This window comes from Crotalus tigris, unplaced genomic scaffold, assembly GCF_016545835.1.
Source record: "Crotalus tigris isolate CLP2741 ecotype Arizona unplaced genomic scaffold, ASM1654583v1 scf7180000017947.1575755, whole genome shotgun sequence".
NCBI lineage: Eukaryota > Metazoa > Chordata > Lepidosauria > Squamata > Viperidae > Crotalus > Crotalus tigris.
This window is the reverse complement of record NW_024096739.1, coordinates 1-111,758: the sequence shown is the minus strand read 5'-3', so window position 1 is coordinate 111,758 and position 111,758 is coordinate 1. Positions and strand designations below refer to the sequence as shown.

Here is a 111,758-nt window from a genome sequence, read left to right as displayed (position 1 = left end):
GTAGACCCATCCGCAGATGCTGGGCCATCATTATAACCCTTGATCAATGAGCCTTGATAAAATGAAACCACTTGAATATTAGGCAAGGGAGCAAACTCCTGAGGTGAGAAGTTTGGCTTGCTTTAAAGGACAAGAAGACAGGAGCATTTTGAAGCTTTCTCCAGAATCAGTAAGCAGAACAGACTATCTGCTCTGATATACCTTAATAGGAGATCATCAGCTTCTCTCTCCCCTGCAACCTCCATGCCACATGGTCTTGACCTGCTGTGGACCATTTTATTCTCTGCTCCAGGAGAGGGGAAAAGGGGAGCCATTCTCTACTATAGTGCCAACCCAGCAGACCGAAGGACACACCACGCAGGAGAAAAGCTAAAACCATTCAGACTCAGAGATGTTAAACGGTGCAATATTTAAGGCAGAACTCTTTTCTTTAAGGAGAGATGTGACAATTTAAGAATAGATCATGATGGTCTATGCAAATTGGTATAAAGGAGCAGGCTCACACCAGCCTGCAAAAGCTGGCTGTTAAATTTTCTGGAATTTTGCAAGCTGACTGACAGCAGAGCTGATTCATAATGGCTAGCAAACCAATCAGCTGTTCAGTGACTAACCCTGAAGTGAGGCTGCAGCTATTTTTTATTTATTTTTGACGATTTTAGGTTGTCATGAAGTTTTTAATTATTGTTATTTTATATGCCACCCAGAGTCGTATTTTATGACATGGGTGGTTCTATAAATATGTTAAATCAATAAATGTGATGCATATTTAGAAGTGACAGAGCTTTCATTGCACAACTGTTTGTGCCATCTTGATTTTTTAATCTGCACATTCCAGTGGGTGCATCTTAGACTGTTGTATTGGGAAGGGCAGCTATGCATGGTAGCTGAGCTTGTTTTTTTCAGTATCACCAAACTAACTGGTTTTCTATATGCTTCCCTTTTCTAGCAGAGGAACAAGGATTCCTAACAATATTATTTACTTTAAATTATTATTGAGATGACACATTATTTTGGAATAGACTTTTAATACAGGAAGTCCTTGACTTATGACCAATTGAGCCCGGAATTATGGTCATAAATTATGCTGCCTGTTCAGCAGGTCACCATGTGACCAGACCCAATTTTACAACCTTTTTTGTGTATTCGTTAAAGGAATACACAATGGGTATTTTTTGCTGGCAAAAAACCATTGTAAATCATGAGTACAACATTGCAGGACACTATAAACAGACTTAAATGCAGGCTGGTTGCCAAGCATCCAAAATGTGATCATGTGACCCTGGGGTTGGGACCGCTGTCATAACTTTGAACCAGGGTCACAGGAGGGCTGTGGTTGACAGGTATTTTTCTGAGGTTGACAGTTGGGGAGAAGGAGCTTTTCCTGCCGGGAAAATGAAGACACCTTTCTCTTTTGGGGCCAGAAAAATCTATGCCCATTTGTTTTTCTGCCAGCTCATAGTTGGCTGGAGAGCAATTTAATTGAACTATGGGAAGGGCCCTGAGCCATCCTTGAAGTAGAAAGGTGGTTGGCATTTATTCTTCAACGAATCACTGTGTAATTTCTTTATAACAAATTATTCACATTTCCTTACCACCTGGCTAAGTTTATAAGACATGTTCAGCCTGTGGTTGTATTTGTGGATGATAAATCACCAACTGCTTTTCATCAGGAGAATGACTGGTTAATCTTATCATTTTTCTTCTTTAAAGAAGAAGTATCGCTGGTATTTATGTTCCCCTTGATGTCTGGAAGAAAATCATTTTTAGTATGGTTAAGCTTAGTGTGGAATTGCCAGCTGATCAAAAACAAATGGTGAAAAAGAGATGAAGCTTTTTACACCATGAGAGTAGACACTGACTGCATGAAGCGAGGCCACTAGCCATAATTTGTGCAACCGGGGTTGCACAAATCACCGCTGGCATGGAATACACAACACAGAACCCCCTCCCCACAGCTTGTGAGCAGTCAGTTGGCAGATCATAAAGAAGGAGCAGAAGATTGTCAAAGATGCATTGCATGAAATGACAGCTGTTGGGCAGGGAATTGGGAGAGGATCTGTAAAAATCTTCTGTTTGGCATATCAGCAGCTACATTGGCAAGTACCGTGTGATGGATGATTACAGGTAGTCCTTGACTTACAACAGTTCATTTAATGACTGTTCAAAGTTACAACAGCACTGGAAAAAGTGACTTACGACCATTTTTCACAATGATGACTGTTGCAGTATCTCCATGGTCACGTGATCAAAATTCAGCCGCTTGGCAACTGACTCATATTTATGACGGTTGCAGTGTCTTGAGGGTCATATGATCACCTTTTGCGACCTTCTGACAAGCAAAGTCAACAGGGAAGCCAAATTCAACAACCATATTACTAACTTAACAGTGATTCACTTAACAACCGTCTCAAGAAAGGTCATAAATGGGGCAAAATTCACTTAGCTGCAGAAATTTTGGGCTCAGTTGTGGTCGTAAGCCAAGGACTACCTGTGTTAAATCAGAGGACTGGAAAGGTAAGGACCTGCCTGCATTAGCCAAAGGCAGCTGGGAAGATCCCAGGCTTTGTCATTTCATCATCAGCAAGGCTAGTGTTGGGGGAATATTGAAAACATCACTTCAGTGTCAGTTTTTTTTAAAAAAAAAAAAAGTTAGCTGCCATTGCTGATATGGCAATAGAATGAGGAGGACTCTGTCCCACAGAAGCAAATAAAAACCAAACACATCACAGTATGGTTTAGTACAGCATGTGAATCGTGCTATTTCCATCTAAACTGCAGGAACGCAATGGAAAGTTGGCATTGCCACTCACCAGTCTTCTCCTTTGTATCCCTGGTCTTTTTCCCTTTTTCCCTTGTAGCTTTTTTTGGTCTTCAAATATTTAAGAACATGCAGTGGTGATCGATCTTTTCATGCATTTTCAATGTTCCAGCTCAAATATCTTTTCACTTACAGAATTTTATATGTGACGTCAAAAGAGGGGAAAAAAAGCAGTATCAGTAGAATTATTAGCAGGTATGATGTTTTATGAGGTTATCCATATTGGAAATGAGTGGTGTTGGACTTTTCCTTATGTTTTAGTTATAGGGGTGAGCTAAATCCTGTGATCAATGTTGGTGCTGTAGATGTTTGAGTCTCTGCAATTTATATATCCTTCAATCTACATAATTCATTGACAGATAGTCTGATAATATTTGTTTGTCATATTGTTGTGCCATAATGTTATGAGGGCGACAAGATTTTCGAAAGCAGGGAAGGTCTCCAATCACCAATCACTGGTTTTCTGGAGCTGCACTTGTTTTGGTGGGATAGGGAAAAAATACAAAATTCAGGCTTGGTGAAAAAGAATGGTATCAAATTGATACCACACTGCTGCAGACTCAGGTTGAATATTGCAAAATTGTATTTTTTAATGAATCCTGATTTGAAACGCCTGCACCTATTTATCTTTGGGGATAGATGTTCCAGGCTATCTAGACAAAATGGTTCAAAACCAGTATAAAATGTTGATGCTGGTTTGCGGTTGGTACAATTATGCTAGTTTGAATGGTTTGGTAGCTCTTTATAAAGTCCATGTCAGTTACTCACTTTGGGAGTGGGGGAGCTGCAAATTTCAAGCTTGGTGGAATAAAATAATACACAATGTGCACACATTGGTGCACATTTGAATGATTAAACAACATACATCTGAAGCTCAAACTGAAACATGTGTAACTCTTAAGCTCTGGGTATATAAAACCATATTTGGTAGGAAAAAATATAGAAAATAGGTACAAAATTTCAGCCTAGGTTATGTGTGGACCAAGTTTTGAAATTAATGGTTAACACACCTGTTATCCAAAACCTTCCACTATCTGATGAGCAAATTTTATATAGATCTCTTGGAAAAGAAAATGTGACTAAGTCTAAAACTACCAGATCTGGATTGTAAAAATCCAGGTAACCAACAGTTAGCAAAAAGAATTAGCGTTTTCACTATCTTTTGGTTGCCATCTAATGGTTGTCCAAATTCTGCAGCCCAGATCTGGTAATTCTTCTGATTTGTGTCACAAGTTGACTGTGTGTCTGATGAAATATTTTTTAATTATTGTAGTGAATATTCAGTAGATAGGTCACTGTAACACTAAACTACAGGTAGTCCTTGTTTAGCAATCAAAATTGAGACCAGCAATTCAGTTGCTAAGTGATGCAATTGCTAAGTGGAAAATCGTGTGGCCACAATTGTCCTTCCAATTTTACTTTGGTTTCCTTTTTTCCCCAGTCCCTCACTCTTTGGAATACTTAACCTGGCACTGGGATAATTAGCAAGAAGGGAAATAATATATGTATTTACATTAATTGGAAAGGAAAGGATTATAAGAGAGCAAGCAATCACACAATAAGGAATACATATAAAAAGAATTACACTAGTGCTGACTGTTTGCCTAGCATGCTCAAGGCTGAGATGTGCCCAGACAAATAGCTGGCACTAGTGCATTCCTTTTTAATGTTTACCCCCCATTTTATATCTGCTTACTCTCTTGCAATCCATTTTTCTCCAATCTCTGTGCTCTGTGGAGGAGATGGAGAGAAAATGAGTCAGGCACAGGAGAGATTGTTAAAGAAATCACTCGTTTAGGCAATCTCTCGGCTCCGCAAGGGGTGAGGAATGTTAAGGGGTGTGTTAACATGAGAGAGAGAGAGAGAGAGAGAGAGAGAGAGAGAGAGAGAGAGAGAGAGAGAGATCTTTGAAAAGTTGCTGCATGAATCAGTTGGTAAATGATGGTCTACCTGTATAAGTTTATAGTGTAGTTCAGAGCTGTCAAACTGCTGGCCTATGGGCCAGTTGGATCATGTGGAGGCTGCACCCACCCCAGCTCCAACAATGCAAAAAAAAGTTGCGATACATAGCAACACATCACGTGGTGTGGTGAGTTGGACACCCATGGTGTAGTTCTTCTTAAGGTTGCCAACTGACCAGAAAAGATAATAACTCTTATGTCTTTAAATGGTGTAATATTTGATATACAAACAGTCTGGAAATTGGCATCATCTGCTAATTTCTACAATTCAGGGTCTGGTTCCACCCTTAGATAGAATAAAGAAGGTCGTCTGACTGCAGACGTTAGAGACAAGAGATCCATAGAGTGGGTGTGGTTCAAGGATGGCACCCATGCCCTCACTAATGAGGCTCCAATCCTTTTCATATGCATCACAACAAATGTAAAAAAAGAAGTGATCACACTGCTATCCTGATATGTTTTACCTCTTCTGTGGGCATTCCACAAGCAGAATCGTGTACTTCAGGCCATGCATGAGGATATGTCTTCCTCTAATGATATAACATATTCTAATGGTGTACTCCAGTGTTTCCCAAACTTGACAATTTTAAGGCATGAGGACTTCAACTCCCAGAATTCTGGCTGTGGAATTCTGGGAGTTGAAGTCCACATGCCTTAAAACTGTCAAGTTTGGGAAACACTGGTGTACTAAAGCATTTGTTTGAGCAGGCAGTGGGCACAAATGAACTGAAGGAGTGAGCAGTGAACTACACTTAGCTAGCTGACTGTCAGGTGTGATAGAGGAAACTGCTCAGAGGCATCCATTGATAGCTGAAAGAACAGAAAGTGCAGTGAGTCCTTTTGTCTGAACTAGTATAAACCTCTTCTAAGCATTAAAGGTATTTAAAAATTAATTTTTATTGAATAAATGTTTACAAAATAAAAGCAATATAAATTAAAAGAAAAGTGACAAGTGAATAAGAAAGAAGAGACAGAAAAAAAAGAAAGGATATAAAGGAGTGGCTTCTGATCTTCTTTATAGCAGATATAAATGCATTTATATGTTATTCTCCATCTCTAATGTTACATTTTGGCTCCTTTCTTCCATATTGTATCTTTCCTAATTATCAAACCCATAAATCACTAGCTTAATTTTCTTCCATTTTCAACAAAAAGACCATAAAAGGGTTCCAGGCACTAACACATGTAATTATTGTTTTTTCTCTCCTCAAACCAGTCACTTTTGCCATCTCTGCAAATTCTGTCAACTTTACCAACGACTCTTGCACTGCCTGAAGTCTTCTCTGATTTGCTTGTAAATCTAATACAATATCGTTATTTTTATCATAATCAGCATTACTATTTTGGAGGCCATCGACTGGGTTATTGTTTATCTCCTTAAATGAATGGTTCATTTTACTTTGAATGACAAAAATGGGAAATGTATATTCCAGAATTGGCTTTGAAGGGAGCAGCTTATAACCCTTTTAAAATAAACATATATAGCAATAGCAATAGAACTTAGACTTACATCCTGCTTCATAGTGCATTATAGCCCCCTCTAAGCAGTTGGAGGCAAGAGTCAGCATATTGCCCCCAACAATCTGGGTCCTCATTTTACCGACCTTGGAAGGATGGATGGCTCAGTCAACCTTGAGACCATTAGGATCAAACTCCAGGCTGTGGGCAGAGTCAGCCTGCAATATTGCATTCTAACCCCTGCGCTCTTCTTCTTCTTCTTCTTCTTCTTCTTCTTCTTCTTCTTCTTCTTCTTCTTCTTCTTCTTCTTCTTCTTCTTCTTCTTCTTCTTCTTCTTCTTCTTCTTCTTCTTCTTCTTCTAAATAAAAAGCCATGACATAACTAGAAAAAGGGAGCAGGATGGGAATGATGAATCTTATCACACTTTAAGGAGACTTGTAATTACTATTTTCATTATACAAACATGTTATGCCCTCCTGGTTCCATGTTAGAATATGTTCTGCAGAAGGTTTCAAACTTGAGCAAAGTTGGCATTGGAAATAATTCCAAGGTCACAGTGAGTGCTGCTAAAAAGATTGGTTTTCTTTACATGACAGCCACCTGATAGAGGAGAAACCTCCCATCCAAAGCAACATAACACTACAGCATGGATGCCAGTGGCAATTATGAAACAAGTATTGCGATGGAAACTCTGCCCTTTACCTACTTGTGGGCGACTTTGTGATACAAGGACAAATGCACATTGCTTGCAGCGCAACACACATTTCATCATTTTGGCATACTTGTAGTTAGAATGGATACCTACCCTGCAGAATGTAACATTCACTCAAGATTTTATATATTTCCGTATGGAGTCATTGCATCACTCCAGAATAATTTCTGGATCCCCGTGTTCTCACTCCATCATTTCTTTGACAGCCGGGTTGATTTATTTCTGCCTTGCTTGTGGTGTATCCATAATAAAAGAGAGAGAGAGAGAGAGAGAGAGAGAGAGAGAGAGAAAGGAGTCTTTTTGTTTGCAGTGCTGAAACTTTGCAGAGCTCGCAGGCAACCATCAGTATTTTCCTGTTGGTGGGAATATTGGCTGCCCCCCCCCCAGCTCCATAGCTTAAGCTGACATAGCACTCTGTTCACAAATCTTTAACACAAAATGTTGGCTCGTTGCTCTACAAGTCCCCACAAAGCAACCAATAGGATTATTGGCATTTGACCAATCTAATGGTTAAGAAATCAGGCTGGAAACCAGGAGACTGGTTTAGGCATGAAAATGAGCTGGATGATTTTGGGCCAGTCACTTTCTCTCAGCCCAGCTCACTCCACAGGGTTGTTGTTGTGGGGGATATAGGAGGAGAAAGGAATATTAGGTATGCATACCACCTTGAGTTATTTATAAAAATAAAAAGGTGGGATAAAAATAAATAAATTTAAATAAATAAAATGTACACCATCCTGCTTATATTACCTTAAAAGGCAGCTGAAATGGATTAGGAGTAGGATTTTGCTTCTTTGCAATTCCTTGCAGCTTTTCCCCATGTGCGAAACAGCTAGCAAGTTTCTAGGGGTGTGTTTCTTTGTATTAGTGCAATTTGCAGAAGTCTTATAAGTTTCCCACGTCTCTTCTGCACCATATCATGTGGTGCTAATGCTGTTTTGCAACTGTCTTGTAGACAGGAGTGGGGAGCATGGTGGTGATTTTTGTTGTTTCAGAGACTAAAGTTATTTGAGGTGGGGTACTAAAAACATTTCAGCATTCTCCTTTGAGTTACTTTAGGCAGAAAATAAAGAGAAAGGAGCTCAAGAAGAACCTGGGTGAAAAAGGGAAAGTGATTCTGGATCAGTGTGATTGATGGTTGTGAAGAAACCTGAGATAGAAGATGAAACAAGGAAAGCTGATGGTGATGATGATGAAGGTGGCAGTAAGATACATGATTTGTGGCATCTTCACAGAAGATGCCTACAGTGAGAATGTCACAGAAAATTGTGAACATGTAAGTCAATTTTGATGGTACAAGCTGAGGACAACAGAACATCTGGGAAGAAAAGCAATACTGTCTCTTAGTGCATCATCACATAATAGTGTCTGATGATCTTGTCAATGGATAAATCAAAAGATTCTGAGGACATCTACCAACCCTGCTATCAAGCACATGAAATCAGAACCATTCAGTGAATAAGCCCAATATTATCTTTATTGTTGATCACTTATACTACAGGAATCTTGCCAGACTGTCTGTCTTCCCTTGGGAATAGCAGATGTTTGACCCCAGAGGCTTATTCCTACAAACCAACCCAAGCTGGAATATCTCTTTACTTTCCTAGAGGGACCTTCTCTCTTTCAGCTAGTGAAGAACCACATCTACAGATTTGTTTAATGCTTGATCCAAATGTTTATTTCTTACATCTGTTTTCTGCAAGACTCTGCCTAATGGTAAGAGGGTACAAAGGAGTGACTCATTTGGGGCCACAAAGTAGCTGGTCATTCTATTTCTATGATGCTTCCTTGTAGATGTACAAGATTGCAGACCTTACCTGCAATGTCCTTCAGTCTAAGCCAATTTTTCCCATCTTGAACCACAAGTTACTGGAGTACAAGTCACATGATCAGTGGCCCTTTGCCATACAAGGTGGGGAGCAAAAATGGGGGGGGGGAAATGCTGAACTTTCCCCCTTATATATCTATGAAGATTCTCGGTCCTCCAGGTCATGGTTGTCCCAAAGGTGCTTTTTCAAAAGGCAACTGGACTTTCTTTGTTTTTCCTTGAAGATCTTTCACTTCTCATCCAAGAAGCTTCTTGGATGAGAAGCGAAACACCTTCAAGGAAAAACAAAGAAAGTCCAATTGCCTTTTGAAAAAGGACATTTGGGTTTCCCCTTATAGCTAAATTCAATTCCCAGGCTGATCCATCTTAAAGGTTTCCAGAGCTGTATTATAAGTGGAGCATGTTATGTGCATGCTTTTCCCCCATGCCCTGGGGAGAGTGGTTACTTATTATGAATCTCAGTTCTAGTATAATATGTTTTAAAATTCTCCTCATGGGAAATCATCGTTCCTTTTTGCTCTCTTCTGTTTTATTGGTGGGTAAGTGATTAGCAGCCTCTTTGTTAATTCTAATTGCTTTCTTATCAACCATTTTTATTATTTATCATCCAATCATCTTCATTTCAAGCTTATCTAAAGCTGTACAGCAAGCCTTTTCTTAATTTGTTCTTTACCATACCAAAGAGCATGCCCAGTGCTTGTTTTTAATGTGGCATTTGTCCAGGTTTTTTGAAGGCAGCTTATTCAAGGTGGAATTGTTGCAGTCTGTTCTTCCAAATTGTTTCTTTCAACAACAAAGTCAATTAATGGGAAACTACAGATGGCAGACAGACAAGGGACCACTGAGAAATAGCAGGCAGGGATGGGCATGCCCAGAGGAGACTTGACAGTTCCAGAGGAAAATAAGCATTTTAGGGAAGAAAGCTTTTTACAGATAGTCCTCAATTTATAACAGTTCATTTAGTGATTGTTTGAAGTTAAAGCCAGTTTTCACACTTACGACCGTTGCAGCATCCCCACAGTCATGTGATCAAAATTCAGACACTTGGCAATTGACTCATATTTATGATCTTTGCTTTGTCCCAGGTCATGTGATCACCTTTTGCGACCTTTTGACAAGCAAAGTCAATAGGAAAGCCAGATTCACTTTATAGACAGGTTACTAGCTGAACAACTGCAGAGACTCCCCCAAGCTGCATTGTAGACTGGACATAATCAGTGAGCAAAAGTTGCTAGTTGTCTATTGGAAGCTGGCTAGACTGAGAGAAAGAGGAAACTAGAAAGACTATTCAGGGATCAGGAACAAAATGGAATAGTTTGGAAAAAGATGATTCTGCAACAGTTTTCTGTTGGGTTTTTTGGGGGGGAGGGGGCTAATTTTCCGTGTCCATATGTATATTAACAACTCCATGGCAGAATAAATCCTGATGACGTCCACACCATCTAAGATCAAACTTATAAAAAGGAGGGCCTCTCAGTTGTTAGGTCTTCTTTCTCAAAAGTTCCTCAAGAGATGTTTATCTAATAGTCTACATTAAGTGTGTCAAACTGCCAGTCCACGGGCTGGATGCGTCATGCTGAAACTGCAGCCACCCCATTGCCGGCAATGGAAAAAAAGTCACAATACGTGACGTTGCGAGTTTGACACCCTTAGTCTACATAGTCTCTTTATACTTCTTATTGTTTTTCAAATGTTTAGATCATGGGTGTCCAGTCCTTTTGGCTTGTCTGGGCTGCATTGAAGAAGAAGGATTGTCTTATGCTGTGTATATTGTGTTTACTGTTTATATGTTGGGTTTTTATTTTTTGTAAGGCAACCAGAGTCACAGAGAATGAGTGGGCAGCCATATAAATTCTTTAAATAAACAAACAAAAATATATAACATTGTTTTTATAATAGAAAATCACAGAATAATGTTAAAAGTTTATCATTTTGTGGGGCTGCATTACTAGCTGTCCAGGGCTGCATGCCGACTATAGGTTAGACACATCTGATTTAGATAAAAACTAAAGGCTATTGTCTTATGCTGCAATTTAATTACCAGTATCTGTCTTGGGCTTTTTTCCCCATGTATTTTAATTTTGGGTGGTGATGTTGTTTTTTACAGTGCACTGAGTGCAAACTCTGATTCATGGGACACATAGATTGTCTCTGTGGCTTCCAGGCTTCATTCTTATCTTGCATTACCTATGGTTCATTGTTGCTCATTGTTCAGCCAGATGTTTAGACCATTATTATTAATATTATTATTACCTTTAATGACAGAGAAAGTAAACTTTGAAATTCAGTAACAAACTGTAATTTTTAACATTTGATAAAAAAAGTCTCATCAAATATCAAAATCATCTTGACATTGTTTTGACATTTTCAATAATTCAGTGTTATTATTCTTATTTAACATAACTAGAAACATAAGCTATGCTATTACAGTACAATCTTGAAAGTGTTTCTCTCTCTCTCTGTTTTGTGTGTGAGTGTGTGTGTGTGTGAGTGTGTGTGTGTGTGTGATAGAGAGAGAGAGAGAAAGAAAGAGAGAGAGAATTGTTGTGGTTTTTGAGAGAGGGAGGGAGAGAGGGAGGGAGGGAGGGAAGGAGGGAGAGAGAGAGAGAGAGAGAGAGAGAGAGAGAGAGAGAGAGAGAGAGAGAGAGAATCCTGATTTTCCCAAGTTGTGAATATTACTTCATTCTGGCATATGTCACAAGTGCTGAAATACCTGTTTAAAATGATTGGATCTGAAAATAGTCATTTAAGGAAGATTCATATCAGTCCTCCAAGGTAAACCAAACAGGAAAGAACTAGATGAACTAATTCTACTTTATTGTAAGGCTACATTATCAGAATCTTTCAAGTCTGAAAATATAAACTTCCCACCACCACTTTTATCTGCTTGATTCATGAGGGTGGATCCTTCCTTAGTTTGTTTCTCTGAACGTTAAGCCACTGGAGGGTTCTTGCCTTTCTTGTTTGATTGTTTTCTAGGCAGCATCATTTCCCTTCATTTTCCAAGGTCATTCACACATTCCATATATCGGCCTCCAAAATGAATCCCCCCCCCCTTTGATGAAAGTACTTCTCAACCATTTTAAAGTTGTGAGGCTCCGATTTATCAATCATTGATCAAAAAGTGATCATATTAAACTTAATATCCCTCCCTTCTGTTTGTCTTTACATCTACATTCTTAGCAAATGGATGCGGAGAGGAAGGCAACTAAGCAGAGGATAATTAAGATGTTTATTTTAATTCTTCATTTCTTTCATCTAAAACCCTACCCAAGTTCAGGAATAAAAAACGAAGGATGATAGAAAATGGTGCTTTATGTCCCCAAACTGAAATGTGATTGCATCCATCTTTTCCAAACTTAAAATCAGATATATTTTGAATGAGCATATTTACTAATTTGAGAAAAGTTTGAATAATTGTTAAAAAGTAAAATGATAGTTCTTGAACATTTGAGCAAAAATGTAATATGTAAAGATTTTGGTCAAAAATACACATATGGTTGGAAAAAATGACTAAAAATGTATAGATTTCAAGCCAGAACTGTTTCTGTTAGGCGTAATAGAAGGAAACTATGAGAAAGATTGTATATACTTAATTTTACATGTATTAACTGCAGCAAGAATTGTATTTGCCCGATATTGGAAAAATGAAAACTTATCAAAAGAAGAACTAATTAAGAAAATATTAGACTGTGCAGAAATGGACAGATTGACATTAAAGATAAAAGAGAAAGAAGACTCAGTGTACTTTAGAACATGGGACAATTTTTACCAATGGCTAGAAAAGCGAGTTAGAGAGAAAGGAACATGATATGTACTATGTAACATTGAATATATACTAGTAAGAAAAAGACTATTGAGTGATTAACTAACATATTGATTATGATAATATAGAAATTAACTCATACTTATTGTTTTTTAAATACATGAACCCAGGCAATATGTTGTTTGCTAAATATTAAGAATGTTATTTTTTTAAAAAAACTCAACCCTAATCCTAACTCTAATCCTAACCTTAACCCTAACCCTAACCCTACAAAAATTAAGAAAATATATACCACAAAAATGCAATATCTTTTTTAAAAAAATAGTGGGTCTCCCCTCATATAAGTAATGTATTTACTAGTAATCTAATGTATAAACTAATGTATACTAAGAACACTGCAGAAATTTATTCAAGCAGTGTCTGAAAATCAGACACATTTGAATGGGGAAAAAATACTGTAGAATATTACCTGTCTGTCTATCTAAAAAAAAAAAAATCTTGGCATTCCTTAGGACATATTATAAATTAGGGAACGATGTCTTGAGAAAGCTGAGGTAGATGTTGCCCATACATCATGAAAGAAGTCTTGAGGCGTATACAAGTCTAAATCTCTATTAAATCCGGTATCTTCTAGTCATACTATTTGAAGATGGTAGGTGCCACAAAGCATGCCCCCCTCCCACTCAGGTTAGGAAATTGCTTTGTTACTATTAAATCCCAGACATTCTTGTTCTTGCTCCTAAGTCTTTCTGGGAGATGACATGCAGACAGAAAGAGAAACTGATTAGTGATTGGGAATCCCTACAATTGTGGGCAGAGTTACTTCTTCATTAATCATTTCATGCCTGTTGGTATAACAGATCATTGTATAGCAAGTCTGATTGGTGAAAGTTAATTTTTTTTTAGCTAGCTCTCTCACTCCTTGGCTAGTTTAAGAGAGTTGTGTAAAAGGGCCATTTTATTACAAGGGGATACTGTATGTGTGAACGTCTTGTGAAAATCTGGACAGTCATCTCTTCCTGGCTTCCCAGAGGTTCATAAAATTCCAGGGAAAAGTGTCATAGGAGAACTTCTCCTCTGGAGGGGTTCAGAAAGGTGGGCTGACAGGAAGACATCACACTTTGGAAATATGTGTAATAGAAAACAACTACATCAGAAGTTGCAGTCTTGCTACTTCCAACAATGAAACTCCAAAGTATCACTTTGAAAGTCCCAGAAGAGACTTTGAAATAGATTCCCAAGTAATCTGGAAATAAAATAGAAAAACAAAAGCCTTTTTAAGAAGGGTGAGAAACAGCAGGACTGAAGCACATAGTACATCTTACTGCTGTGGTTCTCAACCTGTGGTCCCCAGACCCCTGGGAGGGGGGTCTTGATGTCATCACAGAGGTTCTGTGAAGGCTTGAAGAAATGTTATGATTTAAATCTTTGAGTTAAGTCTTGGGGGAGTCCGTGGCCATGGTCTGTAGCCACAAAAGGTATTTAAAGGGAGTCCGTGGTAAAGAAAAGGTTGAGAACCACTGTCTTACTGGGTATCTTTGTCCTGCTCTGTTGTGCTGGATCAAAATGAGGAAATCTATTGTGCAAAAGACCCTACCTCTGCCAGTTGAATAGGAAGATATAAAGTCATTCAGCTGTGCATAAATTGCCACGATTCGGCACCTTTTATGTTATAGGTCAGGAAGAATGAAACCACGAGCTTGGGTTGCCCTCTAGTGGTGCCCAAAAGGTAGCAAAAGATTTTCATGAACGACTATGCTTGAGTTTCAGAGGGCTTGTTCTGGAAATCATTTGAAGTGGATCACACTCGTATATAAGATATTGCAAGGGTGTTAGTGACCAGTGGAACAGGATGAGAGAAAGGAACATTTTGCTGTACGGAAAATGATGTTGGTGAGGGAGGGGAAGGACCCGTTCCTTCCCTTCCCTCCCAAATATTGCAGATTATATCCTACAATACTGGAGAAGGAAGTGAGAGTACCTTTCAGGATATAAATTTCCAGCACTCTTTGCGTTTGTTTGTTTGTAGAGCACACTGAGTTTTAAGCCTGAGTGAACTGGACAAAATGATGCCACTGCCCCCCTCTCCCCAAAATAAGAAATTAGTCATTCTCTGGGACACTCCAAGAGTGCTGTTGAAAGCTAGATCTGACCACATCTGTTAATCCCTCATTGATGGTGGACTACGATGTCTACCCAACTATTGTGGCTTTTTAAAAGAAAGCACACTTTAGTTCTAAAATTGTTCTGAAACTTCTGGGCACCATCTGAGGAATAGGAATAAGGAAAGCGAATGAAGCAACCTAAGGAAATGTGGCCTTGGTTGTATAAAGACCAAGTGAGCAATCTGTTTTGAAACCAGAACGGACCATAAAAGTTGGGGGCAGTACTAATTAAAGATCTTTGTTCAATAGAACAAGACCTACAACACCATTTCAATGTCTCACTTCTCCAAGAAGGACATGGCAAAACTCTTCTCTGAAATTTGGAAAGTTTGCCACTAATGTCACTGGGGGCATAATTGAATAAATGAACTGAGAGGCTGGTGCATTATGGGACAGGTTCTTGTGTCCTAAACTATACTAAATTAGTGATCCCTGTATTAAAAGGACAGATTTTGATTGGTTATAAATAAGCCTATTCTTCAATTTCAAACATTTTAATTTGTTTCTCTTACTCCAACAAATGCAAGCTAAGAAGAAAGTGACAATAACAATAAAGTCCAGATGTATAAGTGATAATAGAGACCCCTAGAAATTGCAGTTCTCTGCAATCAGATGGCAATTGTGGAGCAAGAATCTTGGCTCTCATTCACAGAAGTGAAAGCCTCATTTGCAAGTAAACATCCAGTGATTATAGATGCAAATGGAGCAATTTAAAACCCTGCTGGTACAAACAAATCTATATGGCATCAAACAGCCGATATCAGCTTAGCTTGCCATCCCTGCATTTTTGCTTCTATTAGCTTGAGTTTAAATTGAAATGTAGTTCCCCCCCACCCCCATATGTGTCGTTTGGATTAAGAGCTTGAATAATTTGCTGAGTCCACAACAGGCAAGGATAGAATTTTAAACTCCGCTTCCAAGTCAAAATGTTTGAATTCCGACAGGGTTAATAATTTAAACTGAAGGTTGGGAGAAAACAATCAGCAAGATGCTATCTCCTTGCTGTTGCTGTTGGATGCAATTCCAATCTTTAATGGGACAAGCCTGTAGGAAAAATAAGTCTGAGTAAGAATGGCTTGATATGAAGAAAGACAGATAGGCTCCCTTCTGAAGTTGAGGAAATTATGATCAGTACAGCTGGTCACACAAAGGTAAAACAGGTTTCCCCACCTGAACAATTGTTCGCATGATGATTAGTTGGACAGGAGTCCACTTATGCATTCCTAAAAAAAAAAAAAGGAACATAAAGTGGGAAACAGATTTGTGAATGCTTATTTTTATATCTATAGGCAGAGAAGCAGAAACAATAGAAGTGAAATAGAAATACAGTATATCTCATCATAGAGGGAAAACTAGATCACCAATAAAGACATCTGTCTGTCTGATATGTAGATGTATAATTTTTATAGATATCAAAATGACTTGATGGCATAGAATCAATGAGCAACTGATTGGCAGTTTACAGGCTTCTCCTTTATCATCTTTTCTTTTAGCAAGGTTATGGCCCTTTTTTCCCTTGAACATCTTAGTTAAGATAAAGGAGGCATATTCAGAAAAATACTCTTTTTAACCCAGAGTATGGGTTAAAAAGCATACAGTTGCCAAGTCTTATTCAAAATTATGTGTACATTTGTGTGAGTCTCTCTGAGGAGGGAAAAGAGAATTTTTGCCTCTGTTAAAGTAGGTTCTCCTGCTTGAGCAGGGGGCTGGACTAGAAGACCTCCAAGATCCCTTCCAGCTCTACTCTACTCTACTCTACTCTACTCTACTCTACTCTACTCTACTCTACTCTACTCTATTCTATTCTTAGGCAAGACCTGCCTGCACTATGAAAGGGTAGATTTCTTACAAAGGTTTAAAAAGAGGGCCATAAAATCCAGGGCATTCGGCCATTCCATGCTATTTACAGATGATGTGTGTGTGTGTGTGTGTGAGAGAGAGAGAGAGAGAGAGAGAGAGAGAGAGAGAGAGAGGGAGGGAGGGAGGGAGGGAGGGAGGGAGGGAGAGGGAGAGAGAGTCAGTCAGTCTATGGAGATTCTCAGTCATACAGGTTATGGTTGTCCTAAAGGTGCTTTTCCAAAAGGCAACTGGATTTTCTTGTTGTTGTTTTTCCTTGAAAACGCTTTGCTTCTCATCCAAGAAGCTCCTTCAATTTTTCAGTTCAGAAGGGATGAAATGCAAAACTTTTTCAAGGAAAAAAAGAAAGTCCAGTTGCCTTTTGGAAAAGCACCTTTGGGACCTGAGAGAGAGAAAGAAAGGAGAAGGGAGGAAGGGAAGGACATTAGGTGTAATTTAGTGACAAGATTTCCATGATTCTTTTCTGGAAATATCTGTGGTACTTGAGTTTTGGGCCCACAGTTCCTTACCCCGAAGTGCCATCCTCTGCATGGTATCCCCTGAATTAGGAGAGGCCACTTTTATCTTCAACTGAGCTTCTCTTTCATTCTGAAGTAAAACACAGCAGAACACTGTGAAAATCCAGTGTTTCGAAGCTAGCTCCTCAAGTGTTCTTTTTCCCTCCTGGAATACATTGATTCTGCTGTTTTTAAATATTCCAGAAGAGAAAATGGTTCTCATCCAGATGTGCTCAGAAAACCCCAGGCCCATGTTGCAGTACCAATTAATCTGAGAAACCCCCAAGTTAAGAAGACTGTATTAGCTTTTAGCTAGCGGTTTTCATCTTGGTTAAAAATAGACAATGGCAAGCAATTTCCTTCAATAATACTCCTAAACGTTGAAAGTTTTTGACCCGTTGTTACTTACTAAATTGAGCAACTGATGCTTGACGATTATCTATCAAAACATCTCAGTTCCAGAGCAATTCACAGCATCTATTTGCACAAAAATGGCACATGCAGAGCGTGTATGAATCTGCTTTACAATCCAGTTAGCATGATGTACAAGCATTTGGGCATGAAAGCAGGACAATCTCTCTCATTTAAATAGCATCCACTATTTAATAGAGTCAAACACAATCAAGTCATTATTGCTGAGAGCATGACAGGGAATGTGGAAATGGGGATCCATTTTCAGAGATCAGTTGCCAGGAACAAGCTTCTAAACACACACAAAATTAGCCCAAAAGAATGTTTCCAGATGTTGCTGGTCTCTACATCTACCCCAAACAATTAGGCCAGTCTCACACCACTAGAATTTGCCGGTGGAGGTGCCACTATTGGCTTAAGGAAGACAAATTGTGGCCACCATTATTATCCCCCCAGGATCATGATTGCTGAAAACTGATTATTCTTCTATAATTTTGAAGTAGCTAGAACATGAAATTATAGAATAAGCCTTAATATAGATTTAAATTCAGTTTAACAATAACACACTTGAAAACTTCTCCCAAAGCCAGGAAAAACAAGAACAAAACCCTCAGTCTTGCTTCTTTACAGCTTCGCTTTAGGCTCCTCTGAATCCTCAGCCTCTAAAAGGTTCCCCATCTCAGAACCTCAAGTCACACCAAAGATATTTTACAATCTTTAAATCATCCTCTCCCCAATAAATCCCCTCTGGCTGCTGTATTCCATAGCTCGAGGGCACATGAGATAGATCAGCAATCCCCAACCTTTCCAGTTTGCCAGCCCTCGCTGGCAAGGGGGACATGTGAGTGGCAGGAGCAAGCAGGCATACAGAGCTCTGTTTGTGTGAGCACCTTCCACTCACACAAATGGAGCTCGTGTGCAAGCAGCGGGTACTTGTGCTTGAGCATGAAGCTCCACTCACGTGAGCGATAGACACTTGTGCTCATGTGCAAAGCTTCACTCGCGCAAGCAGAGGGCGCTTGAGCAGAGGACGCTTGGACTCATGCGGAAACCTCCATTTGTATGAATGGAGCTTCATGTGTACACACTTGCCCATTTCTTTTGTGGCCCAGTTTCCAACAGGCCACAGCCCAGGGGTTGGGGAACCCCTGAGATAGACGATTTAAAGAGTGGTCGTATGAGGCTGACATATGATTAGCAATGAGATGTTCTGCAGATGGGTGGCATAAAAGTTTAATATATAAATAAATCTGTTTATGTGTTTAAGGCAAACATCTTTCAGGAAAAAAAAAATTGCCTGAGTGATCTGCAGTTCTCCAAATCTCCTTTCAGACAGTTGTTCAGATGGCTTGCTTCAAGTGTTCTTTGCAGATCTCTCAAAGTACATATTGCCCTTGTCCCATTTTTCTGCTGAAAGGGGAAGGAAGAGGAGGAGGACAGAACAGACTAGGACAGAGAAAGAAGAGAGAAATGTGCCCACTTTTAAGTCTCATCCTGCTTAGATCCAGCATGATCTTCCCCCAAACTTAACATCCTGAGAGATACAACCTTTTGCTTGAATAATACCGTATTCCCCGTGTCTGGATAATATTCTGCAGAAAGACCTCATGCCACTATAATGCCTGCAACACTGGGTGCTGTGGTCATATGGAACATTCAAGGTGTATTCAAAGAAGAAACAATACAGGTATTCCTCGACTTATAACAGTTCATTTAGTGGCCATTCAAAGTTACAACAGCACTGTAAAAAGTTACTTATGACCATTTTTCATACTTACAACTGTTGCAGCATCCTCACAGTCATGTGATCAAAATTCAGATGTTTGGCAACTGGTTCATATTTATGACGGCTGCAGTGTCCCAAGGTCATGTGATCACCTTTTGCAACCTTCTGACAAGCAAAGTCAAATGGGGAAGCCAGATTCACTTAACAACCAGGTTACTAACTTAACAGTTGCAATGATTCACTTAGCAACCATGGCAAGAAAAGTCGTAAAATGGGGCAAAACTCAGCAAACAAATGTCTAGCTTAGGAATAGAAATTTTGGGCTCAATTGTGATCGTAAGTTGAGGACTACCTGTACAGCTGACAATTATGGCTACATTTATAATCTGGTTATCCCTCTGCTAGTCCAGGCAAGTAAAATTAAGGCAATCCAAATTCAGATATGAATTTGCCTTTCCCATAACTTGTTTGGGCAAAAGCACGTTGATAAATAGAACTACATAAACCATTCTATGTTACCAGTTTACCAGTTTACAGCATATTGCTCCCAACAATCTGGGTCCTCATTTTACTGATCTCAGAAGGATGGAAGGCTGAGTCAACCTTGAGCCGATCAGAATCGAACTCCTGGCAGTCAGCAGAATTAGCCTGCAATACTGCATTCAAACCATTGTGCCACCGTGGCTCAGCACCCATAGATTACTGCTATTAGGAATTTCAGCAATTAAAGGTCATACTTGGAATACTGCATCCAGTTTTGGTCACCATGATGTAAAAAAGATGCTGAGGCTCTAGAAAGAGTACAGAGAAGAGCAACAAAGATGATTAGGGGACTGGAGGCTAAAGCATGGCTGCTGGAATTGGGTATGTCTAGTTTAATGAAGAAAAGAATGAGGGGGGACATGATAGCACTGTTCCAATATCTCAGGGGCTGCCACAAAGAAGAGGGAGTCAAGCTATTTTCCAAGGCACCTAAAGGCAGGACAAGAAGCAACGGATGGAAACTAACCAAAGAGAGAAGCAACCTAGAACTAAGGAGAAACTTCCTGACAGAACAATTAACCAGTGGAACAACCTGCCTCCAGAAGGGGTGAATGCTCCAACACTGGAAGTTTTTAAGAAGAGACTGGACGGTCATCTATCTGAAATGGTATAGGGTTTCCTGCCTGAGCAGGGGGTTAGACCAGATGACCTCCAAGGTCCCTTCCAACTTTATTATTACTATTATTATTATTATTATTATTATTATTATTATTATAAATAAGTATCATTTTACTTTGTGACTGCGGGGGATTTGGGGGAGGGTAGAGAGAGAATGCTTAATTTTTTTATAGATTATAAGCATGTCTTAGACCTTAGAGCACCAAAAGGCAAATTGTACTATCTTACTTCAATATTCTATTGTGCAAAAGTGGATAATGATTGTGTGCTAAAATCCAACCAAATCAAATCTGAAAGAGAGGAAGCCATTGAACGAAGAAAAGCAACCAGGGAGAAAGAAGCCAGGGGCTGGTGGGTGGGTGGGGGACACCTAGTGGCATTTAAGGTTTAGATAACAGTTCATCAAGAAAAGGAGCGATAACAACCAAGGAGAATGAGGGAGATATCCTGCCACCTTTGCTCTGAAGCTTGGAATGGTGTGATCTTTATGCATGCAGCGCTTAATGCTGTCAAAAATGGATTCTGTGCTTATTCTCCGTCAATTTTGCAGTGACCTCAAGCGGCCTCTGTTTCTACAGTAGAGCAAGGGTTTTACTCATTGGAGGACTATTTAGAATCTTAGACAGTACATACTGGCTTGTAGGTTTTTTGTGAAATGAACAGAATAAATTATTAATGACTTAATTTTATAACATGACAAAAAATATATGTCTTTGCACAAAGCCAGGGGTAGGCAACCTTGGCTCTTTTATGACTCGTGGACTTCGACTCCCAGAATTCCTGAGCCAGCCATGCTGGCTCAGGTATTCTGGGAGTCGAAGTCCACGAGTCATAAAAGAGCCAAGGTTGCCTACCCCTGCACTAAGCTATTGCTTGGAATACAAAATATAATCTGTATCTCTTTTTTTTTTATTGGTGTGTCTGTTTTCTTTTACACATGTTTAAAAAGAAAAAAAAAACTTCCCAGAAGTCACATTCTCAACCCTCCGATTTAATCTGCCGTTGCTGTTTTCTTATACAACCTGTCACATCCAGTGACTTATTACTTATATTGGGCTCATTTTTTTTTTTAATCATCATGAAATTTCCTCTTGCTGTTCCTCTTGCAGCTGTGGGTATTTTAAGACCCGCGATTGTTATGCCTGGCTCAAGTCTTGGGTTTTCTCTTAAAATAAAAATTGGGGAAGGGAAAATACAGGAGTCTTACGGTTTGTTCTTCTTTTGAAAAGCATCATTCTTCATGGGCTCCCTGCTCTACAGTGTATCATCAAGGGCATCTTCACCTCCAAAGAAGATGAATGGCTATGCACACAGCAGCAGGTTTTCAGAAGGGCCTTAAGCCTAAAATGACCAATGGGAGCTGCTCTGGTTTTGTTAACTAATCGCCTGGAACCTCTGAGCAATGGCAGTCATTAGGAACAAAAATGCCACAGCATGGCCTGAATAGCCAGGCTACTCTTTGAAAGGAAAGGTGCCATGACAACGAAAGGCTGCCCCAGTGGACTGCCCTTTCTGCCAGTCTCTGGCCAGTGGGCACACTTGTAAACCATGATCAGCAACTGGAGAGGAATTCAGAATCTTGCATAATGACTACCAAATGGAGCTCTGGTTCTAAAGACGAGCCAAGTCCCAAGTCGAGAAGGGAGAATAGAGCAGTTTTAATTGCTCTTTTCATATGACTTTTTCTCACTTTTCCTCCCATGGTTTTTACTTTCCTCCCCTTTCACTGGAAAACTTACTCTAAACTCTAATTATCAGCATTCAGCATCTGTAAACAGCTGTCAGCTCTTCAACTAACTATGAAGCCTCATTGTTATCCATATCCTTTCTTTAAATTATTCTTGTTTGACCTAGAAAGCAAAAGCAGTCCCAAAGTAATTATTGCAAAAATGCGAATCCCGGGCATATTTGTTCAATAACAGAGCCTTCGATCTCCAGGAGAGGTATAAACCAGTTGTTTATTGCTAAAAATTGTTTTAAAATATCTTTTTAGCAATAAACAACTGGTTTATACCTCTCCCGGAGATCAAAGGCTGTGTTATTGAACAATATATATACACACACACACACACACATACATACATACATACATACATACTAGGGAAGGATCTTTGCTCAAAACATCTTAAGCATCAAAGTAGCCAACTCTATCCTTCGCCTCAGCTACAGCACTCATATCCCAGGCCATCTTTACATCTCCAAAGGAGAGAACAAATAATGGAAAGACACCTAATGTTCTTCATCTTGACCACAGTGGTTAGGAAGGGCCCTAGTTAACACATTTTGAGGTCAGAGGTTTGGAAATACCACAGTGGGATAAGGGATATTGGATTCAGGAATCTTCGTAGGCTACAGAGTGAGAATGAATCAGTAGTGTATGGTTGCTCAAAAAGCAAATGCATTCACAGAATCATAATGACCAGATCATGGGATGCTGTAGTTGGAATTCAGTATCCAGTTCTGATCACCACACTTTGGGCAATAAACTGGATTCACAGAAGTTTAATGGTGAAAACAAATCAAAGATGCCCAAGGAATCTTTGTTTGCCATCTGAAGAAATCAACTTTAAACCAAGAAAAGCTACATCCATGATATGTTTGGTCGTCCTTAAGATGCGACAAAAGTACATATGGTTTTAAACTGTAATAGTATTTTTAAAAACAGAGTAACAGAATAACAGAGTTGGAAGGGACCTTGGGGGTCTTCTAGTCCAACCATCTGCTCAAGCAGGGGACCTTATGCCATTTTAAACAAATGGATGCCCAGTCTCTTCTTAAAAGCCCCCAGTGATGGGGCATCCACAACCTGAAGGCAAGCCATTCCATTGGTTAATTGTTCTCAGTCAGGAAATTTGTCCTTAGTTCTAGGTTGCATTGCATTGTCAGCATGCTTCTTGAGACATACTGCTTCAAACTAAGAACTTGATGATTTCCAAGCTAAGAACTTGGTGGCCTTTCAAAAGATTTGGTTAATTAATTATGCTTGATGCAACATCTTTTTAAAAACCTGGCTGAACTCTTTCCCAACAAAATCACCACTAGAGGGCAGGAAATGACTAGTCTCCATGTGATTCCTTGAATTAAGAGTGTGTCTGTGTTTATGTGTGTGTACTTATGCATGTATTGTTCATTAATACATGCATAAGTGAACTGAAAAGCATATAAATGAATCATGATACTTCTGCTTAAGTGTAACAGTATTTCAAATATGTGAAGGACAATTCCACAAATATGTGAATTTCCACTCATACTTCAGTTAAAAAAAGTTCAGTAAAAAATAATTCCTAAAGTTAATTTTGTTATGAATAATGCCAAAATGCATGTATGCTTTTTATGACTCAAAGAAATGAGAATGACAATTTTTGATATTAACTTATGCTTCCATGAGAATTTTTCTACTAGCCTAATCAAATGATACTTGAGGGTTAAATTTTTAAACATGACCTTTTGAAAAAAGAATGATGGGAAATGGAAATTTTTATAAAAAGTATTCTTAACAACTCAAGATGTAACCTTATTCCCGAACATTAGACTTTAAATTCAGGATAATTCAGAAATGCATGTCAAAATCTTTCAAAGAAATCTGATGTGTGTCTTACAGTTATGTCTTTCTAAAAATAGGATGTGCCTGAAATAAGTTACAATAGGGTTTTATTCTAGCTTACTGCCTTGTGTAAAGTCTACTAATCATGGTTTGTAAAGTATGGCTTAAGGTTTACTATAATGCATGAACAGATCCAATTTTTGTTTAATCAACAAGCCAGAATGTATTGGTCTGGGAAGCCTGGGAAGGAGGACACTTTTTCAAAAAACGAAGTACAACATCAGCATATGAGGAGAATCCTCCCTTATCTGTTAGATGTTGGCTACAGCTCCTGCTCATCCAGGGATAGTTACCATAAGAATGATAAAGGCTCTGCCCTAAGGATAAATGGGGTCCTAAAAGAGAATTTATTTCATTCCTGAAATTTATATGACATGATCAATGAGCAGTCCTCAATGGCACTACATCCACATGGAGAGAAGTAAGCAGTGGGGTACCACAAGGCTCCGTCTTAGGCCCAGTACTCTTCAATATCTTCATCAATGACTTAGATGAGGGAATAGAAGGAGAACTCATTGAATTCGCAGATGACACCAAACTAGCAGGAGTAGCCAACACCCCAGAAGACAAACTCAGGATCCAAAAAGATCTTGACAGACTTGAACAATGGGCCCTATCCAACAAAATTAGTTTCAATGTGGAGAAAAGCAAAGTTTTACATTTAGGGAGGAAAAATCAAAGGTACAAGTATAAACTGGGCGAGACCTGGCTCAAAAACAGTAACTGTGAGAGGGACCTTGGAGTCCTAGTGGATGATCACTTGTCTATGAGCCAGCAGTGTGCAGCAGCAACCAAAAAAGCTAACAAAATCCTGGGTTGTATAAACAGAGGTGTAGAATCAAGATCACGAGAAGTACTATTACTGCTTTTTAAAATCCTAGTAAGACCACACCTAGAACACTGCAGCCAATTTTGGTCACCAAAACATTAACAAAAGAAATGGAAAGAAATCACTGTCTTGTGTTGGGCATATACAAACCCTATTCTATAGGCCTTGAGAGACAGAATATATTCTCCGGGAGAGGGAAAAAAGGCAAACATTTTGTGCTCTGCAAGGTACATTGAAATATCCATGCCTTATTTCTGATGACAAAATACTGATTTGCATGCACAGACATCATAATCTACCAAAATGCTTCATGTAGGGACAAATCTGAAGCTGAAATCTCATTAGTTCAATTTTCTTGTCTCCTTCTGATAAACTTCAGAAATGTTCTTATACTCTTAATCAAAAATACCGCTTCCTAAGACTGTTTGATGTGAAATGATAAGGTGTAGGAATCTGATCTGATGGGGATAGTGATTTTTGCTATTGCTGGTAAGTAACTTAAAGACAATATCCATTGTAGAGATTGCAGTTAATTGTACAAGCAGTAACTTTTGTTTAAAATTCTTTCTGGCACATAGTAATAATACCAAATTCAAAGACAGTCCCAACATGTTGCTTAATCTGACTGGCGTGCCATGGACTACACTCCATAAAATAGGCAAGGCAAGGGGAAAAATACTTTTAGTTGATTTTACACTTGAATTAAAGTAAAAACGATTGACATGGATTTTGTGCCAAACAATTATTTATTCCTTTTTTCTCATCAAAAATAATAATTTGATGGCCCTTGATGATAATTCCAATCATCTTGAAGTTACTGATTCATCTGACGCTACAAAATATTGTCATCTAAAAAGCCTTGGCTATTTGACAGGCTGTCTTTCTATAAAGACATGGTTTCTATCTGTCCCATAAGGCCCAATACAGTTGACACTCATTGGGGCCCAGGTTTGAGAACCAAGCTCTGCATAATGAAGTGAGCTACTGTTATTTGCCCCAGCTCCTGCCTACCTAGCAGTTTGAAAGCATGCAAATACAAGTAGATTAATAGGTACCACTTCGATGGGAAAGCATCAGTGTTCTGTGGACCTTTGGCATATATTCATGTTGGCCAAATGACCATGGAAATGCTCTTTGGACATCACTGGCTCCCTCGGTCAAGAAACAGAGATGAGCACCATGTCCTACAGTCAGATATGGCTGACAGGGAAATCTTTATTTTTTGCTTAGGGAAAGCTTGGCTAGGATATTACATTATCTTCATCTTCACCTTCATCACGAAACTAACTCACAAACCTTTTTTATAACCATGGCTATCCTAGAACAAAGTTCCCCAACTTTGCAGACCGGTGGGGGGAGCAGGAAGAGGGGATGATTCCATGTGCACAGCGGGCAAGTGTGTGCACACTTGCTCACTGCTCATGTGAGTGCGAATGCATGTGCAAGTGCACTCGTCCACCACTTCCACAGCCCAGTTCCAAAAGACTGAAGGCCCAGTAGTGGGCCACAGCCCGGGAGTTGGGGACCCCTGTCCTGGGACACATGAACTGAGAAGAGTGGGAGTACTGATGTTGTAGTCAAGATGAATTTTCCAACCTGCTGCCTTCTAGTCCATACCTATAATATTATGCCCAGTTCCAACTCCACAGCTCAGAATGAATATTAACAAATCTGAATGTGTCCACCAAGAGGATAAGAGACTTGGAAGGAAAAAGTTATGAGAAATGATTGACATTGTTGAGTATATTGTGGAAAGACCTGACAGATGTCTTCAGGTGACTGATGATCTGTCATGCAGATTACGATCAGAACATTTCAAGAAGATGTGACAACAATGGATTTAAATTATAAGGATTTCAACTGGAAATCAGAAACTATTTTTCTAATATTAACAACTGTTCAATAAAAGGCCCATTTACCTTGGAAGACAACGGACTCTCCTTCACTGGAAATGTTTAAATAGAGACTGCTTAGTAGTGATCAGGGGGTTGGACCAAATGATGTTCAACTCCCTTCCAACCCTTATATTTCAAGACTGTATTCGCTATGCTGATTGGGGATTATGAGAGCTTTAATCCAAAACTTTTGCTAGGGGAGTAGTTAGGAGTTCTAAATAAGCTTCTTTAATAGAATGCAGGCTCCTTTGTGTTAATACTACCTTAGAAGTCTACATATGCTTAAATAGTTGGGCATGGTAAGCTGCATTTCTAGTATATTTCTATTCCAGTAATTTTTAAGAAATTCAGAAATCTACTTACCGTATTTTCCGGTGTATAAGACGACTTTCTAAACTCTGAAAATCTTCTCAAAAGTCAGGGGTTGTCTTATACGCAGGAATATACAGGTAGCTGTTCTCTGAATTTAAAACCAATCTGCCCCCTAGTGGCCAGCCCTATTTTTTTTTTACAGAAATAAGCACTAACAGGACAAAGCTTTCTAGCAGCAAAGGAGCTCCTATTGTGCTCATCTATAAACAGAAATTCAATATTGTACTGTATTTTCTGGCGTATAAGATGACTTTCTAAACCCTGAAAATCTTCTCAAAAGTTGGGGGTCGTCTTATACGCCCAGTCGCCTTATACGCCGGAATATACGGTACCTCACATTGAATATTTTGTGTATTTTGACTTTGTAATTTAAGATAGTTGTCCAAAACATAAACCTCAAAAATAGATGGGTGAACTATGCTTGAACACTGGAAACTGAGCAAGCATTCTTCCACAGTTGGATAATAAAGCACCAATTCCTATGCCCTATGCAATCTTCAGGGCTACTTTCACTTTAAATATGTGATTTTTGTCATCAAGCTTGGAGATCTGGATGCAACGTAAAGCCCATGAAGTTGTATTAATTTAATGTTGTAGGGTTGTTTTTTTTTTTTTAAAAAAAAACTCAGCTACTGATTGTAGTTATGCAGTTTTTTATACTGTTTTATGTTTTTTCTATAGTTTTTAACTGTTACATGCCCAGAGTCACAAATTTATATGGGGAATCATATAAACTGAAATAATAAATAAGTAAATAATCTAATGCCAAACTTGTCTAATGTTGTTTAATACATTTATTTAATGCCAAATTTGCCTAATGTTTCACAATGTGAAATAACAATATGTTCCTACTCTGATAAGACATCCTTATTCACCTGGCTTCAGAGCAGCCCTGACATGTATACCCAGCAGAATCTGACAGTAAGAAAAGTTGTCCTTTGGCTCCTACAGAATGACTTGGTTTTACTTCTTCTCTTCATGCCTTTTGAATTAAAGTGATTGCATCTTCTTGCCAGAACAGTGAAGGATTGCTTCAGTTTGGAATACAAATGGGAGTTTAGGTTGTTTACAAAAAATATCTCAATTTTTCTCAGGTGAAAAAGAAATGCAACATGTTCCCCTCACTTTTAATGTGATAATATTCCATCAGCCAATGTTTTACATTCATGGCAAAGTTCCAGTAATATTCCACAGACAGATTTTTTAAAAAAGGTACAGTTATTATATGATTTGATGTTCTGCAATAGCATACATGGTTTGCAAGCAACTAAAAAAAAGTAAACAGTATGTAAAGGCTAATCTGTGAATAATAAAAAGCAGATGAATTGTTTAACGTCTTAAGATTTTCCCAGAAAAAGAAACTCCTTGCTTATTTGCCTCTTCTATGCTCTGGCTTCAAGTCACCCATCCAGAGTTGTGCTATGGATCAGTTTTCAAAGGAAGAGAATGAGAAGAGTGGAAATTAAGCTTGATAGATTTCAAATAAAGCTTTATTCTGGAACCAAATGATTTGAAGTTATGGTATGGAAAACTGTGTGTCAAGTTGTTTCAAACTTAGAAGTAAAAAATTGGAACAAACATTTCTAGAAATCCCAAAGGCCAAGAGGCTTTAATTAGCTGCTTCTGCCTTCTGTCAATCTGTACCCTGAGTTCATTAAATATTTAAAGAGCAATGTAAAGAAAGGCCTTAAATATTCACTTACTTGCTCATCATCGATATACAAATTTACAGCACTGTCCTTCCAGTATGGGGCCAGTGTACTGACAAAAGTAAAGTGCGCTAAACTTTTTAAAAGCTCTTCTACAGAATTTTCTTTAACTGTACATTTACAGTAGACAATCACGGACAGTACCACCCATGGTTCTAATTATCCCAATGTATTTGGGATAATTGCTGCCTGAACAGGTGTTATAATTTCAAAAAAGTAAAAAAAAATGGCATTAGAGATGATCTTGCATTCCAGCACATGACACAACTTCATACTGGACAAAGGAGTCACTTGACAACAACCTCACCAAGTTGTACATGGTATGTATGTATAAGACTGTCTGCCTTAAAATTAAAGTTGGAAATGTCAGCAGAAGTGCAGACACACCCAACAGTCTGCTACAGCAACTCCTGTTCATCATCTTCTGATCCAGAAGGTCCTTGTCGTACCTCCTCATACCATTTGTTGGTGAGGCTTTTCATCTGTATGCGCCCATGATGTAGGTCCTACGTAAAGGGAAGGTGCATTAGAAAGTTAGAATTGCACTTCTCCACGTCCCTGTGTATAAGGCAATACAACTTCAATTCTGCAGTACATATGAAATTAAACAGATCTGATATGCTATGTTTAAAGGAAGAAAAAAATGCTACAAGACAGTACTATGATATCATTAACATGGAGAGATGATGAAGAGTTCCACTGAAAAATCTCAGGTCTTTCTCCCTCCATGTATATATTTCGAAAGCAGTAAGCCACAGAGAGAGAGAAAAATAAAATTTGGAAATTTCAAGTGATAAGATACATCATTCAGAAATATGTGGCTCTTCACATCGTTTACTTGGTTTCCTAAAATGCATGAACAATGTTTTGCCCTTTTGTTACAGCAATGTTACTTGCGTACACTCCCTGCAAGGTAGCTTAATGGGATACGAACAAAGCACATGGTTTGCTCCATACACAGACCAAATACATGTTGTGGCTCAGAAATCTGGTCAGATTGCTTCCAGGTGGGTCAAGATGCAGCTGGAGAAAAACATTTAGACTATTCCAGATTTCAACTGAAGGGAATCCACAATGGACAAGCAAGGCAAGGCTGATGCAGCTCTCTCCCCTCCCTTCATATGGTCTCACCATCAGTCTTCTCAGACCTGCTCCCCACCTTCTGAGCTACCACTACACTCAAATTCAAGTGCAGCATGAGTACCACTACAGCAATTCAAGATCAACTTGGCCAACCTATTTTTCCCCCACATCTTCCTTCTCCATTGCCCTTCCCTGCCATCATGAAATTGCCACCTGCTAACACTCATCCACCTAGTATACCTAACTCAATCACTTTACCTCTTCTGTCATTGCTTGCCTTTCTTCCCTGCTGCCATTCACATTCACCTGTGAATGTGCAACCAAATGCTTTTTTAACCTGTTGTCTCCTATTCCAAGCTGTCTCTATTGAAACCTGTGCGCTCTAGGTCTGTGCACAGATGAAACATGCAGTCTAGTCCCAATACTGACTGGCCCCTGGAATGTTTCATATATCTCAATGGCCTTAAGATACCTAACTCAGAATCAGACTGAAACACTATCATCTCCTTTAATAAGACATTATATGGCCACACAGAGTGTTTCAATCATTTCTTTACACATGCCAAAAAAACCCCCACACATTAAGGAGAATTTACAAGTAACCACAGTGGCCTTTGTAGCAGAAAACTATGGTTACGTGTTTCAACATCAATCCTAGATATTATATGGCTGTCTATTCTGGTGGAAATAATTCACCATAATTTCTTGATTTCCATGAACAAGAAACTTATATTTGCATGGATTTACATTGTGCTAAACCAGTGTGGTTGTTTTTGATTTAATGTGAATGGGGAGAGATCTAGGATTGTTTCAGGGCAGTGACCTTTAGCCTATTTTTGGTTTAGACTGCAACTGTAGTTTAAGGTGACATGTGAATAGAAATATGCATTCTGTTATTCCTGTTGATATTTTAGTTTTTTGCTCCCTTCTCAAGTCTCCCAATCAATTAAAAAGCACAAATCAAGAAGAGCTTAAGGGAAGGAAAATATGCCAGAAATTTGTCAATAGGCTATGATTACTCTGTTTATCTGCAACACTGACTCTGATTTGATTCTAATTTTGTTCAGCAAACTATGCTTAGAACTCACGGCTGAGGTTGCCTGAACTCTACTCAGTTAAATGAGGTTTCTATAAAGAGACAGTCAAAATGTTAGTACAGGAAGTTTATTCATATGTTGGGTTATTTCAATACAAATAGCAGTCACTGTATTCTTGGATATCAAATTAGATTGAAAGTCAATCTGCTATAGGATTTGTTTAGGCTGAACCTACCTCTTGGGTGAGCCGTCTGGTAAAGAAAGGATTCAAATATTTGACATCAAGCCACATAAAGCCTTTCAGATCCTGCCGCTTTATATAATGAGCTTCATACTCTTCCTCTGTGAGTTCAGACAAGTGTTCAGATTCAATGGTGTTTCCCTGAGAGGAGATGATTATAATAAAAAAACAATAGTTTTTTATCTACTGTGTTTACATGCAATTCAACAAAAGTATCAATAACTTTATAGTTACGATGGAAAAATTAAGAAAGTCACTACAGACATATTCAAAAATTAAAGATCATATAAAAGAAGAAAGAAATCTTGACTTGCATTCAACCATTTCAAGAGCCGATTTCTGACTGCCACAGACTTTAGATTTGTGTTGTTTTATAATTTTGGCAGTTTGCACTGCACCAAATGTGACAGAAAAGAAAGCAGCAAAAGAACCTACTAGGATCCAGTATTTTATTAGTCAGGTTATTATCACAAAAATGGCTTGTCTGTTTTGTGATTTTACCTTCCAGCTGCCTTTTACCTGATCTGAATTTATACCAGCCACCTCAAAACAAGGGGTAGCTGAGAAAAACGCTAGGAGGAAAAGTCCACATTGCAAAATGACCAACGCTGCACATTTTACAACTGCATTGCAGCACAAAGTAAAAAAATGGAAGTGAGCCCAGAGCCTAGCAAGTACATCTTTTCCAAAATGATTCCAACCTTCTTCTGACAAGCACATGTGAGGTCCTAAATGTTGGGGATTTAAATATTTAAAGGATCTGGCTGGAATTACATCTGAGGATTCCAGCACATATACCCATTAATATGTAGAAACACTTAAGTGCACCTTATACAGATTGACATGCTTTCATATTACAGTATCAGAGTAACCCATGATTCATTTAATTGGGATTTACTGAAAGACAATACCTCATTAAGAGTGACAAATCCTACTTTTGGTGTGGCATCACAGAGCTCCATCTGATCGACTGCTAAGAGGACTGAAGAATAGAATTCAGCTCCTTGTTTTTCCAATCTCTACCATACAACCTCATATATAAAACTAATCCCATCCAGAGTCATTAGGAAAATGGGTTTAGACTTATAGAACCTTAATTTCTGGTCTAGTGCCAGAACACCAGAGATGCAACATATTCTTTGAGCAAAGCAAGAGCTAGTTTTCCCAAAAATGCTGCTTTTCATTTGCGCTTCACTTCCTATAGAACTGGAGAGAGGTGCTCAGAGAAGAAGCAAGAAAAAGGAAAAAAAGAAATGGGGAGCAAGGAAACCCAAAGACCCCTCTCCAAACATCCCCTCTGCAGGGATTATCTGCCAAATGCCAGTATTTTATTGTAAGATATAAGAGGGATCTCGTTTAGCTGAGTTGAATCTATTAGTTTTATTTACAATTCTGTATATGTGGCTGTTGCCTTCTATTGTTTTCCATATACACCTCTTTCCCAATGAATTCCATATTGGCACTACATCTGTTATATTTTATGTTTCTGAGCTTTGGGAAAGAAGATCCAAAGCATCTTCTTTTCTATTTGCCTAGAGCTGGGCTGGAAGAAGAAATCCTGGGTAGAAGATAAGCCCTCACCGTTGGACAAACTAGGCAGTGTTGGAGAGTACTAACTGGCCAATGGCTGCCCATTGTTATTATTTTTTACTGGAAACTCTTAAAAAGCAAGGTCTGCCGGGGAGCTTTTTAAATCACTCCTCCGAGTTTGTAACATTAAACCATAAACTTGGTCTACAAAATACAATATATGGTTCACACAACATCCGAAGCAGACAAGCTATGTAATAACTATACACTGTCTGCAACTGAATGCATGCAAGCATAAGACTAAATAGTACTACTGATCTACAGGAATAAGTATGGGTGAGCCTTAGGTTTGCATGCAGATTCTACTTACTTCATATAGTATAACTGCAGGATTAGAAGCTCTTGTCCCTCTTTGGCAAAAATACCAAATTACAATCCAAATGGCAAAATCCACTCGGCATGAAATCTTGTTGAGGCTGTTGTCATCTCAAAATCTATGTAAAGTCATTTTTCTCTGTAAGGGAATGTGGTGCCCAGAAGCTCACTCAGATTACAGTGTGCCTCTGAAAGCCATAATTAAGGAATACAGATAAATGAACCTCATTTACTCTGTGGGGTGATCATGAAGTAAACTCAACTGATGTTCGTTGATGTAACCCTCAAGAGAGAAGGCTTTTGAAAGAGATCTGTTTGCTCAGAACTTGTTGGTCCAGTTAAATCATGAATAAAAGAAATGATCAGTTGCCCAATCATACCTCTTGAAATGGTATAAGAGAAGGCATCGAGGTGTACCCGTCACCTATTGTTAAAAGAACTACAGAGCAATATAGACCTCGCAGACCAAGAACAAAGCAAATTAAGCTTTAAGACAATTTTCTTTGGCCAGATAGTGGGGAAAAAAATCCCATCTCTGATCTCAGGACCTTTCCACCATGGAAATGATATTGGGCCAAACCCTGTGAATACTGGCATTTTACTTTTACATTTCAGTCACATTGTTATTCCTCGGGTGGATCCTTTACTATAACATCATCGGCATATATTTCCCGCCAGGAATCAGCCAGGGGACAAAACTACGCCTTCTCTATTTGTTTATGAGAATTGTTCTCGGACTGGTAAGTCTCTGCCTTTGGATTCTAACTTTGCTTTCAGTTGGTTTGCCTGAATGGCAGTCCTACACTTGGTGTGCCTGAGGATCCACAAGCAAGCTCAGAGAGCACCAACCCTGAACTCCAAATATTCTCTTTTATTAGAACTCACTCTGGGTAGCATCTAAACAAATCTTTTGTGCATTATCATTTGGTTTCTTTCTTGTCTTTCACCTGTGCAGGCCAAGATTCTGGATAAACTTGGCATCTGCCATGAATTTGTGATATGGAGGCTCCTTGTGAGTGGAATACCCACAGGGTAACCGTCTGACTTGATCGTCAAGGAAATGCTTTTTGACAGAGTGCCGGTGATGGTCTGTTGTTCTAAAACAGCAGGTCCAGAGAACAGATGAGGACTTGTCTGGATCCGCGGAGGAACAGGCCTGTTTGGAAGCCCCCGTAGGTTTTCCAAATAATTGGCTGATTGTTGTGCAAGAAGGACGGACAAACGTTTGGCCTAAGACCATGCTGGCGAACCTATGGCAGGACTACCTCTCTGTGGGCATGCGCACCGTCGCCCCAGTTGAAGGCCTTAAGTCCCGTCCATGAGCAATCTGCATCAAAATCTCCCTGGGCAAGTGGCTTTTTAAGCTTGGTTTTATAAAACCTTTTCGCTTTAGGCCTCTGCTGCTGTGTGCCCCCCCCAAAAAAAGTTCAATCAATCAATCAATTTCAACTTCAGCCACCAAAGCTGTAGCTGAATGGGCAGGTGAGAGGGGAATCTGCCCCACTTGTTCCACGGTCGCTTTCGGCCGAGCCGCATTGCAGCGGCATTGGGCGCAATATACAAGGCAGCGAAGAGCTGTGCCATGCCGAAACTGGCCGTTTGCCGCCTCCTGTGCAATGCTGATGCCGTGAGGCTGCGGAACAAGCCAGGCGGAGGTAAGAAACTTGTATACCGGTTTCTTACCTCCGCCCGGTTTGTTCCATGGCCTCATGGCAATGGCATTGGATGTGACGTGTGAGGTGGCAAATGGCTGTGTCGCGTCAAAATCGGCCATTTGCCGCAAAGCGCATCGCACCTAATGCCGCTGCCATAAGGCCGTAGAAATAGCCAGGTGGAGGTAAGGAACCGGTATACCAGATCTCCCTTCCTTACTCTGCCTGCTGCTGGAGGGCTGGCCCAGTATTTGCAGTGAGCTGCGGAGACTCAGAGTGCACCGGTTGAGGGGCTGGCAGGCTGTGGCTGCTGCTGGACATAGTTGTCCCCCATGCACTCACTGTATGGGGGGGAGATGGTGTCAGGCAGCAGCCATCCCGGTCCCTACCTTGCCTTGCCCTGCGGCAATGGCACCCCTGCCCTGCCCCCTGCCTCACCTCACCCCGTACGATGAGCCTCCTGCCCACTGTCCCACCTGCCAGAGACCCCCTGGATGTCCCCCAACCCTGCCTGGCCTCCACAGGCATCCCTCCCAAGCAACATTGAGGTGGCCACACCCACCCTGGCCACACCCACCCAGTCTGCCATGACCATTGCAACCATGCCTACCCAGTGGTCACGCCCACCCATTGGGCCAAGCCCACTCAGCACCCGACAATAAATAAGTGGGGTTAGGTTGCAGTTTGGGTACTCGGTCTCTAAAAGGTTCGCCATCTCTGCCCTATACCATTTCAGACAAATGGTTATCCGATATCTTCTTAAAAACCTCCAGTGTGGAGCATTCACAACTTCTGGATACAGGTTGTTCCACTGATTAACTGTTGTAACTGTTACAAAATTTCTCCTTAGTTCCAAGTTACTTCTCTCCTTGATTAGTTTCCATCCATTACTTGACCTGCCTTCAGGTGCTCTGGAAAATAGCTTGATTCCCTTTTCTTTGTGGCAGCTCTTTAAATAATGGAATACTGCTATCATGTCACCCCTAGTCCTTCTCTTCATTAAACTAAACATACCCAATTCCAACAACCGTTCTTTATATGCTTTAGCCTCTAGTCCCCTAATCATCTTTGCTGCTCTTCTCTGCACTCTTTCTAGAATCTCAACATCTTTTTTACACCATGGCAACCAAAACTGGATGCAGTATTCCAAGTGTTGTCTTACCAAGACATTATAAAGTATATTAACACTTCACGAGATCTTCATTCTATCCTTCTGTTAATGCAGCCCAGCACTGTGTTGGCTTTTCTGTCAGCTGCAGCACACTGCTGGCTCATATTTAAGTGATTGTCCAGTAGAACTCCAAGATCCCTCTCACAGTTACTACTATTGAGCAAGGTACCCCCTATACTATACCTGTACATTTGGTTTTTCTTGCCTAAATGTAGAACCTTACTTTTTTCACCATTGAATTTCATTTTGTTAGATAACGCCCAATGTTCAAATCTGTCAAGATCCTTCTGTATCTTAAGCTTATCTTCTGGAGTGTTGGCTATTCCTGCCAGCTTGGTATTGTCTGCAAATTTGATGAGTTCCCCATCTATCCCTTCATCCAAATCATTGATGAAGATATTGAAGCCTAAAACAGAGCCTTGGAATACTCACTGCATACTTCCCTCCATGTAGATGCAGTTCCACTGAGGACTGCACATTGAGTGTGGTTGATCAGCCAGTTAGGAATCCATCTGGCAGTGATGTTGTCTAATCCACATTTTTCTGTCTTATCAAGTAGTAGGTTGTGGTCTACTTTATCAAATGCCTTATTGAAGTCAATGGTTGCAGAATTATAACTTGCAACATTCCCAGCAGGCTTCCAATAAGCAAAGTCAATTGAGGAAGTCAGATTCACTTAACGGCTGCTTGATTCACTTAAATATCATATGATTTGCTTAACAATTGCAGTAAAATGGTCGCAAAATCAACCATTGGGTCATGCAAAGACTTGCTTAACACCCACATTGCTTAGCAATCAAAATCCCAGTTTTAATTGCAGTCAAAGGTCAAGAACTACTTGTAGTATTAGTTATGGATTAGGAGTTCAACTATGCTAATATACCAAAGCTCAAAGATCTTTAACCTTGATTTATCTAGATTCAAACATCATGAATAATGCTGATACATATAATATTTCTATTATAATGTTGTGTGTCTTTGGAGTACAGGTATAGAATCAATGTATGAACAGCAAGCATTTAGGCTATATAAAACATGGATTTGTATTTAAAATTAAAAGTCATTTCCCCAGAATGCTAGCCTCCTCTGAAAATCTTGGGTGCTTGGTAAAAAGCAAGACAGTGTCTCAGGTAAGGTTGATTGTTTCACAAGCTTCTGCTAACCCAAGATAGGGCCTTTAAATAAGCATAAGCACTCTTCCCAACTTCTGAATATAGATATGCATTTTTTCTTATTTTTGACCTACTTGGCAGTAATTTACATCTGTAGCTTATCAGTGAAGTACACACTATCATCCTTTTGAAAGATGTGTGACTCATCATCTGTATGTTATCGTCATACACTTAGATGTGGCTCAATCCAACTGGTAGCATTGTGTCTGAATTTCAATAGGAAGATTATTTTACTTAAAGGTAGCTGTCTGATAATTACACTGCGCTACATTCACTACCTACCTGCTGAAACAGTGCTATATGTTAGTAGAAAGAGAAGCTTCCTGGGCAATAATATTCCGAAGACTCTTGAAATTCTGTCTCTTTTGCCTCTCTTCTGCCTCAATCCACAGAAAGCATCTACCCAAATTGGAGTGCTTCACATGTACTATGGTCACAATCAGAATTCTTAGCCAAGAAGAATTCTGGTAGCTACAGGTAGTTCTCGACCATAATGGAACCTGCCCACTATAGTTGTAAGTTGTGACGGTTATAAAATGTATCAGTCACAGAACTGATTTTCCAACCTTTTTTGTAATGGTCTTTAAGTAATACAGCAGTCATAAAGCAGCTAACATGGTTAAGCAAACTCATGGTTCACTATTGGCACAGTTTTGCCGAAAACTAGATGTGCCAGCTTTTGGCAAAATTGTTGTAAAACATTCTCACGTGACCATGGAATGCTACAAACAGCCATAAATTGGCCATGTTGATATGCAGGTTCTGAGGTTTTGCTGGTTAAAGAAATACAGGAAACCAGAAAGTGCCTTTTAAGTTTTATGTGTTTATTCAGATGAATAGAGACGGACTCCTCTAAATGAGGGGAGCAACAAATGACAAGAAATCCTTGTATTTTTCTGTATAATTACATAAGCAACCCACCCAGCAAAGCTGACACACATAAAATAAAGATTGCACCCAGTAAGTCTGACATACTGTAAATAAGAAGGGAGAAAGCTAAACATGTTCTCATTTGAGTGTTACTTAAAGATATCGTATGTTCTTGGGTGGGTTAGGACATTGGGTGTTGTCCTTGCTATCCTTTCCTGACCCTGAATCCAGGATTACAAGTGACCAAAGAGAGAGAAGCCATCTATATGTATTCATAATTAATACTGTCCCCTAATTCATCAATGTTGCTGAATACCCAAGTTTTGTCATGTGACAGCAGAACAGGGTCAAAAGTAGCCCCAAGGTAAATCCATCTTAACTTCAAATAGTCACTAAGTGATAAACTGTAAGTCAAGGGTTACATATATAGACCCTAACAAATAAAGCGAATGCCAAATCAGGGAAAGCAAATATATAGGCACGAAGAAAGGCAAAGAGGTTTATGGAAGACTCACATATAAAAACATCTATCTTATTTAAACATGGAACACGGAAAACTCACCATTTTCTCTGTTTTGCTAAGATTGATGTCCTTCTTGTTCTTCCTCCGGGCTTTAGAGTCTTCAATGTCAATCAGCCTGATTAAAGGCATTGTTCCTCCACCCAGCAATAAGATTGTGAACAGCACAATGATGATTGTGGTAGTGCCAATCAACTGTCGCTTCTCAATTGGTTCCAGGCCCAAGTGGAGGCTCAAGGCATATGGAATTGCCCCACGTAAGCCTAATTAATGGGGAGGAACACAGGGAAGCATATAAGAATTCCTCAGCCCCTCTAGAAATAATATTCTTTAAGCTATCAAAATGACAGTTTTTTTGTTTGGTGTTTGAAGATTAAGGGACAAGCATACTGGTTTAGGATAGCCTACAAGGAAAAGCTTGTAATGAAGCATTGGCACAAAGCTATGTCACTGCTATCTTCATAACCATTCATTCCTCCACCCCGTCTCATCCCCACTGGAATCTGAGGTTGTCTTATGCCACATTAGTTTTTTGTTCTTTCTATACCCAAGATCTATCTTGTCCAGAAATGGGCAGTCTTTTTGCCTTAATGGCTCTATGTGGCATTCAACAATGGACTGGAAGTACATTTATATGCAAGCATACTGACACATAAATATAGAGATGATCTGCCTCCCAGGCAGCACTGTCTCCATATAAATTGAGTTTCTAACTGCCTGCCAAGATGTATCTAAGGTGTCTTTGTGCTGGGGAAAACCTGGGAGGAAATGTATCCTTATACATGCTATCAATGCTTATAGAGATACAGGAGAAGAGCAATGGAGGGCTTGAGAAAAAGACAACATGTGGCTTTAAAGACAACATGTGGCTCATGGGTGGTCCTACATCCATATATGACTTGGGACAAAAGTTCCATCTGAGACTAGCAGAAGTCACTCTCATTAGACTTTTCCCTCCCTTATCCATATAAAATGGAAATAATTCATAATCTTGGGCTTGAAACTCTGAATTCCCAGCCATTTTTGCAAATTTGCTAGGTCAACATATAAATTGTTTTCAAAATACATCTAGATAAGACTACGTGGGAGAAAGCTGAACTACTTCCCATTTTATGCAAAATGTCCTATACAGAATTAGAAATGAGCAGTGAGAGATTTATCTCTACCCCAAACATTTTTTTTGCTGAGCAGTTGGAGACAATTCCTTTGTACAGTGGGAGATAGCAATCAATCAATCAGTCAAAAATAGAGAAAATGAAAGTTTCTTATGCAGAAACTCAGCATATAGTTTTAACATGATCTTATGAAGACTCAATTACAATTACAATGCTATATAGAACAATATCTAAGAATGAAAATTGCAAGAACTTACCACTAAACCACATGATGAACATCATTTTGGGAGTGATCTTGTGATCACGGAAGAAATTGAGCAAATAAGAGAGGGGGAAAATATTGACTGCTCTACCAAAAAGGACAAGCACCTGTCAAAAAGAAGCAAAATTGAGCTTTTAATAAGAGAAGTAACAATTGGAAAATGGGGATTGGGATTTGTAACTTCTTTATGGGTCACCTCTATATCAGCATCTGGGGCTAATATAGAAACAGAATGCTAGCTTAGATAGCCCTTAGGTCAGATTCAACAGGACTTTATGGGTGGAGCTTAGTAACATACCCATTTTTTTTCTCAGATGCGTTACATGCCATATATACCTCTGCTTATCTTTATTTCATTCTCATTTGGAAGGGGAAGAGCAAGCCCTCAATTTGCTACTTTACAACTGCTCTTGACTATGACGGAATGCTTAAAGGATGTTAAGGAATTATTAAGCTAAAGCTCTAGTCCGCTACAAATTCACTTGACAGCAAATGAAAAGAGAAGGTCTTAACCCTCAAACAAACATGCATGAGAGCATACTATATAAGAGAGGGAAGAAAAGGAGCAAATTCATAGCATTCGGGTTGTATTCAGCTCAAAGAGGAAAAGGAATATTTCTTTAATTCTGGATACTTTATACAGGTAGTCCTCAACTTATGATGACAATCGAGCTCAAAATTTATGTTGCTAAGCGAGATGATTATTAAGTGAGTTTTGCTCCATTTTACAACCTTTTTGCCACAGTTGTTAAGTGCATCACTGCAGTTGTTAAATTTGTAACACAGCTGTTAAGTGAATCTGGCTTCCCAATTGACTTGGCTTGTCAGAAAGTCACATGACCACATGGCCTTGGGACTCTGCAACCCTCATAAATATAAGTCAGTCTCTAAGTGTCTGAATTTTGATCACATGACCATGGGTATGCTGCAATGATCGTGTCATAAGTCATTTTTTTCAGTGCCATTGTAACTTTGAAAGGTCACTAAACAAACTGTGGTAGGTCAAGAATCTGTATTGTGTTTTAAATGCTGTGAACTGCTCAGCATCATGCCTTTGAGATGGGTGACCATATAAATTGAAATAAATGCAAGAGATAACTAGAATGTGTAGGATAAATAAATGCAACATCACTTTTACACATTACTTATGAATTTACAGAAATTCCTAACTAGGAAGTCCTGGAAGTAAAATGCTAGACCAAATTAATGTTAGCCTGATCCTATAAGGTAGTGCTTGCACTCCCCTAGCAATTGGTCTCCTCTTACCGAGGCCTTTCTTTCTAGCCTTGGCTGCCTCAAAATGAATAATAAATAAAGTAGAAACACAAAGCTGCCTTGTAACTGAGTCAGACCTGAGTTCACTAAAAACTAGCATGTCAGGAGAAGAGGTATGCTAGTCCACATTAACCAAAAGTTAAAAGGAATTTGGTGGTATCTTTTAAGATTATCAACTGTTGTTATAAGAATGTATGCAGTTCAATGTCACAGAGTATAAGGATAACCCTCCTCTTAAGTTTTAGGACCGTTATGCAAATCAATGAACATCCTGAAATCTGGATAACAGTAATAATTATATGGTGTGTAAACCCTTTAATCTCAAAAATGACCACTGTTCACCATCAGGACAGTGTCCAATTGCAAAAGAATGTCCTATACACCCATTGGCTTTCCAGAAGACCCTGACCTTTAGGAGTCATTTTCATAGATCCTTTAGAAAGCAATTCTCTGCAGTGTAGCCTAGTTTGTGTTATTATACGTACACATTGCATTGTTTTTAATATTATAATCCAGCTAGATTCCAATGAGTAGGTAGCATGCAAATTGTTGTGACAAATAATAAATAAATTGGAGTTCTCTATGACACATTATATAGCCTTTCTTGCCAATCTGGGGTCAGGTGAAACAAATAAAACTCTACTGTAATTTGATACCTACTATGCACCAGATGACAAAGGACACTTCAAACTTGTGAGGAAAGCTAAAAATTGACAGACCCAGAAATGCAAAAACACATGTTTCTGAAAGAGAAAAATCAGAAATGAGTAATCACAAAGTACCACTATGTTTAATTTTTTAAAATGTCAGAGTTTCAAAAGAAATGTTTGATGCAGATGCAGTCTCTTACATTACTAGATGACATAACTAAGAAAAAGAAAAATGTTCAAAATGTCCAGATACATAATCTGTTATGTCCAGATATATAACTTGTTTCTTCCAAAAGGAAAAGGAAAGACTAGATCTTCTCTCACTGAGTTATTACTTTCAAAGGTTCTGGGTCTAATCCAACAGGCATTTAGTTTCTTCAACAGGGTTCTATTAAAACCTAGCATTTGCTGCATAAGATTTAGCAATGGAGCCCAGATTTTACAGAAATAAAAGATTGAAAAAGAAACACACAACATGTTCGTCTAACAGTATGGCTAACAGTGATGATTTGGGCCTGCAACAAAACACTGCAGTAGGATTTGTCTTGCCAGCAAGATATTTTTTTTCAGGATCTTCTGTTTCCCCCGGCTATTTCCTCTTTTTCTCTCTTAACAGATGTTCAACCTTCTGTGCCCCTGCACTTTAAACTTCAGAAAGCACCATTCAGATCTGATATTAATTTAGCTTTAATAGCTCAGTGAATGCCCATGTTCAAAGACAAGCAGCACACTTAATGATGGGGCAAATCACAAGTTTGTTTCCCACATGTTCTGGTCATGTGTCTCCTGGTAGTATCTAGCTAGCTATTGTGAAAGAAAACAGGTAAAGGATCAGTGAATATGTGATCTAGTCTAACAATGCAGGTTTTGTGCTTGTGTTCTTTTTTTGTGTCTGATTCCTGCATCCATGAAATTATAAGATTTTTTTTTCACATCTGGCCCTACCATTAATACTGTGTTTAGCTTAATATCGTCTAAATAATAAATATATTGAAAAACAAATGCCATCTTAGAAAGGACAGAGAACAGAAAACCACATGAATTTATTGCCTGTATTTTCCCCCCTTTTTAAGTAGCTTCCTGGTACTGTATCCATAATCCTTTAATGGAAATGAAGGCATGTTGCCTCTCTATCATCTAAAAGTACCCTGGAGGCGAGAAAAAAGTAAAAGAAATCCATTTTGTTATTAATCTTGTGGCAAGACTTAGCCAGAGCTTGGGGGAGAAGAGAGGAAAAGATTTACAGCACATTTTATCCCCCTTGTCAGTAAAGGTGACTTTTCTGCTTGGCAGACTCTATATTAGCAGGTGTGTTCTAAGAATTGTGGTGAAGAAATGCTCCCACAGTTAAAGAAACACCTCTGCTTTTTCTTATCCATAATTCACATTCTGAATTATTTTGAAATCACAAAAAATAGATCAATCAATGACGACAAATTGTAATGTCTAAGGCTGCGATGGCATGCATGCTTAGTTGGGAATCCTATTGGATCAAATGGGGCCTACCAAATGTCTGAGTATACACCAAGTTGCAATGTAAAATCTCCTTCTCAGCCATAGCAAGGACTGCAAAGTGCTGCCATCTGCTGAGATATAGGGAAGCCATACACTGCAACCTTCAAAACTATTTTTAAAATACATTTATCTGGTCAGGAGCATTTGAGACATTAGACTAGATCAGGGATGAGGAATTTGAGAAAGAGTCAGTGCTCACAGGAAAAAGACACGAGGAGCTGATAAGCATCTTCCAGATTGCTACTCTCCAGTCTTGCAGGTGTTGTTGACACATTTCCCAATTCTCATTGCTAAGCAAGGCAGTTGTTAAGTGAGTTGTGCTTGATTTCACAACCTTTTTGCCACAGCTATTAAGCAAATCACTGCAGTTATTAAATGAATCATGGATTGTTAAGCAAACCCAGTTTCTCCCATTGATGCTACTTGTCAGAAACCAGCTGGCAATCAATGACCCCAGCACTCTAGAACACTCTAGTCATCATAAATGAATGCCATTTGCCAAGTGCCCGAATTTTGATCACATGACTGTGGGGATGTTGCAGTGGTGCAAAGACCAGTTATAAGTCAGTTTTTTTCAGTGCTGTTATAACTCTGAATGGTCACTAAATGAAGGGTGGTTAAGTTAAGGAGCACCTCTAGAGATAACTCTCAACACCATTGCCCATAGCTCCTGATCAACTGGCAGGACAAAAATGGATAATCATAACTGAAAAATATTTAATGCTTAAATTAAAGTATTTCACTTATGTAATAACCCCTAGATTACTAGTAGGATAATCAGGAAGTATTTGGAAAAACTAGTAAAAACTAGTAGGATAATCAGGAAGCATTTGGAAAATTCTGCTTTGATAATAAGAGTCCAAGCAACAGACAGTACATACCACACATGAATGCAACAGTTCTCAGAGTCTGCTGCATTAGGATCTGTGTAACTGGAGAAAGATTATGGTGGGTATAGTGAGACATTACAATGCCAGAAAACAAGATAGCCATGATACCTGGAAGAAAAATTTCACAATTAGATATACCTATATATAAAGTCATGATTTTCCTTAAACTGCTACTAATTGCAAGCCAATAAAGAATCATAATTGTTTTGCAGCACAAGAATGGGAAAAGTAGTGATTCAGATTGGAAACTTAGGTCTAGCAGTTGCACAATTAAACAACAGGGGTTGGGCCAGCCGCCTGGAGTAGCTCAGTCCTTTGGCTCAACTGACAAAGGGACAAAAGCACCTAAATATTTTCACAATGTACTTCAAAACTGAGGACAGCTTAGTACCTTTGAAGGACTTGGACTGCTTACACAGGAGTTTTGTATTTGCACTGGAGTGTGTTTTCACTTAAGTCTGATGAATATCACTACTGTATATGAAACACCAAATCTTTATTTTTCTATTGTAAATAAAGATCCAACCCTAGAAATTACAAAATAATTGCCCTCCCAATTACATAATTCCAGTTATTAGAAAATTAACATAGTATATATAAAGGACCCAAAATATCACCACACTTTGAAAGTTGTTTCCACTAGGCCAACAATAGAAAAACAAATACTAATTAATAGACTCAAGGAGAATAGCCAAACTAAGACTTAACCATAGATTGCAGATATTTGTTTCATTATAAGTAATATTCTCACTCTTTCAATATGGAGAATGTGGTAATGTTTGCAGGAAAATAATGCTGTGATTGAAAAGGCATCTTTGCAACCAACCTTCCTCTCAAATCTACTGAATTTCAGCTCCTGAAGAAGAGGATATTCTCCTGTTCCAAATTATATTCCACACTCCCATATGACTAAGGCTACAACTATATACCATTACTCGAACATACTGAATAATTGGATCTTTCTGCTACAGTAGAGCTTAATAGTTCATGAAGCCTTTTGAATTTTCAATATTTCTGCATAAATATGCAGATCTGGTGGTGCAGTGGTTAGAATGTAGTATTGCAGGCTAATTCTGCCTACAGTCTGGAATTTGATCCTGATGGGCTCAGGTTGACTCAGACTTCCATCTTTCTGAAGTCGGTAAAATGAGGACCCAGATTGCTGGGGGCAATAAGCTGACATTGTAAACCACACAGAGAGTGCCGTAAAGCACTATCGGGTGGCATATCTAAGTGCTATTGCGATTGCTTATAAATATGACCTGAAAGATGATCTATTCTCCACACAAGTCCAAAACTAGATAGCAAACTCAATTAAACAAATAATTCAGAACTTTATATTTATTGATTTATTGATGAAAATGATCCAAAGCTACATATGGCTTAGCATGACACACATAAACAGTTGCTATTACTTCAGTTCACATGCATTTCCTATATATTCTGTTTAGGGCTGGAAGAAAGTCTCCAATGCTGCAGAGACTGAATGGGGCTTCCATGGAACCAGTATCATATGGATCGATGTCATTTGACACTACTGTTTATTTCTAGAGTACAAAAACAAGTTTCACACATAGAAAATGGAGAAGTCGTACTTGATATTATACCAAAAGAGAGAGAGATGGCAAAGCCTCTGTAAAATGAGAATACAACAGTGATCTGATAGCAGCTGACAGATTCAGTGAACCTCAAATTCATCATAATCCTTTTAGTTGCTGCATTACATAATTCATTTTATCCAATTAAGTCTAATATTCCACTGAATGATTATGAACCTATTAGTGAAGGTGCTCCAGAATTTTAATTATTAGTTGCATTACAATTTCCAAGATTTTATTTGGAATAAAACAGCATTAAAAAAAGCAAGCATTGGCTCTCCAGGGGGTTACTTCAGGACTAGAGAACAGCTGTAAAATCCTGAGTTGCATATGCAAAGTTGCAAATGCTGTGGCTATCAAAACAGATGTTTTCTGGTAAAATCAGCATGGATACAAATATGCTTAGACTTTACAGTTGTTATCAGGTGCCCATGGTGCTTCTTAACAAATGATACAACAACAACTAGAAAAGCAGGGGACAAGCAGTTACTTGCAACAACCACATACATTTCACTCTGTGAGATGTTCTAGACTAATGAGAGGCGGAGTGTATTTAGGGAGAGGCATATTTGGGACCAAGTTCTCCCAGCACTTGAAGATATATAAGAATACTTCAAATCATAAACATGAATAGTTAATTGTAAACTTTGCTCTCTACAACAGGGCCCCTCAATCTTTTGGGCACCAGGGACCAGTTCCGTGGAGAGAGGTTTTTCCGCAGACCAGAGGGATCCTGGTTTCGCGTGCTGCCTGCATCCCGTGGATGAGGCTTCACTTGTTTGTGTGGCCCAGTTGCTGGCATGCCACAGACCGATGCCAGTCCATGGATCGGAGGTTGGGGACCCCTGTTCTACAAGATATCATAATAAATCTCTTTTGACTGAGGTCAAATCACAACATCCCTAAACCTTTGTAGAAATGTTCTATTATCCCAGACTCTAAAACAATGTACAATGTATGTTACTAAAATAATACCACTAGATACTTAATTTAGCAAAAGAGGTTGTTTCTGATTGTGAAAAAACTTTGGTCCTTTAAAATTGTCATAGTCTTCTTCCTTCTCTCCTCTTCCAGTTCAAGTAATTTGATATACTTTCTAGATCATTTTTCTTCTTTTCTAGTTGAAGCAATTTGATATACTACTAGTGTATACAATTAAAATAACTACATATTTTTCTATCTGCATACATTACTGAAGTAAACATTCCAACTACAAAAATACAAAATACAAAAATCCTAACCACATACAGTGCGGTGCAAAAGGTATATGTACCTGGATTATAGGCTGCTTCTTCCTTTAAATTATGACTGAACAGTATCTTTAAATCCAATCTTAGTACAATTTTATTTTAGCTTAGTTTCCAGGCTTTTATGTCACTTCAATTGCAAACTGACTCTGAGCAGCTTACATGCCTGAGTTCAATAGTAAGATTAAAAAGAACTTTTCTCTGCAGGAAGGACAAATTCAGCACATCAGATCCCAAGGCTAGCTGAAAAAGCCAAGTCTTAACTGTTTTATGCAAAACGCCAAGGTCAGTGTCAATTTAATCTCTAGGACAGGGATAGGCAAACTTGGCTCTTTTATGACTCGTGGACTTCAACTCCCAGAATTCCTGAGCACAGTCAGCCAGATGTTCAGACTGTATTTGGCATTTTTGTCTAATATTATTATTATTATTATTATTATCGATCATCGCACAGTCAGCCAGATGTTCAGACTGGATTTGGCATTTTGTCTACCTATCGAGTCCTTACCCAGGACCTCGGATAGGCAGATGTGGATGTTTGATGGTATTACAGATATCGTCGCAGGATGGAAGCAGTTCCTAATAAGGCCGCCTTTTGTAATTGACTAATAGCGAATTTGTCAATGCCAATTGTTTTCAAGTGGTGCTCCAGTTGTTTTGGGATTGCACCCAAGGAGCCTATGACTATTGGTACTACCCTTGCTTGCTTTGGCCACAGTCTTTCTATTTCTAGTTGTAGGTCTTTGTATTTTGTTATCTTCTCCAGTTCTTTCTCTTCTATTCTGCTATCTCCAGGCACTGCCACGTCCACTACCCAGACTTTTTTGTCTTTCTTATCGACAATTGTTAAGTCTGGGGTGTTATGTTGCAGGTGCTTGTCTGTTTGAATTCTGAAGTCCCAGAGCAGTTTAATTTTATCATTTTCTAGGACTTTCTCTATTTTATGATCCCACCAGTTTTTGCTTACAGGCAAATGATATTTTTTGCAGATCTTCAAATGCACCATTGTTGCTACTTTGTCATGTCGCTGCTTGTAATCAGTCTGTGCAATCTTCTTGCAACAGCTTACCAAGTGGTCCACTGTTTCTTCAGCTTCTTTGCATAGGCGGCACTTACTGTCTGTTGCTGTCTTCTCAATTTTGACTTTGTATGCATTTGTCATTAAGGCTTGGTCTTGTGCAGCCAGAATTAGTCCCTCGGTCTCTTTCTTCAATTTTCCTGCTCTTAGCCATTGCCAGGTTTTATTATTATCTGCTTTCCCAGCTATTTTTTTCATGTATTGGCCATGTAGTGCTTGTCTTCCCATGCCTCTATTCTGTTCTTCATTTGGTCTTTCTTGTAGGCCAGTTTGGTCTCTCCAGTAGTTAGTAAGCCTTCCTGATATACTAATTTCAGTGCATCTTCATCATTGTTCGTCAGATATTCTTCCACAGCCATTTTTTCTTCTTCAACCATCTGATGTACTTGTAGCATTCCACGCCCACCTATTTGCCTTGGTAGATAAAGTCTATCAATGTCACTGAGTGGATGAAGGGCATGATTCATTGTCATTATTTTTCTGGTCTGCCTATCCATTGCTTTTAGTTCTGCTTGAGTCCAGTCCACTATTCCAGCTGTGTACCTAATGACTGGGATTGCCCAGGTGTTGATTGCCTTTATGGTATTTCCTCCATTGAGTTTGGATTTTAAGATCTTCTTCACTCTCTTGATGTATTCACCTCTAATCTTTTTCTTGACTTCAGTGTGCTTGATGTTGTCAGCTTGAAGGATACCCAAGTATTTGTAGTACTCTTCCTCATCCAGACTCTTAATGTTATTTTCGTGGGGCATCTTGATTCCTTCAGTTTTCATTATTTTTCCTTGTTTGATAGTAAGTGTGGCACATTTGTACAAGCCAAACTCCATTACAATATCTTGTCTATATATACGGACAGTGTTGAGCAGCGATTCTATTTCAGATGATGTTTTTCCATACAGCTTCAGATCATCCATATAAAGGAGGTGGGATAGTCTGGCAGATGTTTTGATGTTTGATAGCCATGTCCTGAGTTATTCAGTATTGTTGACAGAGGAAACAGTGCAATAACAAATAGTAATGGTGATAATGAATCTCCTTGAAATATTCCTCTCTTGATATTAACCTCTCCCAGACTCTCACCATTGATCTGCAACTGTGTCTTCCATTGTGCCATCGATCTTTGCACAAATTTTCTGATGTTTCTACTGACTCCTGTTATTTCTAGGCACTTTATTATGCAATCATGTGGCAGAGAGTCAAATGCCTTTTTGTAGTCAATCCATGCCACATTCAGGTTGGTCTTCCTTCTCTTGCAGTTTTCCAAGATCATTTTGTCTATTAGGAGTTGATCTTTTGTTCCTCTGCTATTGGGGCGGTTTCCTTTCTGCTAGGTGGAAAGAGATTGTTTTCAATTAGATGCTGTTGCACTGCATCAGCTACTACACCAGTTAGTAATTTGAAAGTTGTTCGTAAGCAGGTAATTGGCCTGTAGTTACCTGGTGTTGCCCCTTTTGCTGGATTTTTCATTATTAGGTAGGTTTTCCCAGTTGTTAGCCACTTTTCAATTTCTCCTCCTTGTAGTATATTGTTGAACTGTTTGGCAATGAGTGGGTGTATAACAGTTAGATGTTTCAACCAAAACCCATGCAGTTCATCTTCACTGGTGCTGACCAATTTTTGATTTTCTTTGCTCTTTTTTCTACCATTTTTCCTGTTATTACTAGTTCTTTCATTTCAACTTCTGTTTTATTTGCATCCACCTCTTTTAACCAAGCCGCATCCTTGTTGTATTTCTTTGGGTTATCCCATATCTGCTTCCAGATTATTATTATTATTATTATTATTATTATTATTATTATTATTATCATCATCATCATCATCATCATCATCATCATCATCATCCCAAAGTAAAGTATGAATAAAGTCTTGCAGGATTATGTCATTGGTCCAATGCCGGTTAACATCTTTATAAATAATGTAGGATACAGAACTGCTTCACAAATTTTTAGATGATTCCAAGCAAGGATAATTAGTTAATATCTTAGAAGTCAAAATTACAATTCAAAATAACCTCTGTGAAAATAAAAATTGGACCATAATCAATGGAAAAATGTTTATCTGTGAGAAAAGCAAAATCCTCCATATACATATAAAAAGTCAAATATCTATCGACTTGATGACAATGTGCGTCAGAATGATCTAGGAATACTTTTGGACCATCAACTGAACAAAGGCTAATATAATCTCCGATTATATTAACATAAACATCACAAGAAATGTCCTAATGTTGTTAAGCTGTTGTTGTTAAGTTGTTAAGCAGTAGAACAACTTGCCTAGAACAGTAATAAATCCTTTTTGCTGGACGTTTTCTCATACAGTGTACACAATTATTAGACAAATGAGTATTTTGACCATATCATTTTCATGCATATTTTCTACCTCCAAGCTGTATAAACTTGAGTACTTAGTGGATTCAAGCATATCAGGTGATGTGTATTTATGTAATGAGGTAGATGTGGCCTAAGAAGATCAACACCCTATAGCAGACATGTCAAACTTGCGACGTCACATGACATCACGCAAGATATCGGAACTTTTCCCCCATTGCCGGCAATGAGGTGGTCACGGTTTCCTATTTTGTTGCAAATAGTCAACAGGGTTGCAAGAAAAATGTTGAGAAAAAAAAACACACATTAACTGCCAAAGATTTGAGAATAATCAAACATGAAGCTACCAGGAACCCATTATCGTCCAGTGCTGTCATATTCCAGAACTGCTACCTACCAGGAGTGCCCAGAAGTACAAAGTGTTCAGTGCTCAGAGATGTGGCCAAGGTAAGGAAAGCTGAAAATCGACAATCACTGAACAAGACATGTAAGTTGAAATGGCAAGACTGGGCCAAGAAATATCTGAAGACAGATTTTTCTACTGTTTTATGGACTGATGAGATGAGAGTGATTCTTGACCATATGGATGGGCCCATGGCTGAATCAGTAATGGGCACAGAGCTCCACTATGACTCAACTCAGACTCCAGCAAGGTGGAGATGGGATACTGGTATGGGCTGGTATTATTAAAGATGAGTTAGTTAGACCTTTTCAGATTGAAGATGGACTCAAAATCAACTCCCAAACCAAGTGCCAGTTCTTAGAAGACGTTTTCTTCAAGCAGTGTTACAGGAAAAAGTCTGCATCTTTCAAGACCATGATTTTTATGCTCCATCGCATGCATCGAAGTACTCCACTGCGTGGCTAGCCAGTAAAGCACTTAAAGATGAAAGAATAATGACATTACCCCCTTCCTCACCTGACTTAAACCCAATTGAGAATTTGTGGGCCCTTCTTAAATGGGAGATTTATGATGAAGAAAAACAGTACACCTCTCTGAACAGTGTTTGGGATGCTGTGGTTGCTGCTGCATAAAACATTGATCGTCAACAGATCAAGAAACTGACAGAATCCATGAATGGAAGACTTATGACTGTTATTGAAAAGAAGGGTGGCTATAATGGTCACTGATTTTTTTTTTTTTGTGAAATATCAGAAATGTTTACATTTTGAGTTGTTTATTATTCTCTTTAACAAATGCAAATAAACAAGATGGGCAAATTTTCATTTTTCATTTAGTTGCATAATAATTCTGCACACATAGATATTCTCCTAAGAAAGCCAAAATCTCACTTTTACTTTTTAAAATATTCAGGTTTCAGATTTAGTAATATTTTGGATTGATCGAGAGCACTTAGTTGTTCAACAAGAAATTAATCCTCCAAAATACAACTTGCCTGATAATTGTGCACACAGTGTAGTAGTTAGATAGCCATCCATTGGAATGATTTAATGTATTCCTATTCTGAGCATTAGGTAGAACCAAATGACTCAGAGTATATTTTCCATGGCTCTATGAAAAACCATAATTATTTTTAAACTGAAACCAAGCAAATCTCATTATGATTTAGCATAGCCTATGAACTTCGCAATAATAGACAGGGAACATTACATACTGGTTTGAAACAGTGATTCCCCAAATTCCAAATTGGTAAAATCTCTTTTGGGATGTACAGTAAGGAGTTAATCTAAATGTGAGAAAACATAACAACTGGAAGGATAAATTATCCACTTCTCTCTCCTTATACCCTTCATGGAAGATTGCAGGGAGGAAATATACTAGAAATTTTGAACACTCTGAGAGCTCTAGGGAAATGAAAGCTGTTTTAACACTGTTAATTTCAGGGGGTTTGTTTTGCAACTTACCTGAGAGAGAAATTCCTTCTGCAAGTCCATAAGGAAGATATGCAAAGATAATCATCATCCCAAACTCCAGGGAAGGAGTTTTTCGTAAATCAATATGCTTCAATACGTTAATTACAAATAGTTAAGTAAAATAGGAAGAAAGATGAAGCAGGAAAGTCAGATTAGGAAGTTCTCATTTGTCATTAGAGCTCCATTAGAAAGCTTAGCATCTCATGTTGAATCATACAGTGCAATTATTTTTCTTTATACTGTTTAGCTGATGGAATTTTTCAAGTGGAATAACAGAAGCTACCAGGTGATGGTGCTCTGTGCAATAAGGAATTATTTTTAGAGGATTTTTAAAGCTTCTAACAGTGCATATAAAAATGCTTTTATTACAAAAGGGCCTCTACGTTTATAATATTCTTAGCTTTATACCTAATCATTACATTTAAAAATTCACTTGAAAATAATATTGTAGTTGTTAAGCTGCTTAAATTTTTCAGATTTCAACAAGATTTAAATATCCTTACATACAACTGTTACTCTCATTTGACATGCTGAAAAAACAATTATTATCAGTGATCATCTTCTAACAGATTAAGGTTCTAAGGGCAGATGGGTAAATATGTCTGGAGTACATATTTTATAAGATAGAAAACAACTCCACTGTAAAGTTTCTTTGTACTCTATATATGTGGTTTTAACTTATTTGAAACTATTATCTAAACACTTTACTGGAATGAAAGCCAACTTATGTTCTCTGTGCTTAACATAGATGTTTGTCTGTAAAGAAGCCACTTAATAATTTTAGTGGCCAAAATGGCTTCAAAAAGAATAAAGATACAGACAATGGCACATTTCTGCTGGTTGGCTTGGATAGTCAATCTGACTTTTCAATTATGATCCATTATTATACTTCATATTCAAGGCTAAGAATGGATACCACAAACACACTGCCTCAAGAAAACTAGCTACTCTTTTAAATATTCCCTTTAAATTTTTCAGATCTATTGACTGAAAAAGTGCCACTGAAATTCACTTTAACAGACATTTTGCCCAATGTGATATTTCAGTCTATCCAAAGATCTGCTTTCAAGAATAATTACAGGTTCATAAAGTTGGATAATCACCATCTAGGAATCACTTTGTCCAATCCTGTTTTTAAAAAGATTAACCTTGCCTTGATTCTGTTCTAAATCTACTTTGAAACTCTGAATATTGGATGCTCTAATTTTCCAAGTTGCTCTATAAGTTAATTAATATTCAGTATAATAGTCATTAACCCAAACTTGTTGGGCTCACACTCCCTATAGCTCCAGGCAGTAGGACCATCATCCCTGAAGCTAAATCTAATATTTCAAAAGTCACAGGCACTTCATCCTAGGCTTGAAAACATCAGAAAGAATTGTTTCAACCAATACTTATAAGAAACAATTTTAAACACTTTACATCCCTTTTATAAGCACATTTGAAATATTCTAGATAATGCAACAGTATGCCTACTTAAATCAAGTATGCCTACTTAAATCATACCTTCAATTTTTCTTTTTAACAATATGACTCAAACATTCCAATTAGCATGTGCAATGATCTGGCATTGTGTAACTGTGTGGTGTAAAACATTAATTTAAATCTCTAAAGACAACAGGCTGTCTGATCATGATCTAAAATCTTGATAATGAGTGAGCGTAATTTCTCACACAAACCTCTAGTTACCAATTTGAAATAACACACAAAACCTTTTATGTTTTAACAAAAAGTTAAAGTTCTAATCTGAGATAAAACAGAAAACATGAGATAGAACAAGCTATGATCCCAAAACAAACAAAAATTCTGACAAGATTACATCCTTAACAAAAGCTAGAAAAAGAAACCAAAACTCCAAACCAAAATGCTCAAGCTGAACCCTAGAAGCAAAGACGTACCGGAACCTGAATGGGTTGTCAAAATGTCCAGTTGCTCACTATCTACCACAACACACAAGATCCCATCGAAAGGCTTCAACTTTAACATAAATGATGTTTATTGGTTAGAATCTGCAGCCTTAGAAGTATCATTTAAAACCACTGGCCTTGCCACAGAGACCTGACAAAACATAAGGCAGACAATCAGACCACCATCAAACAAAGAATCAGAAGCAACTCAAAGTAGAGGACAGAGCAGCCCTCAAAAAACCTAAAGCAAGACCAAACCCTCATCCTCTGAACAACAAAAGTTATCATGATCAGATCCCAATACATACAAAAAGCCAAAGAATTGCTGGAAGTCAGAAGCCTACATACCAATAAAACCAACCCAGTACAGAAAGTAGATAACTTAATCAAGAGAATTCTAAACAATCCAACCAAGAAAGGTCAATCAGAAAAAGAAGAACAGTGGATGAAAAGCTCTCATATTCCTACACTTCTATGGACACCCCAAAATACACAAACCTGAATACCTCTTTGTCCAATTGTATCATTTGCCAGGGATTCCAAAATACAATATAGCTAAAGAGCTTACAAAAAAGCTTGCACAGTTCAGAGAACAAATATTCTATCAACTCCTCACTACAGTGCCTACAGAAAATCCTAAGACCTAAAATAAAAGAAGCTGAAATTATGATTTCATTCAATGTCACAACACTTTTTACATCAGTGGGACCCCAGAAGAAGTGAAAGAATCCATGGCAGCAGTACTACATAACACATCCGATCTAAGAAAATATGCTAATATCAAAATACCCAGAATCATGGCCTTCATCAACCTCTGCCTAACTACCTATTTTCAGTTAATAGAGAAATATATCAACAAATCAGAGGAACACCTTTTATGTACAAAAGCGAAAGGTCTTACAAATACCCACAATGGAAGAATGGTTAAGCTGATGGAATTGGCAGGAATGGTGAAATTGACACCCTTGATTAAAGAAAAGATTTTGAATTTTATTTTTACCAGGAAACCACTTTTGGACTTTTTGAGAAAAAAAAATGAAAGAAATGAAATTGTGATTTTGGAAATAGAAGATTAAAATTATAAACTAGAATTATATGTTATTACAGAAATAATGTGGACTGTTGTTAATTTTAGCGTAAGAGTTTGAAGCATATTCTTCATCTATATATCAAAAAAAGTTGGAAGTCATTCTTTTTCTATTGTCTTTACTTTTTTGTCTTTACTTTTTCATTCTCTTTTGTTTCTGAACTTTTATCTGGCTTTTTTCTTGACTTTTCTTTTAATTATTTTTCTTTCTGCTTGTCTATTTTTTACTTTTTTAAAAAATTCAATATATATTATGTATATGTATATGCATATATATTATATATACACAAAAAAGAAGAGCTATGTAAGAACATTATTCAGATGAGCACAAACAGTGCAGCAACTCAGAACACCAGAAAAGAGAAACAGACTGCCTATAGAACTTCCAACAAAATGGACACCCATACAACTTTATAAAAAATTGATTGATGACTCAGCTCACAACCAACACAAGCTATGAAACGGTTACAACCACATGGCATCTCATAGCAATAGCAGTTAGACTTATATATTGCCCCACAGTACTTTACAGCATTCTCTGGGTGGATTACAATATCAGCATTATTTGCAAATTGCCCCCAACAATATGGGTTCTCATTTTACCGATCTTGGCAAGATGGAAGGCTGAGTCAAACTTCAGCAGGATGTGGGCAGAGTTTGCCTCAAATACTGCACCTAATCATTGTGCCACCAGGACTCCTTATCACATAGCACATATGCCAACTTGTTGTTGTTGTTAATTGCGAAGTCGTGTCCGACCCATCGCGACCCCATGGACAATGTTCCTCCAGGTCTTCCTGTCCTCTACCATCTTCTGGAGTCCATTTAAGTTCACACCTACTGCTTCAGTGACTCCATCCAGCCATCTCATTCTCTGTCGTCCCCTTCTTCTATTGCCCTCAATCTTTCCCAGCATTAGGCCCTTCTCCATTGAGTCCTTCCTTCTCATTAGGTGGCCAAAGTATTTGAGTTTCAACTTCAGGATCTGGCCTTCTAAAGAGCAGTCGGGGTTGATCTCTTCTAGGACTGACCGGTTTGAACGCCTTGCAGTCCAAGGGACTAGCAGGAGTCTTCTCCAGCACCATAGTTCAAAGGCCTCAATTCTTTGGCGCTCAGCCTTTCTTATGGTCCAACTTTCACAGCCATACATTGCAACTGGGAAAACCATGGCCTGGACTATACGCACTTTTGTTGGCAGGGTGATGTCTCTGCTTTTTAGTATGCTGTCTAGATTTGCAATAGCTTTCCTCCCCAGGAGCAAGCGTCTTTTAATTTCTTGGCTGCAGTCCCCATCTGAGGTGATCTTGGAGCCCAGAAAAATAAAATCTGTCACTACCTCCATTTCTTCCCCATCTATTTGCCAGGAATGGAGAGGGCCAGATGCCATGATTTTGGTTTTCTTAATGTTGAGTTTCAAGCCAACTTTTGCACTCTCCTTCTTCATCCGCATCAAGAGGCTCTTTAGTTCCTCTTCACTTTCTGCCATTAGCGTAGTATCATCTGCCAACTAAAACCCTCCAAAACATTTTAAGTAACCCAAGACCCAGTAACCCAAGAAGTAAAAACAGGAGCAATCTACAAGTACAGTATAAGGACTCTAACAGCCACTATGTAAGGCACATAAGCAGAAAACTAGCAGAGAGCATCCATGAACACTAACCAGGACTCAGAAGACATGATGAAAACTCCATAATTTCACAACACATGGGCAGACCTAACCATAGTTTCAACTCAGAAACTGTGAGCATCCTAGACTAAGTTCAATCCAAAACAGCTAGGTAATTTCTAGAAGTTTGGCAGTCAGACAAATCAGCCATGAACAGGCTCAAGGGGAAACAAAGTTTACACACCATTCTAAAGAAACAATAAAAAAGCTAAAAAAAGAAACGAAAGAATAGAACATCTCCTCACCAGTAATCACCACCCAGATAACAGGATTAAAAGGATTAATACTAGACTAGAAACAGTGAATCAATAATACCCTAAATCAAGGAACTACAACTCAAACAAATGATCAAGCGGTAAACTGCCAAATCAAGTTACTAGCAAGAAAAAAACAACATCCCCACCAACACTGACAGGGCAACCCCATTTCTTTCTGGTACAGAAGATGTTACCTAACTCGGTAATGAAATATCTACAAGAAAACAATCAAATTCAGAGAAAACCAAAGATTCCACAGTTCAACCCTGAGCTTCATATATTATTTTTCACTGAAAACACAAAACATTCCTTAGATAACAAGCAATGTTATCTATTGAATACACAGAAATAAAAATGTTTTTTTACCAGCTTATCATGAAAAAAAAAACACCTCACTAAATTGTACACTGCACTCCTATTTGCTCTCAAACTGCCTCCCAATGTGAGATGCTCTGCTTCAAATGTTCCAGATGTCAACTATTACAATCTTTGGCTAAGGGCAATGGTGGTTAAAAGGAGAGCTGGACTGTAGTCTAAACTATTTGGAATTGTCCAACTAGTGTTTTCCTTTATTAGACATAATGCATTTTGTCTAATAGATGGAATGCATAAAGCACTAAAAATGACAAAAAATAAATATGAATTTCTCATAAGCACAGTCCAACCATAGCAAATAATTTTAGCTCTACCAATATTTAATACTCTCGCTGGTCATATATGTGGAGTTTGGATTTATATAACATTACTGGAGGCTTTCTTTAATCAGTGTAAAAACAACAAATATAATTGAGAGTGTAATTAAATGGGAGGTGACAAAGATCTTTGGCACCTACAAGGGAAATCCTGAGAAATAGAATAAAAGACATCTGTCTTTATGGCCTCAAGCATATCACAGCCTAATAGCTTTCTGTCAATTTTCAGTTGCCAGTCAGAAAAAAAAAAATCATTGCTTAAAAGCCTAAGCCGTAATAGGTTGAATCGTCATGAGAAGATGTCCAATGTCCTCAATATACTAACCGTAACCTATGTAGCCAGATTGTGTGTGCAGCTCAACAAAAAAGTATTACCATTAATCATTCACCAAATAATAAAAGACAGATAGAAAGGCATGTTCAGTGACAAAAAAAAAATCTGAACAATGAGAACAGTTCAGGAGGGAACCAGAGGTCCCCAATCCCTGGGCTGCGGTCCACTACCAGGCCACAACCTATTCAAAACCAGGCTGTGGGAGAGATGGGCAAGTGCACATGCATGAAACGCCACTTGGCTCGCACACAAAATTCTACTTGTGCAAGCAGAACTTCACAAATGAGTGCAAGTGTCTGCCACTCACAAGTGGAGCTTCATGCATGAATGTGAGCACCCTCCACTTGCGCACGATCCTCCATTTATGCAACTGAAGGGCATGTGCACCTGCCATTCACAGAAATGGAGCTGTGCACGCGCATGTACATGCCATTTATATGCCATGCCACCAAGCTGGAAAAATTGGCAACCGCTGGTCTAGAGCAATGGTCCTTAACTTTTTCTTCACCATGAACCCCATTTAAATACCCTTTGTGGCCACAGACGATGGCCACAGATCCCCAAGAATAACTCAAGGATTAAATCATAACATTTTTTGGAGACCCCCTGTGAGATAATGGAGCCCCTCCAGGAGCCCACAAAATACAGGTTAAGAACCACTGACCCAGAGATATTGTGGGCTTCCTTTTACTTCATGTGAAGCAAGGATGGGCAACAATTTGTCAGGGATATTTTAGTTTCAATTAATGACCCAGCCCAACTCTGTGATTCTATGATTTTCTACTATTTTTTACTGATTTTTTATGTTTTCATACTGCTTAGCAATTGTCGTAGTAAAGATTATTGTGGTGTTGCTGCTGCTGTTATTATTCCTGTGTTCCTACAATTCCCTTTCCAATCTAGACTGTAGGAGTAATGTCAGTTTTGTTACTTATCACTAGCAACTTAACCATTATCCACTCTTTGCACACAAAATAAGCAAATTAAACATATACTTCAACAACAACAAAAGAATTATGGAATTCTATTTTTATAGGAAAAGAGAAACTCAGACCATAATGGAATAATGTTTTAGCTCACCAGATATTACTGGAAGATGAGAAAAGATGAAACATACAGTATATCTTATAACAGAAAAGCAATTCAAGCTACTATGAAAAATCAAACTCTTTGTCTGACATAAATTCCATACTAAAGGAGCCAGGCCAATTAGCTGGATAGATTTTTGATATAAGATAATTTCAGGATTCAATTCTAAAACAGGCAACATGAAAATAAAAATTCAATCAATCAGATATTTAATGCATTTGAAAAATGAAACATGCACTAACACGTTATTGAAAATATAAAGAATGTACTAAAACTACAACTGGAAAATCATATATTAGTCTCATCCATTAGCATGGTGTTTCTCAAGCTTGGCAATTAGAAGATGTGTGGACTTCAATTCCCAGAATTCCCCAGCCAGCAACACTGCATCAGCAAGCATGATGAGTTATTATAGAACAACTTGGGCCTTAGTGAAAGTCTTGTACAAATATAAGTTTCATGCAAATCTGAAATTGTTACTTGCTAACTCTTGCTAATAAAAATGTTATGTTTTAAAAGAATAATCATCTTCAGAAATGTAACCAAGGGTTATTATTAAAGAGCAAATATTTATTTTATCTAAAAGCAAAGGATATTAATGCAGAAATAAGACCAGTCAGAGTCCCCAGTGCTGCAGAACCAAAGAACATCTTCAGAAAGTAAGCCAGTGCTTGTAAAAAGGTTTGCCATCCACTTACATCAGATGTATGTTCTCTCGTCAAACCTTCTGCTGTACTGAGAATAATAATAATAAAAAACAAGGACAACCAAGGGGATTACACATTAGAATCTTAAGTCTGGGATTCAGAGTGCAGAATCCGTAAATGCTTTATTTTTGTTGTTATTGTTAAAATTGCTCTTAAAATGCTTTCATTGTAATATGTCTAGGGGAATGACGAAAGACATTCAATCAACTCAAGATGCACTATTTTTCAAAGGGAAATACAGTTGTTCTAAAGATACAAAATAAGCCAGGAGGGTATCTACTTACAGCAAAAGAAATGAAATCTTTCTAACAGTTCCTTCACAAAGAAAAAAAAAAGAAGGCACAATATAACAGAATCAAAAATAAGATGTTTTCTCTTCTGATCCTCAAGCAAATGAAAAAATGGGAGGGAAATAAACTTATATTCTGAGGAAGGCAGGAAGGAAGGAAGGGACGGAGGGATGAGTTGGATGAATGAATGAATATACTTCATGAAAATATTTCCAGATCCAAATATGACTAAGGTTGGCAAGAATTAGATCCTTGACAAATCAGACAATATTAATATGTATATGTGGAAGTCACCTATAGAAAGCTTTTAAAAATAAATAAAATTTAATGATATCCTTAGGCACATCATCCAATTAATCAAGAAGATTTACTTTCACCTACATGACTTTCAAACCAAGCAATCGGAAAGTACCCATTTTGCCCAATATACCTTACTGATTTATTAAAACCAGAGCTTTGTAAACATGTACAAAATAACTCTATTTCTGGTCTCAAACCCAGAAACTAATACTGCAACAAATATAAGCCATGGAAGCAGAATGAATTTACACACCAGCTTCTCATATGAAGTAGAATTTTTAAAAGAAATTCATAAAGACTATAGTGCTGAAGAAAATCCCCAACACAAGTTCCTGCCCTTATATGTAATTAAATATAGGTTGTGCATCTGTGGATCTTAAGAGAAAGAATAATTGGGGCTGTTTTATATGAGAGTGGGTGGCAAGCATCAATGTGACAATTAAGGAGGAATGATGATTAAAAAGCATACTAAGCGAAAGAGCATAAATGCATATTATGCATATTTATTACATTAAAATAAGTAGTGTTTAAAGAAGTACATTATTCTTTGTCTAAATGAGCATTTAATTTCAAAAGATTTTTTTCTTCCATGTGCATGAATGTACTTACTTTGTCAGGACAATTGAGACTGCATCATTGAGAATGCTTTCTCCAAAGACCAGCATGTTAAGCACAGGGTCCACATTAAGAGCATTAAAGATAGCAATAGTAGCTACTGGATCAACAGCAGAGATCAGGGAACCAAAGGCAAAACTGTCAGGAAATCCAATAAATATATTAACATAATGTCTGAATTATTAAATGCTACTAAGGTTTGAGGCTTACTCAGCAAGCCTGGAACACCTCGATGGATTGAAATCATTATCCTGGAATGCATTGGGGGGGGGGTTTCATTCTAACAGAAGATGAATCTCATTCCATGTAGACCAACAATTATCAACAAGAAAAATAAAAATAGTATATTTTTTCAAATATTTAAAAGTAACCTGCTCAATGTCAGATATTCATTATATCATAATTAATCTAAATTTTTAATTTAATATTATTAACAGGTTGCACTTTAGATTTCTTTTCTGATTTAACAGGACATCCCAGACAACTTTGGAGAACTTTTATCATCACATGTATCCCTTCTATTTAAACATTAAAATTTTAACAAACAATACACAACATAATATAGAATTACATTGGTATCTTTCTAATCACTGCGGTTAATTCCTCAGATCCTTATCCCACCTAAAATATAGATATCTGCTGTCTTCTAGTAATATTTCAGCCATTTTCTAGAATTTTTCAAAATTAATACATAAAGATTTAGCCAAACCATGTGATGCAAGTCATCTGGTGCTATATATTAAATTTAAGAAGCAATGACACTTCTTTACAGTTAAAAGGCTGAAGGCACATTGCTATGCCATGTTAAGTTCCCATATCCTCTTTGATTCACATTTCCACCTATCTACCTAAACCTAGGTAAGCATTATATCATCACTGAACTTAACATTGGCCACAAGTATAGTGCTCAGGAATCAAGAACCTAATAAATGCAGTCACTGTGTTCATTGTAGCAGCTACAAATGAACACAGTTTGTAGCAGCTACAAACACACAAGATTATATAGAGTCCTCTCAAAACTTACCTGTCAGTCATATTCAGTTTATAAATTACATCAGCCTAGAAAAAATTGACAAAAACAGAAACATCTTGTAAAATTTAACTATTACTCTTCACTTCTCTGTTCCATCTATCAAGGAACGAATGAGTTTCCTGGTTTGAATTTACAGATGGATTCTGTATTTTCAAAAATGAGGAAACTGCCAGATTTATTTCCCATGAAGATTTCTTGGAACATAAATCTTCTATTCTCACCAAGGTATTGCCCTGATGTGGATTTCTGTACATTTCAATAAAAGCTGTCTTTTGGTCTCCCTCAAGAGCTTGGCATTCAATAAAGCTGTGATGAACATTCCTGTGACCTAATATAGTACGCTGTCATCAAGAAGGGCTGAATTTCTCAGAAAATGCTGAAGACACTCATGTATTCACCATGAAATGCAAAAAAAAATCCTAAAGTTATTAATTTATAGTTCAATGAAGCAAGGATCTGCTCACTGCAGCAATTTCATTTTTATAAGATCAGATATCGAATTAAAGGTTACTAATCAATGTTATTTTTGTCCAGATCAACAAATAGTGCTTTCAGCACATCATATCGTCTTCAGTGGAACTGAAGAAGCTTCTTGGATGAAAAGTGAAACATCTTCAAGGAAAAACAAAGTCCAGTTGCCTTTTGAAAAAGCACCTTTGAGACTATCAAAATCTAAATATCAAAATTGAAAGATTATGGAATTGACAAGGTATGGTAGTCCCAGTGGTTATTGACACACTGGGTGCCATACCCAGAAATTTTAGATAATACTTAGAATTTCCATCAATCAATTACAAAAGCCTACACTGCTTGCATTTCCAAATATATTACATAGATACATTACAAAACCCTAAGTTCTTGGGAAGAGCTCAATGCATATAAAGGCCAATACCAGACAAAGAACTGCAGCTATGACTTCGCATTGTTCTCAACAAATAAATAATATTTTAAATGTATATGCCATCTGACACTCAGCAATTACAAGTGGAGGGGACAATTTATGCTTAATTGCAATATGTCTACAAAACAGTAGTAATATGTATATAGAGTTAACCCATGAAGCATAAACTAATGAAATGAATGAGTAAAATGAAAATTAAGATCACAGTCATAGTTGAAACAATAGCAAGATGATCTAGGATCATTTGCAAACTTATACTACTTTTCTAAGTAGCCTTCTCCAACCGTGGGCCATAAAAGTAGTTATCATTCTGATGACAAAAGTGCTTATAGAATGAAGCTTCAGTAATAGATTTCTGGAGATAGATGGATTTGTGCAAAGAAACCATTCTTTTAGCAATATTTTTTCCATTAAAGATAATCAATTGCCTGGGGCAATTATTTCCTTTCATTTTTTTAAACTGCTATTCTTTTCACCTTTTTAATTAGTCTCAGCTTTCTTTTAGTTAACCAAAATTTAATTGATCAGAATTGCATATAGAATTTGAATACTTCTATATGTGGACTTCAGCATCCAAAATTTCTCCAGCCTGTACGGCCATTGTTGAGAATTCTGGGAATTGAAATGTATACATTTGGTACTTGTCACTGTTGGAAAATACTGCTTTAGAGAGCAGACTTTGATTAAATAGATGTGAAAGGGGAGGAAATTGCTAAATGTAAAAGCCATTTCTTGCTGGTGATTCTGTCCTTCATCATATGTTCAAAGGCTTGAAGCAGTAATCTCCATTGCAGATCCTACACTGAGCTGAACTGCAGCTCCCAATAGCCCTAGCCAGCGTGGCCAAAGTTGAGGAATGTTGGGACTTTTAATCCAGAAATGTCTGGTGTGTCATTAATTCCTCAGTATTGGACTATTCTCCAAGTGACATGCAATTCCCAAAATCTTAGGTCCAACCACAAAATTATGCTGGACACTATTTTTTATTGAGACAAAAAGGAGAAAATCTTGTATAGAGGGGGGAACAATCATATTATCTGAATTTAATTAATTTTACTAAATAGGCAATAAAAATCAAATTTAGCCTTTGTCCTAGTCTTTTTTGTCCTGGTTCTTCCCATTTTTTAAGAATGTAGCTCTTGCATTTGAAAAACTCTACACCTCTGGATTAGATTATTTTGCAGGCCCCTTCCAACTCTACCTTTCTAAAATATTACATGAACTCTCAGCACAAACAGTCCTATCTTAAATGTAAGCCACTTATGATTTACTACAAACATTAAATGCTGGTGCTATCATCTTGCTTTGCATTGTTTGATAAAGATACAGTCTCTGCTGTGGTAGTAATTAATTACCTGGGAGTTCCCCAGTGCAAATACTCTGCCTTTCCTCTGCTGTTCTGGGATTTAATTAAAATGATCTGAAAGTCAGACTATAGTAGTACCTACTTTAGCTAGGGAAATAATTACTATTGTTTCCTTATATAAAATGCCTGCAACCTGAAAAGCAAAATGATGTCTATGATGTAGAACAGGAGTGTCAAACTGTCGGCCCATGGGCCAGATGCATCATGGCAAAACCGTGCCCACCCCTTTGCCAGCAATGGAAAAAAAGTCGCAATACGTTGCAACGTCATGTGACGCTGCGAGTTTGACACCCCTGATGCAGACGATCCAAAGGACAGAATGGTAAATAACTCTAGCAAGTCAATTTCAGGTTTTCAATAATCAAAGAAAAGAATATGGCACCGGTCAGATATATGCAAGATTCTGAAATGCAATAATTCCAGGAAAATGTAAAACACAGATATCATTGTGTCATATAAAGCACTACTTATTTTGTTTTGTTTTATTATTTTATTTATTGAGCAGTCTTGACTCCTGACAACTACCTAAACTCTGCAGTTTTCTTGTCAAGATTTTTGAAGTGGTTTGCCATTGCCTTCTTCCTAGGACAGAGAGGAAAAGGCTGGCCCCAGGATCACCCAGTTGGCTTCATGCCTAAAGTATGATTAGAACTCCCAATATCTCATTTCCTAGCCTGGTGCCTTAACTATTACACCAAACTGGCTCTCAAAACATTGCTTTAATTTATCTAAAAATAATTATATTTTATTATTAGCTCTTGCATATATTTAAGCAAAATATATGCAAGGGATTCTCCAATAAGAAATGCCATTACAAAAGTGTATATTAGAAGAAAGTAAGCCAAAAATGGACATTTTCGTAAGGGTAACATTAAAAATGCATTAGGTAAAGTTGTTTGCAAGGAATATATGTGCTAAGAAAAACTATATGTCCTTAATTTCTGGAGAGCATTCCACACCACAACGAACTCCGTGCATGCAAAGTTCTGCATGCACATTCTCACCTGACCAAGAAAGTAAATTCCTCCGCCAACTATGAAAGCTGAAATAGCTGTCCCAATCACAGAAAACAAGGTGATGGAGCCTATGTTCTGGAAGAAGTTCCCCTAAAATAAGAAAATATGAGGGAGATATAAAAAAGAAGAGTTTTGCAAATGCTTTAAACCAAATATTACCTGCAATCACTGTCAGGACCTGAATCTAAATACATGTAAAAATTAATGTTGTATGCTACATAATTAGGGTAAAAAATAAATTCAATAAATAATTACATGGGTTGCAGAAGCACAGGATACATTTCCTCATCCATGTGTAAATATCGGTAGATCATATATATCTAGCATGAACAAATTGGACTTTCAGATCGAAGAACATTGTGCAGATTGAGGCTCGCCTTTGCTTTTTTTCCCCTTTTGTTTAATAAAATTGCCCTACTCAATGACAACCCTGGGCAACTTATACCAATAACACAAAAACCATATAATGAAGCAGAAAAGAAGGAACTGTTCACCACCACCACCCCAAAAAGAGAAAAAGAAACCTTGTAAGAGTTTCACCACCCACTCTAACCTAAGACCTGAGGAAAAAGCCCTGTATTGGATGGCTTTTTAAACCAAGGCAAGGTAGAAACAATGCTGGTCCAGAGAGCAGGCTCAGTGACAGACAAGGCCCATAGTATGCCCATTGGGCCTTTCCATAACTGGCTATCTCTGGTTATTTCTTTCCATTACTGAATGGATGCAACCATGGCACCCTATGTGTAGGCTTTAGCAGGTAGAGAAAGTGTGGATCTAATAAAAAGTTGCCCAGTTTGTAACTTCAATATCCCTTTCCACTTCTTCAGGAATGACACATTCAAATGCATTCCAGCTAACCACAGAAGCCAGATATAAAGGGCAAGCCTGGCATGGATTGGTCCCTCGATGATCTGGGTGAAACCAATAATTTCCATGAATTCCTGAGCTGAGCAAACTGAAATCCTGGGACTTATTTTCCTAAGAATCAGAACAGCTAACCCAGAAACAAAGTCTAGCAACTCAGGCAGGTAGGCATGTAATGTTTTTCTCTACTTATGTACAGGTGCCTGCAAATGTGATTTATATTTTTCAAATGGTAAACAGTATGGACATCTAATTCCAGATAATGAATGGCTGTCAGGAAGGAACTGTACCCGTGCTGAAACGTTAAGGTTTCCTCAAACAATTTGAACAAGCAAAGTACAGTACAGGTATTCCTCAAACTTTAACCATTTGTTTAGTGAACGTTTGAAGTTATGACATCACTGAAAAAAATGAGTTATGACCAGTTTTTACACTTACAACCATTGCAGCATTCCCATGGTCACATGAGCAAAATTTGGGTGCTTGGCAACTGGCATGTATTTATGACAGTTTCGCTACCCTGGGGTCAGGTGATCACCATCTGTAACCTTCCCAGCCAGTTTCCATCCAACAAAGTCAATGGGAGAAGCCAGATTTGTGAGCACAATTCACTTAACAGCTGCAGTGATTCGTTAACAACTGTGGCAAAAAGGTCATAAAATGGGGCAAAACTCTCTTAACAGCTGCCTTGCTTAGCAATGAAAAGTTTGGGCTGAATTGTGGTTCTAAGTCAACCACTATCTGTATTTCTGCTCGTTTCGCATATAAGATAATAGTTGACTTTTTTTTTTGACAGACCCTAATATGTACCACCAGTGTAAAAAAAGCAGATGACTGAAACTTTGAGTATCTTCCAGAAACACGTTCCTGTTTCTAACTTTTAGTATTCAAAGTTAAATTAGGATTAAAGAGACAGACAAGGAAATTAGTTAGATTTTAATTCCACAGGGAGTTTGTAGAGTGTCATCCCAATGTTTCATCTGTTATATTTTTAGAAATTTATTTTCTCCTTTCAGTGTAGATAAAACATGGAAAATAAGAGAACTTTCCACATCCAGAAAATAAATGACATTTCAGAGAATTTCAGGAAACAAGAGGATTACAACCATATTTTCCTGGATATTTTGATTATTTTATAGATTTTCTAATATGAAGAAGGAAGTGCTTTTTTGTCTGCATATTTTAGTTTGGACTTGGATACAGGAGAGAAAGGTAAGTCTTTTACATCTATGGAGATTCTCAGTCATCCAGGTCATGGTTGTCCCAAAGGTGTCTTTTCAAAAGGCAACTGAACTTTGTTTTTCCTTGAATATGTTTCGCTTCTCATTCAAAAGGCTTTTTCAGTTCTGACTGAATGGTGGAGGATGGAAGGATTTATATTCATTGCAGTGATCTGGTCACTAGCATTCTTTCTGTTGCTGGGAAAGAGTGCTAATGACCAGATGACTGCAAGGAATATAAATCCTGCCATCCTCCACCATTCAGTCAGAACTGAAGATCTTTCGATGAGAAGAGAAATGTCTTCAAGGAAAAATGAAGTCCAGTTGCCTTTTGAAAAAAGCACCTTTAGGATAAAGGCTTTTACCTTTTCTGAGATCACAGAAAGGGAAAAGGACATTGATGCAAAATATTTCCCTTCCTTCACTTGCAGTAGTGCCTATTTGTTTAATCCAATTCACTTCCACAAGGGAAGCAACCTTTATGTGGGTAAAAGGACAGATCCTGAGCTAAAGGAGCACTTTTTCATAACATTCCATGAAACTTTATTCAGATACCTGTGTATGTGAGAGAGTTTAGTCGAGAGTTAGCAAAGGGTCAGAGTGCTCAGTCATTTGTATTTATTTCAAAGTTCAAGGGTAGTTCAACACAAATATAGCCATTGTTCACTTTTAGAGGATTTTAGATATTTGTCATTTTAATTATTGTTTATGGTTGGTGGTTTTTGAAATATTATTTTCTGCTTGTCCTACTATTGTAAATTACCTTGAGTAGGCCATATACAAACTATTACAACAAAAAAAAAAACTCACTTTGTGCAATGAATACCCAGATTCAAATATAATTGGCGGAAGTAAAAGAAGGAAAAACATATTAGGGCGAAACATTTCTTCTTCCTGCAAAATACCACAAACAAAAATATTAAGCAATTATGAGATATATGAGAAAGGGACTAATACCATATTAGAACAAAGGTAAATTCAGCATCTCTAACAAAAATAGGAACATTTTATTACAATATGTGCCACCAAGTGAGTGTTGACTCCTAGTCATCATACAGATAGATATTCTTCAGGATAATGTGTTCTTAACCTAGTTGTTTAAGCCTTCCACTGCCATTTTAATTCAGCCCATCCAGCTTGTTGCTGGTGGTCTTCTTCTTCACTAGTCCTGCCTTAGGCACGATAGCCAGCTGGGTGACCTCGTGACAGTTACTCTCTCTCAATCAAACTCACCTCACAGAGTTGCACTTGGGGAGAAAATAAAGAAAGAACTGAGAAACTTCAAAGAATGTACTACCCTAATATCTGAATTGTTAAAATAGGCAATATGATAACAAAGAAAATATAGTGAAGTAATGTATTACTATTATGTATCACCCACTGGCATGAAGAATCTAACATTCTATATTTAAAATTAAGGATACTGGAATTAAAATATATATAGGGCAGCTCTTTTGATTGTTCAGAATGCAGTTTTTAATTGGATGTGACTAGGGTGGATTTTGGTTCTTTTTCACCTTTTGGTGGGCTCTAACAGACTAAATATACTTACTTTTCCTCTTAACCTACTACAAATAAAACAAACCAATTTGATGTAGGAATTTAAGAAGTAAACTGTGTGCCGTAATCCTTCATTTCTTAATTTCTTAAATCCCCTAAATTACACTGAACGTGTTGGCTTTGTTCATTCCATGAGACTGCAAAAGTGTACTGGTCACTGCAGGTCGCTTATCGGTGGCTTAGGAAATCTCAAAGTTTTATAAAAGTCCCAAAACATTTTAGGGTTAACAAAAAGTGCAAAGGAGAAGAGGTTCCCTCATTTCCCCCAAAAATGCTTAATAAAAACTGAGTGATTGATGAGTCTCTGGGAAAGGCGTTTATGGAATACAAAACAGGCATATTCCATTTTGTGTTGGATTATAAGTCCTAGAATTCCCAGCTAGCCGTTTGTACAGCTTATTAAAATGAGATGACCAGTAAAAAAATTATTCCTGCTTTAGGAATGAAGAAAAGAATATTAATTGGAAGTTGGGCATTAAAACTGAATTATTTAAAATAAGTATGGCATCAATGATATAATAAATATATTGTAAAATTGCTGATATACCTTCCAGTTGGCCAGCTTCTGAGATTCTATAATTTTTATAACTGCACCCATCAAGATGCCTAAAAAGAAAAAGAAAAAGGGCAAAGAACAATTCATTTGTTCATGTGGTAATTGGAAGTTTTAAGCCATTGCATATGAATCACATAAAAGTAAGTATAGTCTCAAACGGTGGTCTTGTATTCCTTCCTCCCCTCATTACGCCTGCAATTTTCTCATAAAGCTCTAACTTCTGGGCTTATTCTGTCTGTCTTGATGTTATTAATAACAAATCCAATCTGCTAAGAGACCAGAACAGGAAACTGAAAATAGCTCTGCTGATATCAAAGAACAATTTAGCAATACCTTAAGTTGGGCAACTAAAGAACTTAGCATTTATTTAATTATTTATTCCATGTATACAACAGTTGTCATGTAACTTTAGGCAACTGACAACAAAAACAACCCAATAGTATAGACAATAGAGAAATAAAGAAATAAATAGAGGACAAGGAAATCATCTACAAATACCTATAGTTACTAGGAACAAATTTCACCTCACCCACATTAACACACAGTGATGGCTCATGGCCCTGCCTTAGTGACTGAGGGAAGAGTCATGTTTTCAGATTCTTTCCAAAGGCAAACAAACTCTAGTTATCTGGACTTATGTCCAGTGCTAGAGAAGGCCTTTCAGAATTTTAATTTTGAGCATTTATGTTGATTACAAAACTAAGTGAAGCAGCTAGCTTCAGTTATGCTATTTCCAATTCAAAGGAAAACTGGTATGATACTATCATGACCATATTCATGGAAGTCATTTCTCTTTCCTATTATTAAAACTGTCCTCAAAACAGTTACATTTTTATGGCAAGGTCTTGAGAGAACTGGATTTATATAAAGAGAAAGAAAAGGCTCATATATTGGTGACACAATAATTATGTTAATGGTACATGTTTCTATGTATCCAACCAAAGTAAGGGACATGCAGGTGATTCATCATGATTATGTGGAACTGCTCGTTTTGCTGCCTGGAAACAAAACTGCTAATATTACCTTAACTCATTTGAATTGCCACCTTTTGACAATACTCTACAGAATTTTTTTTTAAAAGGGCTCTGGAGTAGCACAAGAGTACCACTACAACATTTCAAGGAGGTGGTAAAGTCCGACTGTAGATTATAAAATGTAATTAAAAGCTTCATTCTTTTAATACTGGCCCATTTCTCTCTATCGGAAGACAGCAACGGCAAATCACTTCTATACTGCTGTCAAGAAAAACAGTATCCATGGAGTCCCCACAAGCCAAGATTGATTTACAGTAATATTTAGTTCCAGCAAGCAGTAAAATCTAGTTACTCTGTCCATGCTTATAAGCTAAAGAGGGTTGAGCTTAAAGGTACTTGGAGACTACAGTATTAGGAAAGTCGAGCTCAACTTAAGAGAATTAATATATTTACCTAATCACAAATGAGGGAGAGAAAGGACCACAAGTTTATCACATCATAAATTCTTTAGTTCACCCTGTGAGTTGTGTTCATAAGTACTCTGTCTGCCTCCCTCTAAATGTGAGCACACATCCTGTTTATGATGCAAGTTATCAGATTTTACACTTTTTCCTGCTGATGCCCGAGAAATGTAGTACAGCTGTTCATATATTTATAGGAACAGTCTGCTCAATGGCTGAAACAACAACCATAATCCAGAAACAGGTGGCTCTCTGTTTGCTACTAATCTTAGGGTTCTCAAAGTCCAGCCAAGCCCAATCTGATTACCTTCATATCTGTTGGTCAATACCAGGCATGTCAAACTCACGATGTCACGTGACATCGCGCGACATATCGCAACTTTTTCTCCATTGTCGGCAATGGGATGGGCGAGGTTTCAGTATGATGCATCTGGCCTACAGGCCGGCAGTTTGACACACCTGGTCAATACAATCCATCATGCACAATAACTTAGCTAATAGTCACTTTGTTTGATGACAAGGGGAATTATAGGCCAATTTCAAAAAAAGTCCACCAATTTAAGCCACACAGGATCAGGAGAAATAACAGTTCAGACTCAGCTGGGGAGCTGCTCTTCCATCCCAACTCTATTCTAAAATAGCAAAGCAAAATGCTCCTATGACAGCTTTCATAATGTTAATCACTTATTAGGCAAGGTAAAAATGAGTCCCAGAATGCTCAAGATTACATCTTTGATAACTCTGATCTACCTCAGGCAGAGAAACTGTTGAAATTGCCAATAGCAGTGCCAGATCTACAGAGAGGGTTTTGGATATTGCCATTCTTCCTTGCACAATAATAATCTGCATCCTTCACTCACTCACTCTCTTTCTGAAAACAAATATGTAAAATCATCATGATTACTGAATCTTCAACCTGAAGGCTGTAGATTAAAATCCTTGTTAGCCATGATAATCAGTGACTGCTCTTCTCGCAGTCACCCACGTTCTGGCCATATAAATCTATCTAATAAATTGTTTAATTATTAAATTGACTTGGAACCAATATATTATTTCTCCCCTTCACGCTAATAAACTTCACAGGATTTTTCTTCTACACTGTATTGAATCTTACGAAGGTAATGTGATATATAGGCAAATAACAAAAAGCAATAATTGGATTAAATTACAATCTGGACTTTGAAAATATCAGTGACTATCACTTATTCAAACAGAACAGAATAAATTTTCCTGCTACTATCAGTACTTACCTAGAGAAACAACAGCAACACTCTCTGGCAAGAAATGCAGTCTGTATCTTATCAATAAATGCACCAATATGATGCAAATAGCTGGAAAAAAAGCAGACAATATTTAGAGATATTTAACAACAAAATTCTTGATCAAACAAACCCTACAATTATCCTCTGAATTTATAATATGAAGCTTGAAATAAACTGAACATTCCTAAAAGAGAGCCAGTTAGTCAATGCTATCTATAAGAACTTTTAATATTTTATATGGGCTTACAGGCAGAAAAGGGCAAATACCTATTGGGGCAGGAACAGTTAGCTGCTAGGAGGAAGAACTCTAACTTCTCCAATTTATACAAGAAATCCTAGGATCCAAAGCTACGTATCCAATTATAAAAACTGTGTAAGAAGAAAGAACATGGAAAAAAGTAGCATAATTGAAAATGAGTTATATAGATCAGAGGTAGTCAATCTTTTTAGACCAGTGGGCACATTTGTTATTATGAGAATCTGTCGCAGGTCCTGCAGCAAAATAATTGCCGTAGTGCACATGGTGAACCACAAAAACACCTGTTTCCAGATTATCTCCTCCAGTATGGTCTCTGTCGTGGGGTTCTTAAAGCTCTCTGAACTTGGATGCTTTCTTGCAGATGTTGCATTACCAAACTGGATAACAACATCAGTGCTAGAAGGGAGCAGGGGTTGCTCTGTACTTTTATACTATGTTTTTTTTAAAAATTGGCAAATTTTAACTATTTAACCAACTGTCTCATCTTTCATATTAAGAAACATAAGTAAACTATTTGTCAGACCAGTTGTATGTCATCTGCTAACTTGTCTATTTACTTTTCTATAAATACTTGGATTAAAATTTAAAAAACTGTATGCTTTAAGCTTAAGCTGTTACATTATTGCTTCTGAGAACTTTCCCACTGAATTAATATCACTGAACACTATGAAATGCCGCTAGCCAATATTTCTTAATATTTTGTGAGCACATAACAATATATTACTCAATTGCCTAAAGACATGTGTTAAGAAATTTTAATGACTATACAGTAACATCAATACAAGTAACATAGGCAAGCATCTAACCAGTTGTGAAATGTTGTAATTCCTCTTTTTTTTTTCAACATTTTATTTATAATACAATTAAAAAACATTGGATATAACGTGACATTCATCCAGTATATACATTCTTATCAAATCATTCCATTTTACAATCAATTCTTCATTTCTAGATATACATCTAAGTTTTATATACAGTACTTATTCTAAAATAACATATATTTCTATTTTAACACTAGTCTTTAATCCCAACCGTCCTCCTCAAATCCCTCCAGCGGTAAAATTTATCCCAGGTTTCGAAATAAACTGATCCACATTTGTCTTTCAATACCATTGTGAGCCTGTCCATTTCCGCACATGCTAATATCTTATATAGTAACTCTTCCTCTGTGGGGATTTCTTTGCTCTTCTATTTTTGCACAAATGCAAGCCTAGCTGCAGTCAAGATGTGTAGCAGCAAGTTGATTGTTTCCTTATCGTATTTCTCTGTAGTTATTCCCAACAAGAAGAGTTCAGGTTTTAACTCTAAATCCAATATTAATATATCTTTCAACCAGCTTCATGTTCTGTTCCAATACTCACGAGTCTTTGGGCATTCCCACCACATATGGTAATATTGCTGATTTACATTTCTAGCATAGGGGTGAGATATTTGAACCCATTTTGGCTAACCTTACGGGTGGGAAGTGCCATCTATAGAACATCTTGTAAATGAAGGTCAGAAACAATTTTATAAAAAACTACATAGCATTATTAGTGAGTTTGATTATGACAACATTTGTATAATGGGAGGCTTCAATGCGATTAAGGATAGACAATTGGATTATAAAAGTGATAAGACCAGAAAAGGAATTAGACCAATATTACCTAGTACTTTCTTAGAAATGGCGGAGTAGTTCAACATTCAGGATATTTGGAGAGAGAGGAATACAGGGAAAAAGCAGTATACATATTTTTCAGGGCGACATTTCTCATGGTCCAGGATAGATATGGCATGGTTGTCAACAGACCTAAATTCGGAAGTGGAAGATTCATAATTGATACAAATTCGTTGGCTGACCACAATCCAATTAGAATTAAATGGAGAGGGCAAAAGAAAATGAGGAGGTGGACTCTAAAAAGAGCAATTTTAAACCACAAAGAATTTAAATTGAAATTGGAAGATCAAATGGGCCTATTCTTCCAGATGAATAAAAAGGAAGATACAAATTCTCAAAACTTATGGGACACAGCCAAAGCCTACATGAGAGGTGTTGCAATTGCTTATATGGTTAGGGAAAATAAAATTAAAATACAGCGACAAAGAAATCTTGAAGAAGAACTTAGCAGAGTAGAAGAAAATTTATAAAATGAACCACAAAGGCGTGACCTGAAACAACAAATAGATTTAATTAAGCATAAGATAAATATCATTGAAAAGGAAGAATTGGGGCAACAAATAAAACGTACCAAACAAAATTTCTTTGAAAACGCCCATAAACCAGGATAAAGAAACATAATGATAAAAAGAGGATGAACGAACTATACAATGAAAAAGGAGAGATGGTTTATCAGAATGAAAGGAAGAAAATGGTGGCCTATGAGTTTTATAAGAAATTATACGAAGATGTAGAACGGAAAAATAAGGATGATATACTAAAATATTTGCAATTAACCGATCTACCGAAAGTTCCAGAGGAGATTAAAAATATGTTAAATAAAGAGATAACACCTTTGGAACTATTTGAGGCAATCAAGAAACAAAAAAACAATAAAGCCTCAGGTCCGGATGGTTTACCAACAGAAATATACAAAATTATGCAAGAATCTCTAAGTCCAATATTAATAGATCTATTCAACGAGGTTCTGAAGAATGCGAAAATCCCGATCTCATGGGAAGAAGCAACTATCACTTTGATCCCCAAGGACAATTCAGATTTGGCGTTCATTAAAAATTACAGGCCCATTTCACTACTAAATTCGGACTATAAAATTTTCATGGCCATAACGGCTAAACTTCTTGAAAGATTCTTAGTAAAATTCATACATACGGATCAAAATGGTTTTCTGTCCAAAGGATATATAAGAAACAATGTTAGGATTATATTGGACGTATTGGAATATTATGAAGTCCACAATGAAAAACAAATGGGACTAATCTTTCTTGATGCACAAAAGGCGTTCGATAATGTGAAATGGGATTTTATGTTTAATCAATTGGAATACATGGACTTTGGGGAGAACTTCATAAACATGTTCAAAGCAATTTATTCCAAACAGGTAGCTAAAGTGATAATCAACGGAGAAACTATTAAAAGCTTTCAAATCCAAAAAGGCACAAAGCAAGGTTGTCCGTTATCTCCACTATTGTTTATATTATCCCCGGAGGTACTAAACAGAATGATTTGGAAAGATGAGTATATTAAAGGCTTAGAGATTAAGAGAGAAATTTTTAAATTGCAAGCCTTTGCTGATGATCTTGTTTTCATACTCGAAGAGCCTTTACAATCAGGGACAAGGCTAATGGAAGTACTGGGTGAATATGGTGAAATGGCAGGCCTAAAGATAAATAAGGAAAAACCCAAAATGCTTGTGAAGAATATGATTAGAACACAGAAAAACGAATTAGCTGATAGATTAGGCATTCAGATCACAAAGAAAATAAGATACTTAGGGATACACTTAACAGCTAGATGTGTAACAATTAAAAGAGACAATTATGACAAAATAATGGAACAGATTAAAATGGACTTGGACACCTGGACAAATTTCCAGCTCTCTTTCATGGGTAGAATTGCCGTAATTAAAATGAATGTACTACCTAAAATATTATTTCTATTTCTTTTTTTTTATTATTATTAAAAAGTTTTATAAATTTTACAGAAAATAAAAGACAATACAAAAACAAAAAACAACATATACAAATAAAAAACAAACATTACCCAACAAAACCCCCCTTCCCCCACCCCTACCCAAACCCCCCCTTCCCCCCCCAGGGCCTCCCAGAGCAGAATATAGGCTTAATTAAAAAAAAGTTAAAAAAAATTATATTTATAAAAAAAAAGAATATAAAATAGAAAATATATATATAGAGAGAGTTAAAAATTATGAAAAAACTATATAGTATTTTTTATATCAAATTTAAATTGTATGAATTTTATCCATTTATCCCAAACAGCAAGAAATTTCTCTTGCGTTTGTCCCTTTAAGAAAGCCGAAATCTTTGCCATTTCCGCCAAATGAGACACTTTAAGAAACCATTCCTGCAATGTAGGCAAAGATTCCTTCTTCCAATATTGTCCTACTAACAGCCTCGCAGCTGTAATCAAATTTAACATCAATATAACCTCCTTTGTATCACAATCAATAACTATACCTAACAAAAATAATTGTGGAGTAAATTTTACCCTCCTTTTAAAAATTCTCTGGATATTCCACCATATCTTAATCCAGAATGCTTTTATCTCTCTGCACGACCACCAAATATGATAATAAGTAGCGTCCATACAACCACATCTCCAACATTTAGGTTGTAAGTCAGGGTACATAAAAGACATTTTTTGTGGATCAAGGTGCCATCTATAAAACATTTTATAAAAATTCTCCCTTAAGTTCTGTGCTTGTGTAAATTTGACATTTCTCACCCAAATAGTTTCCCAGGTGTCCAATGGAACTGGCTCGCCAAAATTCTGCGCCCATCTAATCATACAATCTTTAATTAGTTCCGTTTCTGAATCCAATTCAACTAAAACCCCATAAATTCCTCTTAATGTGGGTTTGTCTTTGATCCTTCACTTGCTTAATAAGATTTTCATCTTCTCTGAGAAAACCCACCTTACAGTCCATCTTCCATCTATCTAATAATTGCCTATATTGGAACCAAGAATAAATAATATTTTCTTGTGCTAACTCTTCCCGTGATTTTAACTGCCAGTTTTGTCCATCCCATTTAAGTAACTGTCTATAAGACACCATATCCATTTTAACCCCTCTTTTTATTCCTTCTATTGCATGCCAAGGTATAGCCCATAATGGTACTTTGAAATCACTTTTATAATATTTTCTCCAAATCCTAAGTAAAGAAGTTCTTAAGATATGAGATTTAAAAGCCCAATCCATTTTTTTATTAAATATTAAATAGGCATGCCACCCAAAAAGTAGATTCCATCCCTCTAAGTGGAGTATATCAGAATTTGTCAAATTTACCCAGTCACTAACTAATGTTAAAACCACCGCATCATAATATAATTTCAAATTCGGCACCTTGAGTCCTCCCCTCTCACGGAAATCTTGCATAATTTTAAACTTAACCCTTGGCTTTTTCCCTGCCCAAATAAATTTATTAAGGCCTTTCTGCCACTCAGTTAAATTGATCTCATTCTTCAAAATCGGTATCATTTGGAACAAAAAGAGAAACTTGGGTAGAATATTCATTTTTATCACTGCAATTCTTCCCATGAGGGATAATTGCAACTTTTCCCAATTCTTCAAGTCTCTCTGTACCCTAACCCACAACCTTTCATAATTATTTTTAAATAATTTTGCATTAGAAACAGATAACATCACCCCCAAATATTTTACCTTATTAACAATTTCAAAGCCCGTCAAATTAACCAAAGTCTGCTTCTCCCGACTAGTCATATTTTTAGGTAGAATTTTAGTCTTATTAACATTAATCTTAAAACCCGAAACCAAACCATAATTATGAATCAACTGTAATAATTTTACTACAGAATAAATAGGTTGCGACAAAGTGATGACCAAGTCATCCGCAAAAGCTCTTAACTTATACTCTTTTTTATTAACTTCTATTCCTTTAATTTCCTGCGACTCTCGAATTTTGATCAACAGTATTTCCAGTGTTAAAACAAACAGCAACGGTGATAGTGGGCAACCCTGTCTAGTACCTTTCTCTATTGTAAAAACCTCTGACAAGCCACCATTAATGATAAGTTGTGCCGTTTGTTTTTGATATATTACCATAAGAGCTTGCAATATCTTTTCACCAAAATTCATCTCTTCCATTACTCTTAACATAAAATGCCAATTCAATTGATCAAAGGCTTTTTCAGCATCTAAAAATATCAACCCTGCAGGAACTTGGTTGTTTTTATCTAAATATTCTAATAAATTAATAATTTGTCTGACATTATTTTTCATGTACCTTCCAGTTATGAACCCAGATTGATCTTTATGCACAAGGTGGTGCACAACCCTCATAAGCCTATTTACTAAGATTTTTACAAATATCTTATAATCCACATTTAAAAGAGATATAGGCCTATAATTCTTTGGTAAAGTAAGATCTTGATCTTCCTTTGGAATCAATGATATAAAAGCAGTACGCCATGAGGGAGGAATCTCTTGACCCTGTAAAATGCCATTAAAAAGATCACCTAATGGTTGAGTCATCTCCTCCAATAAGGCTTTATAATAAACAGCTGTTAACCCATCCGTACCCGGTGCTTTCCCTGGTTTCAATTGTTGAATTGCTAGCGAAATTTCCTCCTTAGTAATTAAACCATTAACTTCATGTTTCTGATCCTCTGTCAATTTAGGGAAACTAACCTCGCTTAGGTATTTATTTATCTCTAAAATTTGCACATTAGTAGATTTATATAATTTTTGATAGTAATCCAAAAAAGATTTCTTAATCAGTTCCTTCTGAGAAACTAATTTACCCTTGTAATTTATTTTATCTATTGTTCTCTGTCTCTGTTTCTTTCTCAATTGATAAGCCAACCATCTCCCTGGCTTGTTAGCATTACAGAATGTGTTTTGTTTCATAAACAATAAATTGGTTGCAGCTTGATCTGCTAACAACATATTAAATTGTGTTCTTAACAACTTTAAGGATTCTTTAATACTTTCATCAGAAGGATTTAAAATCAAAGACTTTTCTTTTAATTTAATTTCATCTTCCAATTCTTTACGTTTCTGAATCTGTTTTTGCTTATGACAGTTATTCATTTTTATCAAAATCCCACGCATAAATGCTTTCCCTGCATCCCATACCATTGACATTGAAGTCCCCTTATACATATTCAAAGCAAAATAATCCTTTAAACACTCCTTTAGTTTCTGAACATTTTTTTCTTGTCTAAATAAATTCTCATTCACCCTCCAGGATCTTCTCTCCTCTTTTTCTTGAGTCAACTCCATCCAGACTGGACTATGATCCGTCAAAAACCTAGGGAAAATCTTGACATTCTTTACTCTATTATATAAGTCCGTTGTAATCAAGAAGAAGTCAATTCTTGAGAAGGATTGGTGTCTATCTGAAAAGAAGGTAAAGTCTTTCTCCTCTTGATTACATTCCCGCCAATAGTCCCGTAATTCCCAGTCCTCTTTCATATCAAAAAAGGCTTTAGGTAATTTTGCCTGCTTAAGAAGAGGAGAGGAACCTTTTTTGTCCCTTTGTACATCTAAGACACTGTTCCAATCCCCCATTAGTACCACGGATCTGTAGTCCAGCAGATTTATTTTTTCATGTAAGAGTCTGTAAAATTGTTCCTGTTGCTGATTTGGTGCATATAGTCCCACTATAAGTACTTTCTTACCATATAAGCCCAATTCAACCATCACATATCTCCCTTGGGGGTCAGACTCCACCAGACAAACTGGTAGATTTTGCTTAACATAGATAACAACTCCCCCCTTCTTCCCGGGAGCAGAAGATACGAAGTGAGATCCCAAACGGGCATTAACTAAATATTTCTGATCCTTAAGTAAAATATGAGTTTCCTGTAAGCAAATAACATCATTATTACGTTGCTTCAAATAATAAAAGATTTTTTTCCTTTTCTGAGGAGAATTCAATCCATTAACATTCCAGGTCAAAAACTTTGCCATCTCCCTTGGCCCGCAGCCTGGAGAAGACACCTTGGAGATCTGAAATTGCAACATGTGTTGCATGACTCTTGGGTCTTGCTCCTCCCACCGGCGGTGATACATTTCCAGGAGAAATCTCTTTGGCCTCTTTCTTACGTTGCTCCTTCTCTTTACGTTTATAAGCTGCACGAGTCATTCTCTGCTCTTTAACCTCCGTCTGGCGTTGCCATTCAGCTTGCAGCATCCCAGCAGAAACCAAACCTAATGCCTCAGACTGCTGCTCCGCCTCTTTGCCACTCAGGGATTTCTGAACAGGTAAAGTTGAGCCTGCACCTAGGACTGAAGTATAGAATTCTCTAGCTTTATCAACCGTATTCAATCTATAACGTGTCCCCGCATGGCTCAAAACAATACCCATCGGGATTTCCCATCTAAATGGCATCGATCTAGCTTTAAGCTCATTAGCTAAGAAAGCAAAATCTTTCCTGCTTCTTAAAATTTTTGATGGGATTTCCTTTAGTATGATAACATCTTGGGCAGCTATCTGAAATCTTTTATTATAAAAGGCTTGTATGATCTCATTACGCAGAGACTTCTTCGTAAAATAAATCACCACATCTCTAGGCAAATTCTTCTGCTTAGCAATCCAAGAGTTAAGCCTATACACTTTTTCAACTTCTCTGCGTAATTCTCCTTTGTCCATATCCAAAACCACAGCCAAATCAGTAAGGACCACCTCCATCAGATCTTGATTCATATCTTCCTTGAGGCCTCTAATCCTCAAGGCATATTCCATCTGCCTATACTGAAACATCAGAATATCTTCTTGTGAAGTCTCCACCTTCCTTTCCACATCTTGAATTTTATCATCAAAGGAGTCAACTTTATCTTCAACTTCCTCGAGTCTTGCATCCAGCTTAACCACCACTGTAGCCAAACCTGAGACTGCTGCAAGTATATCTTGTCGCAAAATATTATTGTTATTTTCCAATTGATCCTTTATCCCACTTATCTCTTCTTTGAAGTCAGATTTAATTTCTGATTTAAGCTGTGTAGTAAATTGCTTCATTTCCTCGCTCATTTGAGCTACAGCCTCTCCCATTATACCTCTAGCCTCTTGTGCTGAAAGTCCAGGCAAAGGAGGGGAGGGTGGTGGCTGTGCCGGTGGTGCGTGTTTAAGTTGTTGTTGTGGTTGTGCAGTAGAAGTTATAGGGGAGGAAATCACCTTGGATGTTGTAGAAGGCGGCTGTCTCTTTGAAGCCATTTTAAATAACACAGTTCTCACTTCCCTTTCCCCCCCAAAAAAAAGAGATGAGGGGGAAAGAGAGAAAATTTTACTTTTAAAAGAGGCAGCAAAAACACTATAATCCTTAAAAATCCAGAGAAAAAAGACCAAGAAAAAAAAATCAAAAAAGAGGATTCAATACCAAAAGCAAAAGTAAAGTCCAGTCCTTAAAAGGAGAAAGTGAAACAAAAGACAAGGGCAAAAAAACTCCGTCACTTTCAAAACGCCATCTTAATTCCTTCTCCACAGTAATAAAAAAAAAGGAGAAATAATCAGAACTAAATAAAAAAATAAACACCTAAATTATATAAGAAAAAATCCTTTAAACTGCTCTGTCCGTTTTTTAAGAATTACTCACCAACTCTCTATAAGCACGGAGATAGAAGCGGCAGTTTCTTTTGCTTCCTAGGAAGCAAAAACAGCTGGGAGGCGGAGACAGCAAGAGCTCCGAGGGAACACTCCTTTCACCCCCTCTAGAATTAAATCCAGAGAGGGTTCAGGGGTTCTACCTCTACTCTTGCACTCTCTGTCCCTTCCCTTTGCCCGGGAAGGGAATTCCAAGCCGCGGGCCAGCTGGTGCGCGCTGCGCTCCGCGGCTCTGACACTTTCCCAGCTGGACGGCTAGAGGATAGCCGCCATTGTTGTCGCTCCGTACCGGAAGCCCCCCTCTATTTCAATGTACACCAGTCAGATTAGAAAAGGAATTCTTTCAAAATTTCAACCAAACCATACTTAAATTCATTTGGCAAGGGAAAAAAATCAAGGATTAAATTAAAATTATTACAGGATGCTAAGGAAAAGGGGGTCTTGGCCTCCCCGACCTGGAAAAATACTATCAATCTACAATTCTACTATGGATGCGGGATTGGATTAGACTGGAAAATCGAAGATTATTAAAACTGGAAGGTCATGACATGCAGACTGGATGGCATGCCATGTTATGGGATGAGAAACATAAAGTTCACCAGTACTTCCGGAGGCACTACATTAGACGGGCACTAATAGATGTATGGGCCAAAATCTGGTGATAGAACTATAGGCAAGTTCCCAATTGGATTTCAACACTAGAAATGTATATACACCCGAGGTTCATTCAGTTGGGGAAAGTAATAACCTATAAAAACATACTAGATGAGAGAGGAGAATTAAAATCGAGGAAATATCTCCAAGATGCAGGGATAGAATTAGATAGAATTCAGTATCGATCTGCTTATTTAGCAAGAACTGTGGGAAAGAAATAGGAAACTCACTCTAGCTACTTCGTATAAGGAAAATCTTTACAAAAGGAGCATTGGCTTACCTGAACGCCTTTTCTCAGCATGATGATGAAGAATCCACCAATGGGTTATTTCAGTCCTCCTGCCCCAAAAGACCAAGTTGTCAAGTTGTCACGCCTCCTCATTATCTGGGACCTCCCAGTTTTCATCGATGGGTGAAGCCATTGACAACAGTCCGACATGATGACTCTCAGCAGGTAATAAAAGAAACTAACAGAACAATAACCCACCCGGACCTGACTGACCTCTGATAGGGGAGGGCATGGATTCTTCATCATCATGCTGAGAAAAGACGTTCAGGTAAGCCAACGCTCCTTCTCCAGCATGATGACTGAAGAATCCACCAATGGGACGTACCAAAGCTTCTCAAGTCCCTAAGGGTGGGAGTCAGTAGGGGCCGGATCCCCAGATGGTGTGACTACTTGTTGTAAGATGGGTCTACCAAAAGCGGCCTCAGCTGAAGCAAATTTGTCTTAAACGATAATGCCTAACGAACGGTGATGGCGATGACCATGTCACCGCCCTGCAAATATCCTCAATTGACGCCTGAGTTGCCCATGCTGCCGTTGTAGCAGCACTGAGTGTAAAGTGTACCGTCACATGAGGAGGAACTGGCAAGGCAAGTGAGACATGAGCGCTTGAAATACAGGCCCTGATCCACCTACCTATGGTGGAAGCTGATACTTTTTGTCCCATTGACAAAGGCTGGAAGGACACAAACAGGGCCTCCGACTTACGGAAAGGCTTCGTGCGCTTGATATAGCAATGTAAGGCTCTCCTTACATCCAGAGTGTGCCAGCGTCGTTCCAATTCATGTGACGGGTGAGGGCAAAAGTTTGGGAGGATGACCTCCTGAGCCCTATGGAAAACCGTGTTAACCTTTGGGATGAATGAAGGGTCTAGTCTATGGACCACCCTGTCCTCATGAAACATGCACAGGTCCTTCCTAATCGACAAGGCAGCTAATTCTGAAATACGCCTGGCCGAAGTAATGGCAATTAGGAAGGAGATCTTGAGCGACAGGTTTCTCAATGAGCACATTTTGAGTGGTTCAAAGGTAGATGATGTTAGTGCCTGAAGAACTTGGGGTAAATCCCAGGAGGGATACCTATGAATCATGGGCGGTCTGGTATTTGTGATCTCAAGGAAGGCCCGAATGGCCAGATGCCGTGATAAAGAGGCCGAGGAGTCCCATGACAGGATCGAGGACAGAGCTGCTAACTGTCTGCATAAGGTGTTGAGCGCCAATCCCTTGTTGACGCCCTCCATTAAATATTCCAGCACCCTGGGAATCGTCACCTGTGATAGACTTATGTGCTTCTTGTCACACCAATGACAGAAATTTTTCCAAGTGTGGTCATAAATTCGGTTCGTTGCCGACCTCCTGGCCGCCTGTATCATATCAATCACCTCCGCCGAGTAAGATTCCCCGGTTAGGGTGCGGCGTTCAAGTGCCAGGCGGTCAGTTGAAGCCATTGGGGGTCTGGATGTTGGAGATCCCCCTGTATTAGCGTATTTGGGCGTCTGGAATCCTCCATGGAGCTGAGGATGAAAGACTCACCAGATCCACGAACCATGGTCTCCTGGGCCAGTAAGGGGCGATGAAGATCACTTCCGCCTGCTCCTCCAGGATCTTCCTGATTACTGCTGGAAGTAGAGGCAAATTATTTGGCCTCCCCAAATAATTTGCCGCCCTTAAAGGGGGCTGTGGCCGCGCGCCACTTATGTTTACTTTCAGCTCTCCAGTTTTTTAACCACAGAAGTCTTCTAGTGACCACGCTGGAGGCCATTGCTCGTGCTGAATGTTTGGCTGAGTAAAGGGAGACATCAGCCATATATTTGGATGTAGCCAATATTTTGGTTAAGTCCTGATGAATCCTAGTTTCCTCCAACAGGATTCTGACCGATACCTGACCGATCCAGTGAAGGCCTTGTGGCGGCTGTAGGTACTGCTGAAGATGGAGGCCCTGGAATGGGAGATGTCTGCTGGTGACCCGCTGACGCCATGGCTTGGCAGACAGCCTGTGATATCCACAGTTGGAGCTGGTCAGAGACAGACTGCTCTAGCAAAAGCCTTAACTCCGCAGCAGGTGGTGTGATGGCAGCGGTGGGATCTGCTGACAGACCTGGTAAATTACGGTCCTCCCCAAATAAGGGTGGTCCTACCTGACCAAGGGTTCGAATCAGGACCTGCTGATACACCATCTCATGCGACCACGCTCTGGATGTGGACAGTTGAGGCGCTCCCATGTCCGGTGGTGTGGAGGTCAACAGTGTGAGACCTTTCTCAGCAGACAAGCGTTGGGCCCGGGAGAATTGCTTCTCTAGGGCTCTGTGTGTGCGGTCGGCCAGCCTGTCGCTTGCCGTGCTAGCCCTCCTGCCGTGCTTAGATTTACATTTGGCCTTACCTGAAGGTGGCTCGGGTGCCGGCTCAGCTAGGGCAGAAGTGACATCCATGTCCATGGGACGTGGCTCAGTTGGTTCTGCCATTTCCATCGAGATACAACCCAAAGTTGCCTTTGGCCTGACTCGGTCTGCAAGGGACTTCACGTGGATTGGCATGAGTCGGTTCACTGGCTAACCTGAACTCATGCTCGGCGCTGAAGTGCAAGTCTCCCCACAATGGTAGGCGATGAAATCACACATGTCCCACAATAGTGGCGATGGTCAGGATGCTGGAGCAGCCACTAGATGCAGAGGGGCAGAACAAGCACTATGGCGACCAGGCCTGAAGAACCGAAGCTGCTGCTGATTCCACACTTGTGCTCATAGGTGTCTTGATTTCTGAAACTACTACTCAATAAAAAAGGGAATCAATAAAGTTTAGTAAACTCTGTTAACCCAATGCAATTTACTGCTCTAGTCTCCCCCTTATTAATTTATCCAATTTTTTTAAAACACAAAATGCCATTTCCCGGGAAACTATGTCTCTAAAATGGCGGACCTTAATAGATTCCCTGAAGGAGAACAAGATGGGGGAGGGGGGAGGTGAGGGAGGGAAACTCTGCTTCAGTTCCAGGAAGCTAGCAACGGTGGGACTAGTTGAGGCTTTCAGATCCAGGTAACGTTGCTGAGAATTGTGCCTAACAGCTGTTAGGCGTGAAAAATGTTGCCACCGCACCACGAGGCTCCGATGTCTTTAGCGGCAGCCACAAGTCAGTACAAGCTCACAACAGTATTTTCCCCCTGTCGCTAGCTGAAGCAAGCCCTGAGATCAACTGGTAAGCAGAAAAACTTTGTGAAAAGAGACCTTCGCGAATCCAAAATAGCGGCCGCTAGAGGAATTCCTGACTGAGCCCGGTCAGGGAGAAGCCACGAGGCTTGAAAATGGCGGCCACCAAGCAAGGCAATTGTATGCACGTTGCTGGGAAGATACAAGTAACCCCCTTACAACCCCCACGAAGGGAAAAAACTCTCCCCACTTTTTAAGCCAATTAGTCTGATGATTCAGCAGAGTGCTGAATTCAGGGAAGGGGAAGCACCACCACCCCTGCTAGAAAGAAGTTCTATCCTAATCCTGAAGGGAGAGAAAGATAGAAACAAATCACTCAGAAAGGGAAATAAACTCCACTAATACTGCTAACTTTTGAAGAATCCACTAATAAATCATAAATCTAATCAGACCTGCTCCAATGAGAGAGAGAGAGTCAAGAAATCACATCGTCATGGGCGAAGATCAAGATGAAAACTGGGAGGTCCCAGATAATGAGAAGGCGTGACAACTTGACAACTTGGTCAGATTGGGCAGGAGGACTGAAATAACCCATTGGTGGATTCTTCAGTCATCATGCTGGAGAATGTTCTAATTCCTCTTGTGCATGTAGCATTGTGTTTTTTTTTAGTTACAAAAAGATCCTCCAAAATTTAATGTTGCAAGGATTTCACAATCATGATAAAAGTTGTTAGAATTACAGTATGTTATACACACCTAAATGACATAATTTGTTTTACATATTAAAAACTGGGGAATCAATAAGGAACTTTCCATCCACTCCTGTTGTTATTTGTACCTCACATTATGGAGTATTACTGAGTACTTTCCCCAACGATAACATTTCCTTGAAATAGAAACAATAGGTACAATTCAAGATGCTGGTTATCATCTTTAAAGCCCTACGTACCTTGGGGCCAGGCTATTTGAAAGACTGTCTCTCCCCTCTCACATCCACCTGGCCCACCAGGATGGGAACTCAGGACAGGGTACCATCGAATAGAAATATTACAGGTAGTCCTCAACTTACAATAGTTCATTTAGTGACTGCTCAAAGTTACAACGACACTGAAAAAAGTGTCTGATGACCATTTTTCACACTTAAAACTACTGCAACATCCCCATGGTCATGTGATCAAAATTTAGAAACTTGGCAATTGACTCATATTTATGACGATTGCAGCATTCCAGGGTCATGCGATCACATTTTGCAATCTTCTGACAAGCAAAATCAATGGGGAAGCCAGATTCACTTAACAACCGTGTTACTAACTTAACAACTGTAGTGATTCACTTAACACATCTGGCAAAAAAGATTATAAAATGGGACAACAATCACTTAACAAATTCTCCTTTGGGTTTTAGCTTCTCTTATTTGGTAAACAAGCCCATCCCACAAAGAAATGGTCACTTGTTAAAATGTTAATATCTTCTCAAACAAAAAACAAATCTTTTTATTTCTCGTTGGCAGATAGAAATAGTTTTCTTTTCTACTTCTGCGCTGTCAACTTTTTTAGCTAACAAAGAGTTCCATCTTATAACAGCACATTCAGACAATGGATCCATTTCATAAGTAGCAGTAAAAATAATAATAAATAACTATTAGTTTAATAAAAAAATGTTTTGGAATTCAAAACTTACAGAGCATCCAAACAGCAGCCTCACACTAGTAACAGAAAACCAAGGAGAAGCAACCAATAGTCAACAAAAGTGGGGAGAGGAAGGAGATTGTAGAAAAGTCTGCAAAGGACCACAAATGTCCCAGAAAAAAAGAGAAAGCAGCAAGTGTTTGAACCAGTAAGTTCAGTCAAGTTAGATAAATATGCAAGTTATTAAAATATTTGATGAATTCATCAAACAAACAAGACTAGGTCATTCCAGCCAGGCTTCTTCAGAAAGGCCTTATCCAGAATTGTTAACAGCATGGGGGAGAGGAACCAAATCCAGTGGAGATATAACTTCTTCTGACATGTCTAAAATGGCTAGAGCTGCTCTTGCATCGCACAGGAAGATGCATGGTCTAAAATCACATACCAAGATAATTTGGGAAAAATTGGACGTGGCACAGAATCTGGACAACTCTGAGCAAGAAAAATCTAATATCATTTATTCAGCAATAAACCACAACATCTTGTCACAGGAGAAACGCAAACTAGGTCTCAGGAGATAATGGGGTTTAGTACTTAAAAGATATTATTGGACACAGCAAAGTGACATTACTTTGACAAGTGACACAACAGTCAAGTGAGAAAGACTCATTTAACAACAAAAAAAGTAGCAAAGGAGAGAAAGAGATTGTCCATGACATCGATTGTTTTAGAGGTTATTTTGGTGTTTATTTCTCCCCAACAATATTTTTTTTAGAAAATTTTCTAGGTGTAGTCTTTAATAAGTCATTTGGTAAGTGGAGCAGCCATACAAGGTGATATGTTTACAAATAAATAAATACAGGCCTTCTATGCCCTGAGTGCTTTCCTGCAATCATTGGACCTCAGGTATAATAATGTACCATCAAGATTAAGGTTTCCTAGCTGTTTTTTGCCATTGTTTCAAAAGTAGCATATTCAGCTTCAATTCAGACTGAATTTACCAAGTGAATTAGCAGGTTTAAATAAAAGTTTCCAGGAAATTGCCTCATCATGAATCAGATGGCTAGTACAACTTCCTCTTTATTTTCTGTATTGTTGCCAGTGGCTCCTAAGGTTTTATATAAGACTTTTTCCTGCCCAACCTAGTGCTGTCATTTATTAAATGTGAAAGCCATTTGCTCTATTGATCCTTTCTTAAGCACAGCTTGTTTTACAGTATTCCTTTTACTATTTGTCCCTTCACTGCAAATAGTATAGGCCAGGGTCATTACTGAGAGCACTCTACAGTCAGTATCTACCAGCCCATTTGCAAGTTGTCAGTTACATTCAACCCTGGCACCTGAACAACAATAAACCCTTTTGAGTAGTAGGATAAAATTTTGTTGCATCATACTTTCTCTGCATATTTCAATAGAGCCACTCCTACAAACTCACAGGGCCTCTGTAAAAAAATACCCTTTGGACTTTTCTTTGGGCTGAAATGACATATAAATTGCAGGAAGGGAGAGAAGGAGTTGGTGATAATCATACATAATGTCAATTTGGTGTAATGATTAAGGCATCAGTAGAACCAGGGAGACCAGGAGTTCTAGTCCTGCCTTAGGCACAAAGACAGATGAGGGGCTTTGGGTCTCTCTCAGCCCTAAGAAGAAGGCAATGGCAGACTACTTCCATAACCTTTGCCCAGAAAACTGCCCAGACTCATCCAGCTACCAAGGGTCAACACCGACCCAAAGGCACTCTCCTGCAAAACCCTCTCCCCCATCAAACTAGCATCTGTAGAGCCTCCCAAAGACTTATTTTGTTGTGCCATATTTTATGAACTTATCTTTAGTGACCATTCAAAGTTACAACAGCACTGAAAAAAGGGACATGGCCATTTTTCACATTTACGACCACTGCAGCATCCCTATAGGTATGTGATCAAAATACAGACGCTTGGCAATTGACTCATATTTATGATGGTTGCAGTATCTTGGGGTCATGTGATCATCTTTTGCAAATTTCTGACAAGCAAAGTCAATGGGGAAGCCAGATTCACTTAACAACCAGGTTACTAACAACTGCAGTGATTCACTTAACAACTGTGATATGAAAGGTTACAAAATGGGGCAAAACTCACTTAACAACTGTCTTGCTTAGCAACATAAATTTTGGGCTCAATTGTGGTCGTAAGGAGGATGTGGGATGGTAGCACTGGCTGCTTTCAAAATAATCTTACTGTACTCAGGAATTTAGTTCGTGATGCCAAATGTGAAAAGAAAAAATATCTTTGTGCAATTAAATGTCATCTATTTTTTTCTTTAGCTTTAAATATTTCATTTAATGCTTTTCAAATATTAAGTTGGTCCTGAAGGCCAGACATTAATTCTCTCTAAAGACAAAGGATAACACACAGTTTTAAAAAGACAAGGATTCGATCTAGTCAATCCTTGTTTTCTTATATTGTTTCACATAACGATACCTCATGAGATATTATCATAGCATTTTTCTTAATAAATTTATAAAGGAAAATCTAGGCTTTTTGTATTAGCTGGTTTCAAACAAGGCACTAAATCATAATCTGGTTTAGTATTATATGAACCTACACACAAAGCATTTATTCCTATTCAAAGAAAATCACTAAAACTCACAAAAAGTTATTTTTTTATATTTGGGATGTTTTAATTTTAACTATAGAATCACTTTTTTAGACAGGGCACTCTCTCAGGGCCACTGACATTATTAAGAAAAAAAATTTCAAAATTGATCAAAACTGGTTTCCTTCTGGCAAATATCTCCCTAATGCGGCTGTACATTTTGCAACTCTTCAATGCATGTCTTGCTCCTATCTTGTTTTAAACACAAAACAACTTCAGAGTCTTCTCCATCTGGAGAAACAGTAATATAGATCAGGGGTCCCCAACCTTGGTAACTTTAAGACCTGTGGACTGGCTAAGGAATTCTGGGAGTTGAAGTTCACAAGTCTTAAAGTTGCCAAGGTTGAAGACCCCTGATAAAGATACACTTGAATATTTAACATTCAGAAGCTTGTGGATCTAAGAAACCTTTTTAGATAATTATTTAAAAATGGCAGTAATTAGTGTTCTTACTAGGATCACTGTGGGAATGAAAATGGGTCCAACTGACTTTTCCAAACCAGCATAGGGGTGTTTCAAAGGAAAACACTTGATTTTTCTCCAGAATAATTCCCACACTTACAAAAAAATTAAGCATTATTAAAATAGAAACTGTAATCCAATACAACCAGAATGCACTAGGCTGTGATGGTATAAACAATCATTCAAACTGACAACCAGATTTTCAGGAAAAACAAAGGTTAAATATTAACTATGTTTGTGAAAGTATAACCAGAAACGGTAATGGAAAGCAAAAGCTAAATAATATATACAGACTATATAAATATATCTTTCATACAGAATTACCCACTTCACATAAAGGTAAATTGAATCAAGGAAAAATATCAAAGAAAAGGAAAATAACCCTTTGATGCTATGAAAACCTAGTGAAAGAAAGGGCTAAAATATTATCTCTCACTATTAGAGAAACATTTCTCTATTATATTGTTAGTAATATATATCCTTATTATTTTCACACTTGGAATCTCAAAAACTCAACCAAAATTTAATGGATTTGTTTTAAAGGATCCCATTCCTGGGAACAATTTTTTCTATGTCAGAAATGTTGGATTACACAATTGCATATTATGAAGAGGCTCATTCTATAATTCTGGACATATTTCCTCAAAAAGAAGTCACCTTCAATTCACAAGGAAGTAGGAACAGAAGTAAAATCAAATAATTCTTTCTGCAACAGAGAGTTTAAGAAAAAATAAAAGAAACATTTCTTTACATTCTGAATACAATGAAGGTACAACATCCTTTAATTTTAAGACTGGAATTGAGGAAGCAATTGCAGAATTTAATTATTGTAAGTAAAAACTATAGCTATGTACTCAAGTTACACTCTGTCATGATGGAATAAAAGATAAAGCAATTCTTTTTCAAAATTAATTCCATAAACCACATGGGTTTGGAGCATTGATCTGCTGCATACAGGCTACACACAATTCTCCCCGTTTTTGTGATCAAATTTTTATAAACTATTAACTTATACAGGGAATTCCTGGGTATTTTGTTTTGTAGAAGCTACCATAAACATACAGAGCATCAATGTAAACATACAGACACACAGAATAACCTTATTCCTGGAAAGATCATTAATTTTAGTACACTCACATAGTTCACATCGGCAGCGATCCAATTCTAATCTTGTTCAACTAATTCTCTTAACAATAACATTTTTTAAAAAATGTATCAATGTTTTTTCCACATTGCAAGATACACGAAAAAAGCAATTACATTAAAACTTAAAAAAGCTTTGTAATGCATTTATATTCTTATAGGGATCTTTTTTGTTATTAGAACACTTAAGCTGTGATTAATCAAACCTATGAAAATGTATTAAAAATTGAAACTCATATTCTTTATACCAAGAACCTGAAACCAAAGCCCCATCAGGCTGAAATTCTTAGTGACCTAAACCTATCTTACAAAAATTATTAGACTATCTTCAGAATATTTTTAAAATGTAAGAACTGGTCCTATTCTTCACCATTCCTCAATGTTTTTTGCAGATTTTTTTTATATCACCAGTGTTTCCTGTCATTATAGTTTCTCCCTTAATAATTGTTGTTATTATATTTTTAACTCACCTTCTTATCTGTTTGAAAATTGGTAAGGTACAGTTAGGAAGAAAATGACCCTAATAGTAATACAATATTTATAATTTTTATTTTAATTAAAAGTTCAGGACTATGAATTTTGAATCTTGATTAGGAAACATTCTCATTTAAGCAGTGAAACTCCAGGATAATGTCTTTCTTAAATTATCACTCTACTCATGCAAATTACAATGTAATCTGTAAATTGCCAATATAAAGCTTTCGTTGGGAATAACCTGCTCTTCCCCAAAAATCGATCTATTGAGTTGTTTCCCCTTATCTTGGGCAAAGTCATTAATTTGATACAAACACAGTATTAAGGTATGGTGTATTTAAATATAACCTTGCTAAATAAATCATAATTGGCTGGATCTATGTACCATATTAAGCCCTAATTAATGAGTTACATATTTTACACCACGTGGCTGAGACAAAAGTATGAACACAGCCTTTAACTGCACTTACACATTATATCTCATCTTAAAATATTTATATTTTCATGATTTGTATGCAGCTATCATCTATTTTCATGTGCATCTACTTTCATGTTTGCTAAGTGGTTAGAGAAGCCAAAGTGGCACAAATTACATTTAGCTAAATGTGCTATTTAACACAAGATGATGCTATTTCACACCTTCACATAAGGTACTAAGACCCATAGAGTGGTTTGTGATGAACCAAATCATCAAAATTCTGTAAATATTTAGCAAACCACAGATAACATTTGCCAACATCTCCTGGATGGGCAATTTGACCCATTAAACAAGGCATAGATCACCCATGAACCACATGTGATTTCTGAATTGCTTATTTCCTATCTCATTTGCTTTCTCAAATCCCATTCTGACAACACAAATGAACACCGACAGTATAGTTTGCCATCATTTTTACAAGGGAAATCAAAACTCTTAGGTCTTGAACCTGGGCTGCCGGCTTTCCGGCCAACATGCCCGGTATCTTAACCACTGAGCCACCATGACACCCTGCATGAGTAAAAGGGATGCAAATTTTATTTCAGAAAGAGGAAAGCTAATGTTCACATCTGCTTCCTTCTACATTGGAAACTTAAAAAAACAAGCTCTTCCATTCCACTTTTTCTCCATACTAGTAATACAGGTCAGAAAGCATAACTGGAATAGCGTTTCACAATCTTCATCTTTCTATGACTGCTATCAAAAGTAATTAATAAGAGATTACCTAGTACAAGGAGACTAAAGAATATAGTCATGCCACTCGACTGTTCTTCCTGTTGTGCCTGGACGCCAGTTTGCACTGGAAGGATTGGTTTGGCAGGCGTAGGAAGCACTAGTTTTGTGGTGAGGGCCAGGGTGGTATGAAGGGTGAAATTGAATACATCATGGGTCACATTTGGGAAACTGTAAGAGAATGCAAACACAAGTCAGACTGAGTAGAAACAGGACTAAAAATAAAAACAATGTCTTTAACACAGAAAACTTGGGGAAAGTATTATTTAAGAAAAAAATGCCTAACATTAAACCTGTCTGAAAAGAACTGTGCTTTATTATAGGTCCTGGATAATTTCAGTATAAACACTGTGACTCCAAAGCTTCTTGGGAAACTACAGCAGTGAAATGATTAAAATAAATGTATGAAGAGTACAGTACAGTACCTGAAGAAACATTTGTTGCTTCCTTAAGAGTAAAAGCATCAAAGCAAAATAGAAATAGAAATAAAGATAAGACACCTACAAGTACATAACCTAGAAGAAACAAAGAGTACCTAGGAGACTGATTTTCTTCAGGAGGACTGGATAGTGCATATTATATTAGCATTCTAAATTATCAGTGACAGCTATGGAATAGTTATTATAGCTATGCACACTTCAGAACTGTTTTGGAAGAAATAATACTGGACACAAGCACATACTATCTCTCTGTTATTTGTTAAAACAGCCCCATTATATTAACTCTAATAAATTGACTTCTTAAATCAGGGCCTCTTTTTTCAACTCACTTAGAAGCCTGTATGGCAGAGGAAAAAAAAACTTAACTTAAATACAAGGTACTACAAGATGCACAAGAAAGAGGAGGATTGGGACTACCAGTTTGGAAATTATACTTTGCTGCCTGCTGTTTAGCCTGGATGAAATAATGGATGTTACTATGAAACAGAAGGCTATTAGATTTAGAAGGACATGATCTAAGATTTGGGTGGCACACATAACTATAATATGACAAAGCTAAGGTCAATATAGATTTCAAAAAGCATTATATCAAGCAGGCCAATCTCAGAATATGAAATGAATAAAAAGTCTAATTTGTGCCCCAAAACATCTTTGTAGTTCTCACCACAAAAAGCATTTTATAGCTGAGAAATGATAGAAAAAATATACATGGCTAACTTATTGTGATGCACTAGAATTTTCTCAAGGGGATTGTAAAATAAAACCAAATTTTGATAAAGAACGAATACTTGTCAATGGTTTTCTTAGGTACAATTATCAGAAAAGTTTAAAATGAACAAAAGATTTTGCCTCAGATTTCTTAGAGAATTATTGATTTCTTTTACATTAGAGATCTTGTGTAACATCTAAAGCAGCTAGGCCTTAAATGAAGGAATGTGTGGTCTACTCTATTGCAGGCTTGGTGAATGTGTAATAGTGTTTGATTTCAATTCCCATCAGCTCTGGCCACTTTGGTAATTTTTGGGACATAGCAGCAATGTAGTTCAGCAATATCTGATAAACAGTACAAACAAGAAACAAGAATCATGGCACATTTTATTGCTGGAAGATCATATGAAAATATTTTTAATTGTTTTCTATGACATACAGTAGGGATGGAAATAGATGACTTTGCCACATCAGTAAAAGAATGGGTAATAAATATAAATATTTGGTGGTATTACTATTCATACACCATGATGCAACTATTCATTAAAAAGATAACAGGAAACAGTCAAAGCAGAGATATTTGAAATATTGAAATTTTACTTCTTCATACACAACAAAAATAAAAATGCATGAAGACCCAAAACAGTGAAGTTCGAGAGCAAAGGGCTTTCACAATGTATTACATTAAGAGTAAAGATGAAAATATTTGTGATCAATTATTCCAAAGGGAGGAGAAAGACTCTAACTGTATATGTTAATCTGCATCCTCCTCTGAACATAGAGAATTATTTATTCTTTTTTATTTCATATCCTTTTCTAACCCAGAGAATAGTATTGTGTTTAGTGTTAGCACTGAAATAAATAGAAGACTGGCATATTCTTGAACCTCTCCTTAAAGATTTATCTGCATTGAAACTGCTTCTTTTATCATGGCTTGAATAAAAAGCAATTGGCAACACGTGGAGCCACTTACAAGTAAAACCCATTTCTGATACAGTACAGTACATGAGGCCAAATAGGGACAATCCATGAATGAACATAGTGTTGATTTGGGCTCAAGGCACTAAGGTCAAAATTATCTTCTCTTATTCAGGATAATTAATGTATGAATGAACTATTTTGCTTTATTCATTCAATGCTGAGAACAGTTTGTGGAAGGATAGATAATCTAGCATCCTCTAGATATTTTGGAGAAAAACTCCCCAAATCAAAGCAAATATTTTTTTCAACCAAAAGATATAGAGGACTCCAGATTACCTACCCGTATTTTACTGATCTCTGTTTTGAGTCTTCAACTCATCCTTGACTCCTGGCAGTTGCCTGGACAAGTCCTTGTAGTTTTCTTGGCAATATTTTGCATTGTAGTTTGCCAGTGCCTTTTTAAGGCTAAGAAACAGTATCTGGCCCAATGTCACCCAGATAGCTTTGTGCCTAATGCATAAGCAGAATTCACAATCTTCCAATTTCTAGCTTGGTGTCTTAACCATTACGCCAAACTAATTTTCTGTTTAGGTCCACAGACTAATAAATATATTATTCTCTGTGCAAAAAGCTGGTAATTATATTTACATGTAAACTCATATTTGGCAAATTTCAATTCTATAATACCTTTGATATCCCAAACATGGATACATTTGCTATAAAAATAGCAAGTTTTTTAAACAATAAAAATGGATGTAAAAATATCATATAAGACCAGTTGTGTTTGTTTATGTTTTAGCTCTAATGCAGTTTGAAATAATGCTATAATTCTTGCACTGATATCCAATAAGCAAAGGATGCTATTCTTTTAATTATCATCACAATCTGTAATTATCATTGCAACTTTCTTTTCATGACCTGGCAATACATCTTTCCTCTTCCACTTAGGATGCTCTGCTTACAAATTACTGTGGTCAATTTTTATCTATTTGTATCCTGCCTTTATTATTCTTTTTACCAAGTGGCAAACATATCCAACACACCTTCTTCCTCCTAATTTCCCCACAATAACCCAGTCAGGTGGGTTGAGTTGAAAGAGAATGACTGGCCAAAAGTCACCCATCTGGCTTTCATCACTAAGGCAGGAGTTGAAGTCCTGCTTTTTAGCCTGTTGCCATAACCACTAGTCCAAACTGGCTCTCGTGTACGTGTTTAAACAATATCAATAGCTTAACTTATACATTTCCTGGAACTTGTCTGAGAAATGACTCAGCCTCCCACATCCAAGACTGAAGACACGTTTCAACTCCTTGTTTACATCTGCAGGGGATGGGATGGTATCATCCCGCCCAGCCTTCCCCAATCAGGGGTCTTTCGGATGTGCTCGACTCCAGCCCAACAATGACAGCTGAGGTGTCAGGAATCGTATTTCAACAGACCTGACTGGAAAGGCCAGGATGGCGGGTGGAATCGTAACCTCCCATAATCTGGAAAGCTCCAGGTTACAATGATATGATACTAAATGACTGTTCTATGGGGAGCTGGAGTTCAAGTAAGGGTCCGACATAGGCTTCTCTCACGCTCTCCGGGACTACAGATGAGGTGAAAGTCTCGCATTTTTTTTCTCCGCGGCCTTTCACCTACCGCAAATCTGGCAACGCTGAAGCCCCTCAGTCCCGACAGGTATTCCCACCTCCTCACCTCGTCCCCCCACGCCCAGAGCCCTTAAAGAGAAACCACTCACTCCGTTTGCGCCATTTGCTCGCTTCTTCAAATCTTAATGGGGCAAGAATATGTTATTTCTTTCCTCTTTCACCCTCCCAGCCCCCCGCACCATGGAGTGTTAGAACTACACTGTCCGAGACCGACTTCCGGGTTCTTGTTTGCGACGCTCTGGAACCGTATGACGCATCTCTATGGCAAGCAACATTCAAAGAAGGACCGCAGGGGGAATTGAGGTTTAGCGCCGGGTCTTTCTCAGTAATTACGACATCGCCGCGTGAGTGGCAGGTTACGTCATGACCGAGATTTGCATATTGTAGGGTGGCGCTTCCGAGCAGTGGCACCCACCTGCTGCTCAGGTGTGGCTGTTATGTGGGAATGAATTACTGTTGGTGTGGAAAGAGCGAAACTTTGAAGAATCAATCAAACATGATTACTTAGGAGTAACATAACTATGGTGTAGTCAATCCAATTTTCAGAATTAATCTGGCACGCCAAACCATACTATGTTGGAATTACTATTCATGTTGGATGAATCCAACCACTGGCTGCGTTCTCACAACCCATAAATTATGATTGTTTAAATAGTGCTCTGTAGAATTCTGACTTTTTTGTGTGTGCCTTTTAGTCAGTTTTGGATTCCTGGGGACTAGACAAAAAAGTCACTGGGGTTTTCTCAGCAAGTTTTTTCAAAGTGGTTTGCCATTAGTTTGCCATTACAGGATAGTATTTTAAAACCAGGTACTATACTTAAGTACTATGTGGCAATTTACATCATTGTGTTTTCCAATGGAATAGTAAATTAAGCTATGTTTGCACATGTTCACACAACATGCAAGTCATAAATGGACAAATCACAGTATGGGTTAATATGTGTGAACTGTTTAATTATTTTTAATTTGAATTATAACAAATTATAACCCTGAAGATTATCCTCCACCACTACTCCATCCAAATACATTGTTTCTTAGAAATCTTTCACTCTGAGAAAGTTAAATTAACACATTATTAGCTCACTTTAACTTGAATGGAAAACAAACTAAGATTGAAAATGATGAATAGGAAATTTAGAGCAGTCAAAGATAGTTTCTTTTCATAGGTAATTACTGAAAGATTTGATACCTATGTATAAGTTTTTAAAAGATTATTTTAAGCAAACTGATAAGTGAGCAACAGAATGGAAGTGTTTTTCTTCATCCATCACCTGAACTGGGTGGTAGACGTGTAGGCAAGAGACTTAAATAAGGGGAGGCTGCAATTTATTTATTCAATTTTTATCTCTCCTTTATTACTTTATAAGTAACTTGAAGCGGTGAACATACCAAATTACTCCCTTTTCCTGTTTTCCCCACAACAATAACCATCTTTCTCTTTCCTTTAAAGTGAAGAAGTTCTATATTATAAATTCTACTTCACAGTCTCGGTATATCGAGCAATTCTTTCTGCTTTCACTCATTTCTTCTTTGGCAAAGCTTTTGAAGGTAAAAGGAAGCACAAACTATTTGAAAGTCACACAGTTACAAAATTAAAACAAAAACCTATAATATAATAAAAAGTTGGAATAAATTGAGAAGATATTATAGGCAAACTTGATGTTTCTGATTCACCAATATTGTATGCATTGGTCTTAATTGGTCCAGTAACTTAGCAGCAACAGGAGGAATATGCAAAAGTACTGAACTTTTCAAAGAGACTGGATTCATGCATAGTGTTAAAACAACCCTATTAATTAACTATAAATTAATTTATTAATTCGCAATTGGCTAAATCTGCACAGTATACTAAACTATAAACCATGGTTTAAAACCATGATAGGATACACATAATTTGTCAAGTCAAAATCAATCAAATCACATTATGACTTAGCACAATATTTGAATTCTGTTGTTTTAATTCTTCTTTGTACCTCATGCCACATAAATGAAGGAGAAATGCATTTTTTGCTTACCTAAGAATAGAAAATGAATAAAACCGCAGACAGACAAGTTTATCCCAGCTCTGGGATTTTCTCCAAATTCATCACAGCAATGCATAAATGTAATCATTTTTACAGAAGAGTTTCTATATAGAGCTTTCATTTGTGGTTGTCAGCTATGCAGTTAATAAGCATTTATTAAACATGCTAGCTGAATTCTTTTAAATACAGTCAAGAATTTATATGATTGCATAAGTCTTAAGACATTTCCTCCTCCAGTGCTAAGATGTAGTAGTAAATTAGTTGTCTTTAATCTTCTATCTAGATCAAGGGTCCCCAACCTCCAGTACATGGACCAGTACTGGGCCATGGCATGCCAGCAACCAGTCCGCACAAACAAGCAAAGCCCCATTTGCAGGATGCAGGCAGCATACAAAACCACACACTCTCCAGTCCGTGGAAAAACCTTTCTCCATGGAACCAGTCCCTGGTGCCCAAAAGGTTGGGGACCTCTGTTCTAAGTAGTCTAAACAGATTCCCCTGATAAAATATACGGCATTCTGAGTAAATAACTTGATGTTGATAGTCAAACACTAAAAAATTTAATCTGCATTGATATTTTTAATCTTGCAGGAAAATGCTAGGAATAAGAAAACTCAGACATATAATATAGAAAATGAATAATCCTTCTTTAATACACATTGCAGAATATTTGGTACTGTTGGCTATTTAAATGAAGTTATTTTTCAGTCCCTTTCCTCATATATTTTATCTAAAATTTGGGAGACAGGAAGCGTTCTGATTTTCTGGTCTTTCTGATAGTTCTGATCTTTCAAAAATGTAAAGTACCCAAACCTTAGACTTCATTTGGTTTCCAAAATGATTGGGCTTGCAAAGCAAATGGAAGACTGATTCATTTAATGTTAAACTGTGCCTGGAAGAAGGGAAATGAAACCGAGATTCACATTTAAATCAATTGCCTTTGTATCAGTCATTTCGCAACAACCTTCAGGCTATCCACAGAGAATAAATAAACAGGAAAATCATACTGAACAATGCAGGAAGTGCCCTACTTGAATTTAAAATAAGAAAATATCCAAACACTTTATTAAAAAGTAAGCATTTACTGGGAATTCAGAAATCCATTCCCTGACCATTTGTTTTTCTTCATATAAGTCATGGTAATGTGGCTTATTAATGAGAGGACATTGTTTTACTTGTGCATTTTTTAAAACAATGTTTTGTGTTATCACCAGTGTATAAAGGTAGTCCTTGATTTACAACCACGATTGGGCTGGGATCTTCTGTTGCTAAATGAGGTGGTTGTTAAGTAAGTTGCATCCAATTTTACAATGTTTTTTTTAACCACATACGTTCAGTTAATTACATGGTAATTAAGTGAATCCAGCTCCTCCCATTTGCTTTTTGGAAGCCTGCTGGGTAATGACATGACCCCAGGATGCTGCAACCATCATAAATACATGCTGGTTGCAGAGTGTGCAAATTTTGATTACGTAATCATGGAGACACTACCATAGTTGTGAGTGTAAGAACCAATTGCAAGTCACTTTTTCTCACTGCTATTGAATATTGAATAGCAATAGTACTTAGTACTTATATACAGCCCCATAGTAATTTACAGCACTCTCTGGGTGGTTTACAGATCAGCATATTGCCACCAACAATCTGGATCCTTGTTTTACTAACTTTGGAAGGATGCAAGGTTGAGTTATCCTTAAGCCTCTTCAAGATCAAACTCTAGACTGCAAGCAGAATTTGCCTGCAATGCTGCAGTCTAACCACTGCGCATGAAGATTTCTTGAAACTTTGAGTGGTCACTAAATGGTTGTAAATAAAGGACTACCTATGTTTACTATACTGTAATAGACTATGATATACTGTATAAAATAATATAAACAAAAACAGATCTACTTGTATAATTCCCATCCCTTCAGGTGAATGTATCTAATAATATTAGTAGAAGAAACTGATACAAAAGGCAGAACTGCATTCCTCACAAATTTTGAGGTGAGAAAAATCATTGGTTGCCTACTTTGTCTCTATTAAGAACCCATAACAGCTCGACTTTTCCAGTGGTGGCAGATGGGGATATATATTGATGGCAGACTACGGAAGTTGGTTTTGGAAGCAGGTTGCAAGGACTATGCAGATACCATTGAAAGGCCGAAGAAAGTACAGAGGTCTCTGGATGTGATCCTATAGCTGGGGTAGAGGGTGTTTGCTGCAGCTGTCAGAATCACCTAGTGCAGGGGTAGGCAACCTTGGCTCTTTTATGACTTGTGGACTCAGCTATGCTGACTCAGGAATTCTGGGAGTTGAAGTCCACAAGTCATAAAAGAGGTTGCCTATTCCTGACCTAGTGGGAAGTGGTTCCAGCTCAATTAGTAAACAAGGAGGAACCAGGCAAGAAACTAGGTTGGGCAAAGAGGCAACAGTAGAGTAGCAGCAATGTCAAAATCATCTAATTTGATTCTGATTCTATTTGCATTTTCTTCATCAAATCATCTCTTTGAAGCAAATACCAGATACTGGTTATTTAGTGACCAGCTGAAGTAAGAATGGACCTCCCTAGAGTTACTTACAATCTGTTTTTAAAGTTACAACAGCTGCAAATTCCCCCCCCCCATGTGATTACATTTTGGGCACTTGGTTACCAACTTGAATTTGATCATGATTTTCAGTATTTTGGGGCTGTTTTCAGTGTTTACTTCTGGTTTCTGGCAAAAAAAACAGCACTCGTTAGGGAAAATGGATTCACTTAATGGCTACTGCAAAAATAGTCATAAAATTGGGCATGGTCAGATGGTGACCTGCTTAACAGCCACCTTGACTTATGACCATAATTCCAGATTCAGTTGTGTTTGTAAGTCAAGGACTCTATAGTGACCCACTAAAAGAATTTAAGAATATTCTTACATTAGATGTACAGGTAGTCCTCAACTTATAATAGTGACCGTTAGAAGTTACGACAGCACTGAAAATGACTTATGACTTATGACCATTTTTCACATGACCATTGCAGCATCCCCATCATCATGTGATTTACATTTGGATGGTTAATAACTGACTCACATTTATGACAGTTGCAGTGTCCCGGGGTCATGGGATCACCTTTTGCAACCTTCTGATAAGCAAAGTCAATGGGGAAGCCAGATTCACTTAACAACTGTGTTACTAATTTAACAACTGCAGTGATTCACTTAACGAATGTGGCAAGAAAAATTGTAAAATGAGGCAAAATTCACTGAACAAATTTCTCACTTAGCAATATAAATTTTGGGCTCAATTGTGGTCATAAGCTGAGGACTACCTGTATTGTTATGGTTAGTAAAAAGTACAGCTTTTTGTATTAGGGGAGTGCAATACTTCAGATTCAAAGGCAAAAAAAAATCAAGGGGGGGGGATGTTAGTGGCATGGATGTAAACCTAATCTGCAGATCCTTAAAGCATAGTATCTTTATTTTTTTCTTGGAATTTACACCTGCTCCACAAAGCTGCAAGACAATTTCAGGAAAATATGTCTGCTGTAAGACTTGCCAAGAGGTGCTGCATATATGCTGATGCACGTGATCTGAAACACATTTTCTCTTCAGATCCAGAGAACATCACATCCTTACTTTAATTGGGACAAAGAGAGGATATACATGAAGCGGAAGACACATGCAGGTATTTTGTACTCTCTGCTTATGCCCTTACAAACAAGAGTCTGGAGCAATTCCAGGCATGTGATTAAAAGTTTAATCTATATAGATCAAATTGTGAGGGTGGAGAAAAGATAGCACAGCTTTGCTGTTAGGGAAAAAAAAATCCCTACTTTGCGGAATGGTAGTTGAATAAACATTTAGAAGGGTGATAAAACCATACTAAAAGATTCTGTCTTGATAACATAAAGATGGGTAAATAGCATTTTGTTTCAGCAAGAGCTGGTTCTGAAGAACTTGGATTGTCTTTTTATTTCTTTAGTGCTTATAAAATAATGCATATTTGTAAATGCAAATGGAGAAGTGTGTGGGAAAGAACAAGTCTATTTCACCATAGTAATTCAGCCCTTGTATGTTGATTTTTGTATCATCAAAGGCCCTGTCATTGTTCTCTGCGTGTAGTGTTTCCCACAACAACTTGGTTTTTTTGAAGTTCTGCTTCCTCAGTTTACTCTTCAGTCTACTCTACATCAATGATTTTGCTGATAGAAGTAGCATTCATTCAATGCACATGTAATGGAATTGGGATGAGAATGGGGCCAGCTGAACGGCTTTGTAGGAGCCCCCTATTAGGCAGGAAGATGAGGAGCTCTAGAAGCTGCCATGGATTTGGCAGTGAGGCGTGGCTCGGAGGAGGGAAGAAAAATGAGGAGGAAGCCGATAGAAGGGATGAAGAGAGAAGGCTTAGTGAAACTAAGTGAGTCAGCTGATCAAAGAGAGAATAAGAAGCTGGGGTTTTTGCTTTTGCTTTTTTTGCTTCATTACAGGCAAGCCGGACAAAGGAGGAGGGATAGAGAGAGTGAGAGTAGTTGCTGGAGCTGTTTGCTGGAAGCAGGCCAGGCAGAGAGAGAGAGAGGTGGTAGTGGCTGGTTGGAGCTGTTTGCTTGAAGCAGGTCAGGGAGAGAGGGGGGGAAGGTGAAGTTTTATTGTTTCTGTCTCTTTCATTGTGGGCAGGCCAGATGAAGAGAGGGGAGAGGGAGAGAGGGTAGTTTGGGAAGTTTTAATTCCTTTCCCTCATTGGAGTAAGTTAGGCAGAGGAAGAGTTAGAGAAGAGTTTGACATAACGTCTTTTAGTGGGAGGTAAGGGGTTTTTTCCTTTATAGGATCAGCTGGGGGAGATAAAAAGGGATTACATGGAATGAGATCAGAGAAGGGCAAGGAGAACAGACATGGGAGGCCTCTACTAGCTCCAGAGATTGGTTGCCATCGTTCTAGGCAAGTTGTTGTCATTAAAGATGGATTAACATCATCCTGAGCAAGTTGTTGCCACGAGAGACTGGCTACCATTGTTTTAGGCAAGTTGCTATCACCAGAGACTGACCTCAATCATTCTAGGCAAGTTGCCATCATCAGAGGCTGATTAACATCATTCTGGGCAAGTTGTTGTCATTAGAGACTGACCACCATCTTCCCTGTAAGTTCTTATTGCCTGAGATCAACCACCATCATCCCAAGTGAGTCACCGTCGAGAGAGAGCAACCACCACTGCCGATCATGACTGAATATACCACCATGTTACATGCCCTGTTAGGCAGAGGCACCAATGTCAGAGACCTCTTTGGGCTGGTGGCCAGTTGGAGGAGGGGAGATTGGGAGGGTCCAGGTTTAAGCGGTCCCTATGGGAGTGGTGCTACACACAGAACACACATCACAGCCATGTACTTCACCTGAGGCCAATTCCTTAAACTTCTTTCTCAAATGTTTTGGTTTTTCTCCTCCTACAAGAAAAAAAGAGTGAAATGTAACCTTGACTCTCTTTAGAGTCAAGAGTCAAGAGAGAAAGGAAAAATACTAGATTGTTCAGAGAAATCCTATATCAGTAGAGCTGCCTTTCTATGAGTGAGAGTCATTTCAGGAAATAAATAATGACTACCGTACCATAAGCTGTATGGAATTCCACTTTCAGTTAAGAGTGTTGCATAACTTCAACAGGCAGGTGTGGTTAGCAATTGTGAACCGTGCTTCTGGTTCTCTTCTAACTTGCTTGAATAGCTCTGTATCCTCCATATACAAGGACTCCCAGGATATCTGGCTAGCATGCCAAAGTTTCCAGAGTAGGAATTCTTGAAATGGTCATCTCAACACATCTAGACAGTACAAACCTAAAAAGATTAATCCAAGTATAGCTCAAGACAGTCTTGACTCAATCTTAGTAAAAATCTGGATTTTTTACACTTATTTTGAGAATTGCAATAGAGTACCCATCTAACCCTCTCCTGGTAAGTCTCCAAACTCCTGTGAACACCATCATCATCATCATCATCAAAAAGTTGGAAGGGACCTTGGAGGTCGTCTAGTCCAACCCCCTGCTCAGGCAGGAAACCCTACACCATTTCGGACAAATGGCTGTCTAGTCTCTTCTTAAAAACTTTCAGTGTTGGAGCATTCACCGCTTCTGGAGGCAGGTTGTTCCACTGGTTAATTGTTCTCACTGTCAGGAAGTTTCTCCTTAGTTCTAGGTTGCTTCTCTCCTTGATTAGTTTCCATCCATTGCTTCTTGTCCTGCCTTCAGGCGCTTTGGAGAATAGTTTGACTCCTTCTTCTTTGTGGCAGCCCCTGAGATATTGGAACACTGCTATCATGTCCCCCCTCGTCCTTCTCTTCATTAAACTAGACATACCCAATTCCAGCAACCGTTCCTTATATGTTTTACCCTCCAGTCTCCTAAACATCTTTGTTGCTTTTCTCTGCACTCTTTCTAGAGTCTCAACATCTTTTTTACATCGTGGTGACCAAAACTGGATGCAGTATTCCAAGTGTGGTCTTACCAAGGCATTGTAAAGTAGTATTAATACTTCATGTGATCTTGATTCTCTCCCTCTGATAATGCCACTGTGTTGGCTTTTTTGGCAGCTGCAGCACACTGCTGGCTCATATTTAAGTGATTGTCCACTAGGACTTCGAGATCCCTCTCACAGTTACTACTATTGAGCAAGGTACCCCCTATACTATACATGTACATTTGGTTTTTCTTGCCTAAATGTAGAACCTTACATTTTTCACCATTGAATTTCATTTTATTAGATAGCACCCAGTGTTCAAGTCTGTCCAGATCCTCCTGTATCTTAAGTCTGTCTTCTGGAGTGTTGGCTATTCCTGCCAACTTGGTGTCATCTGCAAATTTGATGAGTTCCCCATCTATCCCCTCGTCCAAATTGTTGATGATGATGTTGAAGAGCACTGGGCCCAGAACAGAGCCCTGGGGCACCCCATTATACGCTTCCCTCCATGTAGATGCGGTTACATTACATTAAGGACCACATGCTGAGTATGGCCTGTCAACCAGCTACGAATCCATCTAGTGGTGATGCTGTCTAACCCACATTTTTCTATCTTATCAAGTAGTAGGTTGTGATCTACTTTATCAAATGCCTTACTGAAGTCCAAGTAAATTATATCCACAGCATTCCTCTGATCTACTAATTTTGTCACTTGGTCAGAAAATGCAATAAAATTTCTCTGGCATGATCTTTTTTTGACAAACCCATGTTGACTTTTAGTAATGACTTTGTTTGCCTCTAGGTGTTCACTGATTCGTTGTTTATCTTTTCCAGAATCTTCCCAGGTATTGAGGTCAGGCTGATAGGTCTGTAATTTCCTGGATCCATTTTTTCCCTTTTTTGTAGATGGGAACTACATCAGCTCTTTTCCAGTCCTCTGGTAGTTCCCCAGTGCTCCAGGATCTTTGAAAAATATAGTTCAGTGGTTCTGAGATCACATCTGCCAGTTCCTTGAGAACCTTGGGGTGTAATCCATCTGGTCCTGGCAATTTGAACTTGTCTAGGCTAGACAGGTGCTCACTTACTATTTTCTTGCCTATCTTAACTTGTGTTTCTATTCTGGTTTTTATGGCACTATTTTTGATAGATTGGTCTGTTTTTTCCCTTTGTGTAAAAACAGATGCAAAAAACAAGTTAAATAGTTTTGCTTTCTCTCTGTTGCTTGTCACCTTCTTGCCACTTTCCCCCACTAATGGATCAATTGTTTCCTTCACTTTTTTCTTGTTTTTTACATGTTGAAAGAAGCTTTTTGTGTTATTTTTGACTTTGGTCGCAAGCCTTAGTTCATTTTGAGCCTTAGCTTTCCTAACTTCATCTTTGCAGACTCGTACTATTTGCTGATATTCTGCCTTAGTTATGTGCCCCTCTTTCCGCTTTCTATACTTGTCCTTTTTATGTTTCAATTTATCAGAGAGTTTTTCATGCAGCTTTACTGGTTGCTTTTGAGAGCTGTTATTTTTCTTCTTCGTTGGTATTGTGCTAGACTGGGCTTTTATTATCTCACTTTTCAAAATTTCCCTAGCTTCTTGATTTTTTTCCCCTTGAGGATTCTCATCCATAGAATCCTTCCCAAGCCCTCTCTAAGTTTATTGAAATTAGCTCTCTTAAAGTCCAAGACTCTAGTTTGACTGCGTTCTATTGCTTGTGCTTCCATAATGTTAAATTCCAATATTGTATGATCACTTCCTCCCAAGGTTCCTGTGGCTTCAACACCTTCTATCATTTCAACTTGTCCATCACTATTCTCCTTGACTTTCTTCCTTTCCACCTAACACTGTAGTAGAGCTGCTACTTGGATGAAAAGAAGGCTTGATGATATTTCTCCTCTCCAATATCTATAGGGGCTAAGTGTGCTAAAAGCTACCATATTTTTCCGTGTGTAAGACGCTATTTTTTCCTGCAAACACCCTGTTCAAAAATCAGGTGTGTCTTATACAAATGCAACGTCTTATACACAGAAAAATAATGGTAACCTCCACAGCCCAGAGCATGCCTGTGTGGGTTGCCATGCCCACCTGGTGCAGGTGTCAAGCCCCTGTGGGCTTGCCACTAATGGGAGGTGGGAGGGGGCAAGATTGTCAGCTGGCTGAACCTCCGGATTTGCCGGCTCAGCTGTTCGGCGCAGAGAAACTTGCATGCCAGAGCGTCTTATACAAGGATGCATCTTATAGACGGAAAAATACGTTAGTTTCCCTACAATCCTGACATAGCAAGTGTCAGAATCCAATTATATTTCATCTTTAATTATCAAACATAGAAACTCCCAATTCTGCCTTCTCTGGATTCTGCCATAAGAGGGAGAAAAGGGGGAGAGCAAAGGGGCTTTATGGCCCTCACTTCCTTCAGCACACTTCAAAGGACTGAATGTATGTTTATTGTGGCCTCTAAGCGTTAACATATCAAAGAAGAGTAATTGCCTTTCATGTAGTTATCTGAAGTCTCCATCCAGACGGAAGAAGAAAGGGGATGGAATTGTGATACTTGAAACTATCACTGGAAGGGGGGTTGATTGGGTGGGACTACTGGGGAACCCCTTAAAACCTTGAATGGGAGAGCTTGAACCCCAAGTCCTGTCTAGCATGCCTGCAACCATTTTCTCTTAATAAAGGATTCCTGTTGGAAGAATTATTCCAAGAGTTCTGTCTTCTTAAGATGCAAAGTGGGGTGGGTCCTTACATTAGACAGGACTTGCAAAATTAATCCACCTGGAAGGAAGACCCTTGCCGGGGGATTTTGCAAAAATTTACCATGTCAGACAATGGAGCAAGAGAGGGGGAAAACTCCCTGGAAAGAGAGCCGCTGACCCAGTTGGAACCTTGCCAGATGTTGGGATCCGAGAGGCCAGATTCCTCAGGAGAAGAAGTGGTGGAGACACGGGACCACAAGCCTCGCTGGTCGATGGGCGTTGGAAAGAAAAGTGAGTGGAGAAAGGAATCAAGAAAGGTGACCCTGAGACGGGGGACCAAGCAACCAGAATGGAAACAGGAGATGGAGAAATCCCTGCACGCAAGTGAAGAGGGAGGAAACTGGGCACCGTACTCAGACTGGATCCTAGAGAAAGCTATTGACCTGATGAAGAGAACTCTCAGCTCCCTAGGAGAGGAGAATACTGAACCCTACGGCCGCCCCAGTTCCTGGAGCCGCAAAGGGAGAGACACCGAGGGGGACATGGAACCGGCAACCCCAGGGACATCTACTGATCCAGGAGCTCCCACCCCCTACCGGACCACAGATGGCAATCTGGACGGAAGGCACTACCACCCACAACAGAGGCACCAATCCATTCCAAGACGTCCACCGTTGGAAGTGAAATTCAAAGGGGAGCCAACACGCTTGGGATTTTTCCTAACCCAAGTCCTCAGCTACATGGAGGAATATGGGCAGGATATTCCCAGCGACAAAGCCCACATCCGGATCGTGCAATCTTCCCTGGATGGACCAGCTGCGGAGTGGGTAGTGAACTTGCATGACTCCAATGCCCCAGAACTCAGTAACTTCAACCGTTTCATGTCCTCTTTGAGAAGACGATGTGAAATGACACCCTGGCTGATGCAAAAGCCCGTGAAAGAATAACAACGATGAGGCAGGGCAAAAGCCCAGGTGGCTGAGTTATACACAAGAATTCCGGGGCATGGCCAGGCAAACTGAATTGGCCAGAAGACATCCTCCTTTGGCCGTTTCAAAGACGGACTAAACTATGATTATATGATGCTTGCCTGCCCGAGGGGAACCACAATCGACTTGAGGAATGGACGTTATTGGCAGCGGAAGCAGGAGATCGAACATTATTGAAGAGGCACCGCCGAGGAAAACAATGGAAAAGGCAGCCCACCGCCTGAGGTGACCACACCAAACCGGTGGAAATTCATCGGATACAGCCAACGAAGCAATATGAGATGTTTCAAGTGCGGAAGAGAAGGGCATCGAGCTGTAGAATGCCGATCAAAGGCCCCCCAGCACAACCCAGACAGATCCCCAATCAACAAATCCGGAAAGTCTTCAGCTAAGCCAAAAGAAACGGCCATGAGAATGATGGAAATTGCAGAACCCCCCACTTCTGCTCACCAAGGGGAAAGAACTCCAGCCTACACCACAGGGCGGTGGATGCGTCAGATGACAGCTCGGAGGGCAAAACCCTGGTAAGTGGATGCATCACACCCATCTTCAAAACAGTGACTATATTAATCCCCCCCATGCCCGAAGCTGTGAAGGTGAAAGCCTTAATAGACTCTGGCTGTACCCGCTGCCTCAGTAGCCCAACACTAGTGGGGAATCTGGGCATCCCATCCAGGAGACTGGAACAACCAATCTCATTTGGCCAGCTAGATGGATCCATAGCAGGGGGGGTGCCAGCTACCCTAGCCACTTTGCCAATACATCTCTCCCTGGGCAACCATGAAGAGGACTTAACGTTTGTGGTGACCCCAGGTATGGAATGCCCAATGATTCTAGGGATGGAATGGTTGAAAAAATGGAACCCCTGGGTAAATTGGAGGACGACAGAAATCAAATTCCCGAAGGGGGACCCTATGGACTTAAAACCCCAAGGGAGGCTACCAGAATCAAGAATAGAAAAAGCATCCATAGGAGAGGAAAAAAGATTAACAGAAATACCAGAGAATATAGGGACCTTGCTGAAGTCTTCAGTGAGGAGAGGGCGAATGAGCTTCCCCCCCCACCGACCCACAGACTGTACCATTGAATTCAAGCCTGGGGCAAAACTCCCGAAGCCCAGATTATACTCCATGAGCCCAAAGGAGAAGGAGGAAATGGAAAGATTTATAAAAAAAAACCTAGAGAGAGGTTTCATTGAGCCAGCCAAGCCTAAAGTGGCTGCCCCGGTCATTTTTAGAGAGAAGAAGGATGGCTCTTTACGTTTATGCGTGGATTATAGGGCCCTGAATACAATCAGTGAAAGCAACCTATACCCGCTGCCCCTCATGAAAGACATGCTGTCACACCTATCGACAGGGAAAATTTTTTCTAAACTAGACTTAAGGGAAGCTTACTATCGAGTAAGAATCAAGGAAGGGGACGAATGGAAGACTGCATTTAACTGCCCCATGGGGTGCTATCAATTCAAAGTCTTGCCATTTGGATTACAAGGGGGCCCTGCAGTCTTTATGCAATTAATCAATGACGTTCTACGGGAGCACCTGTTTAAGGGGGTCCTTGTTTACTTGGACGACATTCTTATCTTTACCGAAACAAAAGAAGAACACGTCAAACTTGTCAGAGCGGTTTTAAAGAAGCTGCGAGCCGCTCACCTATATGCCAAACTCTCAAAATGCGAATTACACCAGGAAAGGATAGACTACCTAGGCTATCGCATATCCCCACAGGGCATTGAAATGGACCCAGAGAAGGTCCGAGCAGTATTAGAATGGGCACCACCCCGCACAAGAAAGCAACTACAAAGTTTCCTGGGCTTTGCAAATTTTTACCGCCAATTCATCCCCTCATTTGCACAGATAGCCTTGCCCCTCACTAACTTCCTAAAAACGAAGGGAACATCCTCAGTAAAACCTAGCCAGCCACTAAAATGGACAATGGAGTGCCAAGCAGCGTTTGAGAGACTAAAGAGACTTTTTTCTGACGAACCAGTACTAAGGCACCCAGACATGGACAAACCCTTCATAATACAGGCAGATGCAAGTGATGTGGCAGTGGGGGCTGTGCTATTACAAGAAAATGATGATGCAGTATTGCAACCCTGTGCATATACATCTAAGAAACTCAAGGAAACAGAACAGCGCTGGCCCGTATGGGAGAAGGAGGCTTATGGGATACGTTGGGCATTACTCACGTGGCGACAGTTCCTGGAAGGCAACAAAATCCCCTTCCAGGTGTGGATGATCACAAAAATTTAGAAGCCCTGAAAACTTCCAGGAAATTCAATCCCAAACAAGCCCGCTGGTCCCAGCATTTTCACCCGTTCCAATTTAAGCTCAAACATTTACCAGGAAGAAAGAACTTCCTGGCAGATGCACTATCTCGCATGCC

At 38.4% G+C, this 111,758-nt stretch overlaps 1 protein-coding gene across 1 annotated transcript; it reads right to left on the bottom strand.

Moving 5' to 3' along the window:
- Positions 1 to 27,836: 27,836 nt before the first annotated feature.
- On the bottom strand, positions 27,837 to 97,517 carry SLC9A8 (solute carrier family 9 member A8). Its single transcript, XM_039345247.1, has 16 exons — positions 97,361 to 97,517; positions 93,540 to 93,718; positions 72,398 to 72,478; positions 69,704 to 69,762; positions 68,407 to 68,490; positions 65,501 to 65,602; positions 62,221 to 62,255; positions 61,191 to 61,334; positions 59,881 to 60,019; positions 52,244 to 52,349; positions 44,119 to 44,235; positions 41,733 to 41,815; positions 39,793 to 39,904; positions 38,463 to 38,683; positions 31,125 to 31,271; positions 27,837 to 29,275 (listed from the first exon to the last, which is right to left on the bottom strand). Exons 1-16 carry the CDS (start codon positions 97,372 to 97,374, stop codon positions 29,168 to 29,170), a joined length of 1,731 nt encoding a protein of 576 aa, XP_039201181.1. The 5' UTR covers positions 97,375 to 97,517; the 3' UTR covers positions 27,837 to 29,167.
- Positions 97,518 to 111,758: the final 14,241 nt, after the last annotated feature.

Bases quoted from the DNA above. Each gene is read 5' to 3' on its own strand.
- SLC9A8 (XM_039345247.1), bottom strand. The intron at 60,020-61,190 runs GTAAGTACATTC...TATTATTCTCAG, and splicing joins GTCTCAATTGTCCTGACAAA to TACAGCAGAAGGTTTGACGA. The intron at 52,350-59,880 runs ATATCCTTTGCT...TTTGTAATTAAC, and splicing joins CTGGTCTTATTTCTGCATTA to GTATTGAAGCATATTGATTT.